At 39.1% G+C, this 144,179-nt stretch overlaps 2 protein-coding genes across 6 annotated transcripts in view; both read right to left on the bottom strand.

Annotated features, from left to right (window-relative positions):
- Nucleotides 1–1,055: 1,055 nt before the first annotated feature.
- On the bottom strand, nt 1,056–72,773 carry Fap (fibroblast activation protein alpha). 4 transcript variants are annotated; one of them, XM_021637085.2, is made up of 26 exons: nt 72,549–72,768; nt 72,138–72,222; nt 55,601–55,699; nt 54,609–54,703; nt 53,664–53,738; nt 52,248–52,300; nt 48,299–48,371; nt 47,511–47,631; nt 46,365–46,519; nt 44,131–44,234; nt 42,006–42,141; nt 38,192–38,236; nt 34,369–34,473; nt 34,200–34,270; nt 31,419–31,472; nt 29,657–29,781; nt 26,240–26,287; nt 20,861–20,959; nt 20,348–20,417; nt 19,395–19,589; nt 14,407–14,461; nt 4,816–4,915; nt 3,714–3,778; nt 3,136–3,208; nt 2,782–2,855; nt 1,056–1,409 (listed from the first exon to the last, which is right to left on the bottom strand). In XM_021637085.2, exons 1-26 carry the CDS (start codon nt 72,552–72,554, stop codon nt 1,305–1,307), a joined length of 2,286 nt encoding a protein of 761 aa, XP_021492760.1. In that variant the 5' UTR covers nt 72,555–72,768; the 3' UTR covers nt 1,056–1,304. The 4 variants fall into 4 exon arrangements, 3 of the variants coding, with proteins under 3 accessions (XP_021492760.1, XP_060246252.1, XP_060246253.1); XR_009593864.1 differs by having other exon boundaries at nt 1,347–1,409; nt 3,042–3,208; nt 72,549–72,773; XM_060390269.1 differs by lacking the exon at nt 38,192–38,236 and having other exon boundaries at nt 1,066–1,409.
- A 26,341-nt stretch (nt 72,774–99,114) lies between these two features.
- Ifih1 (interferon induced with helicase C domain 1) overlaps nt 99,115–144,179 on the bottom strand; it is a 49,809-nt gene continuing 4,744 nt past the window's right edge. Inside the window, exons 2-16 of one of the 2 annotated variants that reach the window (XM_021637084.2) lie at nt 140,513–140,681; nt 134,336–134,482; nt 123,291–123,395; nt 117,264–117,484; nt 112,596–112,806; nt 111,368–111,585; nt 110,132–110,248; nt 108,475–108,598; nt 107,643–107,918; nt 106,897–107,156; nt 104,585–104,734; nt 102,920–103,081; nt 100,452–100,639; nt 99,851–99,941; nt 99,115–99,763 (exon numbers count right to left, since the gene is read on the bottom strand). In XM_021637084.2, coding sequence (XP_021492759.1) covers nt 99,584–99,763; nt 99,851–99,941; nt 100,452–100,639; nt 102,920–103,081; nt 104,585–104,734; nt 106,897–107,156; nt 107,643–107,918; nt 108,475–108,598; nt 110,132–110,248; nt 111,368–111,585; nt 112,596–112,806; nt 117,264–117,484; nt 123,291–123,395; nt 134,336–134,482; nt 140,513–140,681 — 2,619 coding nt within the window. In that variant the 3' untranslated portion in view covers nt 99,115–99,583. The remainder of the gene's footprint in view (nt 99,764–99,850; nt 99,942–100,451; nt 100,640–102,919; nt 103,082–104,584; nt 104,735–106,896; nt 107,157–107,642; nt 107,919–108,474; nt 108,599–110,131; nt 110,249–111,367; nt 111,586–112,595; nt 112,807–117,263; nt 117,485–123,290; nt 123,396–134,335; nt 134,483–140,512; nt 140,682–144,179) is intronic. The other variant, XM_060390271.1, reaches the window with a different exon arrangement.

Below are 144,179 nucleotides of genomic sequence, written 5' to 3' on the forward strand. Positions count from 1 at the left end.
GCTCAGGACATCAGCCACTTTGAAAGGTGAGAATCAGCCTTCAGGGTCTGTAAAGGTGCCTTCCAGATTCCCCAGCTACTCAGTAGCCTTAAAGCTATGGGAGGTGAAGCTGTCTGGCCAGAGTGAGAAGGACATTTCAAACCATAGTAGGAAGAATTTGGGGTTGAGAAGTGTGTTAAAAACGTAAAAAGACTGTGATCTATGACCTTCAAGAACCTATTCCTTGCTTTGATGGGTTTTTCTGGCTGTCGAAATGAGAGGAGGCTTTGAAACACGGAACCTTGTAATTAGAAGGAAGAATTAAGTTTGGGATGAGGGTGGGGTACCCAGGAAAGTCCAGAACAATAACGAAATGCTCTCTAGACAGTGGCTTGGTGTTTGCTTCCAAATTCATTCCTGTGTATCTTCTGGAGTCCTGGTGTGGCTCTTTTTAAAATTCTGTGGTAGCCACAAGGTTGGCAAACTGCCCAAAGTTTCTAATTGATGATAGGCATTGTAGCTTTCTATTCGTTGAAATGAACTTTAGAGTGTTAAACTCCAGGAAGACCTAACATATGTAAAATTTTCTCCTTTAGATATTGTTGTCCACTTCATTTTTGTTAGTTTAATTTAGTAATCTGAGGCAGAGCTTCTTTTTTTTTTTTTTTAGGAGTTTTTAAATTTTGTTTTTACTAATTCTACAGAGATTTGAAGTAATATCACTTCCAGATTTAATGTATTTCTCTTTTTAAACAGAGCCTGAATTCAAAAGTCTGACTTTATCCTTACTTAACACATGTGGAAATGCTGGAGAAATCTCTGGAATTAAAGTTGACCATTTTCTTGGAGGAACAGTACAAAGAGCAGATATCTCAGACTTAATTCATTGCATGGTCTGAACTGTGCCTTCCTGTACTCTGTGCTGTTTGTCCCAGTATTTGAGGTGCTCATTACAGAAACCCCAAACCACATCCAGTTTATCCTCCTCTGTGTCATTCATTTCTTTTTTTTTTCTAAAGAAACATAGCCCAGAGCAGGACATAGAGACTGAAATGAGTGTGCACACACAAGTTTACATAACCAGAACCTTGGACTTTATTTCCCCCCACAAAATGAACAGGCGATAAAGCGATGTGTCCAAAGCGAGATGCATGGCTCCCCTTTTATCTTTTTTTTTTTTTTTTACAGAGCATAAGAAAATGTAAACAACACTGAGCCTGAACTTCTGAGCCCTCCTAGACTTTTAGCGGCCTTTACAGCATTCATGATCCAGCTCATCCACACGAAGCCCTCAGACTGTGCTACATGCTCATACCTAAGTTGCTTCAGTCTGATAGGACAAAGCATTGCTTGAGGAAGTGGGTCATGTGGGTATATAAGTGGTTCAGGGAGTGCTTGGATGATATGCCATGGTTCTGGTCAGAGTACCACTGCAACACAAAGGAAAGAAGTACGTTTTATTTCTGGAGCCAGAAAACACACCTAGCATTGGCTTTCTTGTGCTCTAAAATCATGCCAAGTTTCCTAGTATTTTTTTTTTAAGATTCATTTAATAACCCTTGAATAGATTGTTTGCATGTGATCATTTGGAGAGAGAAGAGTAGAGTTCTTGTTTTCTTGTTAATATTCACCATTGTTGTACAGTCTGTAACTGTAGGCTTTAGATTCCAGAAGGCAAGCCGTTCTCTTGGCCAGTAGCCTGGAGGTTAGAATCAAGAGCCATAGGTCCCAGAACTGGTGGATTAGGTCTGTTACTTTGGTTCTCAGGCACTGAGTTTTTGATGTCAAAAGCAGAAGCATTGTGTTTATTTATTTTTTCTAGGACTGTGGTAGCTTAAAAATTCCATGAGGCTTTGGCCTGGAAATCTATTTCTCCTCTGTTTCAGAAAAATTGACCATGTAGTATATCACATATAACCATAAATATCTTTTAAAGGACTTTAAGACATTGTTGTAAAAGAAAAATAAGATAAGCTAACTTTAAACTTTATTGTTGGAGAGATTCAAGTGAGATTATTGTCTTTGTTGTATAAGAGAGACAAGGGTCATGAAATGGCTATAATGGCTATAAATTTACTGAGCTGAATTTCTTTTAGGAAGTCACAGTAAACAACAGCCATTAAAAAAAAAAACTCATCTCACTTCTTGTATATCACATTTAAAAATATCCAAATTTCTAAAAGCTGGGGGACTCTCTTCTACGAGTCCTGACCAGTACAAGCAATTCAGAAAATAATTTTTTTGAAGTGGGGACAATGTAGCTACCAATGACTGCTTCCACTCTTGGTCTTATTGCTTCCTCTAATCCTATTTCACATTATTCTTGCAACCTGGAATGCATGTGCCAGGCACTGAGCACACACAGAGGGACTGATTCTCTGACTCTGAATGGGCCTGCAGGAACTCAGGACAGCACTGAGATTCTGGGAACATTTTGCAATTGCTTCTTACCAAATGAACAGAACCTTATAGCTGTTCTGAGGCTCCTAGGTTCTGTAGGGACTCTGAGCATGTGCCTACATTTACGTACCCAGGACTGCAGAACCATTAGATATTTGGGCTGTTTCATCTTGTAAATTACCTTATTTTATATGAAACTCATAGTAGTTTGGCTTATTTTCCGTCCTTGAGCGGCTTCAGAAAAATTCCAAGTGTCAATTACTAACTCTCTGCTCTTTCCTCTCTATAGCTATGTTTTCATGTTTTACTAAATAAATGACTAGACAATATATATTTTCAAGACCCCTTTCTCTTAGCTGGGTGGTCAAAGGCCATGAACAAGGGTAAAACAGAATAATGTACCATCGCCTGGAAATCCACTTGTGCGTTAACCAACGCTTTAGCAATCTGTGCTGAGTTCTGAAAGTGCACATTATCTGCAACAAAGAGAGAGCAAGAGAGAGAGAGAGAGAGTTAAAGCGCTGCTAAATACCAGAGAGCCTAGAGTGACAATGTACTGCCTGGAAAAGAACACCAACAATTATCCAGTCATGCATTTGACATTGTCAGTAGCGAGTGATCACGCTCAAATATGGAAATGTCCCTGACTCTTAGGTACTGACCCTGAGCACAGGCAGAGGAAGATGCTTAGTGTTTCTTAAACAAAGTGATGCTGGCTCAGTATTTTTATGTGTAAGAGTCTTGCTTGAACCTCACCATCTGCTGTTCCGTGGATGAGAAGATAGTCTACATTTCTGAAATATTCTGCTCTTGCCATCACCGTCGAATTCTGGAAAAGGAGAAAAATTAACATTTTAGTTGCTGCAAGTTCTAATAGAAAACTAGCTAAATCATTGTGCGATGGACTTCGCACCAATACTGAAATTATGTATTGCTTTGGTTGATAAATATTTAAGAGTCAGAGCAACACATTTTCATCATCATTTGCATTGCTTCCATCTGATTCTTAGTTTGGAAAACTGAAAGCTTATGTGTCATATGTTACATATGAGTGAGACCTTAGGCATAAATGACGCCCGCTCAAGCTGTGTAGGCATTGGGGGTGGGGAGGAGAGATGAGAAAAGGGAGGTTACGGAAAGGAAAGGAAGGTGGTGAAAGAATAGAATCCCCAAAGAGTACAATTTCTTTCTAGTGATGCTTTGCAGTTAACAAAAGATCATAATTCTTGCCTGGAAATCCAGAACTGAACCTGCGAACTTGGAATCACTGTTTCAAAATGACTTAACACATTGGAAATAAACTAGTGACCTAGATACAATGGGAAAATGCTTACCTTATAGTGCGCAAGATTATCATCCTTTGTTGGGAGGCCCATGAATCTCTCTGAGTAGATAGATGCTGTAAAAATACATAAGACTGTGTCATTTCCATTTTATACATGTCATTTCACTATCTTACATAACTCCTACATTAGTAATTGTGGCCCAGTCTCCCATGTGCAGACGCTGGGGTCTGCTTTTGTTTCACTTGATATCATGGTTGGCCTCGATAAAGGTGCCGTTTCTGCAGCTCACTTCAGTGAAGCTTGAGAAACAATGCAGAAGCATTATGGAAACATGAGTATCTAAGCATTTCCTTTCTCAGGCTGCTTTTAAGCTTTTCACTTACTCTCCTTGGGGAACATTGAGATGGGAACAGCCTCATTATATTTTAAAATAAACTGCAAAATCCACCACCTCTGGTCTTTTCACTAGTGTCTTGTTTCATCTGGGATGAAAATGTGTCTCCCAGATTTGCTCGCCTCAACTTCATACACATATCAAAATACACAAACACATACCTTTCTGAATAAAGATTCCCTGTAAGACATGAATGTCTAATTTTTACCCCAGTGTGAAAAAGAGAATATAGCAAAAGCTATTTTTTTTTGCAACTATTAGAGTTCCTTGCAAATAAGCATTTTACATTGAGCTTAATCATGAAAACAGGAGCACACAGGGATGTTTCCCAATTTATATCTAATATAATTCCATATATATGTATATCTATCTATCTATCTATCTATCTATCTATCTATCTATCTATCTATCTATCTATCTATCTATCTATCTATCTATCCTCTGATTTGTGAGTAAAGATTCTGTGCTCTATACTCTAGTGTGAAGGTAAATTCCTTGGCTCCAGCTTGACTTTGCAAAAGATGTGCTTAAAAGTCATCATTGCTGGAGTTACATGCCTTCAAAAATAGAGTTAGCTCTAATGTTAAAGATTTTTTTTTTCAACAAGGGCTCAAGGTTTCTGGGAGAAAATAAGATATATAGGAATTCCAAAGAGTTCTTTCTCTTACTAACCACTAAAGGTGGTTGCAGCATGATAATAATGAGTAATTATACGTCAAATGTTTTCACAACAACATTTATGAAGTATTTCCATACCGTAATATTCCCAGCTGGAGACCGGAGCCACCGCTATTCCACATTTGAAAAGACCAGTTCCAGATGCAAGGGCCAGGGATGAAACATAACCTCCATAAGACTGTAGAGACATTTTGATTGGTCAGGCCCAGCACATGCTCAGAAGCGCCTCTGTGTTTTCAGAGTGATTCTCCTCACAATACCATGGATAGAGTAAATTTAAAGCCTACCATGCACCTTGCAGCCAAGCTCTACTAGTAACTTTATCTCTTTAAATCAGGAAACCATCAATGACCTGACCATAGCAGACTCCCTGAAAACAGGGCAGGCAAAGTTTAGGAGGTAAATACAATCACAGGGTTTCTATGAAAACACAAAACTCTTTTCTCTCTTTCATCTTTCTAACCAGGCTTTTGTTAGAAAACAAAACAAACAGAGTCTACTTGAAAGAGATGCACAGAAGAGGGGAATTGTTTCGGAAATGTAAGATACTTTCTGACATTCAGAAAAGGCCTGTGAGGTAGAATTTCTGCTACAGTTTTTATCTATTTTGTTAATGGGACACGGCTGGAGTTGTGTGCTGTGTGTTACCCTGAGTTAAACAAGAAGTTTTGAGGAATTCTGACATGGCAGCCCCCCAAAAAGGAAAGCTATTGTGTCTTTAGGGAGGGATGGGAGGTGTGGGGGGAAGAGGAAGAGAAAAGAAGAGCAGAGAGAGGCAAGAGGGTCCATTCTTAACCCAGGAACTACAAGGGGTGGGAGACTAACTAAGAATCTTGTTGAATTAAGCAAGCAAGCCAAGAATCTTCTAAGTAGTTTATGGCTTTATGTTTCCATCTCTGGGGAATTTTATTGAGGGCCTTTGGCTGCAAAACACAGAACAAAATAGGCTACTCCAATTATACTGTGGCCTCTTTTTATTATATTTGGAGGAGAACTAAACTAGGTTTTAATAGGGGAAAATATATTTTAAAAGCAGAAGGAACATTTGGGTTTGGAAATCACTTTGGTAAGTGAAATTCTCTATATGATTCAAAATTTCACTTATGAAAATAATTTGCTTTAATTAGTAGGACAGCAAGAACCGTTCCTAGATGGAAAGGGTTTCCTCCCTCTTTAATTTCAATTTCAAATGAGAGCAGAGTAAACCTTCATTGTTCATGATTTTATTGGAAGACAGTATTTACGAAAGTAACACCGTTTGGTATGGCCTCTGCTCGCCATGTTACAGAGCAGAGAACAGCATGATGTGACACTGAAATTTTTAGCACATATTAAAACCTTCCCAAATATTGGTGTTCAAAACCTCAAACGTTATTAATATGTACCAGCTCAGGGATTAGATTACAGCACGGTGTTTAAATATATGTATTTTTTTCTGTTTTCAGAGAGAACACAAATATTGTCTAGGAATTAACAATAGCAAAATCATCCTGCATCCGTGACATAGCTGGAGAAGGTTAGACTTTAAATTCCCAGGCATCTTGGAAAAGCTGTTCCTATTGTAGAAATGAAGAGGGGGAGAAAAAAAAAAAACCCGCACTGACTTTTTCTTGCTCCCTCATGAGTTGGGCTTTCTAGGCAGAGTGGGAGGCTGCAGAAAGAAAAGAGCCCACAGAGCAGATTGGCCAAGAGAATTCTAGAATTGTGTCCTTTGCACTTAGATGCCTTGCCATTTCGTTTAAATGAAGGATGCCTTTGAAATCATTCCTGGAAGGGCACAGAATTTTAAAACAGGGGTATGGCCGCTCTTAGTTAAGCTATCCTACACATTGGGACATTTTACCTACTACCACCAACAATAACTAGCTAACACTTTGTCTGGCTGAAGAGTTCACTGCGATGCTCAGTATGGTTCCACTCCATCTGCCTCGTCCAGCCCCCATCTCTACCCCCTGCCATGCTTTCCTCTCCCCTCTTCCATTTTGTTCCTTGGATCTCTTGTTGTTCTCTGGACTCTGGAGACAAGATCTGGCTTTAGGACCTTTACAAACGCAGTGGCTTTCCACCTGCATAGCTCTTTCCCCAGAAAGCACCTCTCCTCATGCCTCCTTCTCTCTTCTTCAGGTCTTAACTCAAATGTCACTTCCAAAGATCCTCCACACCCTCCTAGTTTCAAACCGTGCAATTATACTAGCCCTTTACTTTCCTCCTTTCTTATTTTATTTTGCATTTTTAAATATTCCTTACCATCTCTTGACATTTTGTATTGTACTTATCTTCCTCTCTCACTATTCTCCAACTTAATGAATAGAGTTTTTCATTTGTATAGCATACAGCTCTATTCCCAACACTGAGAATATGGCCTGATATGCAGGAGGCACAAAATGCATATTTACTGAATACATAATTCCACTGTTCTTTCCTGTAATCCCCACAGTGATCAAGGAAAGAAATCGTTGGTGTGTTTTATAATGGAGAAGCTGAAGCTCCTACAATGGCTGTGGAATCTATAAAAACCTTGTTGGGGCTCAAACCCAGAAGGCCCGTCTCAGCAACCCATGACATTTCCTGTTTCTCCACACCAGGGCAACTCCTTTTGGCAGAAATAAGATAGTTTAACATGGTCTCTCATTAGAAGTGTATTCATTCTACATTTACATCATTCTCACATAGCAATTCAAATTGCTTATAATTAGTCACTGCAAGAGAAAGGAACTAAGATTAAATAATGAACTGATGCTTATTCAACGCCACCTGGCTAGGTCTACACTAACAAAGCAAAGCCTGCACATGTAGCTTCTCTCTCTAATAGTTTGTGCAAACCTCTCCCTGTTCCTGAACAGTAAGAATAATTGCTTTCGAGATTTTAACATACTGATATTATAGGCTTTCTTGAGCAGTGTTGAACATTTAATCCTCTCTCTGGCTTTTTGTTCCACATACTAATAGTCTTTCTCTAGAGTAGAAACATAAAAGGTCTCTTAAGTTTTGCCAAATGACCCAAGGGCAAAATCATTCCCATTAGGACTCATTGTAATGAACAGGCATGTCTTAAACAGCATGATAGAGACATAACAGACACTTAGCAACTGCCTAAAATGAAGGCTATAAACCTTTGGTTATATGATCCAGTTAATGGAAAGTAGTGTTAAAAATACCCCTAGCTCCTTTAAAAAAATCCGTATCTTGGAAGAAAATGTAGGATTTGAAACTTATTGACAAGCCATTTGTAAACAGTATTTGTTGGGTTGGCCATGACCTATTTACCAGGCTGCAGAACTACTTAATGTTACCCAGGGGAAAAATACTTTCTTTCCTGATGTGGAACATTAACAGCTGTTATGATCATTCTTACTGTTATCCTCCTGCACGTCTCCAGTCTCCAATAGGTTCTGACTCACTCACCTGTAAGTAATGCCATGGCCTCTTCCCTTTGCCTGCTTCCCTGGATAACCGCAGGCCCTTGCAGTCTGTCTCTAGCCTCCTCTCTATCTTCAGACCACCTTCTATCCTATGACATTATCTTTCTACAACACCAACACAATGGTATTATTACTGTCATCAGCTCTTCTCATAGATATATTTAAAAAAAAACTACTGTTGATATGTGTTTGTAGAAAGAGGAAGAATAAAATACTTGAAATAAAATACTTTTTGAGTTAAACAACAACAAAAAATAATCAACAGTTTCTTTCTTTGTCTTTCATGGGGCCTAAATGAGCTATCTTAAATAAATGTATATTTTATAAACTGTTAGACCATAGAATATTTTCCTGAAAAAAAAAATCTCCTGATACGAATGGGACAAGTTTTGAGAGACCATTAAGGTATAAAATAAAATTCAGTTTAGGCAATATCAGAGATCCTTGACATGTTTTGCTAAACATTTGAGGAAAAAGGCTGTGAAAAAAAAAAAGAAGATACAATCCATTCTCTTAAAGAGCCTAAATGATTGTGGAAATAAAACCGACCAATAAGGCATGCCAACTCCTATTAAGAAGAGTACAAATAGTGAAAACAACACAAAGACTGTCCCATTGAGCTGGATCATCAGGAGCAGTCAACTCTCCATTTTAAAGGGAGGAAAGGGTGAGTAACGGAAGAACATGGAAGTGTTGTTAGGAAGTTTATAAAATCATAGAAACAGCAAAGCGCAACCATAGTTTGGCTGCTCATAAGATTTGGGAGAAGCAAGACTGAAAAGATACCAGAAGCAAGGTTGCTGAGGGCCTTGCACGCAAGGATATGCATTCGTCATTTTACATTGTGAGCGCTGTGAGACCCTACAGAATATGTCAGTAGAAAAACACCACATTAAAAATTGTGTTTCACAGCAATCATGGAGCCTGAGTGGGTCTGTGCTAGGTCCCCTTCATATATGTTATGGTTGTTAGGTTGGTGTTTTTGTGGTATTCCTAACAGTGGGAATGGGGGTATTTTTGATTCTTTGTCTGCTCTTGGGACCCTCTTCCTCCTCCTGGGTTGCCTCATCTAGCCTTGAGATGAGGGTTTGTGCCTGGTCTTATTGCATCTTGTTATGGCATGTTCTGCTGATATGTCTGGGAGGCCTGTTCTTTTCTGAAGAGAAATAATGGAGGAGTGGATCTGGGGGAGAGGGTGAAAGTAGGGGTGTCTGGGAGGAGTGTAGGGAGGAAAAACTGCTGTTGGAATGTATTGTGTAAGAGAATAATTAATTAATTAAAATTGTGTTTCACTATAACAATGACCTGCCAGGTAATATGTACCCCTGGTACAATAGAGGAATGACTATTATGGGATAGAATTAACTAACAACCTTCTGATTTGATTTGCGGCCCATTCCACACTCTGGGACTGCTCAAGAAGAGAATGTGGCTCGGAAGATCACTACTAATACTATGAATTCGACTACTGTTGTCTTGCTGAATGGACATGGTATCTGACTTCATTTTAAAAATGATGTTTATGCCCACAAATTAGCACCATTTTTCACGCCTTGTCATCGAAGCTTACTTTTGCAGTGGGCAGCAGGTAATGTGGAGTTTCATAGCAAGTCTTGAGAATAAGATCAAGTACATGATTGGCCCTACACAGAGACATTTATATCATCACTTCCTTCAGGGCTCAGGGAACACTGCAGACTGGATGAGACGATGGAAAGATGTAAGAGACCAAGGATGGGGATAAGTTCCTGACAAGGACTTTATACTCATGGTCTCACAGCAACTGTGGTTAACCTGAACAAGATCTGCCCAGGATTGGCTCTATCAAACTTTCATCATTCATGGAGAGAAGTTCATGAAACCTTACCCTCTAAGGGATGATTGGCAGTTAACAGTTTCTGGGGGAGGAGTGCAGCCACTGAAATAATGCCTGTGCTATCCTAGTAAATACTTGCCCTTTATTCATGCTCATGAAAAAAATCTTAACAAAAATCAGTGGGTCAAAAAAGTCATACAAATGTGAAGTGGACTTGTTGGGAAAACGTTTTGGAATGAGAGGGGGATGAGAGATGATAATGAAGGGTGAAAAATGACCAAAGTTCATCGTATACATACATAAATTGTCAAAGAAAACAAAACAAAACAAAACAAAAAATGAGACCATTTTAAACAACATTGGAGATTTTGAGGCCCATTAAAAAGGACAGTTAAGAAGCAAATAAAATAATTTAATTAGAAACTACCCAAATTGAGATCATAGAGCAAAAGCATCAGCATTACCTGGACTCTAATCAGAAATGCCAACTCTGAGCCTTAACAGACTCTGGTGGTAAGGACCTGGGAACTGTGTCTTAATAAGCTGTTGGGTGATGGATATACACCTAACATTTGAGAAGTTCTGGCCTAATGACTCATGAAGAAACTCAGATTAAACAAGATCATCGGGGATGATCATAGCTACTTAGTTGGTTGAAGTGGAAAAAATTTCACTAATCAACAGAATGTTGGGCTCTGGGAAGGTTAAAGGTAGGAAGAAACTCTTCTGAGCTTTCTAATTTGGATGACTCAGTAGATGAAGAGATCTTCAGAGATGATGAAGACTTGCTTTAAGGTAGCCCATAATAAGGTTAGTTTTGAGTAAATTAAAAGTTGAGGCCCTTGTAACTTGTCTCCTGAGTGATAGATGACTGGAAAGCAACTGAAATATAAGACTCAGAGGAAAAGTAGATGCAAGTGTCCAAATTTTGCAACCATTATCATCTTTGAAACCTCAGAGTTAGCTCCAATCACCTACAGAGTATTGATGGGTTAAGGACACACTCAGAGACATACTCTTTGATCACCTCCCCCGAGGGAGGAGCAGCCTTACCAGACCACAGAAGATGACAATGCAGCCACTCCTGATGAGATCTGATAGACTAAGATCAGAAGGAAGGAGAGGGGACCTCCTCCATCAGTGGAGTTGGGGAGGGGCATGCTGAAGAAGGGGTGGGAAGGTAGGATTAGAAGGGGAGGAGGGGAGGTTTATCGGGGGATACAAAGTGAATACAGTGTAATTAATAAAAGTTAAAAAAAATAAAAAAAGCACTTACAGACTGTGATGGTCACAGAGGCACAGAATACAAAAAGCTACCTATACTCTCTTTTGTGTAGCCCAATAAGTCCTTGTATCTGATTGCTTACTTCTCCAGACACATCTCCAAACATTTCTTCATGATTCCTTAGACTTTCAAATTTTTATATATTCTTGACCAACTCATACACGTTCCTTTGCTTTATCAAGACCAGGATAAACGTGGAATGCCCATTTACTAAGCTGTTACCGCCTATCAAAAATAACATCTCTTTAGGACTATAGATTTTAATATGTTTGTCCTATATTATATGGCTAATATCTACTTATAAGTGAATATATATCAATCATGCATGTCTTTCTGCTTCTGGGATACCTCACTCAGGATGATATTTTCTAGTTCCATCCATTTTCCTGCGAATTTCATGATTTCCTTGTTTTTAATTGCTGAATAGTATTCCATTGTGTAAATGTACCACACTTTCTATATGCATTCCTCTGTTGAGGGACATCTGGAAGCTAACCAACAAGGAGGACCCCAGGGAAGATGCTTCATCCTCATTCAGAAAGGCAAACGAGGTGGACATCAGAAGAGAAAGAAGACAGGGAACAGGACAGGAGCCTACCACAGATGGCCTCTGCCCCCAGCAGGGTATCAAAGCAGATGCTGAGACTCATAGCCAAACTTTGGGCAGAGTGCAGGGAATCTTATGAAAGAAGGGGGAGATAGAAAGACCTGGAGGTGACAGAAGATCCACAGGAAGACCAACAGAGAAAAAAAACAAAACAAAACAACAACAACAACAAAAACAAACAAACAAACAAAAAAACAACTGAGCCTGGGTCCCCTGCAGAGACTGATGAATCAACCAAGGATCATGCGTGGAGAGAACTTAGATCCCCTGCTCAGATGTAGCCAATGAGCAGCTCAGTCTCCATGGGGTTTCCCTAGTAAGGGGAGCAGGGGCAGTCACTTGCATAAACTCAGTTGCCTGCTCTTTGATCACCTCCCCTTAAAGGGGTGGCCTTAGTTGGCCATAGAGAAAGAGGATACAGACAGATGAGACCTTATAGTAGGACAGATAGTAGGGGAGGAGGACCTCCCCTATCAGTGGATTATGGGAGGGTTATGGGTGGGGAAAGAGGGAGAGAGGGAGGCTGGGACTGGGAAGAGATGAGGGAAGGGGCTATAACTGGGATACAAAGTGAATAAATTGTAATAAATAATAATACTACTTATAAAGTTTTTTTTTTTTAATGGTGGCTCTCTTAGCTCTCACATCCACAATTAACCACTTTTCTTCCTGTTTCTGAATCTAGCGTGAGGGCTAGGGATGTGGCTCTTCTTGTATAGTGCTTGCTTTGCTTGCATGAAGACCAACTTAGAATGCTAATATGAAAAATTGGGGAAAGTATTGCATGTTTGTCATCCCAAAATTCGGGAGGTGGAGTCAGGAAGACCAGAAGTTCCAGATCCTCCTCAGATATACAGGTAGTTGAGAGGTGATCTGAGATGCTGAGACTATGTCTGAAATAATAAAATAAATTGTTTAACATGGGATCTAATTGAGATGATAATTCTCAAGGGTGAAGGAAAATGGATAAGTCAGAGATCAGACATACGGATTACTAAGAATTGAATCTCAAAAACTTGAAGAACCAATACAACAGAAAAAAAAAGCATAGCATTATATCTATTGTACCTTGTTTCCTCCAACCAACATTTTTTCTTTTTTCTTTTTTTTCTTTTTTGCTTTTATCTTTCAAACATGCTCTACTGTCTACTTCATGATCACTGCCATGTGAGAGAGTCAGCAGTGCAGGGAGGCTAATAGACTGTTTCCTCTGATGGCATTTACATGATCAGATATGGTAAGAGTCTCTTATTGAAGGAGTTGGGGCTGATATGGATTCACTGGTGGGTGATGAGTGGATTTTCAGGTAATCCCACATAGAAGATCCTCTACCAAACTAATCCCCAACTATGTTCAAGAAATGAAATGCCAAGTTCTAGTTTGTGGTTGCTCAGAATCTACAGCAAAAGTAAAGCACAGCTCTAAGCAAAATGTTAATGATTATAGACGGTGTGCTTAAAATGAGACTCTGTCAAAGATTTTACTTTAGAAATTTCACAAAAATGGAAAGGTCTTCTCTGAAATATTCCCCTATAAAAATATTTCACTCAAAAAAAAATTCACTAATTTCTACCCATTTGAATCCCACTCTGTTTAGAGACTTAACGCTTGATAGTTTTGAGAAGGACCAAATGACTTGAAACAACCACCTTTTCCAAATTCTTAACAGCCTTCATCTGGTCACTGAACTAGGAGTTCAGCTCGGTCCTAGAAATTCATTCCTCCATCTTGTACAGGCCTCTCTCAGGGAAAACAGCCCCCCCCCCAAAAAAAAAAAAAAAAAAAAAAAAAAAAACCAAGCACAAGTGGTTGCAAATTGACTTGCAAATGTACAAATTCAGACCAAAAAGTGAAGCAGAGAAACTTCTTTGAGAGGTAATTGTCATAATTTATAACGAGCAAACTTAAACTCTTTCCAATATTCCTTTAGCATGTCCATTAATTTCACTGCCCACAATCAGTCTTGACATGTGGGGGAGTGTCATCTTCATGACCAATAGCCAGGGAGCTAAATAATGCTTGTTTTCAAATTAGCACCTATTTCCATTGAGTCTACGGGGAGAATTTGATTGTCCCCAAAGAGGAAAATACCTAGCAGCTGTGATAATATTCCACTGGGCTAGAGACTAAGCAATTTATACACCAAAAGTTCCTATCATTTCAAACCTTAGCTCAGATTTTTATGAAAAATGAAATATGAAACATGAAATAAATATTAAATCAGCGAGACAATCAAACCTTTGATGGGCATAGTTCAGTTCAGCATGCTATAATTTAGTATTAAAAATTAAGTAAAAGTGTCAATTATGAGTTCATTTGCTGTATACAAAGAAGAAATTAGATTAGAAAAAGGAACAAATGCTTAAAACCACTACTTTAAAGCTGATACTATCCAAATTGACTGTTTCTATTGACAGATTAAATTATGTTGCAACACTGACATTTCATGAAAAAAAAAAAAAAACCTTCTAAGGGAACACTTTTGAAAACGAGGATTACCAAATCAAATAACAGGCAAAGAACTCATAAAACAACTCACCCAGCCCCATATGGCTATTCTCTTTTCATCAATGAAACCCATTTCTATGAATTTTCTAAAGTAAAAGAAACAAATTTTTAGAATTTTAATTGTGTACACATGACATTTACTTCATTACACAAGCATATTTAATCCAAAGATTTAATAGAAGCGCTTCATGTCTTTGTTTAAACACGTGCATAATGAGGATGCATTCACAAATAGTTAAAATAATATCATCGCTTTTTCTGAAGAGGATTAAAAGGATCATCTCAGGCTCAATTCTTCACCCTTCGTGATCCCAGTGTCCTCAGGCCCGGTGTGTAAATATTGTGAGTTATCAAAGCATGTCCTCAGATAGCCTCATTAGCATACAATGGCTCCACAGAGATGTACCAAATTTCCAAATCTTGGAAAGGATTTCTGTTTCATTGCTGTTTCAATCCTTATTAAATTTGTATCACCTTATTCGTTGTTGTAGATAACCATCATTTTGACTTTAAGTCCTATTCAAAGAAAAAAATCTATCTTTGCTGTTCTTAAATAGGAGCCCCCAAATTACTCTGGTATGGGCAATTATATGTATCCTTTAAAATGGTGAAATGATTTGCTTGGTTCCACCACATTTCCAAAATGCTTTGAACAATCTTTTTCTCCGGAATAATGGACTATAAAAAAAACAACCTTTAAAACTTGTGGGAAGCCTCCATGGTAATGCAAAGAAAGCAATGTTTGCCGTTCATTTGTACCTCGACTCTGCAGTATTCTAGAGAAAACAGGACTTATTTGGGGAATGAGTTGAGAGTCTTGAGAAAACTTCACAGAGATACAAAAGCAAGATAAGAAAAAAATGGGGGTGATGAAAAGAAGTGGGCCCCAGAGAACTCCACAGGAGGCAGATGGAAGGGAGGGACCGAAAAAGATACAATCCCAGAAAACACAGTTGTGCGGCCTCTGGTTTCTGTTTATGCCTTTTTCATCAGTTGTCCGGAAATAGAAGACAAGTGCTTTTTTTGTTTGTTTGTTTGTTTGTTTTTGCTTTGCTGTTGTTGTTGTTAGTGGAATAATGGAGTTTCTTCCTTTTTGTTGTGTAGGGGATTGACCCTCGGTCCTTAGGTATACCACGCTTGTGCTCTACCTCTGAGCCCTTTTTTTGCCAGCTCCACAGAGTTACTTAAAGGGATTTTATAGCAACAATTTCTCTCATCGCATCGACTCAGCATGCACGTTCTGACGCATTGAGGAGTTGGGCAAATGCCCGGGACAAACAGATGGGAAGAGGCCCCGTTAGTCACAGCTTACCCGACACGAATTCTGAAGGACACTGAGTGTACTGGGAAGAAACGGAGGAGCGAATGGAAAATGGCTACCTGTGTGGAGGCTGATCAAGGGAAGGCGAGCGGATGTGCACGAAAGGTGGCCCCTGCTGCCATTCTCTCACACATCCCAGAATCAAGATGGGGGATGAGAAGGCTCACTTTCTGCTTAAGAGACAGTCACGCTCGCGGCTGGTGTTGGGAGACAGTTCTGAGCCATAAAATCAGTCATGATTTTATGATCTCCCAGAAGCTAACAATAACACGGCCGTGCATCTGGGGCACAGAGCAAACAACAGGTGATGCCTGCGTACAGGAAATTCTCATCTGCGCCCTTGCTAGGTTTATTCTGAAAGGATGACATTTACAGGATATGACAGCGCAGTGGTTAACGTGGAAATGAAACATTAACACTTAACGTGACGGGACTAGGTTAAAGGTTAGCTAGATAATACGAGCCTTTCGAGATCAACAAGGCTCTATAAATTTCGCCCCCAAAATCTGAAAAGCTTCCTGGAAGGTTATCAGAAACTATTGAGAACATGGTTTAAACAGCACAGTCATAGTAAGTAAGACATGAACAAGATGTTTTTCTAATCTTAGAAGTGTTTTTTTTCCCCCCAAAAAGTGACTCTTGGCTATGGTTATCTTGAATCCTAGTGATCAATTATACTATTTGAGAAATATTTTTGACACTTTAAGTGTAATAATATATATTTTTTCTCCTATAATTCTTTACCATTCCCCCTTAAATCGCATAAGATGAAGACTAGGAGAATATCAGCAACACCGAATATTCTCCAAATGAATGGAGTTGGCCCTATAATCTCTGAAACTTTATGATTGTCTTATATGTGGCATTTTCCAAGAAGCCTAAAGCAATCACGTTCCCTTGTCACCAGTGCTTGTGAACTCACTACCATCTGTCTCCTTACAAGCATTCTCATGCATAGACAAGCTGTGATGTGATATTGGTCTGTTCTTCCTCCATTTTTCACTTTGCTTAAATTTATTGTCTTGGCTTGAGTAGTATTTACTGCAGCTTCAAAGACGTATATATGGTTTCCTGCATACATCTAGAAAATTCACCTGCAGCAAATTTTATAAGAGATTCAAAGAAAGCAGTTTCACTTCAGGGGTGATTTGAGAGTGACAGCCAAAGGGTTACAAACCCAGTTACTTGGGTCAGGCTTTTGGTGTCTGATTCGTGTGTGTGTGTGTGTGTGTGTGTGTGTGTGTGTGTATGTGTGTGTGTGTGCGTGTGTGATTCCTAAAACACTTCTTTAAGAGTAAGAGAGTTGAGTCATTCTTGAGATCACTATTATTCTCTCCTTTTTAGTTTTTCCTTTTGTGAAGGACTGGGTTATAAGGTTTCTTTTACATATTCATGTAACAGAGTTTGAACAAAGCCAAGGCCGGTCTAGGAACTCTCTCCACTGTTGCCTGAATGGGTCACACAGCCACTCTGTGTTCACTGAGGGGCTTGCTAAACCTCCACTGAAGAGTAGTCCTATCCCCTTACAGGGCAGGCCATTGGTCATCAGATTGTAAATGCATTGAAGCAAGGACTCCATGTTGTACCGTGCTGTACAGAATGTGGTATGAGGCATGTATTAAAATCTGACATGTATCTTAAGTGGCTGGGCACATGGGAGACAGTATGCTTGCCCTACATATATCAGGAATGTTCTCTTAAGATCACATTGTAGAAAAAAACGTTGGTATTATCGCAAAATTGATAGAAGGTAGAATTTAAGGCTCTGTGTCATATATATTGAATGCCGAAAATAACAATTTTCATTAAGACCTTTGCTTGGGCTTCAGATCTGTACTTTTACTTCATTCAAAAGAGGAAATTAAGAATTCATTTCTTGTTGAGCACTATATCTGTGATGGTAAATCAATGCCTTGAGGACCATGGCATATTTCATTGTTAGGGGCCTGTGTGATGATGATTGCTTTAAGTCAAGGTCAAAGCACTTAACTAAAGGAGCAATGACTTAAACAATTTCTTATCTTGGTGCCTTTGTGAAATCTTTGGTTTATATATCTTTTGTGCTTTGTACAGTTTAAGTATTAACAGACAAAGACTCAAGATGTAACTCTAACAAAACATCCACAGAATTAAAGCTAGTGGGCCGGTAGATGTGCTTATATTTAAGACAGGGCACATCATAGTCTGGAAAAACTAAGCTGAGGACTTAGCTCAGCAGTAAGCGATTGTCTAACACAAGGTCTAGGACTTGGCTTTCAACACTGCAAAAACAAAAACAAACAAACAAAAGAGTAAAACACAAAATCCTCTGCTACCCCAGTGGAGTTAATCTTGAACCATTTCTTCAGTGGACAAAATTCCTCTGAATAAATTAATAGTAAAAATATTAAGTCCAGATCAGTGAAAATCATGTAGCCTCCAAGAAGTGAAGGGTTAATTATAGGTTTTGATACTAATTATCTAATCATTAATTTAGTATATTTTATTAAAACTGACTGCTTTAATTGAACACATTTTGTCTGTGCATTAATGACTAGTCACTAAATGGAAGAAAAAGTGGAACACAGGAGTCACAGGTGCCTTTCCATTCTTAAACTGAGTTACATGTGAATCTGAAATTTTCTGCCTTGATTAGAGTCAGAATAAATAAATACATAAATAAACAAACAAATAAAGAAAGTGCTGTCTGTACCTATATCCTAGCTGTTAAATAAAATTTCATTTGTACATGTTGATTAATATTGCTGATAACGATGGCACCCAGGGGGTAAAAGATGTATTCGACTGAGTTTTTAAAATTGCCCTCTCTTGTGAATCATTGTTCAGTCTTTGGTTGTTGCATGAGCAAAATCATCTGTATCTGTGAGTGCAACCTGCCGGGTAGTGCAGAGCTTTCAGACTGATGACCTCTCGTTCACTAGCTTCCCCTGCTCCCTCTGTAGAAACAGGAACCCAAGGAAATCTTGTATCGTGTTCCTAGTGCAATGGCAGTTTTGCCAACAGCGTTCTTCTAGATTCAAAAAGGACGCACCGTGCGTCCACAAACTGTGGTTAGAAATACAGCTGGGAAAGGAGAAATTAGATCTGCCTTCCTTCTAAATGTTTTTTTTTTAAATAATATTACTTCTATTACATGAAAATGGAAGCTTTTTGTCAAATGAAAATCAGCATATACGTTCAGGCTAGCATAGTGAAGGCTGACAGCAAGTTTTATCACAAGTGAATTCTCTACTCCCAGAACGTGCGGTGCTGATGGAAATCTGAACCATTTCTGAACTAAAGAGTAGGACTGGCAACAATTTGATACGTTCAGATATTTTATTTACTGAAGATTATCATTAAAGTTAAGTGATTTTTTTCTTTCTGTTTTTCCAGTTGTGGGCCATGGTAAATAAATAAGAGTGAGTTGAAATAAATGTCTTGCAACCGTCAAGCATCTTCCTACACTTTTATTAGCCTTTTTCCATGAACCGCTTTCCCCATGTTTGACCACAAAGATCCCTTTAAAACTAATAATAGTTTTGTACCAAGTCCGGAAACTAGACCGAAAAAGAATGAAATCATTTGGAATTAGAAACATGATTGGGCGTCTAGCTCAGTGACAGGACACACCTACGCTGTCCGGGGCCCTCTGTGAGAGCTACAGTAGTTTAGGTTACATTTGTCGTGTGTGTACAGTTTGATGAAAAGACGCTCACCTGACAGCTGTGATCTGGTCCTCAACCTCATACACACCCAGCTTTCGATACACGGCATGCAGGAGTTTGTCACCTTGGAAGGCGGTGCCCCGACCATCCACCAAGGCAACGATTATCCCTTCCTTACTTGCAAGATAAGTTATCCAGCGAACACCAAATACAGGCTTTACACTCTGGCTGCAGGGGCCGCCATACCTAAAGGGAAATTTAAAAAAAAAAAGAAAAATCTCTGAATTCTTTATAAATTCCGGTTTCCCACAACAGCCTAGCATGGAACCTGGCAGTTCCCAGTCCAATTATGTGCTAAAAATTTCAATATCAATAGCATTAGAGTTGGCTCTATATCAAGAGGAGACCAGGCTTTTCCCAGAGGTTTGCTACAAGGAAGCTGTTTTGGGACACAGCCTCTCCTATTCCCCAAAACGGATACATCTAGGGTTGGCATTTCAAGGAATATGTGTGGGTTTTTCGTCATTTCTGCCACCTGCCACTTGCTAAAAGCAGACATAAGATATACTAAAAAAAATGCATGGTGTTTTAAGCAAATTGTGTGTAGGTCAGCACTGATTTTGGGTGTGATTCCACTAAATGTATTCCATTCCTTTATTTCATTTCTAACTCAATTACATAAGATGGTAAAGTGATTTACACTATTTTTTTTTCTTTTGGCTGCAGTCTCTCTATCTCAAAGGTATTCTGACACATTCGGCAATTTGCCATCCCAAGAAAATTCAACACAGCAAATGCAGGCAAGTCCATCTCAAATCTCAAAACTTCCTCAATCTATTTTAGATAACCATATTTTATTTACTCTGATTAGTTAGGGGAATATATAAAAACAGCATCAATAGAAACTGTTACCAAGGAGAATGGTTCATTCTATTTCATAAATGTGTATTTCATCCAACATATTTTCAGTAAATAGTTCTTACATTAGAGAAAATATTACATACACTTGAATTAGCAAAGGATACTTCTTTGATCTGTCAAACTGAGGAGGAAGAATCATCTTGTACCATAAAGCTTTGAAATAAAAAAAGGAGAATAATTATTCCATCACATTTATTTTCTTTAACAATACACGCCATAAAAGAAACCCCTAACCAGTAAATCATTAAGGATTAAGAACATATTTTCAATTGACTTTATTACATATTTCAGGTCTAATTTGCAAATGACTATAAATTCCAAAATGCTTTTTTCTCTAGAAGCATATATTCTAAAATTAAAATTAGATGATCTCTTTTTTTTTTAAAAAAAAGTCAGTGTAGAGAGAGAGCTATAGAAAAGTAGATGATCAACTGCATTTATAATCATATTAAAATGTTTAACATAGCTAAAGATTGTTCATGAAAGATTATTTTAAATGAGAGCTTGGACCATATAACATTTACTGAAATATTTTTTAAAGCAAGTGAAGTGTTCACCTTCCCATTTATAAGTGAGAAGTTTTTGAAAGATCTTACTCATTTCACCATCCTCAAGCTTCTTAATTTCTTCTGTAGGCAGCTGGATATTCCTCAAAGCATTCTCCAGTTCTTTGTTTTCTTCCAATATTTTTATTTCTTTAAAAAAATATAATGTTCATCTTCAGTTAATACTATTTACATAAATAATTTCTTTCATAAAATTCCTTTGTCTTGTATGCATGACAGTAAAGTGACTGCATAAGCTTCCTCAAAAGTACCTCATACTGGCAGTTATGATGGAGTTGTCAGCGGAGATGTTAGTGTGTGAGGGCATCCCATTTCTATCATCTTCCTCTAGTGATCCTTATAGCCCCTAACATTCCAGCCTTTTAAGCAGAAACATAAAAGCAACAATGCTAATTGGCCATATTTTCCCATATCCAACTGTACTCATTCATCTTAAAGCCATGAGGCTGAATAGATGCCATTTCTTTGAAAGTTGACTAAAAGAAAAAAATCTAGTATCTAGATCATTGACCCATCTAAGTGAAATCGTGACGTAACTGCAAACCTAATGGATTCGGTGTGAAGAGTTAAATCTCATTTCTGAGATTTTTTCTTATACTTATATCTTGAGCTTTTGATTAATATAGAAATTTCTCTCTCTCTTTTTTTTTGGAAACAAATTGCTGTGTATGTGATTCTTTCAAAAATCTTTCTCCCAACATTGTCATATACCTTAGTCAAAGAACAGCACACAACATCTCTGTGTCTTGTCCCTGAAAAACAATCTGAAAGCTGCTGTTTGCAGTAAGAAGTGGGGACTCCTGCCTAGAATTTCAGTCCTTGGGAGGCTGAGAAAGAAAGATCTCCATGAGTTCAAGGCTAGCTTGGTTCACATAGTGAATTCAATATTAGCCTAGTCGAAAGCCTAAGACCTTCCCTCAGAACAAAACAAAAAGCAACTGTACATTCTTGAGTTCACTTACATTTTGCACTTTAATGTTTCAAACTGAATAAATCACTTGATCCTCAGAATGTTATAGATTGGCAATACATGTAAATGGGTTTATATTAAGAAAGCTTTTTAAAATAAGTTTTAATTTGATACTAGCATCTTCATGAAAAAAAATTAGTCCTTCATACTTTCATACAATATGTAGAGTTAGGTTTTTTTATGTGGAAGAGAGAAGTGGATGACTTGTGAGATATGGTAATTGCTACAAAATAAATCCCGAAGATTTTTGTTTATATTCATTTTTGAAAATCGGTCACTTAAGACAGTGAACTGGAGACTTATAACTATTCTGTTTGCCAAACCACTTCCCATGTAGCTCTCTGTTTTCATATGCTCATGGCATTTTGCTCCAAAATGTGTTATATTTAATCTTAGCATGCGTAGAAATGCTTTGGGTATGAATTATATAAAAGACATAATAAGTTTCACATCAGCTTTGGGTAACTCATCAGAAAAGAAATATTTGTGACATACTAGAAGTTGAAACTTACAAAAATTAAATGCCCAAAATTTAAGTGATTCTAACTACTCCCGCCCCTCCCAGAAGTGAGTCCTGTATCTGTCAAGATTGTAGTATGGGTAAGGGACTCATTGATTACTATTTTTATCTGGCCACAGATACAGGAAATAGAAGGTGTAATCATGTTGTATTAGTTTAACTTTATTGCCAATCTGTTGATAATTATTAAGCCTTTAAATTTTATGACTTAATGAGGAAACAGGTTTGGTGGAAAACCAAGTCAATGTCTCCTTAGGTAGAGTTGTGTCCTACTTCATGAGGTACAAATAGAATTTCCTAAGGCTATGGTGAGAGTGAGTGGTGGCGACTGAACTTCTCTATGGGGCTGTGCATTAACAGCCATCAATTTCTAAGGTTAGTACAGTCCAGACCATACGCTTTCTTTCCTTCACTCATCTTTGTACACTCATTACTCACCCACCCTACTGAGAGTTCGGTGTAAGATATGGAGACCATACTCAATATGTTTGGAGGTACATTATTATGACAAAACTGAATTGAACTTTAAAAGTGATGGATCTTATATTTGATTTTTACTTAAGTCATATTAATATGCTGTGTTTCATATTAATTAATTTCTGCAAAGAATCTGTGGAAAAGCTGATAAGTGAGGTCATTCAGTTACTTAGTTTAATGAGAACCTGCAACACCCAAAGCAACTTAGCTTCAAATGGGCCCTGAATGCTAAGTGCCAACTCTCTGGGTTTCCATAGTATCTGGTTCAAGTATAATCTGCTGTTTTCAACCCATTGCTTTTTAAAAGGGCTTTTAAACTTTTATAAAACTTCTCCTCATCCTTTCTCATCACAAGAGATTAATCTCTTCCTGAATTTCTGAACCTTACCCCTGCCCAATTTTCAGGGACTTTCTTATTCCCTTTCTTGGGTCCTGTGAGGTGTAGACAATGTGTGTAGCCAAGACTAGCCCCAAACTTCTGCTCTTCCTTTCTTTACCTCTCAAGTGTTAGGGCTGTGAACATGTGCCATGTGCTGCACCTAGCGGTCTTGCACCTCTTTTAGCCTCATAACTCCTTCAATCAACATTCAACAAATACTTGCCGTCTCACAGAACGTTAACTGTTCCCAGCAAGTATCCAACCTTTCTTCTCTCTTCGCAGACATATGCTGTAGAAGCACCAGTGGCTTTGTCCAAACAAACAACAAACAAACAAAAACAAACACTAATCTCCTATGCACATCCTACCTTGCTTTAATCTTGTGACGTCCTCCACTGTTCTCTAGAAGCTGCCCTAAATGGTAGTTGGCTCCCTTTTTACTAATTTGCTGTCTCATCCACTTCCAAGGGCAAAGAAACCAAGTTTTTCATAAACTAACAGCTTCTTTTTTATTTGTTTCTTAAGATTAACTAACAACTTCTTGATGATAATCTTCAGTACAACTATTTTGATATTCAGATCCCGAATCAAGACACTGTAGATCAACCAGCTACATATGCACATTCTATCAGTACATGGAACAAATTTCATCATCGCCTCAGACGTCTGTCCTCCACAGTGAGTGCTTTGTGAGTAAAAAAGTGAGCATTTCAACCCACCAAGCAAGCCAACCATCCGAACGGTGTCAATTTCTTTTGTATTCAAGAGTATCGGGCTTGATGAGTACCATTAGGAAACATTCCCTACCCGAAATAACCCAGCTAGGGGTTCTCCCTGGATGTCTTCATGTTTCCTGTGTTTCTTTTCTCTTAGTACCATATTTCATTTCCTCACTGTTGCCTGCTCACGCATTTGCATCACCCACTAATCTCTAATCTCTTTGAGGGTAGGAATGATGTCCAATCTGGTATCCATCATCTTAAAGAAAGCAATACCATAACACATGGCCTAATTTAGTAAGTGCTCAGAAATATTTGCTGCATGAAGATTGATGGATACCAGATTGGACATCATTCCTACCCTCAAAGGATAGCGGGTTTTAAAAAAAATGTAGTGCACAGAATCTGCTATGAAATAGCAGTTGAATCTCAAAAGTACAGATTCCCAAGTACTGTTCAAATTCGACCTAACTGGAGTCTCTGATTATATTTGTGATAACCCTATGACGTGGTTTGAATGTGAAAGGTTTCCCCATAGGCTCACATGTTTGAATACTTGCTTTCCAGTTAGTGGCACTGTTTTGAAAGGTTGTGGGACCTTTAGGAGGTAGAGGCTTTCTATAAGAAGTGAGTCACTGCGAGACTGGCCTAACCCCGCCCCATTCTTATCTTTCCTCTACTCCCCAACTGCGGGTATAATGTGATCAGCTGCCCCAGGCTCCTGCCTCGATGCCCTCCAACCCCAGCTACCTGTGTACCCTCAAGCTACTTCCTATCAGGGATTTGGTTGGAGCAATGAGAAAAATAACAAACAGGGTGTAAAAGAATACTGTTTCTTTAGACAAGTCGGTGGACCTGTTCTCTAAAAGAATTTCAGTCATTTCTTGAATCAGAGCATATAAAAATATATATGGCATATTTAGAGAGTGGTGGAATAAAACTTGAAAAGCATTAAAAAGATTAGTATCTGCCTAGAATATAACAATAACATCAAGAAAAAAAATGTGGTCATATAGAAATTCATATTATGTAGGAAAGAAAGTTGAGTTATGCTTTAGGGTGATGATAAAATGAACTTTAAATATCTATGGAGATTTCCATTAAAACAAGACTTTCAGGACTTGAAAATAGCATTGCTTTAAAATGTTGTTCTGTGAATGTTGACCGCACCTCTTTTTTTTTAAAACAAATTTAACCTATTTTTCATCAAAGCATTTCATTATGAGATACAAGATTAAAATAACTTTAAAATGAAGCTAAGCCCTCTGTCCTACCTCACAATTCCTGTCCAGTTCAGAGCTCCTAGCCTTTTCCTCATGACTTTATTTTCACCTGTTCTTAAGCCATTAAACTGACACAAACTAATCCCCAAGCAGTGTCCTGACTTGTCAGGAAGACTGTCCAGGGACAGCTGCAGCCAGGAGTGGTGAAGGAAAAAGCGTCCTCTTGTCCCACATCACCCTGCTCTCCAATCAGAGGATAATGTAGGACCAGCAGGAAGAATACCAGACAATTACGTACATGGATAACTCTGTTGAGAGCAACAGTGGCCATCATTGAACTGTGAACTGTTTTAATCACTATCACAGATTCAAGGTAGAGGAGAACTATGATGACAGCAGTCAAAAAATGGAAAGTGTCCCCAAATTCCAGGGCTTTCACACATGGCAACAATGTGATATAGCTGTTAACACAACCAACGCAAAACAAACAAAAATGCTGGCATGGTAATCAGCCTCTGCTCTGAACTGAATTGGAGAAGTCATGCCTTGAATTTTTTTGCCTAGAATTTTTTTTTTTTCTGAGAATTTCTGTGTACAAGGTGTGGAGGGGAGGGGGGAAGCCAACCAGAAGGAAAAAAAAATATCCTCCTTGAAAAGCAGGAATTCTTTTTTGAGGAAAAAGAAGAAGTTACAAGAACATGCTTTCTTTGTTTCTGACTCTAATCTTCTGCATATATATATATATATGACTATCTCAGACTCACTTTGTAGACCAGGCTGGCCTCAAACTTATAGAGATCTGCTTGCCTCTGCTCCCTGAGTGCTGAGATTACAGGCATGCACTACTGTGCTTAACTTTCTTCCATGATTTTAAAAGGCCAGGGGAGAAAAAGAATTGATCTCTATGGTGTGATTTCTATGATGTCACAGTCCCACTGCCAATGAGTACTCAGCTTCATGCGATCAGGTTTAAACTAAACAATTCCTGAATCTGTGGAATAATAAGCTTTATGATAGTAGCATAGCATACAATTCCATCTTGTCAAGATGGGCCAACTATCTTGCCCTCTGAAGGGGCTCACAACAGAGAACTCAGGCTATCTTTAGATGCAAGAGACTACCTTGGTCTGTGCGGCCATCGTGGAGGGTGGAAATCGGGAGGCCAGGGCCTGTGTGCAGAATGGAAACAAAAACGTGACTGCTGTTAACATTTCACTTTCAGCCAGGACTGCTTGTAGTTATTTAAGACTAGTGTCAAATGCAAGTACATCTTTTAACTCTTTAGTGACTTTTTTTTTTAGAGAAACAAACATCTTAAGTTACATTTAAACCATGCACACCAGATCACAGCACAACCAAAGAAAAGATGTGAGAAGGCTTACCTGTGCTGTCACTTTTCCAGGAGTGAACCTCAATAGTTAAAAGCTAATTAATTATACAGAGAGACCTTAAAAGCTGCAAGTGGCCTTCTAGGAAGCTGTCACACTGCACTGGACATGTTTTTAGCTACGTATTTATTATTAAGTAACCTTCATCAGTACCTAGCATCTCATTTGTTGAATATTCAGGGATTTTTTTTAATAGGTAAAAGCTAATATCTTTTATCCTTCTTATAATTACATGCACAAATAATTTTTTATAGAATGTTTCTTTTTCTAAGATGCTGTTTAGGTCATGTTTGGGGGGCTAGTAATTTATGGCAGGAGGAAGGGTGCAATTGACATGTTCCCCGAGGGGCTAAAGAAGGAAGGATTGGGTCATGAGGAAGGGTAGGTGTTAGGGAGCCCCTTAAGATAAAATAGTGTCATTGGTCCCAAATAAAAGAAAAGAGGGACTTCTCTGACTTTCAAAGAGAGCTGCTTATGAATGGGGCCTTCTGGTTTGCTCCTGGCAGCCTTCTCCCTGTGGAAAATATGCCTCTGATTTGTTCATCAGAGCCTAAAGTGCCAAGCCCCATGGGCGAATCCTGTGAGTGCACAAGGCCACCCATGTTTATAAAACTGTTCTTGTGAGGTACAGTGCTGGAAGGCACACACCTTCCCTCCGCCGCATTTCCCAGCCAGCCTTTATAAATAGTAAAGCTAATATTTTTGTTTCCTGCCTTACTTCTTATTATAACTTGAGAATAGAAGAAAGCGATTTTTATTGGCTTTCTCAAAACCCAGCATCCTGTCGGTGACACTTGAGAGTGTTAGAGCATATAAGTAAAAAGCTTTTCCCAAGACCCACTGTTTCTTCAAAGTTTGCGAAAGGGACACACATGCATATTACATTTGGGGCGAGAATCTAAGGAAACAAGGCCACTGAAATCTCTAGGCTTTAATGTATTAGCATGCATCATATGGAACTTTCACGGGCATATGATTGTAGTGGAAAGCTGCTTCTCTTTTTATCTTAAGCTAAGAGACAAACCAATGACAGGCTGCACATGACATGGCAGGATGAAGACATGTACCTAGAGACATGGCATTATTATTTAAAACTCCTATTTTGTACCCTTTTCGTTCTGTCCACATCACTGATATAATTTTACCTGCATTAATCTTGTCTTCCAGGGCTCAACAGCCCTCTGGAGAGTTTGAAAGTTACATAATGAGGCGTTACTCTTAGCCCTGAAGAGAAAGATTTCAAGGTTTTTCCTATGATGGCGCAGTGACTCATTTTACTGGAGCTTCAAAAACACCAGACGAAGTGATGCTTCCCACACAGTATATTTTTTGCTAAATGGGAAATTACCATACTGCCGAGGAAGAGTGAGTGGTAGAAAAGTCAGGCGATTCAAGTTCTAGAAAGGACTCTTCCACCAACTTTTGATGAGGGTTTAGTCTTTGGTTCCTTATCTATACTTCAGTGAACATTTAGGCTCAAGTGGATACTAGAGAGAAGCGATATAAAATGTGTTAGCATGCTTTTCCAGAGAGCCATCGTATTACTCAAATACAGAGTGCTTACCAGTATAAGTGCATATTCGTTAATGTGACAGTGGTGCCTCTATCAGCAAATGGAACAGCAAAAAACAGCTACCTTAGTAGAGGTGTCAGAAGACAGTAATTATTTTTGATGCTTCCTGATGCCTATGTGTAGTGCATTAGACACTCCTCTTACTGTTATGAATAGAATGACTGAAGAGATCTGCTCTACCCAGCTTTGCAGGAGAGAGAGAGAGAGAGAGAGAGAGAGAAAGATGCCCCAGCATCCTTAGTTCAAGCGTGCTGTGTGCATGGCATGTAAGCTTTTGATCCATGTTACATAAATATAGAGTTTGGGTTGGAAAATGTTGCATGTAACTTCAGAGGGACATTTAGTGTTTACCTTTAAATGCCACAACCACAATCAGCCCAGATGGCCACGAACAACAATCTCTTGACATTTCAAAGATGCCACTGACCAAACATTTTATGGAAGTGTTATTTCAAACTGACATCTTGTGCCATCTTGAAGGGCGCATTCAGGTTAAAAATGCTTATTCATGTCTACATAACTAAATGAGCCCGTGGCTTGGGTCCTAAAACCAGGTTGTTGGGTTAAAGGAAGTAGCATAGCCTCAGTTCTTGTTCATTTTACAGGAAAGAAGCTTCTGCAGATGCGTAGAGATCTCAAATGATGAAAGGCTTCATTGTTCTCTAAGTCACCTATCTGCAGAGGAGTGGTTGATATCAGTAACAGGAGGATGGTGTGCAGTTTGTTAAACTTCCTGCCAAATGTTCTACCCATACCCCGAAACTGAGGTTATCTATGGTGAGGAGGCATCAATTATAGAATTATAGACTCTACTAAGCCCCAGCAATCATTGATTTCATTGGTTTGTAGTAGTACCTTAGCCCATATTTCTTGTTATTTATTCAAGATAACATGCTGTGCACAAAATCAACTTATCTAAGTAGAAAATTATTTGTGAAATGTAACCATGGTCTAAGCAACCAGAAAACATTTTCTCTGTTGTGCTACAATGGTTCATTTGTTAATATTTGGATGAATTATTCAAAATATCTTCCAATTTTTAAGAAAGGTTCAGATGACAAAGATTCATTTTCTGCCTTCCCTGAAAGTAGAATTGGGAGAATAATTTGTCTTCATTGCACAGACCTCAGGTCTCTTGGCCATTGTTCTCTAATTCTTTTCCCACAAACAAGGCCAAACAGAAATACCACTTTATCAGAGAGAACGCTTCTGCTTTGGCATTTCTCCTTCTGTGCCTGTCTGGTGGATGGCGTCTGCAGGCTACATCGCAGTGATGTGGCTTAGAGGCAGCCAACTCTTGCTTTAGACCTGACTATTGTCTAGCAGAGGCACACACCTTAGCTTGTAACTCAGTTTCCTCAAATGCACAAAAAAAAAAAAAAGAAAAAGAAAAGAGAAAAAAAAAAGGTGAGAATAACACCTTCCTCTTGTTTTCATTCCACAAGCCTTGAGCACTTGATAAGATTCTTGTATATCACAGGTTCTCAGGAAAGAAAAAGCTTCAAAATAATCAGATGGAGTGACAAGGATGACAATGGCAACGGGGCGGCAATGCTTATGCTAGGTGCGTCACCTACCGTAGCAGACGAGTGCATAGTACTTGGCATTGTAGCTGAAACTTGCTGTGTAATATTGGCACCTTTCTCTCCTTAGATGGCATGTAACACACGTCTTGCTTGGAGGAGAGTTTCCAATGCTAATTCTAGAGGGAAATGAAAATAAAGCTAAGCTGAAATTTTGAGATTGTATTTATCAAAATGTACTACTCCATGTAAAGTGACTAATTTACATATTGACATCAAACCCACTCTATTTTTCTGTTGCCAATATCATTTAAAGTAGAGGGGAATCACAGTGTTTTGATGTAGCTTGATTTTTGATTCATTTTTGCCTGAATAGGCACAAGCTTTGAGGGAGAAGCCCTCTGTGGTTTTCCCAAAATGGGAGAGCTATAGAACACTTGCTCTGGGAGTGAAGTAGTCATTTTTTCATAGCCATTAAATGCTTCTGAAGTAGTTGGAAATCTCTGTGTGTGTCTTTCTGTCTTTTTCTGCCTCTCTCCTTTGTTTCTTTCTGTGTCTATTTCTTTCTCTGTCTCTGTCTCTCTTTCTCCTACTTCACCTCAAAACATACAAGGAAATCTGCCAGCATTACCAAAATATGGTCTCTTCTTTTGGAAATAAGAGGCCACATTCTATTTGCCTCCTACACCTTTCATCTTCTCCACAGGACATGTGGGATTTTGGGAGCTCCATCTGAGCTCCATCCTGTACAAGCCATGCTATCCCTTTCCTTCTTCCATGACCCCATACTCACATGATCAGGGAGCCCTCTGTGGTCCTGCATCAGATTCCCCTTTGGGGAATAATGGCTGTTGTTCTTCCAAGGCCTAGGCTGTGTCAGAGCATATTCTGTCTACCAGGGTGAGCTTTGCCACCTCCCAAGTCTTTCTCTTCCTGCTCCCTGATATGGCCCTGAGCATCTAGATCACAGACCATCCAGAGACACGGTTGTCTCCAGAGAAGGAAGATCCCCAACTGAAAGGTAAGTGTGTATCCAGGTATGAACAGAGAACTACGAATAAGAGGGTTTTGTTATTGTTCTTTTTTCCTTTCCTCTTAAAGATTTCATGCGCCAAGTTTTGTGTGATCTTAGAAATGTAAGGAAGAGAGTTAACAGTGATGGCTGAGAGCACAGCATACCCATGTTCAAATCTCAGTTCTAACAGTATTATATATGGTGTAGAGTTATTACAATTAAATGCTATTACAGGTGAGAATCAGTTAAGAAGTTATCTGGTTTAGAGCAGAGCGTCAGCAGTGTCAACCACTGTTTCTATTTCTGTTTGCAGAAAGGAGTCTTTTGGTTATTATTCCTATCATCAACAGGACAATTAGACTGAACTTTAATAATTAATGGAGGGATGGAAATGGCTATAGCAATGTAAGCCATACTGAAGATCACACTACAAGAGCAAAAACAGTGTGACACAGCCTTTGATCAATCAATGTGCATCAGTGAATAAAAAGTCCCTAAATAGCTTTAAACTCCTGAAGTACCTATAATTATGTAAACATATTATTTATATCATCATTAGAATTTTCGATATTATTCTTTTCAAAAGAAAATATCTGACGTTGGCTCATATTTTGGGAGCATATGACTCTATACTGATGTTGTGTATGTCATTTTCTGAATTATTTATCCTAACTTACAAGTGGGTTTTATTATATTTCACACTTCAAAAAGCATGCTCCATCTAGCTCAGGTTATGATTCAGTTTTACTCAGGTATCTCTGTATCTATTTATTAATAGTATATTGAATTGGTCTAAATTACCTGTAGATGTTTCTTCTTCCAGGGTAACCTTCAAACTCGTTGCTAGAATAAAACCTGAAATGAATTTATAAAAGATTAAGTGTTGATTATTAAATTATAAAAGTGTTGTCACAGTATTAATAAGGAAGAAGAGCAAAACCTCGTTCATTTAACGAAACAATACTCATGTATAGGAATCACTGCTGGGCATAATTGTATTTGGGGCATTTGCTGTAACTTACAGATCCCCAGAGAAAGGTAAAAGTGAGCCGAGTACCATTTTTATGATCAACATGGCTTATTCTGATTCATTAAGTATGAGCCATGAAAAACAATCTATTTAAACTAATATTCTGCTTCACCTCTCCTATTACGAATGTTTACTGGTTTCTCGGAACTACGTTATTTATTTTTGTCTATGACTGAGAACATGTTTTGATTTTATTCTACACTCCTGGTAGGAGATAAACTTGTCATGCCAGAAAACGCATCTGAGCGGGGTGATCTGAACATACCATAGGCCGTGTTAATTCACCGAGCTGCAAAGCAAACCACAGGAGAGCAAAGCTGCTACCTCGCTGCCAGGTGCAGGCCCCTTTCTGCCTTCATATACTATGAAGCGGAAAATCCAGTTTGGTGACTTAACTCCCATTCCTCTGTGAATTTATCTGAATATCCTGAAGTGGACGTATTTTCCCCCACGCTCAAGAGAAGCATAATGGAGTGTGAAAAGTTTAGAATAAACAAGGTTTGTTTTAATTCTCAGGAGTGCTTCGCAGTCCGGGCACACTCGGTCTCATAAACAAGTTCCTTGAAGGCAACGTAAGACAGTGCGTTTCCAGGATGAAATTCTTATTCAAAACCTGCGTGTGTCTGGTTTATTTATGTCTGTAGTAATGTCACAGGGCTCCAGTCATCGCTTCCACTTGCCTTTCCCACATCCTTTCAAACAGTGTGTGAATTAACTGCTCTGTCTCTTCCCAATGGCCCCTTGCAACTTTCCCGGGCTGTCAGAGCTTCCAGGCCTGCTGTCACCTCTCACGTAGCCGGCCCACTTTCCCATTTGCCTCTCTCCTCTCCCTCACAGATAATAAGAATTATCCCACCCCATCTTTCCTAGACATCTACCCTTTCCTTTCATTCACTTAAGAAATAGGAACAGAACCCCTCCCCTGTCCTCAGACACACAAGAAAGGAGGAATTTCTCCGTGTTTTTAGTCCACAGCTCACTGCCGTCATCCCGGCTCAAGTCTCAACCACCCCTGGCCATCATTACATCATTACAAACATTGCAGGGTCTTCAAACCTTCAGTTTCCTCCTTCTTTATAGAATCTTCCTTCCTTCCTTCCTTCCTTCCTTCCTTCCTTCCTTCCTTCCTTCCTTCTTTCCTTCCTTCCTTCCTCCCTCCCTCCCTCCTTCTCTCTCTCTCTCTATGTCTCTCTCTCTTTCTGTCTTTCTTCCTTTCTTTCTTACATTTTATTCACTTTGTATCCTGGCTGTAACCTCCTCCCTCTCCCTCATCTCCTCCCAGCCCCACCCACCTTCCCTCTTCTCCCCCTATGCCCCTTCCCTAGTCCACTGATAGGGGAGGTCCTCCTCCTCTTCTATCTGACCCTAGCCTATCAGGTCTCATTGGGGCTGGATGGAAATAGAAAAGATCATCCTGAGTGAGGTAACCACAGGGTGTATACTCACTTATAAGTGGATAGTAGCCATATAATACAGGATAAACACACCAAAATCTGTAGTCCTAAAGAAGCTAAACAAAAAGGATGACACTGGGGAAGAGGCTTAATCCTCATTCAGAAGGGCAAACAAGATAGACATCAAAAGTAGGAGAAGACAAGGAACAGGTTTTTCCCTTCTCTTAAGCCTATTGTACCTGAAATATATCTCCTAATCATCACTTTTCTGACTCTGGTCACTTTTATGGCTCCTTCATGTATGGAACTAACTCCTTTGGCTCCCATTCAAATAATTTCAAAGCAGCACCTTTCTAAAATTGTCTATATGGTAAGATTAGACTAATGACTCTGTTCCTTTGCTCCCCAGATTCCACCTAATGACACCCATTGTTGTTATGGTTATGAACATAGAGGGAATATCTCTAATTTACACAGAATTAGAATTGATAAACCAAAAAAAAAAGCAGGGACTTCTGATTAGTTAATGCATCATGAATGGCTATTCTGAGACAGGGTGTAGGATGTACCCAAAGGAGAGCACTTAAAGAATTCCTTCCTGGAGTTAACAGCAACAGTCTTGGATTCATACGCTTTAGATCTGGAGTCTCATCTTCCACTAATTAAATGGCCGTTAGCCAAGTCAATTACATGCTCTGACTATCTGTTTTCTCATCTACAAACTCAGAGAGTTTGTATCTGGTAGGCAGTAGAGCCTCAATACCTGCTGGCTTGTGCAGATGCCATGAAACCCAGATAACATCGAAGCTCTACACAAGTGTCTTCATATCTGTGGGCTACCTTCTATGGCGCTTTGAAGCTTGCTCATTCATTGCTTCACACGTTGAAGAGTAAAATCAGCCTTTAGAACCAATGGCTATCAGAGAATCTTTTCATACCTTTCATAAAAGTACCTAATAGAAACTCTTCCCAAAATAAAATCTTGTAGACTAGTGATTAAAGCATGTGCACTCTTCATGAAATCATTGCCATTTGAAAGTACCCAGAGAGAATGCTCTTTCGGTTAGCTGAGTGGACAGTACAGTCCATCATTTGTACATCCATCCGTTGGTGCCAATTAAAACCTGAATGGTGCATCATGTTCCATGCGATACTTACAGTGAATCCTGTGTTACCCTGAATATATATATGGCCTCCCACTTGCCACTTGTAATTTGAATAGCATTTTCCTATAAAAAGACAAACATTATGTTGTGTGAAGCCGAGCGTTACTTGAGCAACCTCAAGTGAATGATCTTTGAGGAGATAAATCTTGGAAGGAACGTACCACAGTGTCTTTGATATAGTGAATATGTTTGTAACCATCCTTGTCGCTAAATATTTTGTAGTACGAAATGGCATCCTGGCTGAAAGCTGGTGTCGAAAGAAAGAACTGAAAGAAATGAACAGAGGTTATATTCAAAAGACAAGCGGAAGTAAAGCCACAGATTCTTTTTTTTTTTTTTGTGTGTGTGTGTGTGTGTGTGTGTATGGCTAAGAAGCCTAGCGCCTCACCTCTCCTATCACCCATCACTCACATCGGAAACTGTAGGTTTTCAAACGACAGCTTTTCCGGTGACTCTAATAGGCATCTGCACGTGCCAAATGGTGCTAGTTTGCTGCTGCACACGCCACCCTCCCGCCAAACCCCAAGCTAAGCAACGTCTATTCTAACAAATCCCTGTTCTAAGATGATGTGGTTTGGAATCGAGCTGGATGAATGACAAACCAACGTTGATACGTAACCAAACCAGACCTTTAAAATGGGACAGCTGATCAAAGCAGAAATCTTTTTTAAAGAATAATTTATTTATTACTTTTCTTTTTAACGTGCATTGGTGTTTTGCCTACATTTATGTCTGTGTGTGGGTGGCAGGTACCCTGGAACTGGAGTTACTGACAGAAGTGAGCTGTTCCAACACCAGTTGGGACTTGAACCCGGGTCCTACGGAAGAGAAGTCAGTGTTCTTAACCACGGGGTCATCTCTCCAGCCCCAGAAGTATAACTCTCACTAAAGCGTACAGTACTTTTCATGTTTTTATTTGTCTAATGCTAAGCTTGTAATGTCAAATAATTTAATGAAGACATCTGAAAGATTTCAAATATCATGGTCTAGAAGCCACTGATTTCAGTAGTGGGTCAGGCCTAGCATTCTTGAGAGGAACTGTGAAGCATGCTTAGGGAGTAGGGCAATCTTAGCTCTGAGCTCAGGAAAGAATATCGCCTTGTAACCTGAGTTTGAAGAATTCAGCATACCCAGCTGGAAGCCACCTGTTTGCTTTGGAGCTACCAGACACTCAAGTGTCTTGGAACAGAACAATTGGCAACTCAATATCCTAAATAGTACAGACAACCGAGATTCTGAAAACGCTTCACGTTAAATTTTCATCAGCAGTGTCATGGGTCTCCCCGTATAAAACTTAACTTGATCTAAATTTAAGCCCATTTTTACAGGTAGTCCTCTGGTGAAATGATGATACCTTCCCAGGAAAACGCTCATGAGAGCACAGCTTCTCTAATGCTCAGGAGATAACAGCTTCTCTATATCATATAGGAATAAAACCTGGTCTCTCTTTAAGTCCACGGAACAGTAGGCCAAGGTGTTCAGTTATTTTACAACTCCTGTAATAATATCTTCTAGCTACAAACATTTCTCTTTTTATAATATTTTTTTTCTGAGACCAATTTCTGAGCAAAGAGATACTAGGGAGAATTGCTATAGACCTATTTAATGGTCACATTTGTATGTGATCTGATGCTGGATATTTTTTTGATTCAGTTATTTCCTGTATATTGTGATCACGTGTCATTAAAATGCAATGTATCTCTTATATCTTTACCAGGTAACTAATGTTTCTCAAAATTCATTTCTGGCTGAATGGAAGCCTTACAGATAGAACTATGATAAAAATGGAAGATGTGCTCCTATTACATTAGTGTTAGCTCCAGATCCAAGGGCCACAGTCCTAATAAGAAAGAAGACACAAAGTGACATGGAGAAACACAAGAAAGGATTCTATGTCCTGGATGCTGCCTGATCCATGAAATAATCTTTGCTCAAGTAAACTCTGCTAAACGTAGGTGTCTAGTGTGTGTTTTAATAAATTTGTAACAGAATGGAAAACTGAGAAATGTAAGCCTGCTTTCTGCTTGCATGTTCATAAGCACCATTCATCAAAAGATCTACTTTGTAAGATTTTGCACCTTGAGACCAGTTATTTTACGTTAATCAAAGGGTTAGGGAAAAAAAATTAATTTGCAGTTTGGTGGATGCATTGCACTAGCATAGGTCTTTGACAAAGTTGTTTTTTAACTTAGGAAGTTTTGCTCTCAATCATGTAATGGCAAGATTACTTGCAAGGACCTTCTGTACTCCCTCATACTCTTGAGATGTGAGAGATAATTGGTTCTGCATTGTTTTAGTCACTAAAATGGAAGCCAAGTCACAGAACATTTTAAGACAACAGTGAAAAGTTATTTCCCACATACCTAGTGAGTTACTTAAGGGACTTTTCAAAAGATTGCATGCTGAATCAAGCTTACAATTTCACTTGGATTGAAAGTAAAAAATTAACAGGGCAGACTGTTCTGTTTTAAGATATTAGGAGCAGGCAAACAGGAAGAATCTTTTGCTGGGCAGAGGCTGTTATCTCCTTCCTTCCTCTGCACACATGGAAGACAGGTGCTTCCGATGAGCAGGTAGCTTAGGTCAGGTAAAGAGGGTGTGAAATATTTCCGCTATCATGTTGTCAGAGCCAGGGCCATAATGCATGCTGAGTTCAGTGCTTCTTGCAGCAAGTCACACCTGGGCAGTAGATAAGGCATTCAACTGCAGTGACCCCGGTTTTAACAAGGCCCTGAGCTGGTTTCTTTATCATGCTTAGATTTTTCTGATAAATTACTTATCTCTCTGTGAAGCGCAAAAGCCATTTAAAAAAAAAATCTTATCTAGGAAAGTAAGGTTCCTTGTCACAGAGTTGTACTTTGCTGTCCCCCCTAAATGACAAAAGATGGTGCCTAAACTGAGCTAATAGCTAGAGAGAAGTACAGGCTTTCAGACACCAAGCAGAAACTCATGTCTTGTTCTTAACCAAGAGCTTTTAGCAACAGGCCAAAGAGGTGTGGAGCATTGCTTAATTAGCTGGAGACAGTTTTGTTGTAACTTTAGTCTAAGCACTGTGATTTCAGAGCTTATTTCTAACTGTGAAGACCTAAAATTTAGGTCTTTTATTTTCTATTTTCCTCACAGGAAAAAAAAAATACTTCTAGTTAATTTCTTGTGGCTTTTTCGGTTTAAATCTCTTAGATAAATTCTAAAGAAACCACTTTTAAAGAAGTTATCATTTAAAACATACTAGTATGACCAGTCTTTTTAATTAGTCTTAGTTAGGGACCCAATAAATATTCATGGCACAATCACTAGGGATGCAGCTTATGGTAGGACACTTGTCTAGTATGTGACCCTTGCTGATCCCAAACCACATACACACACAACACACACACAAATTACCTGAATGTGTGTATGTATACATTTCTAGATTTTCCCAGGTTAATTTCATTGCTACCAGTTTGGAACTCTATCCAATAGGCAGGCACGTTTGGAAAATGAGAATTTATTCCCAAAAGTTTTCAATATAAAGATTTCTTTGAGAGTTCCTCTTCTAGAATTTAGAAGTTTCACTACTAAATATATTTCCAAAGATTAAAATTAATGCCCGTGTTTCTCTTTCTGTACACTGTGTCTAAATCTTGGCACAGCAGCGGCCCTAACGCAAATGCTTTGCTTGCTGGGTGCAGTCCTTGTGCCATGCGACAGCATCCACAGAACATTCACTTATTCTCCATTTTGTTTTGTGTTGATTAATACGGAATACAAGATGCAATTGATTTCCTTAAAAGATGATTTTCTTTTTGCATCAAACCTCATATATCATTAAATAACCCTGTCAAAAGCTTCCAGACACAAGTCATCAGAAATAATACTGAAATACATTCCCCTGTTTGCTGCTTAGGGCTAACATGCAAAGTGGGATGCATACACCAGGTAAAATTCAGTTCCCTGAATACATTGGGCGCCATTAAAATAAAGGAAAACATAGGAAAATCATACTCCACCAGCCCATCCTGTCGTACTTTCTTCTATATGCTCCTGGGTCTAAAAGACAAAGAAAGGCCATGTTAAAGCATAGAAAGCACAGCTTTTCAAAAGCAGAGATAGGACATTTTGAACGGTTAATCTGCCTCTGTGATTTCAGAGCAGCGCTGCTGAGCCACTCCAGACAAGTGATCACTGAACCTAATTTTAGAATTTTCTTCTCCTTAACTCTTCCAGGTGGCAGGTCTTGGAATTATCACACATCTGTGGATGTACGGCACAAATGAAGCACGTGGGGTGATGCAGAGAATAGGGGATGCTACAGCGAAGCCGAGGTTGTTTTCTTCTTTTTCTTATGGGGTAGCTAGAAGCCTAAATATCTGTATCTTTAGGTTTTAGCAAGATGCAGAAGGATGAATCCTAAATAAATATTTAGAAATCATAAAAGGTAAATAGTACTTGTTTCTAGACAATAAAGAATATTCTGAGTTGAATGAATATTTATAGGCTATTGCAGTAACCACAGTGGGAAAGGGGCAGGAAAGTGGCAATAGGAGATTTGGAAGATGGGAAGATATTGACGCCAGCAAGATTTTGGAGAATCTTCTATGCCATCCAGGAATTTTGCATGTTTGCCAGTAAATTCACTGAAGGACTTCACTTGCCAAATATTAAAACAAAAACAAAAACAAAAACAAAAAACATAATTGTACACATGGGAGACAACGTGAATTTGTTAGTGGTTTAGACGGAATGAGGCCAAGGTGCCACCTAGAATGCTAATGTTTAGTAAATACTGATGACTCAGGTCAAGGGTACAGCAGTGGAGATGGAATGAAGGAGATATTACAAATTCAAATCATCAGAACTACATTATGGACCAGAGAACACACTCCACTCCTTATCTCACTTTCTTGGAGTTACTATTGATTGTATAGATGAGCAATAAATTCCTACTATATTAAGGCACTTAACAATTGGAACTTCCTCCTCCAGCGGTGTTGTTGCCTTACCTTGGAAATGCACTAACTAGAGGTTAAGTTTTCTATGTAGATGGTCAACATGACAATGCAAATAAACTCAACAAGGATGACACCAACGGACGAGCCAAAGTGGAGGGGGAAAAGCCATGAGGCTCTACCCCTACACAAAGAACCACAGGCAACTCAGGAAAGCTGGGAGCCAGAAATGTAGTCTTCCCCAGAAGAGAGCACACCTATTGGTTATCCAGTGACAGATAGCCTTGAAAACATACAGACAGGTAACATACAGGCCATCCAGATTTTGTTGAGGAATAAGTATGTTTGTACATACGTGTATACAATAACAATTAAGAGAAGAAGAGGTCACGAATTTAAAGGAAAGTGGAGCGTGGTATTTGGAAGTGTTTGGAGGGAAGGAGGGAGAATTGTTGTAATGATATTTCAAGAAGAAGAGAATTCTAGGTAAGTGAGACTTATCTAGGAAAGAAACGAACGGGCTGTGAGAACGGCTCATTAGGAAAGCAACATGATCTGAGTTCCAGCAGCAAAAGTCATTTTTAAATGCCAGGTGGGCATGATGGCACACACGTGCAACCCCAGCACTGTTCCCTGGGGTCTGGTGGGTGCTCACTTGCATGCCAGTCTAGTCTAAATACTGAACTCCATGGTAGCGAGAAGCTCTGTCCAAAGGAGATGGCTAATGCTCCCAAGAATGGCACCAGGTTTTCCCCTGGTCTCTGCACTCCTGTATGAACACACACACACACACAAAGTCAAAACAAAAGGAAGACCTTGAGAATGTACACTCTTCAAACAAGGAGTGAAGACAAAAACAATTTTAAGAAGAGTTTGGATTATGTCTTATAGTGGTAGGCTACTCCTTCACAGAGAAAGAGAAATGCAAGTTGGAAAAAAGAGTGAGACATTTTTGACTACTTTTAGTCATGAAGATAAAAAATTATTTCAGTCATTTTAGAGCATGAGTTTTATTGTTGTTTTTTAATTTGTTTGTTTGTTTTGTTTTGTTTTTTGATACAGGGTTTCCTTGTGTCTTATGTAACCCTGGCTGTCCTGGAACTCTCTCTGTAGATGAGGCTGGCCTAGAACTCACAGATATTCACATCTCTGTCCCCTGAATGTTGGGATAACAGATATGTGCCACCACTGAGCGCCAACCTATACATTTCTTAATATATCTCACTGATATCGTTATGTTATAAATAGCTGTTGTCAGCTTCTCTACCTCTTTCATGTCTGGCGACATAAATAAAGTATTTGTTGATTACACTCAGACTTTACTTGTTTTCAAAACACAAACACAATTGTCATGAGTATGGCTGTTGGAGCATTGTAAGTCAATTCAGACAAAATATTTTAAATGCAATTACTTTTCTAGCTATAAAGGTTTTTTTTTCCAGGAACCTCTATCCCTCATTGTGGTGACATTTTAAATTTTCTGTCCATTTAGATTAAGTTGTCTCAGATTTTGATAAAATATAATTTCAGATTCCAGATGATTCAGTCTTTTGTTTGTCTGTGTTCATAGTTTGCAAGCTGATAACAAATTACAGTGATGCTTAGATTCTGGGGTGTTGAAGACACCCAGCCAGAGTCATTCAATCAGATCAGTGAGTTCTCATTAGCTACTTTAATTAAGATCAAGTTTTGCCAATGACACTATTTAAAACTTATCTTTTTTCTTTGTTATAAACACATAAATAAGATAGACTTGATGTCTAGCAAATTGTCTTAAGATTAGTCAAGACTCTTTCTGATGGGGTAGTGCCTTAAAAATATTTTTAGCCTAAGTAATGCTGACTAATATGGCCCTGCTATGTTTCCAAGCAGAATAAAACATTCTCCTTATAAAATAAAATATTCTAATTCTTAGATGGAATTTAATGTCTTACTTTGATTGATCTGGGCTTTAACTTCATCAAACATAAATACAAATATTTTATGAAGTTAAATTTATATTTTCTAGTATAAATTTTTATTTTCTAAAAATAAGTTTACATTTGCTCTAATGAAACATTTTTAATAATTAGAATTCTATCAAAATGTACTATTTAAAAAAACCATTTTTCTCAAAAAAAAGAAAGAAACTATTTTTAAAATTTCTTTTTTTTTTTACTTTTAAAATTTCTAAGTCTCTAAAATTAGTACGTAAAGACAGGAATATTTCAATGACTTAGACCGGTCTAGTGGTGTTGTTGCATTAATTTCAGCAGATTCTGTTTGAATTTGGACAACCAAAACGTTGAAGCTCAATGGTGAATTTGTGTCTTACTTTCAAGGCCCCGACCTTCAGATCAGTACGGTAGGGGGCGCTCTTCGAAGATACCTGGACGGCAGCGTAGTGTAACAGTTTAGTACTTCATGTCCTATTATTGCCGAGCACCCACCTTTAACTTAAAAATACGTAATATTTAACTTCCTTTTGTAATTATTTTTCAATTCCGACAAGCTAGAGCATGTCTCATTTTCATTTCTTCTCCATTTTTTTGTGTGAAACATCTATTTCCCTAGCAGACCCAGGCATTCTGTGCTTTCTCTCCCTTACTCTGCTTCTCTGGACTCCTATCCAGACAGCCTCAAAAGCCGGGGTCACCATCCTGATGCCATGTTGTCTCACTTCGTATTTTATTTTTTTATAGTCAAAGTAAAAAGCAGTCCAAGAAACACTGCTAAGCTATGTCTAATAATAATAATAACAAAAAGATGGAATTGCTGTGAACACGTGGCACATCGTTTTACGTAGCAACCATTGGTTGAAGGCACCAAATCCTGCTCCTATTGTGTTTTTATTTTCAGAGATACTTGCCAGCGGGTTCAACACGCTTTACCTTTGGACAATCCCACGCGTGCCAGTCTTCCCTGAAGTCACAAATAGACAGGACTGAGACATTCTGCATTCTTTTTAGCCACTGCAAACATATTCTCTCACTGTTCACCCATGTGAGCCAGCTGAAATAATAGTCACTGCCAAGAAACGGAACACACAGCCTCAACCATCAGCTCACCACCGCATTTAAATAATAGCTTCACTTACATTCTCTGAAAGACAGTTGTTGTTATTATAGGATATACATGTAGTAGCTAAGAAAACCAAGCTTTCTCAGAGAAGAGGATTTAAATAGACCTGCCGGCTAAAGTAAATAAGATCTTATTCGACTAAAGAAATTATTTCATACTTGAGTTTTCTACCTAATTTTGGAAAAAAAAATTAAGATGTAAGAGCAAAAGTAATATATCTAAGAGGAATAAAACTGTTTAAGTTTCTACGATGGGCCCATAATCTCATCTTTTTACTTGGTACAAAGGAAGTGAGGTATGGAGGAAAAGATCATCTTTGTCTCCAACGGCTTATTGGTGGGAGCCGCATTTTAGCTGTTATCATGGCTAAGTGTTGAGATCATGTTAGTAATAATCGGATGATGCAAATAGCTTCGACGGTATTTGTAACATACTTAAGTGTCAGTAGATGACTGTGATGATTGTACTTGTCTGTGAATGAAAATGTACAGCCAGAATTGCAGAACTTTTTAATTTGTCCCCGAGCTAGTGGCTAGTCCCCACATCTGCTAGACATGTCTTCTCAAATCCTCACCTCATGCTAGCTAACCTCAGTGAAACTATTTAGCCCTGTATCTGTTTCTGCAAAAATGTCAAATAATAATGTACTGATTTAAATATGTAAAGATGAGTTGAGAGGGCTGAAAACACCTCTTGATTCATGTACTGTTTCCACCATTACTTTTGACATCTATGAAAAATTACATATATATATATATATATATATATATATATATATACTCAAATAGGAGATTTTATATATAACCATGTTGTTGTGATCAATCATTTTACTCTGTTTTATTGTCTTATTTTCTTTGGTGTAGCTGGAGAAGACCCAAGCCCTCTGTGCTAGGCAGATGAGGCTCTTGGAATACTTCATTTTTACCAGATTCAAACAGAAAGACAAGAGAACCGAGACCTAAGCCTGGAAGGTTGCTATAGTCAAGGTCACACAGGTGTATCTGAAGTATGCTAGGGAAGTGAGAACATTTCATTTTCTTTTCCTTTTTAAGATTTTTTTTTCTGGGCGTGATGGTGAACGCCTTTAATCCCATTACTCAGGAGACAGAGGCAAGCAGAGCTCTTTGAGTTCAAGGTTAGCCTGGTGTACAAAGTAAGTTCCAGGGCAGCCAGGCTTCTGATTACACAGAGAAATCCTGTCTCAAAAACCAAACCAAACCAAAAAAGAAATGCTTTATTTTTGAATATGAGTATGCATTGGTCTGAGGGTAGGCTTGAGCACACGGGGCCGGTGCCTGCGAGGCAAGAAAAGTGCGGCAGCCAGCTGTCCTGGAGCTGTACTGTGGGGGTTCTGTGAAGCAAACTCCAGTCTTCCACAGAGCACTCTACTTTTAAAGACGGAGACACCTCTCTAGCTCAAAGACTTAATTTTTTGTCAGTGAACAGTTCCTTCACATACAGTTCTGTAGCTAGATAGTCAAACCGGACTACAGCAAAGCAGGACGGCGCTAATATTTGAGAAGGGTCGCCTTATCTGGTTTACAATTCCGCATGATGCACATATATCCAGAAACACTGGCTTGAGGGAAAGTCGACCAGACTTTAAAGGAGTTATGCTGAAGACTTGGTGAACTCTCCAGTCTGCATGTCGGTCCCAAGTTTACATTTCTGTCTCTGAGGAAAACCCCAGAAAGCATTAGACTCATCACCATGGTCACCTTTAAATGAGTCTTTAAATGAGTAACAGGGTATTTTAAAAACTAGTTCAAGAAACTTATTTGTGACTTTTAATTTGCATGCATCTTGCATGCTAATTTTCTGCTTCTGGCTGGTGTATCTTCAACTCGCTTGCAAAGAAGTCTAAGCTGTGATGTATACAAAGTTCAACATGCTACTGCTTGGTTAAGAATGAGAGAGGGATCTGAGATCACTGACCTCGAAGCTATCATTTCTGGAACTGGTATTTCCATAGGGCCCACATGTTGAGGGTAGATAGTGTCAATTATAAAGACACGAACAACAGGATTCCTAGCTCCAGCCTGCAAAAAAAAAAAAAAAAAAAGATAATTTACAAGCTGATACAACTTTACTTATGATCAATAGAGAGTTTTGGACTCTAGGCATATTTTAATAAGTGAACAAAGCTAAGTACATTACAGTTGAAGACCGTCTGCATAGCGGCCGGGAACCCAGTTTCTATCTCACTCGCATGGCAATTACCAGTGTCGTATCAAAGAGTCAATTGTATTTCAGGGGATTAATAAGAGACTTGATTTATACGAGAAGCAATTGGGATATGAAAGTACATGTCTGCAATCCGCGCTCTGTCCTGATTTTCGAGCCAGACGTGTCTCATTATTGTTAAGATGGTGCTAAATAGTATACCTGTGTGCTCTGGAGAGCAGGGAGAAGGCCTGATTGAAAGAGACTAGAAAGCCAAACTAAAGAAAACACCACTTTGCTTCTGCCAAACAATTTCGATCGAATGACCAGTTTGCTCACTGCCCACTGCCATTGCTTCCTTCCCAAAGGATAGTAGACATCTCACTACCAAATAAGGTGCCCAGGGCTTTTACACTTTTTCTCGGCTTGTGTTTTTGTGTGCCTACAATTTACACGGCTGCATACAACCCATGCCTAGACACTGTCTTTGAATGGATGTTATTTCACTTCCGAGAGAATCTCACAATTCAAACAAAATTGAGGTCTGCAAAGATTGGGTGTGCAGTATTCGATGACTCGGTGCTGTCTGCAGACCTCTAAAACGGGGGTTCTCAACCTTCACAGCGCCTTCGCCCTCTATTACAGTTCCTCATGATGTGGTGACCCCCAACCATAAAATTATCAGTACTTAACTGTAACATTTTATGCATTGTAATGTAAATATCTGCCTTTTTCTGATGGTCCTATGCAACCCCTGTGAAAGGGTCCTATGCACCCCAGAGGGGTCGCAGCTCACAGGTTGAGAATCACTGATCTAAAGTCTTTCTTAAGACTTCTTTGGTTCTTTGAAATTTTCTCATCTCTGCATCCAGTGCTAGAGGTTTCAGCATCCCTCGTCTGCAATGAAACATGAAGACTTAGGTACACACTTCCGGATAACTGGCAGTCGCTTCTCAGTTCTGAGTGTCCCCATGTCTTCCTGCTCACACTGATTCTCTAGAACGTTGCAGTTCTCTTAATTTTGGATTCCAAGTCTCAAGCTTTTCACTTCCAAGCATCTCCAACTTTCCTTTTTTTTTTTCTACAGTCCTTGAAAGGGGACTTATATCTCAACACTCATTTCCTATCTCCTCCCTTTTCTTAACATAAACATTACAATTCTACTTCTCTCTCTCTGGGGTGTCTTTGGCTTGTTTCAAAAGCCACTTTTGCAAATGCCACATCCATCCTGCCTTATACACAGACCCACTGGAGTCATTCATGAATAGGGTTTGGCAAGTAAAAGCACCAGGAGCTATGATATATATATCACATTCTAAAAAATATCAAAACTTTTACATGAGGTAAATTCATTTCCTCATTTTCCTCTCTCATCCTTTGTCTAAATTAAAAATAGGTTACAATGCTTCCTCCCTGTTGCTCAACCATTCTGCTGAACACTTGGGTCCTTCTCCTCTAGTCTTGGAACCGAATAAAAAGTATACATGATGTTTACTTTCATTAACTGCCTTAAGGAAAAAAAAGTGGAGGTTCATAACCTTTACTTACCTGTCCACAAAAGACCTTAGCATGTGCCTGATGATACCTGACAAAGATATCAAATTCAATATTTGAATTTTCCTTTCTGGTTTGCATTTACATGAGAATTCAAGAGGGAACTGTGAAACAGAACTTTACCCTGAATTTGGAACATTACATTTATATATATATATATATATATTTAAAATTAAAACTAACTCTTAAGCTTGTTTTTCCTCCATGATCTAGACCATATGTTTCTTTCAAGATTCTGCAATAGACTTTGCAAAGACCACTTCTTCCAGCATAGCCAGATGTCCACAGCAACAGATGCCCACATAAACAATAGAGCACAGTAAAGTGTTTGCTTTCCAATGCACAAGGACAAGAAGCTTTCCAAATATGTTGATCGCACCTCTATTCATGGTAATGATTGCTCATTTTGACACAAAGGGAATGAACACCTCTATTAAAAGTGTCTTGTATACCTTTGGGTATGGAATATTTATTGTTCTAGGATACTGTCCATCACCGTAATATGAATAGGCAATAATTGGTATTTCCGAATCATTAAATTCTACATATGCCAAAAAGTTTCCATTTGGAGACCACCAAAGAGCGTATTTTGTAGCAAGCATTTCCTCTAGAAAAAAAAATAAGTATTTGCATATTATTTACAATTATAGCTTATTCTTAAAATCATTGTTAATACTTCTAAACAGATTTTTTTAAACTTAAATCATGTTTTTAATGTATATAAACATATACCATGTTTTGGTTATTAAAAAAATTCTGTGAATTAAGAGGAATAGTTTAAACTCCCTTCTATATCAAACGTCAACTAGTCTTGTTAGTAATTGCTGTTAACAAGAAATGTAACATTCAAAATAAATAATAAACACATCAGAAATAATTAATTTTCCCCTTAGGGCAATTAAAAAATTAACCTAAAGTAGCCTAAACCAGCTGTACTACAGACTTAGGTAGGCAAGACAGACTAGGAAGTAGCCGATACCTAAAGCAGACATGGCCAGCTGTGCTTCCACAGGCAAGTGACATTACCAGGGAAGGTTAAGTTTCATTCCTAAGAAGTTTTTCAAACCAGGTTTAATTTGTTCCTGTGTATGTGTATGTGTGAAAATATACACATACAGATACCTTTTTAAAGAAAGGGGCTGGAGGAAGAGAAAATGGAAAACCTATTAAAATCCAAGTAAGTCCTGTGTCCTACGTGACTTGGAATAAGGATAAAATTCAAGAGGATATCGATATAAAAAAACTAAGAACATTTTCTTGCAAATAATGTAATTGTTTAGCGTTGGGGAGTATTCCATTCTTAAGCAAAACAAACACGGGATAACACACTAATTCAGTAGCTAAGGACCGAATATTTCTTGGAATATAAGTCTTGTGCGCTTTATAGTAATATCCATGAATATAGATTCCACCAGTCTCTGACAAGATTTCATTCTTTAAGATGAGTTACCTTCTATTCATAACCTATTAACAGTTTTCAGAAATCAGACACTCATTTAGAAATAATTTCATTCAACTAATATTTGCTGAATATCTGAAATCAGTTTTAGTTATAATCCTAACACTTCAGCAGTAGAAAAGAATTAAATATAGCTTACCTTCATAAACCCAGTCTGGGATTCCATTAAATATTTTATTTTCTCTTCCAGTATAAGTTATTTGTAAAGGTGGGTCTCCTGGTCTTTGTTTCAAATAAATATTGTTTTGATAGACATATGCCTAGAAATGGTACAAAATTAGTCGATAAGGAAAAATTCCATAATACAGAACATATTTTGTTATTTACCTACTGTCTTCTAAAGGACTGGTAATTTAGATGCTAAAGAATTCACAACTAAAATAATTTGACAGGTTAAAAATGTAATCAATCCACATTAACGCTAATTATGATTTTAAAAATCTGCACCAAAAAGAAATAATTTCTACTGTGATATAGTTATTTTATTATCTAATAAGTAAGTGTACATATTGACAAGCAGTCAAATAAATCCCTGAATATTAATAGCTAGCCAGATCCAATCTTTATTTAGAGTCCTTAAATAAGAGCTTGGACAAAATTTCATGTTGTCTGAAGCTAGTCTGGGAAACTTGTGAAAACCATATTTTTCCTGAGTTTTCTGGCACAAAGCATTCTGGCTGAGTATAAGGATAAAGTTTTTGACTGCGATATTTAAAGAAGTCTATCCATGAGCTTGAGATTTTGCGGAATTCTCAAGCGGGTTTCAATTTATCCAAACTCTTCCCGTTTTTAGCCACTGAAATAGTCATGATGTATCTTTTTTTTTTTTTTTTTTAACTTTTAGGCAGGGAAATTTAACAAAGGCCAAAATCAAATGGCTCCTCTTTTATTTAAATGATTAAACACTTCTATAATCTAAACACTTACTAATTTACTCCCAACAGGCGACCAGCATAGATGCTGAATTGGACGAGGGAGCTCATATCCTGTTACAAATTCCCTAGAAAGAAAGGAAGAAAAGTAAATATATAAAAACACAGCAACTCTTGGCGTTTAATATAAAAATAAATTCTTCACAAACACAGTAAGTAAACAAACCATTAAAATTAAGGACGTCTGTATGGAATATTCCCACTTCTACAAGTTCAAAGGAAGAGTGATGGGAGTAAGGTTTTAAAGTTAAAGCCATGCAAGGTGAGCGGCTCTCATTGGTTGCATAAAAGTCACCTAACTTCTGTTTTCAGACCTTCACAGTGAAGTAAAAGCAAAACACACCTACAGGCCTGGTCATCTAGGGATTGTCTAATAGAGTCCCTTTGTTTTGTAGAAGACAGCGTGAAACACAGAGCGATGATAATGACTTGAAAATTGCATTGCTAGTTCTTGGGCAGACCCCAAATAAAGCTCAAGTCATTTAACCCCTGAGACTGTAAAATTTGCACACACCAGACTAAGATGGTCGCTGATGTGCCTTCCAGCTCTGAGTTTCTATAACTGTACTCAAGTTTAAGTGCTCTTCCACATTCTCATTCACAACCCCCATCTCTGTGAATGCATATGAATTTCAAATTTTTGAAAATAAGATGCCATTTGACAATCTCCCCAGGGATCTGACTTGAAATCAGAAAAGGAAAGGAACATCTGATCTCAAGCTAAACTGAAAAACAGATCGTATACTGGGCAGTGTGCCTTAAGCTTGCAAAGTTCTCCACCCATGGGGAAATTTCAGATATGCTATTGGCCGAAAAATCTCCCTTTGATGTTTAGCGTCCCTCTGCGGGCTCCAGTGAAGTGAATTGCATAGTGGGGCTCTTGCAGCTTTTCAATGAGGATACATGAAATGTTTATGTACTAGAGAATCCTAATCTTCCACAGGTTGACTGCTTGAAAATGGTCTTAGAAGTCGCATCAAGACTGTTTCTGGGGGACCGCAGGGTCATATTTACTCCTGCGACCAAAAAGACGCCATTCTTTTCTGCTAACAGACTCTTCACCTGGAGCCTCCCATTAGCCTTTCAGTTCTACCTTCCCCACTCCCTCACACTTGAACACCTGGGAGGATCTGTAATACACTTTATCTTGACTGACTTTATTACGTCACACAGAACAACACCCGACAAGGAGGAAAAATTTGATTGGAAAACATGATGCCCTCGGAGGAAGGACATTTTGAAGGCTGATTGCAGTGGGAGTCCTGAGCAAGGATGCAATGGAAATATCAGGGCGTAGGAAAGGTAATGAGGCAGAAGGCATCCTTCGCTTGGTTTACAGTCCTGTACCAAGTTCATCTTACTTTTGACTGATGCTGTAGCACTGCCTACATTTTCTCTATGGAGTGCAATTACGCTATGCAATGACATAAACAATGACAAGCTGCAATTCCAGTTGCATGTCTGGTTATGATTAGAAAGCCACCTGAGCTGTCATTTTGTGTTCTTAGGAGTCTCTAATGCCATGAAAGATGGAGACAGGGGATGTATTATAAAAGCTGTCATCTATGAATTCCCACCTTGCTTAAACCAGAGCTCTCTTCATTACTCTGTGCTAGACTTGAGTTTTTTTCATAAACTGTATTTTGAGCTCGCTTTCCCCCAGATGCATTCTATCTCTCTACCGACCCAACTGGATATTCTCTCTTTCTTTCAAAAAGCACAAAAATGAAAATAAAAATGAAAAAATAAGGCAAAGAGTGCCAATGCAACACAAAAAGGCCACCACAACAAAAACTATGGGATTTGTTTTGTGATGGTCAAATACTCCTTGGTATGGGGCTTGCTCTAGAGTTTTGTTGTTATACCCCAGTGACACTCCACGGGAGAAAAGTAATTTCTTCTGTGCCAGTGGGTATCAATTGCAAATAGCTTTTGCTTAGAGATTATAATCATCTTCAGAGGCAAAGACATGGGATTAATGGTATTAAATCAAAATTTGACTTTCAAGCAATTTGTCATCTCCAACTAAAATGATACTGTTTTACTTGGCCAAAAGTACCTGGCAAATTAAATAGTCATTAAGAAATAGAAGATAGGATGGTCTCTGAGATGAACTCAGTGGCTGGCTCTTTGCTCACCTCCCCCTGGGGGGTGCAGCCTTGCCAGGTCACAGAGGAAAATGATGCAGCCAGCCTTGATGAGACCTGATAAGCTAGGGTCAGATAGAAGGGGAGGAGGACCTCCCCTATCAGTGGACTAGAGAAAGAACATGGGGGGGGGAGAAGTGGGAGGGTGGATGGGACTAGGAGACGAGGGAGAGGGCTGCAGCAGGGATACAAAGTGAATAAATAGTAATAAATAAATATATAAATAAAACTAAATTAAAATAAGAAATAGAAGACACCCAAGACAAATCCACACATAAACAAATGAGCAACAACAAAAACAAAACTGGTTGACTAAATATACTACAGACAAGCAAAATAGGTAATATAGTTCCAGGATATAAATCTTCTCAGAGCTATTGTTAAGAAATTAATGATCATCGTTTTACTTAAAAATATTTTTATTTGGGTACTTTTTCAAGTGAATTTAAGCATCGAGAATTTTTAAATGGTTAAAAAACAAAAACAGAAACAAAGGCACAATTAAAGCCTGAATAAGGCTTTCATTGTAGCCTCTGCGATGCTACAGTTCCCATCGTAGCAGATTGAAGGTTCTGAGGAGTAAGCTTGGTTCTTGCAGTTCATTTGCATTTTTTCTATATATGATTTTCAGGCTATAGAACTCTGTAAATACTCTTTTCTAATGGTGGTATTGAAACAAAAAAGAGGCGCCAAATTCATGAAATCAGCTGAGACTATGTTTTTAAAACCAGGTCTTGTTTCTTCTCTAAACATTTAAAACATTGAGATGAACAAAAAAAAGTTCTTTGCTTGACAAAAGGGGAAATAGACCAGAAGAGGCTTTTCAATCCTTTTTCAAGACATATAATTATTCCTACTTTTTATATAACAGCATAGAGGGTATCATATTAAGATGAGTAACTAAACTAATCCATTTCCTCCATTAGCCAGAGTGAGTTTTCTAAAGTGCAAATCTGATCATGTCATTTCCTATAAAATCCTTCAGTGATTTCCTTTTGTCATCAAAAAATAGATCTAAACTCTTTTCAATGGTTACCTGGTTATTACTGGTCCCTGTTTTCAGTTCCTTTTCAACCTTATACACCATCCTCTAGCAGGGAGCTCTCCTCGCATCAGTTGAAGTGAGATACTGAAGACTTATTTTTTTTTTTAACACTTTGTGTTCTCTCTGCCTGGAAGCCATTATATACTATTCTATCTAGAATGTTGTCCTTCAATCTTCCTGTACGTTAATTTTTTTTCTTTTAACTGTTAATTGTTTCATGTAGTTGGAATTTACATACAAATAAAGAAAATAATATATAAATGGTGATCTCTACTCCTCCTATAATTAAGAGATATTTTACACTTTAAGCATTAGAGTAAGCATTTTGTCATGTTAAAAATAATCAGTTTCAAGTCAACGAGTATGTATCCAGATAATGGCTGTTGCCGTACCTCCCTTTTCCTGCCTCTTTCTAACCTGATAAGCTGATGAGCTCCCTCCTTAAAACAGTCTCATTTCCATGCATTAAAAAAAAAACCTTTCTAGTGTTTATTTATATGTTGTTTATATGTTTTTATTTCTATAGATAGCACATCTGTAATCTTCTCTTTGAACTTAGGAAAATTAAAGCTCTTTTGTATGCTAAATGCATACTAGCCCTCGAATAAACAGGTGAATACATCATAGGAGAGTTGGTTGTCCTGCTTTGTGGGTTGACATTTATTGCAAACTACGTAGGTACTCTCAGAAACGAGACAATGTAGCTAGAAGTCTTTGGTGTGCGCTACACGAACATAATAGTGATGGCTTACCCATTCTGAAGGTCGTAGATGTGGTACGTGGCTGTGTATGAGTACCTCCAGACCTGTTAGGAAGAGGGGCAAAGGCAGAGAACGAAGCTTTAAAAGCTCAGTCAGCCACTCGTTTGTAAAGACCAGTCCTCACTGGGCTCGAGGGTAGATGTGTTTCAGTGCAGAGCAGGGTTTCATTTACTTGTACTGTCTACTTTTGTGCTGTGTGTCCAGGTCCCAGGGGGAACCCCAGTGTGATCTGACTTTCACTACATAAAAAAGATGCCCAAAGTGATTATTTCATAGCTTATCTCTGACATGAGTGGTCCTCAGAATGTTTCTGTAGATTGAGGAGGACCCCGATAGTATGTATAGCCTCTACTGTCTGCGGCATGCTTTGGAAAGGATAATACTCTTTAAAATTGGTTAGAAGAAATTTCATGCAATGTCTTCTTTCTTTGGGCATATCTATTTAAAACACAGGGGAGTTTAGCTTAATACCCCTCCTGAGCAGAGCTGTTCTTCATCTCTCTGTGTCTGGGCCAGGCTTAGTGAATGGCGCAAGCATTGTTTTAGATTCTGTTTCTTAAAGGGCTTTCAATCTCTTGGCAAGCTCCCTTAGGCCGAAACACATATTTCTGAGGATTTGGGTCACCAGACCTGGGCTACTGGAGAATAAGTCCCTGACTGAGCACCCTGGTAGTGGTCAGAATGACTTGCCATCCCAATAAGAAGGAAAGCTTAATGAGAAACTTCACCTCAGGGAAGATCTGAAAAGTGTAGTCAAAGAGAAAGTTTCTTGGTCTCAAGCGCTACTAGAATTTTAATGTGAAAATAAGTTGCTTTGTGCTTTTGTCACACGTGGGGAGAAGTGAGAGAATTGTCCTCTATCTACCACTTATTTATTCAGGAAGAGAAAATTCAGTGCCAGTAACACTAGAGGATTGGACTTTCAGATATGCAAATCTGAGCCCTCTCCTGTAGTATATTGACTGTATACTCTTGTGTCTGACTTTATACAACAACATACTATGCCCTGATTCTTCCATTTGGAATAGCAGTGTAGTTTTTGTGAGGTTAAACTGGGCAAGAATTAACTAATGTGTTATAGTGTCAGAGTTCTAGCAATACCAGCATAATTATTCCATTTCTGATGGATGTCAGTGTCCTAAATAAAATCGTCTTACCCCAGAAAAAAGTGATTTCTGCTACTTGAGATTAACCTGATACCCAGCCTAAAAAGCATTGTGTATGTTTCAGCTGTGAGTTATGAATTCATTGATTTCTTTTACATATCTAGATATGGGTATAGACTTCTAGTGGTAGGAGCCTCCTCTCTTAATTTCAGTTAAATTTTCTTTCTCTAATACACCACCCTGTATGTTAATGGGAGAAATAATTATATATATGTATATATCGAAATTAAATAGTTGATACCTTTGTATAATCACTTTCTAGATATGCAAATTGCCGATCAGGTGACAAACCATAATCTGAAGCATTCACACTTTTCTGAAATTATGAAGAAGTTGGTTAGAATATAGAAATAAATATCCTTCATAAAAATTACATTCTAAAGGCACATAATTTCATTGATGTACTCACACAGTTTCAATGCAGTTTAATAAGCAGGTACCATACTAGTGCATACAAGGGAATTTACTAGGTACTATGGGAGGATATAATTTTACAAAACAGCACTTTCAAAAGCATATACTATTAAATCTTGCAGATGAGTGACAGTGCATATTAAAAAGTTATAAAAGCGATGCAGTCTAACATTGAGAAGGCATGAAGCAGCAAGTGATGGAGTTGAAATGAGAGGATAGTTGGTTACAGAGACTGCAAGGATATTCTGTGGGCTCAGTTTGAAAGATTAGTAGGCCCTTGGGGTAGAGATGTAGGAGGCTTGAAAGCCCAGGAAGACAGAGTAGCATGCACCAAACATGACAGCTATCTTCCACTGAGCATTTATTCTACATGCAGCAATCTCTTACACACTTTTCAATGCTATCTGATTTGCTTTTTATATTAACCTAAAGAAGTATTATTGGCCTCAGTTTACAGTAGAAAAAACTAAGGCATATCAAGGCAGAGTAGTATAATAACTTACCCAAAGTTTCACACTAACTATGGGAGTTGAATCTCTTTTCATTTGACTCTAGGTTCCTATTTCAAATCTTAGGAAATATATGGGAAAAAGATACCATGGGGTAGAAGCATAAGAAGAGGGTAGTGATTCAGTGTGTGTAGAAGAAGGCACCAGGAATGGAGGTGGGAAGACAGGTTGTATCCAGATCACCATAAGAATCTGAAGGTGGTCCTGGGTCAGTGGGGTGCTTGCAAAGGTTTCTGGGGGCGTCAGGCGATGCTGATACATACCATGGTGCTATTACTCAAAATGACATATGATTCTCTTGTCTCAATATTATACAATACTATGTTATCATCCTCAGATTGATGAAGATATTCTTGCTCTTTAAATGCAAAAGAAAGCAAAACATAAAGTGATCGCTCTTAAAGAAAATATGAATAACAACAGAATCCCCTCTGCTCCAGAGATAGACCTCGTTTTCCTCCCTGTCCAGCACATTGAAGCTGCTGATGGAAGGGAAGAAAATATACTCTTTCTGCATCTTGTAAAGACGACACATTTGTCAGCAGCAACCGTGTTCTAACTGATTTGGGGTGCTTGGAAACAAAATTTTATTTTCTCTGAACTAAAAGAAGGTAAAATAGTTTAAAATGGCAATTTTTTTTCGCAATAAGGAAAATAAACTTTATTTGGCCTTTGTTTTGATTTAGCATAACAGATACTTGACATGAATTTTCTTTTTTAAAATGAACAATGATAATGCTCTATCTTGGTAAATGATCCTTTGTAGACAGTAGTATAATGTTCTCTACTTAATCTTACCATTTCTTTGGTTAGATATCTTTGACCACACTCTAATTATAAGAACTACAGGCATCAATGCTGTAACCCTTAAAGGTATTTCTGTCAGGGAGGAGGCTGTCTTGTCCTTAGATTGTCTAGATTAATGACGGACTCTCCCATTGGTTAAAATTCTCATGATTCCCCCGAGGTAGGGACCTGCTTCCTATTCCTAAGAGCAGTGTCATTCACTGACAATTTCCCACACAGCATTCCTAACTTCTGCTTTCCTGCTAAGCTTCAAAGTCGCTTCACGACTACTGTGCCAGACCAGAATGAATGGTGGTATAAAACGTTCCTTGGATATTCTGAATAATTTGTTTCTTTGTTCATATCTAGTGGTGAACAGTAGCCCCAGCTATTCTAAAAGAGCCTTAGCACCGACCATAAAAGAATGTATATTTTACAAACTCCCAGGAGAAAAGAAATGACCATTTACCTGAAATCCAGTTTGGAAAATATGTTTTATATGAGAATGTTCCATTTAAAATATCCTTCAGAGTGAGAGCTCTCCTTGTGTTTCTTTCAGAGTTGGGAACTTAGGGGGGGAGGAAGAAACATATTATTAGCAACAAGGTTAATAGCCCAACTAAATTCTAAACGTGTTTTTCATCTGTTCTTCTTCAGGTAATGAGATGCTCTGTTATTGCAGTGCCTGTTTAGCTCCTGAATAGACAGTGTGTTTGCTAACAGGGCAACCCAGACTTAGGGAAGTCCTCTGACAGTCTTGGGGGGTGGGCGGAAATTGTGTAGAAGAAGGTGAAGACTGTAAGGCGGCAGTAAAAATAAACCTCTCAAGGACTTCTAGGAAAAGAGGTATAGTTCCAACAACTTCGGCCCTTACATAACTGAGTCTAAATGCAAGAAGCAGCCCCGAGCTTCCCATACCCTTCTCTGTACCACATTTCCACACTTGCAAAGCTTGGCTTGGTTTTCTATTCATTTTTCAATGGCACATTTTAGAATTCCACTTAGTTGAATGAGACCAGCCAGAATTCCCCTCCTCTGAAATTTTAAGAAGGGCTATGGTGAATGCAGACAATTTTCTTAGCCCTGATGCATACTTTTCTGAGAAGAAACTGGACAAAGAATGTCACAGTAAGTATCTTAAAATTGTGTGAAAATTTGTGGAAAAGCTAACCTTCTAGAGCTCAAGCTACAGGCAAAATTTCTTCTACATGTGAATCCTTCTATGCAGTTGTATTTTTGTTTTAAACATGACTTTATTTCCTTGGAAGCTCATTAGAAAGCCCCATGACAGTCAGGTTAAGCCAGATGGGCAATAAGGCAATGCTCTCTCAATATACCTTCATGGTCCCGCTGCCATCCTCCCTCCCTCCCTCCCACCTGCTCCTTCTCCAGGCCACCACTTAGAACCTCAGAGTTACAGGAAAGCCCAATACCTCAAAATAGCATTTATGAGTCTGGCATTCACCCAGGTGAAAATAAAACTGTTAAAGACGAGAACCATAATATTATCCTTCTGCTAACAGTCTTGCATAGCTTGCCATGACTCTCATTATGAAGATAAAAATTCTAAACATGGACTACAGGTCTCAGCAGGTCTAGGACTGCCCCTACCAGCGTTTCCTGCTCCTCCCCCGTTACTTTCTTGACCCCCAAACACACTGGGCTTTATTTCTAGCCCATAAACACCTGCATTAGTTACTTTTCTGTTGCTGTGATAAACTGCGCTGCCCAAGGCAATTTAAGGAAGAGTATTTGGTTTTATGACTCCTGGGGGAAAAAAAAAGAGCCCATCGTGGCAGGAAGAGATGGAAACAAGTTACAGGATGGCAACAGAAGCAGGTAGCTGAAACCTCACATTTTTTTTTAAATGAACACACGAAGAGAGAGCAAATTAGAAGTGGCCTGAGGCTTTGATCTCAAAGCCCATCCCTAGTGACAAAATCTCCGTAGCAAGGCTGTACCATCTAAACTTCCTCAAACAGCGCCACCCGGGAACCATGTGTTCAAATGCAGGCGACCGTGGAGAACTCTTCTCATTTTAACCACCACAACACCCCTGTCCCTTTGCATGACTTCTGTGTCTCTTTCCACCCTCCCTCTTTGCCTCAAGATTCCCATTTAGGTGTCAGTGTTTAATTTTAGTCTTTTACTTCTGAGAAGCCCTTCCTGACTCTCTCCTTCAAGTCAGGTTTCATTGCCACAAATTACAAAGCATGTGCCATTTTATTTTAAGAGACATTTTATTTTAAGAGAAATTAATTATATGCACGTGTGTTACTATTTTATTAATTGCTCTCTAACTCTTACCATACTATGCAGTCCAACTCCAGACCATTAGGATAAGCCCGGAGACTCTTCCTTACTTTGTTTGCCATGTCTAACATTCATAGACATTTAATAAGCACTCACTGAATGAATGTATACATGAAAGGAAGAATGGATGGAGGAATGTAAGTATGAGCGGATGGGTATATACGTATTCCTATATTGCTTTGGGGAATCTCTGGAGCCCTAGCTTGATCACCTAAAAATAAGGATCTGGCTAGAAAAACACTGACAATCCCAGTCAGCAGTACTAGACTACACTTGGAAATATGGGGCTCAGTCTGCTTTATTCACCTTGAGGTAAAATTCATGCATGCCTTGAAAACAGCTAAGTTGTTACGTGAACAGTAACATCCTAGCCTATTTTAAACTATTCTCCTGGACGTGCATTTCATCCACACATTTGATTATGACCATGGGTGTGCTTGCTGTGGTGGTTTAAAAGAAAGATGTTCCCTAAAAGGCTCGAGTACTTGACAACTTGATCCTCAGCTATGGCACTATTTGGGAGATTATAAAGCATTTAGGATGTGGACCCTTGTGGAAGAAGGCCCTTTACTGGCCTTCTGAGAAGAAGGGGAGGAGAGGTGGATGAGAGCAGAGACTTGTGGAGAGGGAGGGACTGGGATAAGAGAAGGGAGGGAAAGTTGAAATCCTTTGATTTATTTATTCACTTTACATCCAGATCGTAGACCCCTCCCTCCTTTCTTCACCATCCCACCCTGACTCCCTCTTCCCCTTCCTCCTCTCTCTTCCCTCTCCATCTGTCCTACTCCTCAGAAAAGAGGAACTCCCTCAACCCACCCAGCACATCAACTCCTCAAAGACGTCTCAGGACTGAGTGCAAACCCCGCCAAGGGGAAGTGATCAAAAAGCATACAACCTGAGTCCACGGCCCCTGTTCCCTTTTCTAGAGGACCCACATGGAGCCTGAGCTGCCTATTTGCTACGCCTGTGGCGGGGTCCTGGGACCAGTCTGTGCATGATCCTTGGCTGGTGTTTCAGTCTCCACAAGCCCCTCTGGGCCGTGTTAGTTGACTTTATTGGTCTTCTTCTTGTTGAGTTCTTGTCCCCTCTGTGTCCTTCTATCTTTCTGTCAGCTCTTCCACAAGACTGCCTGCACTTTGCCCAGTGTTGGCTGTGATTCTCAGCATCTATAATGTGAAGTTTGAGGACTTGAGCTCAGGTCTCTATCTCCATAATTACATAGCAAGAAGTTTAACTGTCTCCTCAGCCCAGCAATAATCTTTAAATAATGCATCCCCTCTTTGTGTGTGTGTGTGTGTGTGTGTGTGTGGTGTGTCTGTGTGTGCATGAACACAGTAGAAGCCAGAAGCTAATGCTGGTGTTTTCCTTTATCCTTTGTCTTAATTAATGAGAAATGGCTTCCCAGAGAACCTGGAGCTTGCTGATCTGGTTAGGCTGGCTGTCAATTCCCCGGTGTCCTGCTTCCGCTCTACAGCACTGGGGTTGAAAATGCTTGTCACCATTACCCAGCCTTTATGTGGGTGCTAGGGACCCAGACTTTGGCCCTCGTTTTTATAAAGCAGATAACTTATCCACTGAGCCATCCTACCAGTCCTTCAATAAATTATTTATATCACTGCTTCCCATGTAATTTGATCCCTGGGCTTTGTGGTGTGTGTGTGTGTGTGTGTGTGTGTGTTATTGTTGAACATGAACTAAGCTACAGTTCCATCGATGAAGATCTAGTTGAGACTTATGTGAGTACAGCAAAAGCATACTTTTATTCCAGATTAACACAATTCATCACATTATTCTTGCACTGCTTTGGCTATTGTTTAGCTCCTTAACTAGCATGTCATAGTTATGACTGTAAATAAAATTAGTACCAATACTGCACATATAGCCAATTTTCCAAAGCGTTTTTAACACCTAGTCATTTCCGCTTTCACATATTGCTGGTCACCTGGTATTTACTGGATTTCTCAGAAAAAATGGCCAGGGTTTGCTTTTTTTCTTTTCTTTTATTTTTAAATCTCTAAATTACAGGATACAGAAAGGCTGTACTTGATAGAATATTTCATATGATTTCCTAGTTAGTCATTTATTTATATAGGCACATAGTAGTTATAAATGCCAACAATCTATTTAGAGAACTTAGCATATGTCATATTATGGCTCAAAATACCAGTAAAGTGTTTAAATAGCATTAATCATATTACTAATTGCCATACTGAGAACAGTACTTACCTCCAGCCAAGCATGATGCCCAACATATGTGTGCAGACACAGGATAAGGCTCATGGCTCGGACTGAGACAGGAAGGTCATTTCTAACCTCATGATACCTTTATAGGGCTAAGAGTATGGGAAAGTGCAGTTATGTTGACGTTAGGCTGGGCCTGGTTCCCTCCATCCCTGGCGGAACAGGGAGAGTTTAAATTGGGTGCTCTTTTCCTGATGGGATCTGTCATCTGTCCTCAGGGGATAATGCATCTCTACTCTAGGATGTTACACCAAATTGCATTAGAGTGGAAATAAAACAAAAGATCATGAGCGTAGCAGTGGGGCCCTGCAGCATCCACTAGCATTTGTCACCTCATCCGTCCTTGGTGCTACAGAGTTATCACTGGAGCTGTACCGCCTCACCACCTCATATGGAACATGTGTGTTTTTCATGTCTGGTTAGGAGTTCCACAAGCCATGTTTGATTTTTCTTACTTCTACAAAAAGCTGAAACAGAAGAAATATCTTTGGATGGAAAAAAAACCCCACTAAGTTTACAGATACTGTATTACCTTGTTTTTGATAATTCTCCCTCAAAGACATACCCATCCTTATTTTCTTTGCTGTGGTCTATATTATAATATATAATATGATATATTATCAACCCAGGAGCCACATGGAGTGCTATATAAAAGATAGATTTCTATGCCAGGTGGCACACTTCTATAACCCTAGCCATTCTGGAGGCTGAGGTAAGAGGATAGAAAGTTCAAGGCCTGTACAGGCTGCTAAATATGTTCATGGTCAGCTTAGGCAGCTTAGTGAGACACTGTGTCAAAATGAAAAATGAAAAGGAAAGGGCCATGGCTAATAACTCATACAATGAACACTTGCCTAATACGAACAAGGCATACAAGGCATGGAGTTCACATTCTTCAGTGCTACAATGAAGAAAACAGGCTTCTAAAGCCCAGCAGAGCCACTTCTTCCTATCATTCTAGCACTAGGAAGGCTCCAGCAGAGAAATTTTTATGACTTTGTGGCTAGCTTGGGCTGGAAAGTGAGTTCCAGGCTAGCTTGGGTTACAGCATGAAAACCTGTCTAAAAAAACAAAAACAAAAACAAAAACAAAAAACATTAAAAATTAAAAAGTGAAAATAAGCAAGTAAACAGAAAAATTTGAAGCAAGCAAACCAACAGACACGATTAAAAAAATAAAGATTCTTAGTTTTTCTCAAATTCAAGCTACTGAAGCAAAGCCTGTGTCTGAGGTCTGGCAGTTGGTAATCTCTTCTGTGCTTCTGGATGATTCTTGCTTTATTAAATCTGCTTCCTTTAAAGTATCTCTCCACCCATCATTAGATCTGCTTCCTAACTATGAATCCTTGGGAGCTTTTAAGGCTCTAGCAATCTGTGTATTATGGAGAATAGCTGTTACCAGTCTAGATCATGGCTCTCAGGAAAGATGGATGATCTCTCTCAACATTTACACTCCTGTGTGATGGTCCTGTGCGTGGCCTAGAGTGGCATTTCCTTCAGGCACACTCACTTCACTGATCCCAAAGAAGGGAAGAAAAGGCAAGCTGATTGACTCTGCTCCCCATTAGAAATAAGATCACAGAGAAAGAACTCTGGTCATTAGTTTTGGTGTGCATGTATGTGAGTAAAACACTATAAAATGTACATGAAAACAATCAAACAAAATAAACAAGTTTTATCAGTATTGCATTAAAATATTTCATTATTCAAATTCTTGGATGCATAAATGGATTTTATAATCATTTTTTTCCAAACAAAGATCGACACTGGAATGTAATCATTGGATGATTTTAGAATGGTGGCTTTTCGTTTGCCATTCCAAACTCTGATAACTTAAAAGAAATAGAGTGTAACTGTCAAAGCTTATCTGCCTGCTCTACACAGCTGACACTTGCCCATTTAACACTTGGCTATGCCCTTAAACTCAATTTGGCCCATCATTGGCATGGTTACTCATACAACACTTAAACACCCTAATTAGCCAGGCTTTAATTATTTGAGTTTTCAACATATTAAGCAAAGCTGAATGCTAGCTCAATTATGTGTCTAAGAAATTACAAATCATGAAATGATTCACAAGCAAGTAATGAGCCGCTGTAGTCCTAATTCTTTCTGAAAACTTTGCGTTTTTATGGGGCTGTGTCTGCCATTTAATTGACTAGTCCCAAAAGATTGAGAGTATTTACCAGAGCAGAAACATCCAATCTTCATGCTAACATTTTGTCAGGAAACACTTGAAGAGGTGTGTTGTATTAAGCAGGCACATGATGACAAGCAGGTCTCTCTCTCTCTCTTTTCTTATTTTCATAAATGAGTTTGTGTTGATGCCACAAGGCCACTCCATGGAGGCCAAATGGCCCCAGAACACTGTTCCCACCCTCAAGCCAGCTTTGTGAAGAGCCTGTCTTAAAGGAGGCACTATTCTAATCATCACACTGGGTCATGCTTGTTTCTGGAGTAAGTCCACAAGGAACACAAGCAGGAAATAGCTGAGTGAAAAAATGTACTTAAACCTATTTAAAAATCCAACATGAGTCAAGACCGAGAACTTTGGGAGGAAAAGAGTCTGAAGAAATTTTCTGTCAGGAACAGGATGTGTTACAACTTACTAAGTCTTTACAAGTTTGCAAGCACTCTCACACGTGTGCCTCTTACGTCCTCACAGTGCTGTGCTGAGAAGCATACTGTTGTGAACACTATTTCCCAGTTAGGGAATGGAAACTAGAGAGGCCAAGTGCATACATGCTTGACGTATTGCAAACTTGTACATTAAATCCATCTGATTACAGAGGCTAAGGATTTTACCATGATAGTTTCACATGGAAGCACACTTGTAATAAAACAGCAACAAATATAAAAGTTAGAACCAAAAGCACGCAAGAGATAGAACAATTATGCTCCAAAACATAGATGAAAAGAAAATGAAGAAGTCTGAGTTGGTTGTGGACAAAGAGCTTAGTAGTTTAGAGCACTGACTGTTGGGTTAAGGAGGGGGGATCGCTCTTCCTCTCAGAAGGTGGCAACCATACTGAATAACAAGTCATCCAGAGAAGTGTCAAACTTTCCCATTGTAAACTTTGTAAGAGGAGAGGACATGGTCAGCATGAAGCACAAGAGCAGGTGTGCAAGAGCCTTGTGGGGATTTAGAAACACAGAAACCATCCTTGTCTATTTTTAAGACCCAGTCTTCTTTGGTGGAGCGTTTCCTTCTAACTCCGTCTGAAACTGTGATGTAGCTCCTTTGTTGCCACTGCCCACAACCTGCGAAAGGGCCACTTTCTGAAGTCATTTCCCTTTTGAGTATAGTACACATTTTTAGGGACACGCCACTAGGGCCAGTCCCAAACTTGAACCCCACTTCGACACAGTCCAGACCTGTGTGTAAAACTTTTTAACATCTCCACATATATTTCAGAATCAGGATAGCTAAAGGTGCAGAACAATTTACACACACACACACACACACAGAGAGAGAGAGAGAGAGAGAGAGAGATGGAGAGAGAGAGGGGGGAGGAGAAGAAAGAGAAGATGAGGAAGAAACAAGAAAACAGAAAAAGGAAAGAATGAATAAATAAAATCAAACAGTTCTCCTGCTTTCTATACAGATTCCCCCCAATAAGCGGCACTACCTGGCTTCTACACATTCCTCCACTGAAGTGATTGGGAGAAATTCTTCATCTCCCCTTTTTACTTGGTGTGTGTCTGAAGTCAGACCTGGAAACTCCATCTGCGTTGTCTCCCTGTGTTCTGGCCGCCTTTCTCCACGCCCTGCCTGCACCTCACTTCAGTGGATATGTTACTTCCCTGCCGCTTCCCTTTCGCCATTTTCTTGTGGTTTTGATTTGAAGTTTCCTAATGATGCATGGATGTCGCACGCCGTTCACATGCTTGGTAGGCGCTTACTAATTTTCTTTATCTTCCCGTCAGACAGACGTCCGTTGATTCCCCTCCTTACTATGAGTTGTTAGAGTCTTTAGATACTCCGAGCTCAGCTGGCTTGTTGGATACACTCTTCACAAATATTTCTTCCCATTTTGTGAGCAGCCTTTTCACTCTCATAATGTTGTTCTCAGCAAGTTAATAGTGTTAACTTGGGAAAAGTTTCACTTTACCTATTTTGTCTTTTTACGCTTTATATAATTGGTCATAGTTTAGAAATTATCACTCTGCCCAAGGTCTTAGAGGTTTTGCCTGGGTGATAAGAGTTTGAACATGTTGGTCTTCTACTTAGATCTTTGGTCCACTTTGAATTAATTTTTTGCAGGGTGTGAGGGCAAGAACCATTCTTTTTCATGTTTACATCTAATTGCTCTAGCTGAATTTTCTGATATTTCACAAACCTCATTTGTCAAGGTAGCTATAAAAATTAATTGTCAAGGTAGCTATAAAAATTAATTAACCATTACTGCAATACTTTTTTAGAAAAAGAAAGAAAGTTATTTCTTTTGTTTATTTCTTTTGTTTATTTCCTTTATTCCTTTCATTATTTATTTCCTTTAGTTATTTGTGTGTGCATGGGAGGGGGTGTTGTCATGATGTGTTTGTAGAGGTCAGAGAACTTTTGAGAGTCAGCTCTTGAATTCTACTTTGCTGGGGTAGTTTCTCTTGTCTGTTCTGCAGCAGGATAGCTGGCCAGTAAGCTCTCAGATGATTCTCCCGTCTCCTTGCAGGAGTGAGGGGATTACAGATGTGTAGCATCCTGTTTTCATCAGGGTACCAAATGCAGGTTGTCAGGCTTCATGGTAAGGGCTTCTACCTGCTGAGCCATCTTCCATCATGAAGCTTTATGTCTGTACTATGTTATCCTATAGACACATACACCTTCTTCTGTGCTCCTAGTGCGATGTCTTGATTGCACAGTTCTTGTAGTAATTTCTGATTTATGAAATACAAGTTCCCCTGATTTATTTTCCAGTAATGTTCAGCCATTTTATGGATTTGAGGATTACTTATCAATTTCTGTTAAAACTATGCAGATTATAAATAAATACTAAATATAAATAATATTTATAAATATATAAATAAATATGAATAAATGTGTCAATCTTTAGACATATTTAGAGATTTTTTTGCCATGTAAAAATATTATTTTCTAATCACTGTACTTGGAATAATTTTTCATTTATTTTTTGCTTTTTCTGGAATGTTTACTGCATACACACACACACACACACACATGGCTGTAGAATTTGATTGGATCTGGAATAAACAAAGAGAATGCTTCTGGGCATGTCTGTGATGGTGTTTATCAGAAGGATTAACTGAGGAGGAAAAATCTCCTGGAATAGCCACCATCACTTTCTAGGGTGGCCCATGCATAAAGAAGCCTGAGGCAACAGTAGCACTCCCTGTTGCCTGTCCACTTGCTAATGACCTCATCTGTTATATGGTTGCCACTGTCATTACCATCCTAGGCTGTTTCTGAACCCAACCTTTTCAGCCTTCCAACAATGGTTTGAACACCGACAGTTCTACAGGAATCTGGTCGGTGTCCTGAAGCATCTAGCCTTGTTGACTCAGCAGCTGTCAAATTCTCCACCTCTCCCACATGCAGAGGGTTTTTGCTGGACTCTCAACACTACATTATGAGAACCAATCTAAAAAGTCCCCTTCCTAAATATATACTTACCTATTGATTTTGTTGTTGTTTTCTTGTTCTGGGTTTTGAGAGTGGGTCTCCTACATGGCTGGCATGGAACTGGTTAAATAGACCAGGCTAGCCTCAAACCTTCAGCTATCCTTCTGCCTCTGTGTTCCCAGTGCTTCAATCGCAGGTATGTGCAACCAAATACCTTGTTCTCATGCATACTTTTATTGTGAAAATTGTCAAGATTTTCTCAACTAATTTCTCTGCACTGTATAAATGATAATGTGGGTTTTTGCTCTTTTTTTCCATTTAAGAAGGCTTATTGCATTCATCTAACATATCTAAAAACAACCTTATATTCTTGGGAGAAATCCCATGGTTCTGATGCACAATCTTTTAAAATATCACTGAATTTGTTTTACTACAATAATTTGTTGAGAATTTTAAGATTTATAGTCATCAAGCATAATGACTTTATTCTTATCTTCTTTTGTTTTGCTTGTTTTAATATCAGACAACACTAGAATGAGTTGGGAAGTCACTCTCTGTGTGTTGAAGTCATCTGGGCTTAGCATTGGGGGAATCGTTAAAAGTACTAACTCGATCTCTTTTTCTTTACATTTTAGAGGCAAGCTCACGGCTTACAGCACAGGCAGGTTCTGCAGACTTCAGACTCAGAACCTGGACTCTCTGGCCTGAGTCCTGGGATGACCCACACCAGATCTCAATTACTCTCTTTAGGAATTAGAGTATTACCTCAGTTTTCTATTTATTTTGGGATGAGTGAGTTAGTGTCTAAAATTGTTGGAAGAACTTGTCTCATCTAACTTGCCTGGATGTTTGTATTGCTTGGTTTTGGTTTTGGCTATGTGAGTGTTTTGATCTGCTTCTTTTAAAAGTACTCAGCACGTTGACTTTTCTGCCAAATATAAAACTATGGCTTGCATAAAATCACTGTTAGTAAGAATAAAGGTGAATAAAGGTTATAAGTTACTCTATTTTGCTACATTTTGGGGGGGGTGTCATTGGTTGGCTTTTTTGGCGTATTTTTGGGTTTTTTGTTTGTTTATTTGTTTTGTTTTGTTTGAGACAGGGTTTCTCTGTGTACCCTTGGCTGTCCTGGACTTGCTTCGTAGACTAGGCTGACCCCGAACTCACAGAGATCTGCCTGCATCTGCCTCCTTGAGTGCTGAGATTACAGGCGTGCACCACCTCACTCGGCTTGGTACAGCATTTCAATAAATTCGAGAGGATATAAAGATAAGTAACACACTCTTTTCTTTGAGTATTATGGGTGTGAAGGAAAGGGGAGATTTTGTACTTCATGTCTCGTCTATAAAGAGACCGTTTCACTCTATACCAACCTTGTTGATTTCTGCCACACTTAAGTCTCAGTTATACCTTTTTTGTTTTAAACAAAAGAAACCAGGCTTGGCTTTTCATGTCCTCAACATGAACTTTAGAGCCTGTTTTGTGCTTTTTCTCAAGGTGCATCTGTGGTTAGATGGCCCTGTGAAAGGTGTAGCACAATTTTCTTTGTAAATCTGAGACGGGTAAACTTTTTTGGATTACAGAATTATCTAAAGCTTTTTACTATTTCATAACAATTGAGAATTTGGCAATGCTCAAAGGGAGTTTGTTAAGATTCATTTTCTATGTTGGAGGAACAATTAGAGAAATGTAATCTACAAATTTGATTTAGTTATATTCCACTCAGAAGCTCTTTTGTGCTCATGACCTTTCTGGTTCATTCCCTTAACCTTTCAGGTTTTCTCCCATATTTCCTTCAAAATAACAGTGAATAAATAAGCTTAAAACTCTTTAGAAATATTGAGAGTTTGTTTTACACTTGTAAAGGTTAATACTGGACAAATCTTAAAAATATCTACATCCCTCTCAAAATGGTCGCATTTCACCAAATTTATTTTTACAAAAAGTAATTGCTGAGTTATAACTGTTACAGTTACCGTAATAAAAATATGTCTGCCTAAAAGTAAGTATTGAAATGGTTTGCCTTCTTACACTATATTAATCTCTATTCTATTTAAATTATTTATGAATTAAAAAAAACTTCCAATATACATTGTATAAGGTATGAGTAGCTATTCTTAATGAGTAAAAAATGTTAATAGTGATACAGGTTCATATAATATCTTTCTCTACGTTTAGTTATATTTTCTTTGCTAATTCATTGAAATAGTTCTGGATTCACAGTACTTTCTGGTTTCATGAACTTTCTAAAAGCATCCCTGAGTCAGGGACCTGTGACTGATTTCTGTCTATAATGAGGGCTTGTCGTGAGCTTTTACCCTTTCTGTTTCTAAAGTCCTAGTTCACAGATCATCTCAAAGAAAGCGTTACATATCACTCTTGTCATCTTATTATAGATGGAATTATGTCCCCTAAAAAGTGACAAACTGAAGGCTAGTGAGATGGCTCAGAAATAAAGGCGCTTGCCTCGATTTGATGACCTGAGTTCTATCATGGGATCCACATAGAGGAAATAAGAAACAATCAAGACCTGGAAGTTGTATTCTGAGCTCCACACAGGCACCTTGGCATGTGAATGTGCACAGGTGCGCGTGCGCATGCGCACGCACACACACACACACACACACACACACACACACACACACACAAATAAATAAATAAAAATAAATAAATACAAATATTAATAAAAATGTTAAAAAAGGTCGTAAGTTGAAGAGCAACTCCAATGTGATTGTATTTAGAAATAAGTCCTTTAAGGATGCAATTAAAGTTATGTAACATCATAAATGCAGAGGTCTCATCCAGGAGGATTGGTCTCATTATAAGAAAAGGAAGCCGCGCCAGGGACAAACATACGTAAGAGAAAGTTCCAGAAAGGATACAGCGGCCTGTATACAGGCAAAGGAAGTCTGCAGAAACAAAATAAGTTGGCGCTTTCGTTTTAGACTTCTAGACCCCAGAACTGTGAGAAAATAAAGTTCTGTTGTGCTGGCGGCCAGAAGAAACGACTTTTGGACCAGAGAAGAAGCAGGAAGCTGTTGTAACAAAAACTTGTGCATTTGTAAAAAAAAAAAAAAAAAAAAAAAAAAAAAAAGCCTGTCTTAATTTTTACATGAAATCTGACTAAAATTGGCCCCAATACAAATTTCTATAAAACGTATTAGGCCGAATTGACAGCAATAACCAATGGAAGAAGAGAGCGTAAAGGCAGGTAAAAGGATGTTTCGGTGGTTCAACCTTCAAGCAACAGCATCCCGTTTCATCGGGAACCGCCAGGGTCACACTCCAAGGAGATCTGTATTCTCCGCATGGTGTGGCTGCTTTCGCTTCCTCTCACTCACATCCCCAACACCCTTTATCCGTCTACATTTCCTTTTTCATTTTAAAACTACCGCACACAGAAGTTTCTAAAATATTCGTCGTTTGGGTCCAAGCAGGTGGAGTACAGGAGTAGGGATAACACTCAAGGATAAAAGTTACCAGCATCAGAATTAAGAAGAAAAAGTTTTAAAAAATAAATATACAAAGCAGTAAAGCCTATGAATCATCTTTTGTCACACATGTTAGGATGGAAAAGAAAATAGAGCTGCAGACAAATTTTTTTTTTCAAATTTTAAAAGTATCTATCACATGACAAAAAGTTTGAAATTTAAAAAATATCATAGTTGAGATAGTAGATAAAGGTGTCTCAGCAGGTCAAGGTGATTACCACCAAGCCTGACAGCTTGAGTTTGGTCTCAGGAACCCATGTGGTAGAAGGAGAGGACCACATAGAGCAAGTTGTCCTCTGACCTCCATACAACCATGCCCACATACGTACACATAAAGACACACATGTAAAATAAATAAATACATGTGAAACTCAGAGCTAACACTTTTTGAGTGGTTGTGTATCACTGCATAGGGTACTGTACTATCAAAAAAAAAACTGGAGGAGGAAAGGATAAAATTCAGAAAATGTAAATCATGACTCAAAGAAGGCAATAGAGATTTTTTTGAAATTCTAAGACCTTTGCAGCTTTCTAATTCTGGCTCTGGTTTTTATCATCTTTGTGCATCTTTTGAAGCAAGAAAGTTGGTGTGATTGTCATCAGTGTAGATGAAGGGAAACAGGAGTAATTTGTTGACTTTTTACCTACTTGCATCTTCATACTGGAATAAGGATGATGCCAAGGAAGAATATCTTCAAGAGAGAGAAGAAATGGAGGCAGGAAAAGAAAGAGAGTGAAGGGGCAGAAGCCAAGGGTCCCATGGGACTGCAGGAATAGAAATGCTGCCTGTGTCTTCAGTTTAAATTAAAATTAAAATTAAATATTTGGGGAGTTTCAGAAAGAGTGGTAGCATTTGTTTTTAATACGTAAGTGAGTGAAGCAGAGCCTTCTCATTCACCAACACATTCCCACTTATTCCAGAGGGCCAAAACTTCTCTAAGGTGGAAGATGATCCTTTGTGGACTTCCAGCCTAGAAGGCAGAGCCCCTTACGCCCCAACTCTATTTATTTCACTTATACCTGTGCCAAGCGACAGAAGTCTTCCTCTGTCGTGGTGAGGTGGCCATGTGTTTTGGGGTGTGCAGAGTGAAGAATTATTCCGTGTTTGCCTGACTTAGGATAAATGAGACCACCGAAGTTTGTAACTTCAGCAACAGTAACCTGATAGGAGGCACTTAGGGGACCTAGCACGTTAGTGTATAAATGATGGAATGGATGGGTATCTCCTGACTTCTGTGACATTGGGCTAGGAAACCAAAGGCACAGAAGGCAAATGTGTTGTCGTGGTGGCTTTTCCGATGAAGCAGGTTTAGAGGCTGGTTTAACTTGTCCTTCTCTTTTCTGTTCCTTTCCTACTCCTTCCTCTTTCCCTCTGACTTCCCACCTCAGATTCTATTCTCTTAGGCTTGGGCCCTGGAGAAATGGGAGGAAGGCTGGGGCCTGATAGATAGGCTGGACATGGTAAAGGTGTGGGGTGTGAGAAAAAAGAAGGGAGGTCAAAAAGAAGGACACCACACCAGACCCCAGACCTGCTGGGGAAGTAGGAAATGATTAGTCTGACTCACATACTGTCCAGGTGACATTTTGAGATGTTATTAAGTAAAAAAAGACAATGAGTTTATAAACCAAAAAGTAGTTCTAAGCATTTTTTTTTTACTTCTGCATTAGAAATAAATGAATACAATAATTTTATCTTGAGGTTAATTTGATTATTTCACAATAGAAGGAAATTACTTAGAGAATTATCTTTTCCACTGAAAATAGAAATCTTTTATAAAAAAAACACAGGACTTTCATGTTATATATAGTTTATAACATATTTTTGAGTGTGCTATTCATAAAAAACTTGGAAAGAAGATAAAGATTGGGATTATGTGTAATTACACAAATGTCTATATCTATAAATGTAAGTATAGACACAAATATCTATCCTTACATGCTGTTTGCAATGGATAATATACTTCTCAGTGGAAATATACTTCAAAGTTCAAAGAGCAACACTTGTGGACACAAAAAGGTTCTCTTAACAAAGTCCATATACTTTTGTTCCAAAAACTGTTGATTATTTTAATTATTGAGAGCATAGAATATCCCTTTCATACTCTGGTGAGTGCCTGTAAATGTTAGAGGATAATTTTTAATAGGTTGGATTAAAAAAGTTAGTGCCCTGGCCTAGCACTTAGGAGCTCTGTGTGGAAGGAAATATGTCCTTTAAAACACTGAGGTGATCAGCTGGCTTAAAATCAATTTGTACTTGAATTTATTTTGAAAAAAAAAAAAATAGGGCTATAGATCTCAATAGCCCAGGAAAAATTTTGTGCTGCAGGGAATGGAAATGCAAGCTAAGCTAAAAGTGCAGCCACAGGGACACTGTCTTCATCAGCTTAGCCTATTTACTTTCCAATTCTGTGAGAGTCCCACGAACATTTTGAACCCTTCCACCTTATGCATGCTTCAGTTTTTAAAAGCAGCAGATAATTCAGGACTCGAATGTTCTTCGGCAGATGGTGTGCCATTAACCCCTGGTTAGTGTCAGTTCACTTTTAACCACAGATATTTCCTGGCTCTTCTCAACTTTAAACATTTGCTGTTCCCCAGATCCTACGGTACAGGATCTGTTATTGTTGCATGTTTCTGCTCTAGAAGCTCAAGTTGCTATTTGTAAGAATTTTCACAATAACAAAGTTTTAATTTGTTACCAATTGGTAATATTACAATTAAAACTAGTTTCAAAACCAGTGCATAACATCTTTCAGGTCTCAGTCAAGGGACATCATTGCCAGCCTATGCCTTTCTGTACAGGACCCCAAAAAACAAAAACAAAGCAAACAAGAAAACCCAACAGATTTGTCTTAATAATGCTTGCTTAACTATGACAACCCTTCTAATTTAATGGCTAATTGCTACTGCATATAGAACAAGAATTTTACTTTTTCTATATGGTTATTCCTGAGATTTCTATTCTGAATGTCTTCCTTAAATTTTTGGAAGCACTATTTAGTGATTTCAAAGCCTCCATAGAGTCTTTTTTTAACTTTTCTATTCTTACTCATTATTTTTACTTGCCACCAGGCAAATCTAGTAATAGAAAACAATGCTAGTTAAAAATATTGTCTTAAAGGCCTATCAAAGCTTGTCTTCTGCATGTATTTTTGGGGTTGGTGGGAGTGATGCAGTTATTTTTTTCTGAAATAACACTGTAAATCTCTTCCTACCCTTAAATCTCCAGTATTTCTGGTCTTGCACACAACATAACTGTGAACTTATACATCTTCTTAGAAATAACAGGCACTCAGGAAATGTTCATCCATTTGCGTTCACACATTGGTGCATTTTCCAGGCTACGCTAGGCAGGCAGACTGAGTGAATCAGAAAATTGCTTACCTCTCGAGGGACGTAAGACAATGCATATCACCAGTAAAGCAAATGCAGCCAAGGTGGCCGCTCCCAAGACAGTTTTCAGCCATGTCTACATAGAATAAAGAAAATTAGGCATGGGCTTAGCTCCTCCTAAGAAATGGTAAGGTTTTTGTCTAGCCCTAGATCCTACTTCTCCTTCCCCACAAAGCTTTTGATTGTGTTCCACTGATCTGGCGGTAATTGCTGGAACCTTTCCAGCTCTGCTAAGACAAATGTTTCTATGGTATATTTAGAGCCCCTTTTCAATCCCAATACACACCAGAAAGAGATACTCACACACCAGTCCTCACCTTCTCTGACGAACAGAAAACTCTAAAAATACCCAGCCCAGGCAGCCTCTGCTCTGGAGTAGTCCCCAAGACGGTACACACTAACCTTCATTTTTCCAGATGTTTTCGAAAGTTAGCTGACTCTCACTGCACAGCGTGGGTCACTGCATCTGTGGAAACCGTTGAAAAGAAGCAAGTCTGTCTTCCAGTTGGAAGCTGAAGTCCTGCCTGCCCCCCCCCTTCCAAGAACTTTTGACTACCGTGCCAAATTTCGAAAGATTTCTGTAAAATTAGAAGCAGATTTGGGGGGCGTTCTTGGCCTTTAAATGAACCATGAGTGGCTAAAGGGAGGCTTTATAGCCTTCTCATCCTTGTAAATTCTACACCAACATCTGCTTATGTTGTCACACAGAGGTTGTTTTATTTCACTTTTTTTTTCTTTTTGGTTCAGATTTATGTTTCGTTTTCTCCTAGAAATCACGCGAGTCACTTTGGAAACAATCTTTTCTACACTCCTCCTATTTGCAGCTGAAGGGAGGAATTTCAAATAAAGAAACTTTGTGATAGTGCATTATACATGGCTAATTTTCAGGAAGGGAAGAACATTGGAGCCACATCTGGCTTTGTGAGAAGTACATTGCCTGTCTGCACACTTCTCCTCAGAACCTATGAGGTGCTGCAGGCAGAAATGTTTTTCTTTCAGCACAATTTCTTTGTCCATATAGCACCATATGCACTTTCAGTAAATACAGAAGTTTAAAAATTCAACTGTCTAAGCCCACGGCTGCTTTCCTTTAAAGAAATGAAGCGCCATCTGTTGAAATGTAGTATGGGTTAGGTGTGTTTGCACAGGCTAGAAGGATGGAAAGATCAGTGGGAATAATTTACCAGCAGACCTTTGGAAGAATGGAAATGGCTTTACAAGAGTGATATTTTTTGCTTTGCTCTCAGAATATCTTCTGAGAAAGGAGAACATTTAGTAATTATAAAGACCTTAAAATAAAATTCAAAAAGGCAAGTGAAAAGAGTAGTCATGTGTACTTCATCTTGGCTAAGTCCACATATTCCAAAGTGATCGGTCATCTTGGCAGATCAGTAGAATGACTGATTGAATTCATACCACACACGCACACACACACACACACACACACACACCACCACCACCGCCACCACCACACACACACATACCACACAAAATTTTAGGACCATCTCTCTGGACCAGCGCAACTTACTAGGGCAGATTCTCAGTTTCCACACGGATACAGTTGCTAAAATATGGTATCGCCAGTTTTTCCACTCATAGCTTTCTTCAGAAATTTGTAATAGCTTTCGCCTGACTGTGCTAAAACCTCATGCTAATCTTTCATGAACTGTTTATGCAAAGTAATGAGGAAACATCGCTGTAATATGTTACTGTTTGCTTTAGTTGACTGGTCTGGCTACCACAGGAAGCTTTCTCCACCATAAACCAGAACAGTCACTGGAGAACTTCCTCTCAGCCGTTCTCCAGACAGCGGTCCCCAAATTCCAGCCTTCGGAAAGTTCTGGTGAGGAAAGTGAGTCATTAGCATTACTGGCAGAGAAATATACTCACAGCCCACAGTGGCTCTGGGATGAGTCCCACTCCCTTGGCAGTTCGTGAGCTCAAGCTTTACAAATTGAAGCAGTCACCGGGAGTAATCATAGGTGTGCCATGCACAGACAGACATCTCCATGTGTCCTGATTGTGAGGCTTCAATCTGAGATAGAATCATCAGCCTGGTCCCAGCACATGAACTGCCATCAAGAATCTTCTCAGGCTGCTTGCTTTCTTTGGAAACTCCACATAGCACTTTCTCAGAAGTTCTGTGCCAGCCTGCCAAGCCCCAAAAAGTCAACAAGCATCTTGTAGTGCTTGATTCTCAAGACCTTTTCTGGACAGAAACTAAATGCAGTGACTGATTAAGGTATAATTAAAATGCACACTGCTGGCTTTAGCAATTAAGAACAGTGTCACGTGACTGAGATGAATACCACTTAGGACTCTGGAGATGAGAGGAGGCGTTCTCAAAGACTCATTTGACAGGCTTTATGCAGAAATTGGGACACCTTAAGAAGCAACATTAAAGTTGAAAGTGTTAGTATGTGAGGAAATTATAGGGATGAATAAACAGTATATTTTTTGTTTGTGTTTTGCTTAGAAAGATGGTTGAATGGAACAATAACATCTAGAAAATTCTTAACTGTTTGGACTGTTTTCAGGAGAATGTGACTGAGTCCAGAAATGAAGAAGGGTTCTTGCATATAATTTTATAAGTTAGGGGTATATTTCTTATAACAGAGTTGCAGATGGATATGTGATCTAGCCTGTATCTAAGCAAAGGTCTCCAAAATATTTGGATATTCACCCATTTCAATAGCTTTACCTTTTTTTTCTCTTTGGGAGTCAAAATAAAAATACTCTTGATAAGTATTTTGTTCTTATATTTCTGCTAAGGAGAGTGACCCTACAGTGTAAATTATATTCACTCAGTTACTAGCCAATCAGTTCTTGTTGATAATTTTTGGAAGATAAAAATCCAGAGAGAGGGTCTCTTTTCTCATCCTTCCATACAGGTGTGGAAGGTCAGTCTCCACTTCTTTTTTCCTTTTTGTTCCTCTGGTGGAGTATTTCGGGATGGAGTTGTGTTCTGTAGGAGAACCCTGATTGGTCCTATGGACCTATGAGAGGGGACAGAAGGAACACATAACAGATGTGTGTCATCCTAAAATAAAATTGTGCTATTTGTCAGCATGGAAACTTTTCTCATGGAGAGACTTTGGGTCTGTTGAAAGTATACAGAAACAGACAGAAGGACATTGATCCATTAAAAAATTAAAGGCAGAAGTTAGGGTGATAGAGGCTATGAGTCGTCTCATTCCTGACAGGGGCCACGTAAGGCTTAGTTTGAAATATGATGACATTCTGGTAAGCATGTTGGGTAAACGGGCAAGACTACATCTCGAGGCTATGAAAAGATCTTTCTAGAGCTATTTACTAACAGACACCGGTTGTTTTCCAAAAGGACTCTGTTTGGAGGCTCTAGGGACTCTTATACTGAAAGGTTGGTCCCTAGGTGCTGGAACTCAGGGAAAGTGTTGGAAACTCTAGAAGCTTAAACTGAATGGAAGATGCTAGCACACTGGGATTATACAGGTGACCTTGGCCCATTCCTGTCCCCTTTTGCCTCCCAGGCGCTATGAGAAGTTTACAGTACCGCCCTTTTGCTTTGCCTGCCACAGACAGAAAACTTAGAGCCACCAGACCACAGGCTGAGAGTGTGACTCAAAATAGACCTTTCCTCCTCTAAACTATTTGTCTCAGTTAATGAAAATGATGGAAGATGATCAACACAGATATCCATGTTTCCCTGGAAAACACATTTTTGAGAGTGTAGAGAAAAATAGAATCATTCTGAAAACGTAACTAAAGACGATATTCTTTTTTTTTTTTTTTTTTTTTGACCTGGCAGTGGGAAAATGAAAGGTTAGTTTATTAAACAAAACAGTGATGTCACTTTAATGAATCAATTGTAAGAGGCAAAGGGCTACTATACTATACTAGAAACTATACTCGAAGCTATACTAGAAACCTTGATTGTACACTCTTTCAATTAAGAATTTGTTCTCAAAAAGCCTCAAAGCTATTGATGCTCAGCGGTAGCACGCTTAGCCAGAATAATCCAAGTATAGCATCTAGTCCAAGTCTCTAGGGTTAGTCCTCAGCAAAGAATAAAGAAGCCTAAGAGCTCCCAAAAGCTTGACCCTTGGACCTTAAACTATCATGAACATTTCTTCCCTGTTCTAATCACAGAGCTTCAATATGTAATTTCACTTTACCTGTGTCCAAACTCATTTACGGATTAGAAAATATAATCCAGATAAAAATTGGGTAAGCTGCCCATGATTCGAACAGGGCCCAGTCGGAAATGATTACGTTGATTATTTCTGGTAACTACTTAGGTTGCTTCTAAAGCAATAATGATTAATTACATTAATAATCATCACATCACTTTTCTTTTGGGACACACCTCGGGAATATGAGTGTATCCTTAAAACTAAAGCATAGCCAATCCCCACACTCTTGGTCTGCGCCACCCTTGCGCATTTCCCAAAGTACAAAATCTCACTCGACAAAGACCATGGCCTCAGCGTTAAGATGGGCAGAGCTTTGTGAGAAATGGAGTCTAGTAATCAGAGAAGTATGTATTTTATGGGGCGCTATAAGATTTCTCTTCAAATATGTGAGCAATTTAAGGAATTTGTCAGATTATCATCAAAGAGACTTCTCAGATCCAAGCAAGAATGTGTCCTGACATCTTGAGAGCATATAATAGCTGTCACATAGTTATTGATCTGGAAGAAGAGGTGTGACATCGTGTCGATGGGAGAGGATCTCGCTTAAACTACTTTTAAAATCTAATCTAATCTCTAAAATTATGATTTTGATATAAAGGAGAATATGAAGAAATATGTCTCTCAGTTTATAATTGGTACCCACCACCTTCACAAATGTCATAATTAAATGCCAGTGGTTCATTGTCCTATCACAATGAGAATGAGTTCTGGACTCAGAAGGAGTTATCTATCAAATCAGAATTACAAAGAAAATAAACAATCTATTTCCGTCTAAACTGTGGACACAAAGACTTGTAAGATCAATCAACGCTTCAATGAAATTTGTGTGTGTGTGTGTCTGTGTGTGTGTGTGTTCCAGTTTGAAATTCAGGGTATAGCTCAGGCTAGCCTCAAATGCCCGATACTTATGATTCTGCTTCCTGAAAAAGCTGCGACTTCAGGAATTCACCATCACATCTTCAGTGATACTTGAAGTATATCTCCTTTAAGTGGTTCATCAATGGTGTGATTAATCAAACAGTATAATTTTATGCCTTTGCTCATAAAATGTATCATTGCACTGGTTAGGGAAGTTAGAGAATACCACAATTAGTAGTCAATGTCCACTAACTACTTTCCTGAGCCAGACATTTTTATAAGCATGTTACAGTTAACGTCTCAGTTCATCCACAGAATGGACTGCCTTTATAGTCCTCATTTTACAAGTGAGAGCAGGGAAGCATGGGAAACGTAAGCAACTTTCCAGAGTTACACAGCCTTTCAATGGCGTAGATAGAACACACACTCAATGAGTCTATGACACAGTTTGACTGATCCTTGCCAAGGTTGTGGATGGAGAACATTTGAGGCACATGACTAGGTTGTATGGATAAGACTAGAACTTGGAGATGAATAAAACTGAAGGAAGACTTTGGATGAGTTAGTAAACTGAACCTTTTTAGTCACTGAAAAAGTACACGTCCTAATGTGATCAAATGGGAAGGAAAGAGCTTTCACTGAACAGCAGTAGGTTTCAGTTAAGAAATAGGTCCTTGCTGACAGGAAGAAGGGTACACTCAAAAGAAATGAGTGGGTAAGAGACAAAATATTGCCAATAATTGGAGGCAGAGGAGAGTTGTTTTGAGTCACATTGCAAATTCTTTACACAAGTGTTGGAGAAATGGGTGTCCAAATTGGCAAACGGAACATCTGCATTGGTGTTTTTCATTAGCATATGATACTATGGAATGAAGGGATGGAGGTCAGGCAAGTAGCAGTGAAGAAAGTGGATAAGGTATCATTGTATGTTTGTCTATCTAAATGTCCATCAGAGACACACTTGAAAAGAGACTGATTTGCTTGGAAGACATGGGGAACACCACAGCTGACCTGGAATTCACAACAGAGGGCAAGAGGGAGCCGAAAAGTACACCAGTTGGACACGAATATATGGATATTTTGCCTTTGTTTGCAGAGGAATCTATAGCCCAGTACTGATGTCAGGCCAAACGTCAATTTACTTTTAAATGATATCAAGGTGTTACTGAGGAATATCAAGACAGAAGCACACCAAAGCCACCCCATCCTTCAGCTTCATGAGTTCATCTGTGTCCTTACATCTGCCACCTCCATATTAGGGTATTTCATTCTTATTTTCATATCTACTCTAAACCAACATTTCACAGGTTAAAAGAGATAATTTCATCAAAACAAGGCAAATTAAAACTCTAAAGCATGAAAGAAAAAAGAATCAATAAAACAATGTTGAGTAAGTAGGAAAGAATATCCAAAGGCGAGGAAAACAACAACAAACAACTCTGAGAATCGTAGGAATTGGAGCAAACATTTTTTAAAAACATTTTTCTTTTTGTGTGTGAAACCTTGTTGAATCTTCTGTTGTCTTAAGCCCAATCATTGCCATCAGTTATATGCAAGGCTATGAGAAAATACATTTAAAAGAAGATTATAAAAACCTTCATGAAGGATAATTTTGAGTTTTGGTGGAATTGCTCTAAGGGATGTCTGAATAGCTGGGGAAATATTACTTCTCAGTTCCTTCAGAAGTTTAGCAGATGAAAACATAGTGTGAACAACCACAATAAAAACCAGTCCTAACAATGCAGGCGAGAGTCCTCTGAAAAGACCAAAAAAATCAAAGGAAGAACAAATATATCATCTATCTATCTATCTATCTATCTATCTATCTATCTATCTATCTATCTATCTATCTATCTATCTGCCTGCCTGCCTATCTATCTATCTATCTATCTATCTATCTATCTATCTATCTATCTATCTATCTATCTATCTATCTATCTATCTATCTATCTATCTATCTATGTATCTATCTTCAGTCATCTATTTATCTACCTACCAATCACCTATAATTTATCCATCTATTCATCATCTTTCTTTTCTCTACCTAGTATCCATGTATTTATAAAATTATCCTCTTTATTTACCTATTTATTATCTTTATATCTATCATACATCTACCTATCTATCCATCTGACATCTATCTATGCCTGTTGCTATCTAAACATAGCAAAAATGGATAGTTTAACAGAACCCTAGGACTTAGTAGGTCCCTAGACCTTAGCACAACTGGCTTAAAGATGGAAGTGCCATTCAGGGTGTAAAACTCAGCCTATAGAAAACATCACCTGCCCAAATCAACAACAAAACAAAGACCATCCATTAACGTCCATAGTTCTGGGAAAGCCTCTGAAAAAACTAACCTTGCTTTTAGGTGTTGAAAGTCTGCTTCTGGCTAACTGTTCGTCTTAACTATGTCAACCCAGAGTATATTTTTTATGCTTAAAAGCTCACCTGGAGAAAGGCACCTTGCTACACTGGTGACTATCCAGCCAGTTAATAAAGACTTTCACAGTGGTTCTCAACTTTCCTCATGCTGTGATGTTGTAATTCAGTTCCTCGTGTTTTGATGACCCCAATCATAAAACTATTTTGTTGTTACTACGTAACTGTAATTTGGCTACTGTGATGAATCATAATGTAAATATCTGACGTGCAGAATAACTGATATGCAATCCCCAATGGGGTTTTGACCTACCTTTTGAGAACCACTGTTCTACTGGCTCAAACCCATGTCCAAACAGTCTTCTCTGGTAGATACTACACAACAGATAGTATGATAAAGATAAGTGACATAGAATAAAAAATTAGACTAAGAGTCAAAAGAAAAGGTTTCAAGAAGTCTAGGCTGTTAAGAAAAAAAATCAAATGATCCAGATCTTAAATTACATACAAATAGTTTTTCAATGTTCAGTAGACTTCAGGAAAGAAAAAGAGAAAAATGGGGATATAAAATTTATGGATAAGGAAACAGTAAATGAGCTAAAGCTCTTGCCTAAATGTTTTCTATTTAATGATGTTTTATTACCCGTTTTAAATCAGCCCTTCAGAGGATATGTATGGTAGGCTCCCACCCTGCCTCCTTTCTCCAACTGCTTCTGGTTTCTATTCTCTTTGCCCTTCTGAATGAGAAGTAAGCATCCTCCCTAGGGTCCTTCTGATTTAGCTTCTTTAAGTCTGTGGATTGTAGTATGATTATCCCAGAGAGTGGGACCAGGAGGATACAAGGGAGGTGGCTATAATAGAGATGTAAAGTGAATATAAAATAAAAAATAAATTTAAAAAGTCAATCCTCCTTGCTGGATGAGATAGTCTGGCCTTAGCACTGGGAAAGAAGTCAGGAGCAGAAATATTACCAGATTGAGGCCAGCTTGGGCTACCTAGGACGTGCCAGGCCAAAGTGAATTACAGAGGAAAACTATATTTAAAACATTAAGCAAACAAATATTCCCCCTTCCAAGAAAATACCCCAAATAATCATGATAATGATCATGATAAAATAACTGAATAAACAACTAAAACTAAATAAAATGTAATGTAATTGGCCTCTCTTGGGGGTTGGAGCACAGCTTAGTGGAAGTGTGCTTGCCTCACACCCGAGGCCCTGGTTCAATCCTCCGTGCTGCAATAAAATAAGTAAATAAATAAACAAGGAAATAAAAACAAAACTGACTTTTTTTCACCATCTACTTCTTCTCACTCTTCCTGGCCTCCGTAGAGCTAATCACTTTCCAACATCCTGTAACATTCTCATTTAATCTCTTTATGGCTTTTTGGCTCTTTCCCCTACATGGCTCCGTCAGGCAGATATGTATTTTACTTACATGCTTAGGGACAGTGCCTGGCTTAAAATATATACTTAATAAATACTTGTGGCCGAATACACGAGGGAAGGAAAGCAGAGAGGCGGGAGCTCTGCTCTTGCTCTTGGTGGGGCCTGCTTTGACACCCTGAAGGGGAGGGGTGCTTCCGGCAATGGTTAGTAAATGGTCAAGTTTGTTTCTGAGATGCAATCAGATATGAGCCATTGTTGTCACACAATGGTCATGTAATCCTGTGCTACTGCATCAGGGTGTCTTTTACATGGGTTGCATGGCTTAGAATACAAGTGGAGCATTAGTAAGAGGAGACTTTACTGCAGCTATTTGTTCCCCCCGTCCCCTTCCCCCAGAGCCGAGGAAAGCTTACCAGCTATTTATTGGAAGTATCTCTTTTATGGATTAGTGAAGTGAGAATTAACCTAATTCCGTGTGTCACTTTCCTATGACATTTTAATTAGTGAAATTTCAATAAATGAACAATCTAACCAACAATACAGTGGTTCTAGCAACTGAGATCTTTAAAGATGTGCAATTGTACTAGAACATCATTTAATTCATAAAACAACTATTTGATTGAATTTAGAAGTGTAGAAACCTGGGAAACCTTTAGCCTACTAACACTGCAGAACTGGGGGATGAGCTTTAGCGAGTGATTTACCGAGATTGCATAGATGACTTGGTGGCACCATGCCAAGCTGGTGTTGTGTTGCAAAGGGCACCTCAGAGCTCCGAAGAGCCTGGGGGGGGGGCACCAGGAACCAATGGCTGAGGAGGGTTTGGGTTTTTCTCCCTCCTGCTCAAACTCCCATACAACTCGCGCTTCCTTTCCCTATAGCTCCTCTTCCAGACTGATTATTTTGTCTAATAATTTAAGAGGGGGTACAGTCCACCACACATAGAAGGCATGGTGGCCAGAGCATGACGGAGGTGAACATCTTGTGTCCCTCTTTAGGAAGCGGGTAGAGAGGAATGCTAGTGCTCAGGTTTCTGTCTCCTTTTTATATTTTTTAAGCAGTCCTCACCTGGTTCGTGGGACAGTGCTGCCTACATTTGTGGTGGGTTTCCCCTCCCTCGTCAGTCAAAACTCTCAGGATGTCCTCTCAGAAACACAACCCACAGCGCACTCGTCAGGCAACACTAAATCCTGTCAAGTTAAATGAAGAATAACGACCACACAACAATGTTAAGGACCAGTTAGTCTGGTGGTCACTGTCTCACACTCCAGCCCAATAATGCTAATGCGTGCTTTGAACATACTTTCTCTTCCGTTGCTAGTTTGGCCTTTAAATAAGTTAATATGTAGAAAAAGAAAGGGAATAAAAGTGAAGGAACATGAAGAGAAAGGGTCAGAAGGAAATGTGGTTTTTGCCTTCATGTAAGGAAGTTTAGGTACAGGATTCAAAGATGAGAAGCCTAGCTCTTTGCTCCCCCAGCTCCACACTGCTTATACTCCTGCCTTGGATGCAGAGAAAGGCAATATTCTCTCTCTTTTAAAAATTTATTTATTTACTCACTCAACATCCCAATCGTAGACCCCATCCTCTCCTTCTAGCCCCACACTTCTCCCCATTTCTCTTATTCCCCCTCCCCTACTTCCCAGATAAAGGGAGCCCCCGTGCAACCTACCCTGACATATCCTCTTTCCCTGTGGCCTGGTGAAACAGTCCTAATAGAGGGAAGTGATCAAAAAGCAGGCAATAGAGTCCATGTTACAGACAGCCCCCGCTCCTCTTACTAGAGAATGCACGTGCAGCCTGAGCTGCCCATTGGCTACATCTGTGTAGGGGGCCCAGCTCCGGCCTGTGAATTGTCCTTGGTTGGTGCTTCATCCTCTGCAAGCCCCTCTGGGCCCTGGTAAGTTGGCTCTGTTGCTCTTCTTGTGGAGCTGGTTTCCCTGCCAGGTCCTTTTATCCTTCCTCCCATTATTCCACAAGGTTCTCCTGCACTCTGCCCTATGTTTGGCTGTGAGTCTCAGCATCTGTTTCAGTCTGCTGCTGGGTGGAGCATCACAGGGAACACCTATGCTAGGCTCCCACCTGCAAGCATTGCAGAGTATCCTTAATAGTGTCAGGAGTTGGCTCTCTCCTACGGGATGGGTCTCAGGTTGGGCCAGGCATTGGTTGGACCTTCTCTCAATCTCTGTTCTAATTTTTATCCCTGCATATCTTGTAAGCGAGATAAATTTTGTGTCAAAGTTTTTGTGAGTGGGTTGGTGTTCCCCTCCCTCTGCTAGGAGTCATGTCTAGTTAGAGGGTGGACTCTTCAGTCTCCATGAGTTCAACAAGCAAGTTTTTAAAATTTTCTCTATTTAACTTTAAAATGTGGCTATTAGAAAAATCATAAATTTGATCTAGGGGTTTTCTCTTCCTTCTCTCTCTCCCTCTTCCCTCCTTTAAAGGAGGAGGGGGAGATAAAAAAAAAAAAAGGATCTCCTGAATGCTGAGCAAGTATCTTTTTTTTTTCCATTCACTGTCTAGTTTGATGACAATGCTTACACATTGTACACTTTCTAATACTCTTCCCCTTGCTCTGCTAAAGCCATGAGGGAGACAGACACAGAGAAGATAACTTAGAAATGAACTAGAGGACATTCAGTCACAAAGGGACACGTAAAGTGTTATAGGAACTTAAGCAAAATAAAGGTAGTTTTCTTTACTGGTTAGAGCTGATCTCACTTTAAAATAGCTATGGAATCACCACTGGCAAAGAAGAAAAGTTAATTGAGGAAGAAAGGAAGTACGGACTAAATGGTAAAGTCACATCTATGAGTATTTCTGAGCAAGTATCTTACCACCAAACTGCATCTTTAGCCCGAAAAGGATCTGAAAGTTATAACACTATCATTTTCTCAGGCTACAGTTTACGGTATATATATATATATATATATATATATATATATATATATATATATATATATATATAAAACAAAGCAACAACAAAAATCCTTTAAAGATACCCAGAAACTTATTTCTGGTGTTTTGGAATGTTAGCCACAAACTCTTTGCTTGGCTGTTGAGAGACTGCATTAGTCAGCTTCTGCCGCCATAGCGAAATACTACATATTGGGTACCCTAAGTGACAGGAATGTGTCCCTGAACCCATGCATGATTCTGGAGGCTATAGGTCAAAGACCACAGTATGGGCGTGACTGGGTTCTGGGTGAAGGGGTCTCTTCCTGCCTTGCAGATCGCTTCCTTTCTGCTTTATACACAACGGCAGGAACCTGCAGCTCCTTATGTTGCTAGATTGGAAATGGACACAGGCAGTAGCCAATACTCACTGGCTGCTCTTCCAGAGAAGCAGAGTCCTTGGGAAGCCAGAGGGTTGGCCTCATTGACAAATAACTGAGATTCTGACTCACTTTAAACCTTTTCCTTAAGGCAGGAGAATTGCATGTACCATAAGCTAGGCATCAGTGTGCCTAGACTAGGAAACAGCTGTAGCTCCTTTGAACAAGTTCTCGGGTGCAATGCAATAGTGATTCCATATGCTAGCAACACGAGGACACGTGGCAGCAGATGACAGCCAAACAGAACTATGAGTCATGTTTAGGGCAAAAATAAGGTAATGCAAATAAATTACTTGTATTTGTTTCTGTCGCCAACCGTGCTGCCCTTTTGTATTTATTTCATATATTGCCATCAATTTCATGCCAGCAGTATTTTCCTTAGCTAGTGATTTTATTACGGAAGCATCCATAACCACTCTTTCCTTCCATTCCCACTGCCAATGACCAAGTCCAGATTTCTGTTACCTCAGCCAGAATCATTGCTTCCAGCTCTTTTCTTAATCTTTTTCTTTCCAGTTTTTTTTTTTTCCTCTTCAATCTATGACTTAGCCTGTTAACTCCTTGTAGGTCATCTTTTCCAAAACATGTCATTTTCCTGCTCAAGAAACCAGAATAACAAGAAACATGTCATTTTCTTTTCCTAAAACATGTCATTTTCTTGCTTAAGAAACTAGAATGACATCATATTGTCCAGACAGTATGGCAAGCCCAGACACAGTATGGCACTCCATCAAATGCAGACACAGCATGGCACTCCCATAGACATGTAAAATATGCTAGTCTTTCTTCTTCTGTCTTTCTCATTTAGAACACACTTCCTACCCCAATCTACTCTTGGAACTGTATTAAATTAATGTAGATAGAATATTTAGTATCTATGGTATTACTTAAATTGCTTACTCCTTCCAATCTAGAAGCATCTCTTGAATAATCCAGAGCACTTTCTGGCTTATTGATGGCTTTTCTGAACTCCGACACCTGTGTCACATTCCCTTGTACACTCATCTTTTCTCTGACAATTTCATTCTTCTCATTAGCAAACTCTTAACCAACTGGCCAAGGTCTCGAGGCCAGAGATGCTGTCCCATACCTCAAGTCAGAAAAGGAAATTCATATTTATTAACCACTTCATCTGTGCCAGTCATGTAAACTGTGTGCAGTGTTTGTTATTCAGCATTCCCTGTGTCTCTTTCCTTCCCATGTGAAGTCTCTGTATCATTCCTATATCGCCCTGCCAGACGGCCCTGAAGACGGAGGACAAATAGCACCAGCCTGAGTAGTCAGCAGCAGATTTACTGGTGTTTTGAGACAATGGTGGGATTTCCACAAGTCAGCTCTTCCCTTCGGGCTGCAGCCTCCTTGCCTCGCTTCTGGAACACCCTCCCCACCATTCTTCATCCACAGTCCTCCCTCTTTCTAGCTACTTTTAAGTGGTCCTATTTTATGTAAGACAGTTTAGCTATCCTTTTTTTTTTCATTTTAAATAAAGACACAAGAATGCTTAATTTTAATAGAAAAATACAGCCATCAAAAGTTCTTAAAACAAAGACCTTTGACTTCTCTTGGAGATGTTTTCTTCACGTTGTAAGTGGTGCATTTTCTATGCCACACACATTTTCTCATTCGATCCTCTCACTAATCCGCTTCCCAGCAGCTAGCAATAAACATTTCCTGGGTGTTTACTTTGCACCAAGGCTGTTCTATCTGTTATCTGATTAAGCCTGAACTGTAAACACTATTACTCTTCTTCACATTTTACAGATTTGAGAGTGAAAGTAGGCAATTGTATCAGAAAACTTGAAGAAAAATCGAAAGCGTTCTAATTAAAAACCGAGGCAGTTTGTTCCCAGAACCCAACCGTTAGAAGCTGCTATCCTTACTGAGGGAGGGGATTTGAGACCCCTGAAGTCACAAGACCTACTGTGGTCATGGAAATGGTGATTGCTTTCCTCTCCACAAAACAGGCCATTGGAAGTCCACCCAGGTTAATGTCACAGCCAATTCATTGGTAGGTCTTTCCTTTTTGAATCCTTGTTTTTTTTTCCCCCTCTTGATTCTCTGTGTTCTGGTATCAACAAATCTCCCATAAAAATACCTCTTTTCTGTCCATTCCATTTTCTTCACGCTGATTCACACTGGTAGACTAGCCTGATACCATCTAACTCTCCTCTGTGCGTCTATGCTGCCCTTCCTACTGCTTCATCAGAGTAGCTTCATAGAAAATCAATTCGTTCCTGATGAAAATCTCAAGTGGCTTCTGATTACTTTGCACTTAGATGCAAGCCTAGACAGTCATCACCAGGGCCTCCTGTGACCTGGCCTACCCTCCCCTTCAGCTCAATAGCTGCAGGCCATTCTCTTTAGTTGTCCTATTTAACCACTCTGGCCTTTTCACTCAGTTCTTTGAATAGAATACATTTTCTCCATTTGGGACTCAGCCTATATTGTTGACTTTACCTGAGATACCCCTTTTTTTCTCTCTTAAGGTAGTCATTTGGTTTTGCACAGCACCCTGTAAATGTCACTTCCATTTAGCTTTCTTTTGAACTTTCCCTTCTCTCGGCCCACACTTTTTTTTCTGCATGACATCTAAATTATTAACTGGCTAGTAAATCCAAGGGAGACTGGGTGCACGTAATAGACAAATACTGATTTGATGAGTGGGTGAAGTAGATGAATAGATGCCTGGAGACAGAAACGAAAATCCACAAAATAACTAGAAAGCAGGTTTAAAGTAGTATGTAAGAAATGTTTGCTAGCCTGTATAGTTTTAAAACATGGCATGTGAAGAAAGCTAGTATGAATGAGGGAAAATTAACATAGGGATTCACCAAAGTTGGATTCATATGGCAACAAAAATTTACTCTACAGTGTCACATATTTACAAGAAATTACTGTATGAGATTTAACTGGTTAGGAACAAAGAGGTCATACTGGTAAATAATAATAACAGGCATCAGACTGTGCATGGCACAAAGTGGCGTGTTCATATACCGATTTGAGATTCATATTAGTAATAGAGTTTAAAGTGTGATAGGAGCTAGGTATGGTAACACAGGCTTAAAAATTTAGACACTTAGGAAGCTGAGGCTGGGTGTAGGCTACAGAGTGAGTTTAATGTCAGCCTGGGAGACTTAGTGAAATCCTATCCCTAAATAAAAGTACAAGAAGTTTGGGGATATAAATCAAGGTTGCCTAAATCATGTTGCCTAGCATGTGAAAAGCCCTGAGTTCAATCTCTAGTCTTGCATAAGAGAAAGAAAAGAAAATGTAGTAGAAATTACACTCTTTAATACCACTACTCTCTCTCCAAACATCTAAAACACATTTCTTGTGATATGACACAGAGAGTGAAACACAGATTTTTTTTTTTTTTGGTCTATCAGTAGTCTATCAAATATTTGCAGCTGTACTGTAATTTTTGAAGATAGGAAAATCAAGTTTTTCAGCCAAGCCCCAAGCCTAGAAGATTAAATAGTGATACTAATATTTAGCATCAAAGATAGCATCTCTAATGATCAACATTCTTATCTGTATGTTGCTGGCAATATCTGTCTACATCAGCTATCCATCTTTTCATATGTGTCCCTACCTCTTCCTATAGATGTATCATCTCCATGTATCTATCAATCATTGCATGTTCTGAAGGTCATATTATTTGAAGTATCACAAACCTTGTGGATCTGTACAGAACAGCAAGAAATAGAATATGGACTTTTCAATCTCATTGTATGTTCAACCTCATTCACAAACATGGATTCTGAAGATATCTTGAAAAATAAACTTTTTGGTTATTGATCTAACTTTGATCATAATATTCAAAATAATTCTATTTTATTTCAATAAACAGATTCTATAAAAGGAAACTTTTCATTTTTAAAAGTTGGCCATCTTGGCTAAATAAGCACTCCATAGAGGATTTCTGTGCTTAAAACTAGAATTCTATCTTGATTCTTTTTGAGAAAATATGCCCTTATTTGCTTGAGGGTCTTAGCAGGAATATTAACATTTCTTATTGGAAAAGTAAAAAAAAAATTCTTAACTAATTTGTGTGTAACACTGAGATCAGATTACCTGCATATTAATCAAAATTTGAGAAGCCAATATCGTCTGTATGTTTACATACCTTCATCAGCATATTTTCAACTCACAGGAGCAGTGGAGGGTGGTGGTCCTATTTAGAGAGTTTCAGGAAGAAGGTCTTTCATAAAGAACAGGATTTGTTGTTTGTTCAGTCACTGAGATGATTATACAACTACTTTTTTTGATTAAGTACATAAAATTGTCTAGTCATAAAGTACATTCTGCCTACTCTCTAAATTATTTGGGTAATTGGTCAGATGTGTTGAATCATTTCCTATGTGAAACGTAATGCTTATACATAGGAGTAATTAGCTATTTGGAACTTATAACGTCTTCCAAACTAAATCTCTTATTTTTTTTAGTGACGTTTGTCGGAGTCCAAATCAAATTTAGAAAGGGGAATCAAGCAGTAATTTAAACAGTAAAGTTCAAAATAAATCTGACCTCTGACAGGATTGGAACAATGGTCAACAGGACTGTTTTTGGATATCCAGTTGTTGCCATATGTCATGGAGACACTGAAGCATTGGATCAGCAGGACTGGCCATTTACATGTCCCGTTTGTAGATGATATATATTTTTGTTTGTTTGTTTGTTTTCGAGACAGTTTCTCTGTGTAGGCTTGGCTGTCCTGGACTCCCTTTGTAGACCAGGCTGGCCTCAAACTCGTAAGATCTGTCTGCCTCTGCCTCCCAGAGTGGCGTGGGCCACCCGGCCTGGCTCATGATACAGAGTTTGGGCTGGGCCAGCTCAGAGCTCTGGATCTGGGCCTGGGTGTGTGTGTGTGTGGGGGGGGTAGTTCATCTGGTCTGCACCACCATCGGGACTGGCTCACCTGCACCTTTGCCTCCAGAGCCAGCTCCCCTGTGCAGCCAGCTCCCCTGTGCAGCCCTCTTACAGCACGGTCTGGCGCGTTGGATGTTAAGTGCTTGCCGCAGAGATTCTTAAGTGTTCTAAGAGCAAAGGCTCTTATACCAGAGTGATGTCGTGTAACCTTGCGTCCAAATTATCCCTAATAAATGTTACACCTGGCAGGTCAAGGGCTTAGAAAACAGAGCAGAAGAGATTAGAAGAGAACAGGGGAGGAATGGGGAGAGAGAGGAGAGGAGAGGATGAAGCTCTGCTCCTCTCCTAACTGATTCAAGAAAGGCATCACCAACAAGGTGTCTCTTTGCCCATCGCCAGGGGAGAGACTACTATTCTTAAAACTATGATGGAACACGTGAGACCAAGATCCAGACGTTTCTGGAGAAAGTAGTGTGGGCCACTGAATAATGAAGATACCATAGGTCACTGGAGTTTCTTGGCAGGTGCCCTCTAAGTTACCAGGGAAAACTTCATGGCAGATGCCTAGCCTGATGCCAGGAGAGCTGCCTGTTGCAGAGTACTGCCAGTATTAGGTGCCACCAAAGCACTGGAAGCTGGAGTTAACTATAGTGCAAACACCCAGGGACCAAGAAGCAAACTTTTTCTTTCTTTTTTTTTTTTTTAATTATTATTTTCCTGCAGTGACTGTCCAACACTTTGCTACTGCAAAGCAAAAGTAATTAAAGAGCCAGGACGCAAGCATATACACATTTCTGTTAGATTTAGACAAATGTCCCTCCATGAATATATATGTTTTTTTTTATATTACCCTTTTTTTGCTGCAATGTGAGAGCATTTCTGTTTAATAAACCTTCACCAGTACATCATTAAAAAAAATAAATAAAGAGCCAGGATGTGTTTTCAGAGGGGTTCCAAAGGTTGTGTTTGAAGATGAAGGGACAATGCATTGATTCCCCTTTTTGGATATTCCGACACTATAAAATAAACATACACAAAAATTCCCTCCTTCCCAAGCCCTACTTCTAAGTGAGAAAAGCCACTTATAGCTTTATCATCTATCAAGTTTCAGATAAGGAAGGGGCAAAGGCAAGGATTGCACATGGAAACCTTTAAAAGAAAGCTTGGCCGAAAGGGTCAGGGAGATACAAATAATGCCAGGTAACCTAAGGAAGATGATTTCAAAGATTTTTTGAAAAACTATAGAGGTGATATCATCATCATCTCATGAAATAGTGAATGGTTCTTTTTGAAAAACAGTTCAAAGGAATTGAAGCTTTGTGAAATGTGTAATTATCTTTTGCTTTTTCTGCTTACCAAAAGTTAATATTTAAGTTAGTTTTTAATTAATAACTTGGTGGTTGGCATTGAGTTTCTTGCAAATATAATCACATGCTGAGAGAGACCAGGCTTCACTGGGCCAAATGGGGTCAAACTGATGGGTAGTATTACATTTTTTGTCTCCTCCCCCACCCCTGTGTGCGTGTGTGTGTGTGTGTGTGTGTGTGTGTGCGTGTCTGTGTCTGTGTGGGTTTGGGCTTGTTTTTGAGAGAGAGATAGCCCTTAATTTTATTCATTATGTCCCTCCTGCTTGTGAATACAGGCACATGCTATCACATCCATCTTCTAAAAACTTTCTGAGTGGACAAATAAAACATAACTCAGCTTAGTATCCTGCGTGTGTTTACTAAATTATTTCTACCTTTGCTATTTCTGACTCAGCTAACCACAATTCTTCACAGTAGTCTGAGTTTCTGAGGATCCATTTATGAATTTATCAAAGCGGATTTAGAAGTCATTACTGATTTCCTTATGCCTACACTTTCATCTTCAAATCTTAGTGGACAATCTAGTGGCGGATGACAACAGACTCGATCCCAGCCTCTGCTGGATTTGTACCTTAACTTTAAGGCATATCTTTCATCCATTTTTACATTTCTTTTCTTTTTTTTTTCCTAAATGCAGTGGTAACTGCCTTCTTTGTCCAGCGTTTATTCTAAGTCTTCTCTTTTGTACCCATCCTCTTCCATCTCCCAAGACACCTTCTTTTCTTTAAATATTTCATTGCTTCCTGACTCATTTCTCAATCTGAAAAATGGCTTCTTAAGTTTGAGACCACTGTTAAAACTCTCTTCTTCTTCTTCTTCTTCTTCTTCTTCTTCTTCTTCTTCTTCTTCTTCTTCTTTTTCTCTCTCTTTGTTCAAAGCCCTTTGAAGGTCATCTGTGTTTAGTACATCAATTCCCTCACCTTCTTCTTCACTTTCACTGAAGAATATCTACTAGGCCCAATGGCATTAATCTGAAAATAAATCATGAAACATTTTAAATTTTTAAACATTATTTGATACTAATCACTGGATTTTGTGAACAGAGATCTCATGAAGATGTAGATGCCACCAACACTGAATCTTCCCATCTGCCTTTTGGGCTTCAGAGCAAATTCTGACACTCTGCACATTCTTTTTTCTGGAATGGCTATATAGTGATGACTGTGACCTGGGACTCTGTGCTAAGGTCTAATGGACTCTGTGCTAAGGCCTTTGGCGAGAAGAACTTGAGAGAAATGGGATTGTTCTTGGAACATTTTTAAAACAGGAGGGGTATGGTCAAAGCAGAGACATGCGGTAGGGTCAGATGGAAAGGGAAGAGGACCTCCTCTATCAGTGGACTTAGAGAGGGGCAGGGAGGAGATGAGGGAGGGAAGGTGGGATTGGGAGGGAATGAGAGAGGGGGCTACAGCTGGGATACAAAGTAAATAAACTGTAACTAATATTAAAAAATAAAAATTTAATAAGAAAGCAGAGACACACTTCCCCCCCACTTAAGATAAAATATAACACTTAAGTAATTAAAAAATATACTTAATGAGTTAATTAAGTAAAAGATTTCTACTTAAGGAATTGCATTTTTAGACATAGAGAATAAACAATAAAATAACATTTTCTCTATGACTTTCAGTGTTTAAGAATCAATACAGACTAGATTAATAATTCAGCAAGAAAATTTATACTAAAGAGATATGGATGAAAGAGAACCACCTTAGAGTTTTGGAGTGTTGGGGAAATTCCTAATGTCCTCAAAGTTGTTAGTATATTTGAGGGTGTTTACTTTTAGAGATCCTGACCTCTGTTATATCAGAAGTCCACATCCTCATTAGGTTTTTTTTTCCCCCTCAACTACTCATAGAAGATCTAAGTTTTATTAATATTAGCTTAATATTATTAATATTAGCTTATAGGTAGGTAATTAGATAAATAAAGTCTAGAAATATTCTTTCATCAAGCATTTTTATCTCTGTTTACTAACTCTGACAAACCTACCACCCTATCACACTCTCTAAAGCAGAAATGTTTCTACTCTGAATGTGTTCAGAACGACTTGCTTTTCCAAGGCACAGTGACAACTAATAGCAAATGGTCTTTTTGTGCCTTGCTACAGTTCTCCCTCCTTCATTACAAGGTGTTTATCCTTGACACTTCACCCCTCCCCCTGGGGAAGGTGATCAGAGAGCCTACCACTGAGTTCATGCCAGAGAGAACCCCTGCTCCCTTTACTAGGGTCCCACTTGGAGACTGAGTCTATGGGTAACATCTGAGCTGGGGTTTTAGGTCCTCTCCATGCAGTGTCTTAGGTTGGGGTATTATTCTTATCAGGGACCCCAGGGATCCATTTTTATGGCTCTGTTGGTCTCCTTTTGGAGCTTCTGTCTCCTTGAGGTGTTTCTATCTCCCCCTTCTTTCATAAGATTCCCTGCACTCTGCCCAAAATTTGGCTAAGAGTTTCAGGCCCTGCTTCAATACCTAATCAGTAGAGTCTTCCTTCAGAGGCCCTCTGTGGTAGGCTCCAGTCCTGTTCCCTATCTTCTCCTGTTTCATATATATATATCTCATACGTCCTTCTGAATAAGGATTGAGCATCTTCCCTAGGGTCTTTCTCATTGTTTAGCTTCTTCAGGAGTATAGTTTTTAGTATGTTTATCGTATATTATGTAGCTAACATCCACTTATGAGTGAGTATATACCATGTGTGTCTTTCTGCTTCTGGCTTACCTTGCTCAAGATGATCTTTTCTAGGTCCCACCATTTGCTGGCAAATTTCATGATTTTCTTGTTTTTAATAGCTGAGTAGTATTCCATTGTGTAAATGTACCACAATATCTGTATCCATTCCTCCACTGAGGGACATCTAGGTTATTTCCAACTTCTGACTATTACGAATAGAGCTACTACAAACATGGTTGAGCAAATGACCTTTTTTATACTTGAGCATCTTTTGGATATATGCCTAGGAGTGGTATCACTGGATCTTGAGGTAGTACTATTCCCAATTTTCTGAGAAAGCACCAGGTTGATTTTCAAAGTGGTTGTACAAGTTTACATTCCCACCAGCAGTGGAGGAGGGTTCCCTTTCTCCACATCCTCTCCAGCATGTGTTGTCACTTGAATCTTTGATCTTAGCCATTCTGATAGGTGTAAGGTGAAATCTCAGGGTCATTTTGATTTGTATTTTCCTGATGACTAAGGATGTTGAGCATTTCTTTAAGTGTTTCTCTGCCATTTGATATTCCTCTATTGCAAATTCTCTATTTAGCTCTGTACTCATTTTTAAACTGGATTACTTGATTTGTTGCTTTTTAACTTCTTGAGTTCTTTATATAGTCTGGATATTAGCCCTCTGTCAGATACAGGGTTGGTGAAGAGCCTTTCCCAATCTGTAGGCTGTCATTTTCTTCTGACATGTGTCCTTTGCTTTACAAAAGCTTTTCAGTTTCACGAGGTCCCATTTATTGATTGTTGCTCTTAGAGCCTGTGCTGTTGGTGTTCTGTTCAGGAAGTTGTCTCCTGTGCCAGTGAGGCCAAGGCTCTTCCCCACTTTTTTCTTCTAACAGGTTTAGTCTGTCTGGTTTTATGTTGAGGTCTTTGATCTGCTTGGACTTTAGTTTAGTGCAGGGTGATAAGTATGGATCTATTTGCATTTTTCTACATGTAGACATCCAGTTAGACCAGCACCATTTGTTGGAGATGCTGTCTTTTTTCCACTGTATGGTTTTGGCTTTTTGTCAAAAAAACAAGTATCCGTAGGTGTGTGGGTTTATTTCTGCCTCTTCTGTTCAATTCCATTGATCCACCATTCTGTTTCTATGCCAGTACCAGGCAGTTTTTAATTACTGTTGCTCTATAGTACAGATTGAGATCAAGTAAGGAGATACTTCCAGAAGATCTGTTATTGGACAGGATTTTTTTTTCCATATGAAGTTGAGAATTGTCCTTTCAACTTCTGTAAAGAATTATGTTGGTATTTTGATGGGAACTGCACTGAATCTGTAGATTGCTTTTGGCAGGATGGCCATTTTCACTATGTTAATCCGACCAATCCACAAGCATGGTAGATCTTTCCGTCTTCTGATATCTTCTTCAATTTCTTCCATCAGAGATTTAGAGTTTTTTTGTTTTTTTTTTTTTTTTTTCATACAGGTCTTTCACATGTTTGGTTAGAGTCACTGAAAGGTACTCTATTTTATTAGTGGCTGTTGTGAAGGGTGCTGTTTCCTTAATTTCTTTCTCAGCCCTTTTGTCTTTTGTATACAGGAGGGCTACTGATTTTTTTGAGTTAACTTTGTATCCAGCCACTTTGCTGAAGGCGTTTATCAGCTGAAGGAGTTCTCTAGTGGAACTTTTGGGGTCACTCGTATATATTATCATATCATTTGCGAATAGTGACACTTTGACTCAGTGTTGATTCTTAAAACATTGAAAGTCATAAAATATGTTATTTTATTGTTTATTCTGTGTCTAAAAATGCAAGTTTCTAAATAAAAATCTTTTATTTGTATCTAGCTCATTAAGTATATATTTTTATTACTTACACTTTATATTTTATCTTAAATACATTATAAAAATAAAGCTGGGCACCATGGCACACTCCTGTAATCCCAGAACTCAGGAAAGCAGAAGCAGGTGGATCACTGTGAGTTCAAGGCCAGCCTGGTCTACAAAGCCAGTCCAGGACAGCCAAGGCTACACAAAGAAACCTTGCTTCAAAAAACCAATATATATAAGAAACACTGAAGATATTTATTTGTTCCAAAACTTACAGATTACCTGAATTTCCCCCATATGTGTGTGTATGTATATGTATGTACTCAGCTGCTGATACAGCATTATATCAATTCTTCAGATGGAGACAGAAAATAATAAAAATCATTCTTAGATAGAATGAACTAGTTAAGTCTGAAAGCTGTTGAATGCATACAATGATACTTATACTTACATTGATCTTTGTGTTTTGTCTCCTGTTAGCCACCTGAATGGCATATGAGCAACTCTTGTTTGTTATTGCTGCTTCTTGGAATGGCCCTTCTATAAGTGTCGATGTGAAAGACTTCAATTTTGCATGTATTTTCCTGAAAAATTAAATGCAGATCTACACTGTACCATTACTATGTTCCTTCTACCTCTTTGACTACAGCAGCTGCTTCATTTCGCCAGTAGTTCTTTCTACTGTGTCCTGTGGTTATTTCTTGAACAAGACCACTACCAGCATTGTTCAGTTCAGTGCCCGGGTTTCCATGAAAGCCCTTTGAGGTATTTCCTTTGGCCTCAAAGACATTAAGTGGCTTCATCTCAAAGTTCCCAAACTAGTATTGATCCACTCAGAGTTTATCTTATTCCACATTCTATGTACAAAAACAAAAACATATCTAGTAAGACTAAATAAGGCAAAAAAATGCACAAAGTTCTTAAGCTTCAAATTAACATCATAATTCTTAGAATTCTCAGAACCGCATCAAATCTGGGTCTTGTTTTGTGCTTACTGCTCTCACTCACAAACTTGTTTACTGAATACATGAGTATTTAATGCTGAGGGGAAGTGAGTAATACTTTCCTTCTAAGCTCTCTCCATTTCTGTTCTGGAAATATAAATGAATTCTGGGAAGTGACATCTGGATTTTGTTTTTGAAAAATCATAAAAGACATCTGCTAAAGAAGTGGCAAAGAACAGCTTAATATTTAAGTAAGGATCAGAGTGACCAGAAACTACTGTAGGAGAAGAATTAAGGGAAGGGACAGAATGTCACAGGTACCCAGTAAGTGATCTAAGTTGGCCAGTTTAGATATTTATTTTTCTTTCTATTGCTCTTCCCTTGCTTCCCCTAAGTGTGTTCAAGACTCATATCTTAAAAGCTCTAATGGCAAGAGACTCCGACTTTTCCTTGGCTTCTTCAGTTGAATGTAAACAGATAGGATGTCCCCAAGGCAGTACTTTCTATGCTAGTTGCTATTGAAATGCAGAGAAAAAAATATCCACTTCTCTTTTGGCACGTACTTGTGACATGTACTAATGGCTTTTGAGAAATAATTTTACACTCTTGGGCTATGTTATAGAACAAAAGTACAGACAGGGAGCAGGAAGCAGCAAGCCATGAAAATGTTAGGGCAGTGAGGAAACATTAACCCAACTGCTTATGGCTCAGGAGAAAAAATTGTGTGGTGTGGAGTTGCTGAAAGCCGTTCAAGCAACCAAAGCCTAAGATGCAGGCACTGTAAACCTCAGACTCATGACTTTTTTTTCACAGGTATATTCTGTTTATCAGTGTTAAGCTATCAAGGGTATATATGGACTATAGTTCAAGTTGCAAGGTATCATCACCTATTATATTATATAGTATCTGAAATAAACACCTTTAACTTTAAAGTAGAAATAACTTTTTATAGGAAAAAAAAGAAAACATTGACAAAAAAAAAAACACCCTGCTATCAGTTCATGCATGTTGATACCTCAAAAACAGAATACATATGCCACAGAGACCCATTTAAGTATCTTAGATATTTGGTTTCTTACATAGTTTCCAAAAATGTTTTTAGAATAGAGCAATAGGCTTTAAATAGAGTTTGATGGAATTTTTAAGTTATTTTAAGAAAACCAGTTCTTCTTTTGTCTGTTTATATTCCCAAGGGGATTAGACTATTCATCTTGGCTCAGTTCTCATCAATAAAAAATCCAAATATCTTAATAAGGAATTCAACTAATAGATCAAAACTGCAAAAGAACTGGGTCTTCAACCCCTTTTTCAAAAGAAGTAATTGTTTCCATGGAGCAAGCCACCCACGAGACCTGGTGTCAGTTTAAGTGGCTGATTGAAGTTACTGTCTCCAATCTTGATCTCCTGTGACAATGGAGAGGCTCCACTTTTACTGGGCGCAGGTCCTGTAGTGAATACAACTGACCCTGTTTTGGCCTCAAATAATATATTTATTGTATCACCATCCAGGGTGGTTACTCTTCAGCGAGAACTTGGGATGCTTTTGCTCTTTCTTTTCTAGAAAATCTTTAACATCAGTTCCCTGCTAAACCCCATGTAAAGGCTGGATGAAGTGGTGAGCTGCTCTCTCCGTGGACAATGGTGATAAATCTTCTGTGCATTAGAACTGGTCTGAATTTAACCACCACTGTGATTAGGTGGCATTCCAGGATGATGCTATGTTTGCAGAAGTAGAGGCTGAGGAAGCAAGCTTCAAACTACTTGATGTTGCTTTTTGGTAACACTGTTTTCTTTTTTTATTAATTACAGTTTATTCGCTTTGTATTCCCCCTGTAGCTCCCTCCCTCCACCTCTTCCAATCCCACCCTCCTTCCCCATTTTCCACCCATGTCCCTCCCCAAGTCCACTGATAGGGGAGGTCCTCCTCTCCTTCCTTCTGATCCTAGTCTATCAGGTCTCATCAGGAGTGGCTGCATTGTTTTCCTCTGGATAACACTGTTTTCTTAACATTTATCAAATGTTTCCTGTTTGTCAAAGTGCTTGACAATGGATATACATTCTAATAATAAGTGGAATGGTGGTAGAATCCTAAAATGACCTCCAAGATTCCTTCCCAATCACGTCAGTTCATGAATGATATGCTGAATTATCCCTTTGCTTTGAGTGTGGCTTGGCCTACTGGCCACAGGGGATAAGGCATGCCAAGAGGCCCTTTTCCTGGGTGACTTGAGATCTTACCAGTTTACAAGATTACCTATCACATCTACTTATCAAATTGATGCCTAATCCAAAGTATAATGTGTTGGGTTCCCATTACTACAGTTAAGTTCCGTGAGCTTTCTTAGCAGCTCCTGGAGTACCTCTTGTTGGCTCTGAAGAAACACATGATATGTGCTGTGGCAGGCTCCTGAAGACACCACAGAATAAAGCATTCCTATGATGTGAGAGCAAATCCTGGTGGAAAAGAAAGTAGAAACCCTAGCCAGACAGCTGCAAGGAAGCGAATTCTGAGCATGGGAGTGGATTCCTCCTTCAAGGCCTCCAGATGAGAACAGTTTGGCTGAAACCTTGATTTCAGCCTTGTGAGAAAACTACATCTAGATGTTTGGCCTACAAAACAGCTGCTATAATAAATGCATTTAAACCCGTAAAGTGTGCCAATCTGTTGTACAAGAACGGCAAGCTACCAAAGCAGAGAAGATAGTGAAATCAACATTTCACCCATGGGGAGGCTGGTGGAGGATTGTGGAGGAAGTTAACTTGATTGTGACAATTAGTGGCAGCAAGGCTGGAGAGCGGGCTCAGTGGTTAAGAGTGCTTGTTGCTCGTGTAGAGGACCCAATGTTTGATTCCTAGCATCCACATGGTGACTCACAATAGTCCATAACTCCAGTTTCAGGGGAGGTGGTACCTTCTTATGACTTCCAGAGACACCAGGCATACATATGACACACATATATATACATGAAATAAATACACCTGAAAAAATTGAAAATCAGTGTAGGACTCATTTACAGTCCAGTACTTTCCACAACATTGGAACACTCTGCATTAATGAGTATTATCAGTAGATTGTTTTTTTTTTTTTTTTTTTTTTTTTGTCCCTACTGTTTTGGTTACATTTCAGTGCTTTTTTCAAAAAGTACCAACAGACCAAATCAACTGTGGAGGAATGATTTATTGTAGTTCACAGGTGGAAGTTATAATCCATTACTGTGGAGAAGTCATGGCAACAGGAGCTTGGGGTAGCTTCTTCCATTGCATTCCACAGTCAAGAAGCAGAGTTATGAGTGCAAGTGTGGGCTCAGCCAGTTTTCTCAGTTTTATACAGCCCGGGACCCAAGTCTGGAGAATGGGAAAACCCCCTGACCAAGGTCAGAAGGCCTTCCTTCTCCATGGGTATTCCTGAAGGCCCATCTCTCTGGTGATTCCAGAGCTCATCAAGTTGACCATTCTGGTTAACAATTACATTTACCAACCAGTAGGATGTATGCATTTTTTGGCATTTCTTTACATAATTAAAAGTACAACACAACCATCATTTACATTCTCTAGCATTAGTTCATTGGTGTAATGCAAACATTAATCAAAATCACACTCAATGTTGAGTTAGCAACAAGAGTCAGGAGCTAGTCTTCATCACTGGACAGGCAATGTTCTGAGCAATCTAGATCAGGAAACCGGACTGGCAGTTCCACCCACCTCTTATACTGCTTTTTTGATGAATTATTTTTGAAATCTACAACAAAATTCCTTATTTTAAGACAAGGCAAATCTAAACCTTTGTGCACCATCATTGTTCCCCACGCCTAGAAAACAAAAGAGAAAGAAGCAATCGTCATTCAATTTAATATTCCCTCTGATCAAAACAAAACTCAACCCACAAGTTTACTCACTTGGCCACATTTGCAGATAATCTCTCCATTTGCTTGATAATCAGCAAATTTCTTCTGTAGTGCCTTGTTTTCTCTTACAATGTAGAGTCTCCTAAAATTATTGTGGAAGAAGGATCATCATTTAGTGAGATTTGACAAAATGACAATATGCAGCCACGGGTTCATGTTGAGCTTGGCAATGACCCAAAGGGTTGGGTTATCTGCTACCTCATTCTTTCTCATCTTCTGCTCCTCAGGATTATTTTTGCAACAAATCAGGTGAATGTCCCCATCCTACACCTCACAAGTTTGGAGGTGTGTGTTACTTTGAAGCCTGATGTTACTTTAACTTTTCAGTCATTCAAAAAAAAAATGAGAACAAATTTTGATACAAGTACCTTATGTCAAAATGGCTTTGTGTCTTAACATTACTCCATGTCTCAATGGAGATTACTTTCAAACAGAAATGAGAAGATAGCTGAGGAACTACAAAAAGGAAAGTTTTGAAAAGAAAAAAACAAAAACAAAAACAAAAACGTACTCACTACCGAAGCAGAATGTTTACAACGCCATTATGTCACCTCTACTAAAGACATTGAAACATGGACCTTGTTGCACTCACTTGAATTCCGGTGTCATATTGACATGATGCATCTTCTCAATTACATAGATGTTTTCTCCTGAGCACACCAGCATACTACAGTTTTTGCAGAGAAGAGTTATTAACGACGGATTGTTGTAATGCTTTGCAATGCTTCTTTTGACCTTCATTTTCTTTTCCAAGATACTTTGTACCTGTAATTTCAAAATCTGTATGGAGATAATAATAGTGAATTAATTTCTTCTCCTAGTTTTATGGAAGTAAATGAGCTGAAATTTACACATCTTAGGTAGATGGTGCTCCAGAAGGTAAAAATGAAGAAACTCTAGCACAGACAGATTCGGTAAACAATCTTCTATTGTAGTCAGCCTAAGTCCAAGTACAAAGAAATGATGGGGTAAAAGGTCAAGTTGTGGGGGATGTTTGGGTTCATTCTACAAGTGTGATAAAATTCTAACTTTTCAGTAAGACTGGCATTTCATGACATGCAAAATAGATTTTGTGTTTGGTGTCAACTCTCACTTTTTATCAGTGGTTGACCAAACACTGCTGAAAGACATTTCAAACCACAAAAGTGGAGTCGTTCTCCTGGCAACCACCTAAGTAGCAATGCTTTCTGGGGGAATCTGAGCCTAACGACAGTGTACAGGGTCCATTGCTTTTCTTCCTCTTTCATCTATCTGAGCAGTCTTGGGAGGTCAGACCTCTTGCTCAAGGGAAACCGAAAAAGGAAGTCCATTCTGGATGGATCATTTGTCATGATTTGAATATGGCTTGCACTTCTGTATTCATGCAGGAGCTGAATCCACAAAGTCTTGTGTTAATAAGACTTAATAATGAAGAGAAGTAAAACTTAATGTAGTTGTGTGCTTAGAAATGGGGCCCTTGAGAATTACTGTGGCTTAGGATTTAGAGGTAGCCCCCACAGGGTTGAATTATGGTGGCTTTGTAATGACAGAGAGAACACAAAGAAGTTTAGATACATATGCATTTCTCCATTTCTCCATAAGGCAATAACAGAGCAGAAGGTGAGGCCTCACAGAGCCATCCATGGCTTTAACTCTGAGTCAAACTAAGAGATGTCTTTACATTACAAATCAGCCTACCTCAGGTATTTCATTAAAGTAGTGGAAGGCAAACTAGTACAGTATTTTAGTCTACAGACTGGCAGAATTTAACCTGTAAGCCACACACCGTCCTAAAATTGGCCTACACAACTTAGCAATGAACACATCAGCTTTTACAAGAATTTCAACTAATTTATTCTCTTTAGTCATAAACATGGGGGAATAAATTTATAGTAGGATTATTTGGTGAAAAATGTTTGGTTTGCTTTATATCTAACGGGGTTTAAAAATGTAAGTTTGTATGAAAACCTGGCCAGGAAACCTTGGAGTTGGTTATATACTTTGCACACCAATTTGAAAGCATCCCTTCCCTTAAACTCTATTTAGGGTAGAGCCAATTCTAATGTTAAGAAACTAACATTCACACCCATATGCAAGGGTGTGAATTTTCTTCTAAATGGATTGTTTGCTATTATAGGAGTTACAGTCTTTACTTCAGTGGTATGAAAGTTTCCTGAAATATTGTATAAATATATTCTTTTTCCCCACGGCGTTTCCTTTACCCAATTCAAATAACCATGTCAGTAAATTGAGATTGAGCTATATGAGATATTACACGTGTTTTGATCAATCCAAATCAGCCTCAGGGTCATTGTCTAAGTGGAGCATCTCAAAAGTAACCATGTAGTCAAGTTTTTGACATCATACTTTACAGAGTTTTTGTTTTGTGTTGTGTGTTTTTGAGACAGGATTCACCCAGGCTGGAATTGAACATACTACGTAGTCCAAGATAGTCTAAAACTCAAGGGGTAATGTTCTCACCTCAGCCTTTTGAATGCTGGGATAAAAGACACGAGCCACCAAGGCTAGCTCCACGGTCCTACTCGAGTTCTATAGTGCTTACTTGTGTGTGATATGCACAACGCCATTAAATGTGTGTTTACTGTTTTCCACCCCCCATCCTCAGCAAGCAAAGCACACACACGAATCTCTACTTCACGTACCAAGGGTACTGTGTTTCCTTTCTCACCATGTTCTCTGCTTTTACAATACTGTCTGGCAGACAATAGGCATTTTATAAATATTTCTGAAATAAAGACACTGTGCTTGTACATATGGATTGGATCAAATGGAAACTACTAGGTAAGTCTAAGTGAGTGAGTTGCACAAGTGTTTCTTGGAAGATGGCACCCTAAATTCATATTGCCGAAGTTGATGTTTGGTTTCCCTAAAATGACCAAAATTCCCTCGGCACTTCTTGCCCCTACCCACAGATCTTGGGGCTTTGTGTGTGAACAAATCTTCAGACAGAGGCTGATAACTCAGCACAATTTCTGTCTGCAGAAGTAGCCACACAGACATCAAACCAAATGTAGCCATTCTCAGATGAAAACTAAACTCAGTGGCAGCCAAGAACAATACCTCATGTGCATACTCCTCTGGGTTCATATTCTGAACACGATTTATAGCTTTGTACATCATCTTCTCTCGGAAATCGTTCACAATCTCACGTTCAGTAACGCCCGAGCCACTACTGGTAACCAGGACGTAGGTACTTTCATCAGCTCTGGCTCGACCACGGGCCTGAGAACATGAACAAAGAAAGGAAGTTCTGTGTTTTGCTATGAGTTGTGTTGGTTTGGGTCCTGGGAAGATAGTCTTTGTTCGGTATCCCAGCCTTCAAATGATCTCTCTGTTCTTAGGAAAGGCAGTTATTACCCATGGCTTGTAGATACATTTTTTTGAAACCTTAAATGTTCTTCAATAGTGTTCTAGAAGGATTTTGGCAACTCTCAGAAGCCAAAATAACACACCGCCCATTTAGCCCCATTGCACTGAGCAACTGTCCTAACTGTGGAATCCCTGGGCAGTGGCTTGGATCACTGAAGCCATCTATTTGGAAGGAGGATGAATGCAGACAAGGCACGTCTCTGACCTTGGCACCAGGGCTTCTGAGCACACAGGACTGTTCCTGGCAGCTTACTTTGGACTTTTAAGTACATTTCTCAGGGAAAAAAATAAAGAGAGCAAAGAGTCGAATTTCTATAGACCACTTACGAAGGTGAAAGTTAGGCACACCAAATGCTTCTGTTCTTTAAAAAATTCAATTGTGTAAACAAGAAACCATGATATCTACTTCCCATTTTCCTCCTCAAGCTCCTCCCAGGTCTCCTTCTCCTCCACCTTGCTCTTTTGATGACCCCTAATGCCATTCATTTAGTGCTGCGTGGGTATGTGCTAGGTTGTTAATGGAACGTGAACAGGGGTGGTAAAGGCACATTTTTCATAGTAGAAGCTTTGGCTACCTAGCTCAAGAGCTTACGTATCAACTACAATACTATTATGAAGGCAATCTACACTCATAATGTAGTCATAAGCCTCTGATTTACAGATCACAACCTGCAATAATCTTGCTTTCCAGAAAGATGGCTGCTTAATGACTTTCATCTTCTGTAAGATCTATCCAAAGATGAAAAAAAAAACCCTTTTATGTTTTAAGAATAATGTCATGTATTTTCTTCATTATAGCTCCTTTGCATATTACAGCATTGTTAACATAGATAAATAAGAGAGCTGTGAAACAGAATTGCTCATTTATTTATTTATTGTATTTGCAACTAATCTCATTCAATAGTTTATGAAAAATTAAAAATATGGAAAAGTTCCGTGACTGAGGGAGGAAAAGATAGAACTGCTAGGCTCCCTAAGGTCTGAATGGGATTTGTGGACAGTGTAGTTCAGATTTCTGATCCCTCTAGGGGCTCACTGACATCTTAAGACTGAGGAGGCCTCTTGACTCTTGGAATGGGGCCAGCATTATGCACGGTCTTGGAAAATCCCAGGACATAGAAATAGCAACCAAATTAGAATTGTTAGTTAAACTGTAAGAGGTTGCTACAGGAGTTCAACAAACAGCAGTCAAATAAAAGGCGTTCTCTTGCAGTTCTTTAAGATCGGTCTTTTGGCACAAACACAGATGTATACTTAAAAGTTAAGAGGTATTGTCTTGATTCAGTAGAAGGGAGAAATCCACACAGGAACACAGGAATGAGAAGGAACACGTTAGGGATAGAGCCCTGCCCATACCTGGACCATGGCTATCTCATTCGTGACGAGGCCATAACGGATAACGATATTGCATTCTTTGATATCCAGGCCTTCCTCTGCCACTGTAGTAGCTATAAGCAGATTTATTTCTCCTGTGCGAAATTTACTAATGACTTCTTTTTGTTCGTTCTGTGGAAACATTTTAATAAATTAAATTTTGTGATGCTAAACACATTCAGATCTTCTAATTAGTAGAGAAAATAATAAATTGCAACTGGTCAGTGTAAATCAGAGGATTAGATCATACACGAATTTGCTGCCATCTGTTTTTGGCAATGAACAAAGACATGGTGGTGAGACAACATTTGATTTCCAATCTGGGATTACCACACAATAACAAAAATATTTCTATCCTGCAGTCTGGAGGTGGGAAGACATTCTTTATGCCAAGGAAATAAATTGATGGGCGATTTGAGAGGAAGAAAGGGAGAGGTGTTGCTGGCTGAGAAAAGGCTTTGGCAAGGCTAAAATAGGATTTACCTTTCAATACGTTAATGTCAGAGTCTGATACTTAGGAAACAAAATTCACTGAAATTTTTATATCAGTTTTGAGACACAGAAAATTCCTCACATACTATTGTTGGTCACTTAAGAATCATCCATGTTAGAAATCTATAGAATATTCCAGAAAGGACACAGGAGAAAGTCAAAATTCCAGATACTTGCAGGGAGGGGAGCTGGGACAGTAAAAAAAAAAAAAAAAAAAAATCAATGCTATTCTTTAATTTTACTTTCAGAAAGTTTAAGTTTAAGCAGGGTAAACATCAGGTCCATTCAAAAGGGAACATAAATGAAAAGCGGGTGAGTACACGAGTGAAGCCTAATCACAGCAAGGGTTTTTTAAATGTGAAGTTTGAAAGCTAACATAAACGCGTTGAAACACGAGTGCTGGCTTTCACACTGGAGAGTGGCTGAGCACAGGCCTCATCTGATCAGGCAGTCAGGGCACTTTAGTTCCACTTGACTCTCGTGGGAGTTACTAGCCTTTGTGGCATTCAGTGCGCAGCCTTATCCTTGCAGTTAAGCACACTTTACCTTCCAGACCAAGGGTGTTCTCTCCTGCCCTTTCCTTCCTTCTTAAAGGGAACACGAGTTTTTATTTGGCTCAGCAATGTGGAAGAACATTAGAGCAAGGTCCCTGACAACTTCTGCCTTATTCCTTCATATCCATTGATCAAAATGATGTCTTTGGGGACTGGGGAAATGTCTCAGTGATTAAGGGCACTGGCTGCTCTTCCAGAGGTCCTGAGTTGAATTTCTACCAACCACATGTTGGCTCACAACTATCTATAATGGGATCCGATTCCCTCTTCTGTCATGCAGGCACACATGCTGACAGAGCACTCAACATTTAAAAACATACACATATAAATAAATAATTAAAAAAACGGTGTCTTTGATTTCAATATACAACTATGGCTTGATTTCAAAGAGTCCTTGAGTATAAAATTCCAAGCTCAGTGTCAGGCCCTCAGATCAATGTTCCTAACTTCGATCAGGACGGATGAGTCTGCTTCAGGTCATGAGGAGAGAACGCAATGCTTCATATTTTGGCTGGCCAGCCCTAGTGTTAGACCTGATGAGGAACTACCATGAGGGAGTGTGAACATACTGGGTGTCAGAGTGGGCAACCTCAAGTTTTCTTCTCTTAAACAAACAGCAAATGGATTTGGTTGGTTCCACTGTGTGAAGCGATGATGGCTACCACAGAAAAGAAACATCCATCTTCTCACCCGGGTAAGACTCAGGGGGAACTTAGCTTTCAGAAGAACATTTAATTGCTTATACAGTTCACAAGTGTCTTTATTTTTTATTTTCAGAAGTGTTTTTTTAACTGTACACACAATAAATAATATAATTTAGAAAGCTAATAAAAGAGCAGAAACCTTCTCAAAACCCTGTCCCTAACACAGCCAGTATGTTAATTCTTCCAGGTTCTTAAGAGACTTCGTTTTACAAATATTTATTGTCCAGTTTTGATTATAATCCACACATATTGAGCAGTTTTGAGTTTCTGCTTGATTTCATACTGTAAGTATTTCTTTACGATATCGATAAGATAAGAGTTACTCATTTTTGAGATGTTCCTGTAAGTCGTTAAAAAGGAAAGCGGATTCCACTATAACGTATCCCTTAACTCATCACGTACCACGATCAGCCTACCATTAATGATGGAAACCTCGAGCCTTCTGTGAATGTATTTGTGAGATGTGAAAGACTGTGGCGACATTACCAAAGATTACAGAAGACTAGCTGGAATTTAAGACATGGATCCCAAAAGGACACCATACCTGTGTCATGGGCTTGACTTCACTGCTGTGTCCTGCTCCAATCAGGTGGTGTGCTTTGATGCCAACTTCTGCAAACTTTTCATTTTCCATAATCCACTGGGAGAGTGCGTAGGTGCTCTGCCGGGTTTTCGTGAAAATAATTCCTCGAGACGATTCCTCAGTCCTTGTGAATTGTTCCAATATGGTGTTTCTTAATTTAGTGAGTTTTTCATTTTCATATTCTGGGTTTTCGGCTAGTTTTTTCAACATTTTCCTGTTATCTTTAAAAGCAATTACCAATGTTATCAGCTTGATCTAGCTAGCCCACTAAAGACACTCACACACCTCATTATGCTGATAGAACATAATCTATTTCTGTTGACTAATTAAAGAAGAAAATAACTTAAAAACTCTTAAAAATAAAATCAGTTTTTATCAGCAAATTAAAAAAAATGACACTGGCGATTTTTACGTACTGAAACACTAAGACATGACTCATTAATAGGTAACCATGTGATATATTTAGTGCTCAGACGGTTTAATTAATTAATTGCAATAGTCTTGGCAATAAAAGTGGATGATCAAATGATTAATTACGATCACACAATTAAAAGCTAACCTGCCGTATCAAATTATAAACCAGTCTTTATGAGATTCTTTTATCTTTCAAGATGAATTTTGAGTGCCTTCTAGAAAACTTAAAGCAGTGAGTCTCTGTCTGAGGAGACCATGAAGGAACATGTGTTTTGTGCTATATTGAGTCTTACCAAAGAATAAATCCATGAGAAATTCATCTGTTTCGTCCATTTTCAAAGATTTCTTTACATTGTCCTTAAGTTCATCATCGTGACTGCTAGCATCTTCTTCGCTCTCGTCACTGTCCTCTAAGACGGCAAACTTCTTTTCTTTCTCATCAGCGTAGAAGCTTTCCAGGTGGCTGTACGCGTCAATCATCCGGATGGTGTCGTTGATCTGCAGGGCTTCGTTGTATTTCCTCAAATGTTCCGCACAGGCACGGTGTTTGCGATTCCCGGCCTTCGCAGCTGTGGAAGGAGACACTCTGAGTAAGGCCAAGGGCAGGGAGCCGTCCTACAGCAACTATGGCTCCGAACTAACTTCATCGTAGTGTTGGAATGAGCAAGGCTCCTATGTGCCAGGAGTTCTAAACGGGGTGGTTTTCAACTCCAAGGCTTGCTGCCTGAGCTCAGGGTGAGCAGCCACGTGAACCTCAACCGTAGCTGAACTGAACAGCTTGGAAAACACGTCAGTAAAATTGCCTTTGAAGACAGAACTGTTGATAGCTGCCTTAAGACTTTATACGTAATAAAAGAAAGTGAAAACAGGGTGAATTGACACCTCTCTCCTTAGTTGAGGAGCTGGAACATGTGTGGGCTTGCCCTACACACACACACACACACACACACACACACACACACACACACACACACGCGCGCGCACGCTTGCTTGCGTCCGCAACACACAAATTCTGCTTGATGCTCCGCATTTGCTTTCGGGTAGCTTCTGAGTCTAAGAGGATCATCTAAAATCTCGGTGGAAACAAGAAAAAAAAAAAAACTGTTAGATCAAAACCCAATTTACCTTTTTTTTCCATTTGAATGGCCCATTGCTCATAATGCTGGGTTCCAAATTCGGACATTGGACTCATTTGGCAGTAAGTTTGAATGCTTGCCATAATTTCTAGAAGTTTTTCTTTAAATGGATTCTAAAAACAATCGTCAATATATTATTAAAGTTGTTTGAAATGGCACTCATTATCTTTGTAAAAATAATTCGCATATTATTAAAAGATTGGTTCAGGAACATTAACTAGACAATGTAACAGAACAGTCTCTGATCTCTTCTTTGTTCAATACATTTTGCTTTTACAGTCTTATTTCTACTGTCAGGACACACCAGTCCTGACACCATACACCTCTATCATAAAATTGCCTATCTAAATTTTTTAAAAAGTAAACTCAGTGATTTGTAAAAGTGTTACAAACCTTGAAAGTCAAAGAAAATTTTAAAAAATGGTTTGGGCTAATGGCACAATTATTTAGAAATCCTTTAATTTTATTTAGGTAATATTCCTATGTAAATACCAGGTTTCAGTATTATTACTTCCAAAATAAAAAGCAATTGACATACTTTGGAAAAAAAATCCAGATATGAAAGAATGTATGTTATGTGATTCGACTTGGATAAAGTTCAAAATCTGTCAAAACTTATAGTTTCCCTCTGCATGGGGCCTGGAAGGAGAAAGTGTTTTGAGGGCCTTGTAATGTACTGTCTCTTTATTTTTTTTTTGCATAAGTTTGCTCAAATTACGAAAATCCACAAGTACATTTTGTGCTTTTCTCCATGCATCATACTTTAATGAAGAGTAATTTTAAAAGTTAAGACAAAAAAGAATGACAATTTTTTTTTTCAAAAGAATATCCAGAGAAATGTTTCTGGATGATCAAGAATGGAAGCGTGAATTTGAGCTTATTGGGAAAATGCAAGCGACAGAAATGTAAAAGTGAGTACAGTATGCTCAAAGTGCCAGCACAGCTCTAGTTCAGAATGAAAATGGAGGAAGCTGACCACTAACTCTGCTTTGATGCCCACAACACTTTGAGCATTACTTCCTCCACACACACGCCATCTTTTAGTCCCACTTGCCTTACCAGTTAGATTCTCAAGGGAACTAAACTTACACATTTCTATCAATTCTCAGTTCGACACAATAAAATACTGGAATCATCTACTAAACATCCAAACTGAATAGAAGTTTTTTTTTTGTTTGTTTGTTTTTTTAATTAGTGAAAATATTCACCAGAAAAGCACCGGTACATTAAATATTTCATTTTTTTAAATAATCTGTTTCCCAAAAATAGAAAATATTCAAATGAGGATTTCTATTATCATTGCAACTTCAACAAAATGGCCCCATGGAATGTCGGGAAATCAATCCTTCAGAACACCAAGTCACTAAGAAGGTATTGACTCCCACAAACCCTCTACTTTAGCTATCCAAGCCTCCTCAGCCCAGGACTTCCACTGTTCCAAGATTCATATGTAGCCAAGTACTATGTATGAGCCAGAAGGAGGAAGATGGTGGAAACAGTGAGTAGCAGTTTTTGCTGCCTTGTATCGATTTTTGATAGAACTGTTAAATGGGAATGTTCAGATGGTGAATGTAAAATAGACCCAGCCATCTTCCAATTGGATATGGTGTTGCCAGTCAAAAACCTATGAAATGCTAAGTGCATACTTCTCTGGTGTCATCAGCAATCACAAACTTCTTGCAGGGTTCCTTTATTTGATGCTTGAGTTGACCAAGATTCTCATTCACTGTTTTAATGGTGAATGCATCAAGATTGGCACATATCTGGAAAAGAGACACTTTAAGCATTCTTTTCTTATTTTTGTGTAATATGAAATTTTTAGTGTAAATATGTAACGTAGCAATTCATTCAAGTAGTATGCAGCATTATTTATCAAATACAGTATTTTAGCATTGCTTACTATGGGTTTAATTAACTGATGATCAATAATATTTGTTCTGATGTCCTCCAAAAGTGTATTCCAAGTCTTAATTCTAGAAAAAGATCCCCTTTAAATTTCATTTTGTAGCCGTAATATAGGACTTAGAACAATAGAGAGATTTATGTAAACTGACAGGATAGTTATGTGGTAACTGTTATCTGATTATATCAGGCAGCTGTGTTCACAGTCGTGCGGGATGTTAATAGATCATAATCTCATCCTTTTCTAAATGCAAAGAAGACTGCACAAGGGAATGAGCTGCCTCAGTCTTTGTGCCTAGATGACAGGTAGACATTAGGCCTTTATCCCAGTAATAAATTATATCTTGGAGACAATCCCTTTCTGAATCTTGTTTGCTTTAACAGTTTCTCCTGAATTCAACCTACAGTGTGAGGCTTAGATCTCTGGAGTCCTTACCACCTGAAATCAACAGCAGTACTTTAAATGGCACCCCAATTTTGGGAAGCTCTGAGTGCACCTCTAAGAGAAGATCCTCCTATCTCGATTTCCCACTCTCCCTACCCCTTATTTTGAGATGTTCTCACTCTGCAGCACTAGCTGGCCTGGAGCTCACTACGTAAATAATCTGCTTGGCTCTGCTTCCAGAGTGCCAGGACTAAAGGTGGGAAGCACCACACTTGCCTTTTCGCTTTTAATTTGAGTAACCCATACTCTAGACTGACACACAATGAAAAAAGACATGGAAGGCAATGCTGCTTTGAAAGTCATGGAGCAGCAAGCCCTCAGGAGTGAAAACAATCAACCTTTGCTCTGTATCACAAGTATTTATCAAGAGTATCACTTTGTTGTAGAAGGTTGAGGCTATTTTCAAGAGGCAGAGCCAACGGCTTTCATTTAACTGATGACATTGACACTTGAACTCTCAACATTACTTAGAATCCTAAGAAGCAGAGGCATTTGACACAGCTGTTTTTGGTTATTCACACACTCAGCAACTTACATTTAAGATATGCTTTTCGGCCTCAGATTGCTTTTTGGCTCCTCCAACACCAGGCGAAGCTGTCAGTCCTAGTATCTGGGGCAGGGGAATTACTGGCTTGTTTTGTTTCTTGAGGGTATTATTCTTCAACTTCTGCTTCAAATATCGTCTCATGATGTTGTTATAGACTGCCTCCTTGTTGGTGTGATGACACTCGTCAATGATAATGAGGGAAAAATCTTAATGGAAAAGGAAGAAGGTCTGTTTATCCAAATAAGCATGTTAGCGCAAGACAAGCTCTTTGGAGCTAAAGGAGAGAGCTACCACTGAGAGACAGTGGTATGTCAGCCCTATGTCAGTCTGCTGGTATGACTTCACCTGTGACCATTAGCAAGGTTTATGAAAACAAAGTTTGTGAATGTGAATCATGGCACTGTTCCTGCTAGCTATTATCTGTGTCTCAAGACAGAATTCAGAAAGTGTTAGTGAAATTTACACTTTTTTTTTCCCAAACAAGCAAACAGTAACAACAGTCACAAAATCTTCCCAGCGCTCTACTTTCATTCTTGAATAAAAATTTAATTTTAGGGCTGATACAGTCTATTTCTGTACTACCAAGTGTAAACAATACTATCTAGAGGGGCATGATTTTGTGTTTTTTAAGCTTTGCCTTTAATTATTGTGATTGCTTTTTACTTTTCTCCCCCTTTCACCTAATTATTTAACTATTCCAAATAATGTAGGCAGGATTGTAGTTTTATTCTACTGTAAAGAATGTAGTTCTAATAGGATCTATCATCAAATATGTGTGTGTACATATATTATACAATGTAATTATTCTCCCAGAGAAACCCAAGCAGAGTGATAGCAGAATGGAAGAACAACTGCTGAATTCTCAAAGGAATTGTTCAGAGGAACTCTGATAAGGTAAGAGTCAATCAAGAGGTAAGTTGAATGTGTGTGTGTGTGTGTGTCTTACAAGTAATGGTAGAACACAGTGACTGCTGGATGCTTGATTTAGTAACGATATACTTATGCAAAAGCAAGCCATCAAGTTAAACATTTTTCTATTTTTTGTTCATTTTTTCCAGGAAGTAGAACACTTCAATGAAATCTTATGAAATAAAAAATAACTTAAATAAACTAAGGTTACTTTTAATCATGTAAAAACCTACTTGACTAGCAACCTCTGCTACTGTCTTTAATATCTCTACCAGTCTTTTTTCAAAAAGTAACGACTCCAACCAACCTGACAGCTGTACGCCATCATCTTCTCCGCTCTCCCGATTAAAGAGGGAATTTTCAAGGATCTGAGCTGTGCTGATAATAACATCGTAAGATTTGACAACTTCTGGAAACGATATTTTCAGCTGGGTATCACCACTTAACCCAATAATGCGATACCATTTCTTTAAAAATGGGTTGAACTCTTTGCGAAAAAGTTGTTCAGCTAACATCACCTTAAAAAAAAAATGAGAACATACAGAATTTTTTAAAATTCAGAAAAAATAGAGAGGAAAGCAAAGTGAAAGGCACAGGAGAATGTCAAAGGACTATATGTGGACTTTTAAGAGGAATGTTTACATCTAATCAGTGAATTTGACATTACCATCTGTGTGTCATTCCTTCTATTCATCTGACATTAAATATCCATTGTGTTCGTATTAGATGTAGACATTGTATCTAGACCACAAAGGTATTTAAGATGAGGCTGATAAAACTTAAGAGTAACTCAGTCTAGCTGAGTGTATATTCCATGACTAACAGGACAACCCATCACACAGGATGTAATTATTCCCCCAGAGAGACACAAGCCGAGTGACAGCACAGAGAAAGACTAGCTGACCTCCCAAAGGAAGATTTACAGGAACTTTGGTAAGCTGGGGGTCAATCAGGAGTTAACCTGAAAGTGTGGTTGATACAAAATTGATTCTCAATGTGTAGAGCAGGGTCAGCTGGGAACAGTAAGTGCACTATTTTAAATTCAGTGTAATAGCTCTCAGGATGGTCATGAGTTGGATTCTAGGGATCCTATATTCTTAGTGCCTGGGATCCTCCTAGAGGCTGTCTGACTATAAAATTGGAGAGAGCAGGGAACCTCCATAGCAGCATCAATACATTTCTTAGAAGAATGTATGGGATGGAAGAGAATGAACTACTACAATGGCTTTGTGAATGTCTGAATAAAAACAGAGTAGCAAGCAAGGGGGAGAGAGAGAGAGAGAGAATTTACCTCCTTTCCAGTTAACTCTGTCTCATTATCTGCTGAAAGAACCACTGACACCTATAATTGCTAGTCACTCAGAATACCTCCCAGATGAAGAGGAAGACAAGCTAGAATATCTTATTTCCAAATTTTGTTTTGATTGAGAAAGGGTCCAGGCTGGTCTTGAACCACCTATGTAGCTTAGGATGACTTTGAACTCCTGATCCTTCTGTCTCTGTTTCTACCTCTTTCGGGTGCTGGAATTACAAGCATGCTCCACCAAGCAGGAGTCTGAGTGCTGCTGCTCTGCTGAGGACAGAACTCCAGGTTTCCTGTATGCTAAGCAATTACTCTTCACACCTGGGCTATATTGCCAGCCTGAGTCAGGCTACCTCGAGAGTTTCGTTCTAGGAGTTTGTAAAAAGATGGTAGTCCAGGAGTATATATATAGCAAACAGAAAGCTGGCAGGAAGAATGTCAAGGCCAGGCTTCAGCAACCTCTATTCCTCATAATGTGATCCCCTGATAACACAGTCACTGTGGGACAATCTTGAGACTCACTCTGGGTGCGACTGACTTCCCACTGAAGGACACGGAGAAAGCCAGATGCAAGTCTGACATGGCTAATTGGGAGGTGTGTGGTCCTCTTGGAGCCTTTTCCTGAGATGTGACAGAGTGCGTGCCAAGACTAATCAAGCCCAACTGCTACCCACTTCTGCTGAATCATATGGGGCTGTACTGCAGCATCTGAAGGAACCTGGGATTTCTCTCTTGTGATGTTGAAGCCCTAGATAGGAAATGGAAAGTCTGGGAGCACAGGTGGTGTTTGCATTTCTCTCTGCACTTGAACGCTGTAACTCTGGAAAGGATGGAGACAGAAGTAAGCAGTATTAGAGACCAGGGTTTCTGTATTCTAGACTAAAAGTCACACTACATTGCTATTGGGCTGACCATGAACATGCTGCCTTACTAAGTTAGAGATTTCCTGCCAAAGACACCAATAATTACAGCTGAGCTACTTTAATTAAATAAATAAATAAAAAGAAACTTACAGGGAACAAGGGAACAATTAGGATGTAAATTGAGAGTTACTGGAAAGACTTGCAATGACCTCCAGGAAAACCAAAAGGAAGCAGAGAAGGACTGAGGGGTGTTCTCAGTGCTCATTCGTGGGGAAATGGCAACTGAAAAGTTAGCTTTTATGTCTGGAACTCAGAAGCTTTGATACTTAATGGGAAATTTTCAGTTACTCTACTGAATCGTCACTCCAGTTTCAGAGGATCCCACACCCTCTGTCGGCCTTTAGGAGCATCAGGCGTGCATGGGCTGCACAGACACACAGCAGGCAAAACACCCAGACACATAAAATAGTAAAAATAGATCTGAAAGGATCAAACGACACGAATAAAAAAATGCTGTGTGCTTACACTGACGATTGAAAATTAGTTGCACAAAAAATTAAGAAAGTTTTAATCTAGGATGCATTTTGATGTACAAAATGTACTCAGTCCTACCTCAGCTCTCCCCCACTCCACATTACTAAGACTGTATCTCTGGCATTTGGTCAAGTTCTAAACACTGTGTCTGCAAGAATATGAGGACACCAAACCTTGAGGAGCCTGGGAATCGGTTACATAAATAATGAAAGGAACTGTGCATCAGCCAGTGCCCACAGGAGGCTGCCTTTTCTTTGCAGAGAGCTGTTGCAAAGTAGGAGAGATAGGTTTACGCTCCCAAATGACAGAGGAAAGAATGACTGTGAGTTTCATAGAACACACAAGTTTGGGTGAGTGCATGCACGGATTTCTTTGAGTGGCAAATGTGGAAAGAGTAGCTGTGATTGTTTGGAAAGACGGAGGAGGTATCCTTGGTACCAGGCATTAACTGGCAGAAGTGAGGTTATCTCTCTGCAAAGGAAGAAAACTACATCACAAAAGTCTGTCTCAGTTCTTATAGCCTATGGTCCTATGGCCAGATAAGGAAAATAAGGGAAGGAAATGAATGAGAATTTCAAAGCCGGGCTTTGAAGTTACATGGTTTGACTGAGGTTGTATACCTAACAAAGAGACAGATAAACAGGGAAGAGAGCCTTTGAGAAGAGCAGCAGTGAGGTTAAGATTCTCAAAATGGTGGTCCTGCCCCAAAGAAACAAAGAAACAGTTTAAGTGTCTTTGGATTCTTCTTTTCCTGTGGACCTAGGACTCAGTCCTGTCCTATATGTGAAGTATTTGATTTCATTAAGTTCCAGTGATAAAGAAAGATAAGAAAATATGAAAATTGAGTGAGCCACTAGTCAGTTCTTTTAAAGTATGAGCACACACACAGAGGGTGGGGAGGGAGAGAGAGAGAGAATATAATTTTAACTTCAAACATGGAAGCTAATAGGTAGACATAGGATTTAAACTTATATTTAAAAAAAGGAATAAATGAAAAGTTTTGAGCAAATAAATATTAATATATCATTGTCACCTGCAAAAGAAAATTAAAAAAACATCTTCTTATGGTGGATATAAAGGCATAAAGGTACGTCCCTTTGTCTTGTTTTGTGAGTGCTGGATTTCAGATCCAGAGCCTGGCATGTTTTAGGCAAGAGCTCCACCCCGGAGCCACATGCCCAGTTCCAGAAGAGCACGTTAGACTCAGAAGGTACATGGACGTCTCTCTCAAACATTGTGATGGAAATCACTCCATATGTTTTTTAGTATGGCAAAGCAGCTTCCTACCAAAAGTTCTGGACTAATATAAATCTTAAAAAATTAAAAGCAGTCTTAGAAGTCTATTGGTACAATTTATTTCTTTTTTAAAATTTATTTTTTTTTATGCTTACTGGTGTTTTGCTTGCATGTATCCCTGTAGGAGGGCATTGGATTCCCTGAGACTGGAGTTACAGACAGTAACTGCCATGGGGATGCTAGGAATTGAGCCTGGGTCCTTTGGAAGATCAGCCAGTGTGCTTAACCATTGAACCATCTCTCTAGCCCCGATGTAATTTCCATAAGTGAATAAATGATAATAAGAAAAAGGCTGGTCACAAAAAACACACTAAATTTTATTTTATAGAATAGGAAAAATTAGTATTCCTAGTCTACAAATATATAAATTCTCATCTATCTAAATAAAATTCAGATAAATAACCTTTGTTTCCAATTTAATATGAAAATGGTTTGGGGGGACTTTTGCAAGATATAAATCTTCAAATAAAAGTTCAGCAGCATTTAATGTAATACATACTTACATACACTCTTCCAAAATCATTTGCCTACTTAACTTGAACTAGATAAAACAGTCACTTAATTTTCTCTTCGTCTTTCAGTCACACTCTGTATGAAGAGGATGTACTATGCTTCATTAAAGATTACTGGCTAAAGAGACTTTGAAAGAAAGTGGTTGATCCCAATTCCAGGGACATTTCAGGTCACACATACTCACATTCATTTTCCTTACAGTGTGTGTGTGTTGGCAAATTTAATTTTTGTACGTAAGTTAGAACTATCTGATTTAATGGTCTAGTTTTATGAAAAAAAATCAATTTTAAAGTTACTCTCTTGAATTTTAGATACATAACTTAAAGATGAAAATTAAAATAAATGGCTTACTTGACATTACACCTAATTAGATGAAATCTGTGCGTGATTCATTGCTACCAATGTTATCATCTAATATATTCAGAGTAATGAATGGAAGTGGGAATCCTGACACAAACGTGGATACCTTATTGACAAGGATGATAACCTTCCCGGGTTCAGATGCCTGCTTCTTCTTGTCTAAGTGATCTTTGGTGATGTAAACAGCCACTCTGGTTTTCCCACTCCCCGTGGGGAGACAGATGATAATATTCTTCCCCTCCAATGCTGGTTGGGCCACTTCCATTTGATAAGGCCTGAGCTGCAGTTCTGGCTCAGGAGATGTTCTCTGTGTCCCCATCCTTTCATCTGAAGGAAGTGAACACGGAAGAGTAGCATAAGAGAAAGCAAGGAAGAGGCTGAGGCTCAGGAATCTGAAGCTGCAGGCAGGCTTCTCCTGGTTTAAGTTTCTTTCCTTTGTGATCCAAACCACCCCATTTTCTGTTTTCCGTACCAGGTAGTATCCGCTCTGCCTTTCAGGACATGACCCAGGTCCCCTATCATAACACGAATGAACAGTATGGAGGCCTTGGGAGGAGACAATATGAGGAGTTCTCAGAGAGACACTCCCCCGTTTGGATCACAGAAAGGATTTGTAGGTTCCTATTTGTAACACACAGGGTTTCTTGTTTTGTTTTTTTTTTTTTTTTTTTTTTTGTTCAGCCATTTGTCCTGGTTTGTCTTCCCTACCTGTAAACCAAGAGCTAGAAAGATAGGAGTCATTATTTCTCACTGCTCTCACTTACTTTTTTTTTTATTAAAGAGAAAAATAACAGCTGGAACTACTTCCTTCATTTGCTAAAATATCACCTGACAACGAAATGCCACAAAGCACATACCTGCTGTCATCTATATGTATCTGTGTGGCTTTAGGAGCTAGGTCTGCCTACAAACTGGAACATCGCTGGTTTAGAATGTGCATGTATGTCTCCTTACAAGTTATTTCTACTTATAAACCTGTTTATGTATGTAAATGTTTTATTTAAAAGCTATTTTTATTATTTAAGGAGTAATGACAAAATATTTCTACGTGTTCAGTACAAATTTTGAACTGCAGTTTGGACACAGTTTATAGGATCTGTACCTGTGTCCCTGGTGGACGTGGAGAGCTGCCTCTTTGTGTATAGAGAAGAAGGCGGGGGGGGGGGGGAGAGAGAGACAGAGACAGAGAGAGAGAGAGAGAGAGACAGAGAGAGAGAGACAGAGAGAGGGGAAATCTCTTGTATTCAAGACAACTGGCCTGTAAAGCATATTTAGGGAGCAGCAGGAAAACACTTCCTATCCTGGCCTTTCATTGGTAATGTTTCCATGAAGATACAAAACACAATTGTGGAGTTTTAAACTAAATTTGTCATGAATTTTGCCATATAGTTTTAAATTGTAATTTTATTACTTCCTGATATGAGCCTCCATGCACTTGTTCTCCTGAAACCCAAAGCAAAATATACTGTCTTTCCATAACAAACGTTTTTAAATGAAGAAATACTGACAAAGTAAGCGCTAACACCTAGTGATTTTATAAATGCTAGAATAACCTTATTACAACAAGTCTTGGTTTAGATATATTTTGTTCGGAAGTGACCATGTGTTCCCATCCGATCAGCTGAGAGGAAAGGCTCTGAAAATGCATTGCTTACAACATGGAATGTAGTGAAACAAATATTATTCCCACTTAAATGTCCACCTGTGCTCTACACCATCAGAAAAGATGAAATGACGGCGCTTATCAGTATTTCACCACACATGAACTGAGTGCCCCTTCCCTTATCAGTGATCACAGTAAAACCAAACTAACACCATCCCATTAACTTTAAAAAACTTGCTGACAGCTCTATTTCCGCAAACCGTTGATTTTGTTTAAGTGGGTTTTAACTTGCTGAGACAGAACTATCTAACAGGTAGGAAAATTCACACCAAATATCACTTAGTGAGAACCATCTCCAGAGTAATCAGGACATTTGCCTTCTATGCGTAAATAACGAACGACAGATGCAACACATTTAAGCTATGGTTGGAGCATCTGCTGAGTCATTTAGCGTGTTTTTTTTTTTCTTAATGGAAAATATCACAAGATCATCATCATTTTAAGTTTACTTCCCATTATGTTTCTATAAGGTTCAGATTTATTTAATGATAACATTTCATTTCCACCAAGTGGCGTTTTTAACAGGTAATGAAAACCTTACTATATCGTCTCTACTAAAAGCATTTATTACCCAGTTTTCCCCAAAAGAGCTAGAGTATTTATAATGAAAGATAAATTTTAAGCAATAGCTAAACCAAGACAGAAATTTATATCAATAAATTCTCCACTGATTCTACGCAATCAAAATTTTGGTAGAGATTTAAAAACAATGAAATGTTACATTCTTTACACTATTTGTACATACTTTTTAGTGATAATTTCTCCCCTTTTGATTACTCTGTTTTTTACTTTGTCATTTAGTAGCAAAAAGAGAAAGAGAGAGAGAGAGAGAGAAACACAAGAATTTTCTAGGTCTCTTTTCTAGAAACCCAAAACTCAAGTAAAATGAATGACACCCCCCCACAACTTCGTCACTCATGCACGTTAGTTTGAAAGTGAGGTGTCCTGTCCTCTCCTCATCCCACTCCACGGGACACTTCCTGTGTCCTCTGCAGCAGATAGCTCTGCTTTGGGAAGATGAAGGTCCTCTGGAAGGTTGGGTCTAGCTGGAGGAAATAACTTGGCTGAGGAGGCTGGACAGCATGCTTCCTGTTAGCGCTGCCAGAGAAATAAGCTAGACAATTCATTCTCCAGCTTCTCCAGCCAGGAGCGACACTCTCCACCATGATGGATTGTGTCCTCTAAACCTCAGGCTAGGGAAATCCTTTCTTCTTCTCCTAAGCTGTTTCTGGTCAAGCATGTGGTTAAGTGATGAGAAAAGTGACCAATGCAACACAGCGGGACTTTATTATAGTATTATAACTAAAAAGGATTAGCAGAGTTAAAGGGCTATCACTTTTAAGACTTACCTCCAGAACCAAAGTTATGAGGTTTCACTGCTACTGAGCTGGTCATGTGCCACTAGTTCATTCTGTAGGCACCGGTTATATGCTATACACTGCCAAAGTGAATTTGTTTCTTTTTTTATTTTTGGTTGTGAGCCTAGCATTTAACAATTGGCTGAGTCATCTCTCCAGCCCACGAGCTTGTTTCCCAAAGGACCTCAGTATAGGAAACTGAGATAATATATAATTTATATCTATATCTATATATATACTTGTATATATTTTTGAGTCAGTACTAGGAGGTCCAGTGGGCAGCCCAGAGATTTAAAATAGAAAAACAGAATGGATTTGGGGAAAAAAAAAAAAGAGTTGGATTTAATATGAGAACAGCATCCAAAGAAAAATTCTGGGTTAGTGCTAAATATTCTGCCTGATTCTTGCCTTATCACATCTTCTGACACAGGGATGGAAAAATTCATCCACATAAGCAATGATAAAAAGCGTTTCATCTTCTCCATCACCATAAGGAAAAAACTGGGCTGCAATCAATGAGCCACAAGCCAGTACCAAGTAAAAATAAAATGTTTGATTTTAGTTTGTTTATTTATTCTTGGCTCCTCTGATGTAATCAATATAACCCAATTATATAATCCAATTATATGATTAATATAACCCAAATCATAATCGAATAAATCCAGTAATGAAAATGGTATTAAAATAAATATAGGCTTTGAAATATGCTGTGCATTTTCTTTAAAGTGAAAGTCAGTCGAAGATCTTTTAATTATGTTACAACATGTAAATGGCCCAAAATGAGATGAAATAGAGTTTAAATAATAATAATATCCTCTGGGAACTACACCATGTGGCAAATTTCATTCTCGCATGGATTCTGACAGCTGAGTTATTCTTGGAGAGAAAAGGTCTGCCACTGCATGTGTTTGAAATCGACAAAGCATCCTTTTTACCTATAGTGTGTAACCACGGGGAAAAAACATTCCTATTGGACAAATATTAATAGACATCTTCTCAAAATAGCAGGAGGCACATTCTCCATATCAGGTCAATATGGATTGACAAAAAGTGTCACTGCTTTGAGAAGCAATGTATCTTTCTAAAAATTGGGGGGAAGAGAAATCTTGCAACCTAATTAGACTATTGAAACTAGGAAAGTGCCAGCAATCACATTCTGCTATATACGATACTTCCATGAAAACCCTAATACAATTGTCTTGGTTCTCTGTATGTCACCTTTGAAAGGAGAATAATGATCCCTTGTGACGTCAGCTTAAAAGGCGAAAAAAAATTTCAGCTCCTACAGTATTATTCAATGATCCAATATGCATTTAACCTTTCACCAATTTTACCAAAAGCTTTTATTAAATGACTTCTGTAAAGCTTTAGCATGCACTTGAGGGTCACATACTTCATAAATGCTATCATTTCTCAATTTTACTGTCCACTCTACAAAATCATTATTTGGTCCTAAAAGCCGATCCATCTAGACCTTGAAGGGCATCTGTGGAAAATGCACTTGCATTTAAAAATGTTATTTGCCTTTGAAAATGTATTTGCTTTTCGAAAATAGGTTGCGTTCAGATTTATCATGTCTTTCATGCCACATTGAAGACTAGAAATCAGCAAATACATTTGCTAACAGCTCTAAGTAGGCAAAATGCCCTGCAAATAGAGGATGTGTTTTAGATATTTATTGAGTGAATGAATATTGTTGAGAAGCTCTTACTTAGACAAATACAAATTAGGAGAGGGCAAGGCAGCTTAAAACAACCCATATGGATCGTAACTATCAGCGAGAGTATATTTAGAGTCCCAGCATCAGTGGCATACAGTAGAAGTGGCGAGTATTAAATTTAACTATTTCATAACCAAGACAGAGAATCGCATTCAATCCCTATGGAGAACTCAACACTGACCACACTAAACAGATAACAGACTGACCCTTTTGTCAATGACAAAGTCATGACTGACCGGCTTTCCTCACACCACCTTGTGAGGGATGCAGTAGTGCAACTGGGAGGGGGAAGTACATAAGTAGAAAGAAGCATGGTGTAATCTCACTTCAAAAGCTTTTGCAGCAAATGACCATGCTTGTGCAAAATCCCTCCTCCCCCCCGTTGATCTATCGCTATATAAATCTGGCAGTGCATAACAATATGAACCACACAGTCAGTATTTTCCAAATAGAAATAACCGGATCACAGAGAAGAGTAAGATAACTTATTTCTTAATTTGTCAGTTTCCCTCTGACTCACGGCCGAGCAGTTTGGCTTGTTAATTTTTGCAATGCATTTTCTGCAAACTTTTAGGCAAATATAGAAAGATGAACAGTAGACGAATTAGCCCCCCGGCCACAGTTGAAAGATGCTAACCCTCCAGATCTCAGTTAATCACACATTCAAGAGACAGAACAAGATAATTTGGATCGATCAAGCCGACAAGTTAGGAAGTCTAATAAGAGGAAGTATTGAGAAAAGTGGAAGGGGAGGGGGACACTAGAAAAGGCGTTCCCGCTTCCTGCAGGTGTCAGAGGCAGCCAATATGGAGAGCAGTCTGGGAAGTTCCCACTCAAGTTTTCATTTAGTGACCCAAACCCCATCTATGCTCTGCTATTATTATATTATACCCAAATCAGAACTCGATCAGCCCTATGTGTGAGTGAGTTCTAACCGGACTCTAGTTTTTAAGAGGGACCCTATTTATTATCTGCAGTCATATTTAATTTTATTGGAAGTATTAATTTTCTGTCTTAGTAGATTTCAAATTTTAAAAAAAAGATAATCCTGTAAGAGATAAATATATCACACTGCACAAAGGCTTTAAGCGCAGTTAAATTCACTGAAGCAGATCTCACGAACAGAATAGACGACACGGTTCTATGAAATGTAGCTTGTGCCTGACCAAAAGACACATACTAAATAAAAATTATAGTTTTCTTGTAAGACTTGAGCAAGTTATACTGTTAAAGAAAGTAAATGGCAAAGTTCCAAAATGACTCGCTGTTGAAAAAAAAAATTTGGCTTAATTGCATCAATCCATTAGGAAGGCCATGAACAGCCCCCATGCATTCCACTATATGGTGTCTTATTTCACACTTTTTCAGGTTTACACAACAGTTAGGCAGTACCTGAATCCCTTCCCATGGTGCCTGAATCACTGCCCATGTTGCTGTTATGTCCAAGACTTTCATCTAAGCAGCTGACACTTCCTTCTGCCAAACTTGTGTCTGATTCTGCAAAGGAAAACATTTTAAAATATTTAAAAAATATTTCTGAGAATAAACGTATTTTAACTGCACACCTCTACAGCACACAGTACATACAGTTCAGTGCGAGTGAGGAAGGCACACCCGAGCGAGCGTGAATAAAAGGTAAGAGTTTCTCCCAGGCTCCACTGAAAACATTCCACTATGGATGAGCAGCTGCCGAGAGTGACTCAAATCCCCATTACCTACCCACAGTCCTCAACACCCAACAGCAAAGGAAATGTGAATTCCTGCACATTTGTGATTTGAATTATGTATCTTACCTGTACACATAAATTCTGTCTCCCGGAAAGAATTTCTAAGCTTAAATGGCAGCTTTTAAATAAAAATTATTATAGAAACTCATTGGGCTGTTTTCTGTTAAGATGCTGGTGGGCTGAGCAAAGCATAAAATTTTATAAATTTTATACAAACCTACTGACCAGTTATGAAATTAACATTTCAGAGATAAATAAACATGAATTTAAAATGAATCTCAAAAAGAATCTTCTCAAAGAAGATATGACTGACGTTTGGCATTACATTCGCTAGAGTCTGTGAGTCTGGAAATGTTTCTCTTTGCTATAATTACACGAAGCCGCCATCCACCAAATGAATGGCAAGTGTCTGCCCTTCACTGAATCCCAGGGCTGCTTTCTTGTCCAGTTTATCTCCAAAGATGAGCGCAAGCTCACCACCAAGGGCCAGAGCAGACGTTAAACTGAGAAATGTCAGGGCGCAGGAGTTCTTGAGGCCGCCTTGGAGTCAGAAGGACTTGTGAAACTTGCTGTTCGGGTTGTCATGGGCCTGGGTTCCTCTTATGTGACAGGGGTATAGTGCCATTTACCTGTTTCAACTTGCTAACCACTGTGCAATACTAGACACGATAACCCGCTGGCAAAAGAACTCAGTTGACATGAAAAATCAAATGACTGGAATGTTACTAGGACAGTCTTCCCATTTCACAACCAAGTCTATTGCGAAGAAGTCTATTTTGTTCTGATGACCAATTCCATTTTGTAATATTTACATTTATAACATGTCAGGCAATTATCATGGCGTCTCCAAACACTAGAAGACTATATTAAGATACGTATAGGTTATTTAAAATTACTACCAGGGCCACTGAGATAGAAACAGATGCAAAGGGACACACTGCAAGTTATTGGCACAGTGTGGGGAGAAGATGTACAGCTCAAAGTTGTCAGGGTAGCCCTTGTTTTAAGTGGTCAGGTGTCCCGAGCTGGATGAATATAGCTACGTTATGAAGACCGCCCTTCTGAGTGAATGGCTAATGAGTTTGGCAAGTGCTTTCAGTTCTGCAAGTGGAAGGTATTTCCATGACCCTACAAGTCTTCTCGGGCTTCCCTGTTCTCATGCTTTTCTGCTGCTTCCTGGCGGTCACCGGTGTAGTTTCCAGCCCCGCACCTTTGCCCTTTCCACAACGTCATGTAAGGGGCTTTGTGCAGCATACAACCCTCCTTTAACTAAAACAGTTGGGAGCCATCCATGCTCTGTGTGTATCAGTAATTTCTTGCTTTTTGTTGTGGACTCTTGTCCCTATGGGATACGTTGTTGACACAGAACGCATCTCCCTACAGTTTGAACGGGTCCATTTAGGTTGGAAGATATCAAGGAATTTCAGCCCATGCTAAGCAAACATGTAAGATACTGTCCTTAAAAACGAGAAGCTGAAAAGAAAAGTTGTACAAAAACTCTCAATGGACATACATACTGTTTAAGTATATTAGCACAACATAAATACACTAATGTGAAAATACTGTGCTTATCAGTTGTCAGAGATTAGCTCTGGAACTCGGAGTTGAGGAATCCCTCATGATCACACAGGAAAACCTGGATATCTCACAGAGAGATTTTAAATATGGCACTTTGCAATTCCCAGAGGTATGTCTTGTTAGAAGCTCAGAGGCGAGTGTGGGATAGAACTGTCAAGTCGAAGAGCGTTTTGGGCAGATGTACTGATGAAAGGAGAATATGATTTGTAAGGGAAAGGCAAGGTGTAAAATGAGATGGGAAAATGTCATTGCAAAGATAATTCCAGTTCTAGACATATAGGCCAAGATTTCTGTGGCAAAAAGTAAATTTTGACATACTTTCCATTTGTTATTTTAAATGTAGAATCAGGAGTTGAAGAGTATACTATAGTGGCTGGGAAAATGCCAATAAATACAATCTAGGAATTGAATATTGTGCCCAGCAAAATTTCCAGTGAGGGTAGTAGCTAAGGAAATCATAGTTGACTTTTGGCTTCATTTCCCAGTCACTAGCAATTAAACTATGACCTTAAATTGACTCTCAGTGTATGTAAAGTCAAGATTTGCCCCAGTTTTGTCATATGTAAATTTGGGGTGGAGACTCTATACAGTCTGTACAGATAATCTGTTGGTAATAATGTTGCTCTGAAATGCAGAGCGTGTTTGATTAAGTTCATCATTTGGGCTATGTAGATCTCACAATCAAATCTGCACTGTGTCAGAAGAACCCGAGCTCGGAGCTTTCCCAGATGTAATGCAAATCAGGGTAGTCAGCATCTTCTGTGGCAGACACACCCATTAACAACTCAACTTCGTGAGAAACCAGTATTCAGAGAGGCTAAATGAGTCATCCGCGTCCCCCTAGCATCTCGACACTCTGTACCAATAGCAGGCATGTGTGAAGACTTGTGTGAAGACGCTCTGGAAGCTCCTGCATCCTCGGTGCTAAAGAAAACGAAACTCACTTTAAGAAATCATTTTCATTGTAATGTCAAATTTTCCATACAAATTACAACATCTTACCTCTCCAAGGGGGGAAAAAAAAGTCAGAGAGGTATCTGCACTTTGACAATATTTCCGACTCATGGATGGACACAGACTTCCCACTCATTCATCCACACTCATTTTTGCACACATGTTAAGAAGGCATGCTTCTGTCTTCACAGCACAAACTCGGTGGCAGTAACTGTTAGAGGTCACTGTAACAGTGAAAAGGAGGACAGGGATCTCCACTGCTTCGTCACGTGAACTGTATCCAAATCCTCAGCTTCTGCTCACAAAAATAATGCCGTTTCCCAAGCAGCGCATTTTCGTGAACTTTTATTTGTTTTATCATAGAAATAGAAGTATGAAAGGAAAAAAATTTAATGATAAAGAAAATAGTATATCTCTGATAACACCGAAACTTGCCTTCCCTGTAGGTTTTCTGTCTGAATTAAAAAAAAAAATTAAAAGTGTGCATGCGTGCATGCATGCACACACACACATACACACACACACACACACACACACACACACACACACACACACCTCTCCCGAAAAGCAATATCAAGAAATTTTTGATGTGTTGGGTTACCAAAAAAAAAACAAACCCAAACAAACAAACCAACCAAACACACGAACAAAAAAACCCGAAACAGTGTTTTGAGTTTATGTACCAAAAGTTGAATTGCTACACCTGCTTTCCTTAGGATTCTCTTGGTTTTGTCTCTGCGCTTTTGAAGGGAGGTCAGTCTGGTTGAGGCTTACCTGCAGTCCTGTGTGGATCCTCTTAAAGAGAACAGGGGCTGGGCTTGGCCACTCAAAGGACTTGTGCTGGGAGCCCCGGTGAAGCTTCCCAGACCTGGACTCCCAGACCTGGACTCCGCCACCCGCCCACAGGTGGCTGGCTTTTATTTAGAAATATAGATAACAGATTCTATAGTCTTAAATTTTACTGTAATAATGACCTTGTTATATCAGGGACAAGAGTTTTGTAGAGAAATAAAGTCAGACTCTCGTAAAGTTGTATTTACTATGGGAATCAAAGAGTATAATGGGTTTAATTTACTTTTACACGTCATTTCCCCCCCTAAGAGAATTATCAAAGCCAGCTCTGAGATAAATTTGAAAATAGCAGTCACATCTATTAATATAGTTATCCATACCAAACTTACTGGAATCAAAGAAAAATATATTTGTTCAATTAAGAGATTTTCAAAATAAGAAATAAAGAATAATATTACAAATAAGGTAAAAAAAAAAACAACAACAACAGCTTTGCTTACAATGACAGTAAATCGGTAAGAGAGGCTATAAATTGTGGGGCCAAAAAAAAAAATCTCTTCGTATTGAAAACCTTTTTTAATATTTTTGTAATAGTCAAAAATAATAGCTGGAATCTAAGAAATTTCGTGTTTTTAAACACGTTTTAGACCTTAAATACCTTTAAAATATTTTTTAAAAATCATTTAGAAACCAAAAAATTTACAATAAAATATTGAAAGAGAAAATAGGGAAGGGGGGGGTTGGTGCGTTTGGATTCATTTTAATGCATCGCTTGCCCTCTGCTGGCCTGTACTGGTATAGCAAGCAACGCGGGGTTTCCTGCAAGGAGCTGGGCTTCCTTAGGTAAAGAAAGCACAACTTCTTCTCCCCAGGTAGACTCTCTCTTGGCCTAGAAACTTCTCACCCGGCAGACTTTTCGTTCTTGTGCAGTCTCTCACAGCCTCTCTGTGACCCAAAGCAGATTTCCAAGGACCCTGCTCTGTTCGCCTGGGAGCCGGAGGTGACCGGGTCCACACTTCATCTGCCCTCAGCTTCCACAGCAGTCCTAGGTTTCTCTTACTTAGGGCCTTGCCTTGCACTTGAGTATCATACCTACCCTCCCTCGGGTTCATCATTCTCCTGTCAAAGATCATTCCGACAGCCTGAAGCTGGTCCTTGTTCTCGCATTCATACTAATAATAATCCCTATTTCCTTTTCTTTGGGAATAACTATCTTTTCTTTGAGAGGAAATAGATGACTTTTATTTTCGGCTCTATGTATATGGATCTACACACACGTTCACATTTTGGTCTGTCATAGTTCGCTCTTTGTGCCAGGGAACATGTGTTCCCGCAGAATGGAGAGGAGCCACCGCCGCCCACCTTGCATTTTCTCTCCTGGATCCAAGCTTCTAGGAAATGAGTTCCCCAAAGAGAGAGAGAGAGAGAGAAAAATCGTTCTTAGAGCCACAGGCCCACATGGCCATCCGTGGAGCTCCTCGGCTCCTGTTTATAGATTTTTTTTTTTTTCCTGTGCTGGAATATTTCAGCTAGAATTAAATTTGAATCACGCGTAATGATGTTGGCTTAACTTCCATCATCTCTGCCCGTTAGGCCTCTGCTGGGGGGGGTGGGGGGTGGGAGAGGAGGACACAGAAAGGTTGTTAAAGTACAGGGTGGTAAGTGAGATTACACCCGCCAGGCAGGTTTGCTCCTTCACTGCGGATAAACGGTGTGCTGGGGTGGGGGAGGGATGTTCTAGAGCGGAGCCACTCACGGGCGGGCGGATGGCCTTGAGGACCACGCGAGAAGTCCTCACATCAACAAGGACTGCGAGATGGAAGGCAGGCGGCGAACTGGAAGCGATTTAAATTCACAGACGCCCCGCTGGAAAGGCTGAAGAGCTAAGGGACCCTGACCAGACAGAAGGGAAGCGCAAGTGCAGATGTCCTCAAGGGTGGACAGGGAAGGGCCCACAACGCGCCCTTGCAAGGGGCGCAAAGTGATTGCCAGCTTCTGCGGTAGGAGTCTTCTCACTGTGGGCCACATCCAGCTGTCACAAGGCGTGAGCAGTTCCTCACAACCACCCCCCGAAAGGTCACACACACGTTGTGATGGTCTTTTATAAACATCCAGACAATGAATTATTAATTTGAAGGGGATTTTTTTTTTTTTTTTTTTTTTTTGCCTTTGGGGGAAGCAACAGGAGAAATGACTCAGACAAACGCTTTAGCTCTCTTTGGTCCTAGAGGCCCTAACTCCTGTGTCCTCCCTGACCCCCTTTTCTTCACATGTGCTGACACACATGGAGATTTCTTGCAGCTGCTCTTACTTCTCTCTGCCTGTTCTCTGTCCCCTCTTCTCACAAACCCAGCACAAGCCTGCCCTCCAGGGCCCAGGCAAATGTCTGCTCTTCCTTCCATGTAAGTGTACAATTCTCTCAACGCCTTCTTCTAACCCTTTAACACTTAGATCCGCGCCTCTTCTTTCCTTTTTTTTTTTTTTTTAATTGATTTTCTGTGAAGTGATTTTCTGTTTCTTGTTGGGAGGACGGAATATATGCTTTCTTATCCAGACCATATACGTTTTAAGATACACACACAATGGCTCAGTGTGGTCTGGCCAACTCGCTCCTTTCTTCCTGGTAGTCTGGCTTTCAGTCCTTCCTGTCACATCTCAGAAGAGAGACGGTAAGGTCTAATCATGAAGTTGAAATTTAAGAACGTCCCTTTGCTATGACTCTGCTAAAGAAAGTTGTTTGTAGCTGTATACCGGTGTGGGAACAAGGCCAGGCTGTGTTAACCGCATTCTAGAAATGCACTATCCACTTTTCTTTCTGCTAGAATACCCATGGCCTTGTCCCTCGAGAGTGAATGATTGCCGGGATAGCCCTCTTAGGACCGCCGTGCAACCGTGAGCCACATAACATGCCAAGTTAGAGAAGAAGAAGAAGAAGAAGAAGAAGAAGAAGAAGAAGAAGAAGAAGAAACAAAACGTAAAATCCTTCATAAATACCAATAACATATTTCTATTTATTTCTCCCTCTCTCCCTCTCTCTTCACATAACCACTTACCCTTAAATGGTCCCAGCAGTACTGCCTGTCCTAGTTGTCAATGACAACTAAATTTAGAAAAATAGAAAGGATAGCTCACTTATTTCGAGCCAATTCTGAAGCAGTAATACAGCAATGATCTTCCTTTAGCTTCAAATGCTGTGGCATTTATTTCTAGAGATCCTAAAAAAAAAAAATCACTAGATTTTCTCCAGGATAGTGATACGGAACATTATTCTGATTCTTAAGTGCAAGGATAAATTTTGTGACACTTTCACCGAAATTAGTATAGACCAAACCTGAGATTGGACTTTGATCTATAAAAAGGAAAGAAACAAAACAACAACAACAACAACAAAGCTCTGTGACAGATTGGACCAGGGAGAAAGAGGCTGTTTTATAAAGGTCAATTTTTAAACCCCTCCTACAGAACATGATCTATGCAAAATATATCCACAATATATTCCAAAGCATAATGTCACCGGATAAACCTAAGGAGCTGAACATATGGGGGGGATGAAAAAGAAGGTATTACAGTCTGAAAACAAGCAGGTTGGTGAGCTCATTAGCTGGGGTGGAATTTTAAAATCTTCACGTGAACGAATATATAAATCAAAATATACACAGGCGCTCTGGGTCATGCGCAGTGTGTACTCACACATGGCACGCTAGTTACATTATAATTTTCCACACTGGAACAGAGAGATCCTTCCTCTTTATAAATGTCAAAAGCGCCCTCTGCTGACCATTCGGAGGTACTTGCATTTCTAGAGTCCAAAGGAGGCACTCGAATGCATCCCTGGAAGATTCGATTCGGGAGTTATTGTTGTTGTTCAGTGCTACCTAAAAGTGTTTCCTCCAAACTCAACAGCATTTTCCTAGTTTGAAATCTAATTTACTACATTTCTATTTTACCAGAGCACTTCACTTCCTAAAATATAATAATAAAACGGTAACTACTTACTTGTTTTGACAAAGCAGTAACAGATATTTAGAAGTGACTCTATTTTTTTTTTTTTTTGTAAATGTACAAAATTAAGAGAATCAATGAGATGGGTCAAGTCCGTTTGGAATCTCTCACGTTGGCATGGTCTAAGGAAACATCAAATGTCTGTGATATTTTCTTGTTCTGAACTGGCCAGTGGCCATGTCCATCATTGCAATCGCACCGACACCTTTAAAGTTGCAGGTGTCCCTTAGAAGCTGCTGTGTTAATTTGGGAGAGACAAAGCTTTAAAAAAAAAAAAAAACCTTTGCTTTATTTTACTTAATAACTATATTTTAAGGAGACACCACTCTCTTCAAGATTTTTCGTTATGAACGAGAATTTCACACACGTGTAGAAATAAAATATCCTTATTCCTCCCCATTTTCCTCCTCCTGCTGCTTCCCTTAAATCCCTAACATTTCCCTCAGCGTGTCTCCTACTCTGCCTCACACGAGGTGGGTGCGCATGTACGCGTGTGTGTGCGTGCGTGCACGTGTGTGATTCTGGTCAGCGCTGTCCACCTGAAGCTGGAAGCAGTCGATCCCGAATGGCGAATGGGAAGAAACGCCAACCCCCAAACGTGGAGTAAGGGTGACGCTACCATCTGAGAGTTCTCGTCTGTCACCCTTTGGAGGAAGGACAAACGCCACTACAATTGGTTTAGTGTGAGGGCTGCGCTGACTGGCGAGGTGTGAAGGAAGCGAACGGTTATCAGAGCAACTCCTGCAGGGTCTTCGTATAAAAGGATGAGAGAGGCCATAAAATCCAATCATGAGCACCACAAAATGAAAAACAAACAAACAAACAAACAAAAACAGCAAGAAGTGATTCCTGAGGGCTAATGTGCTAACCGCAGGTTGTTTTTGTTTGTTTCTTTATTGGCGATCCTTGGTTCCTAAGATCAGCTGATTAAAGAAGCAGAAACCAGGGCTAACTCGAGCCATTTATCAGCAGCTGCGTGCTCATGAACTCCTGTCTTCAGAAACATATATCCCTCTGCTGTTTGCCTCGACAGAGCCTGCGGGTCCCAGGACCGCGGGAGCCTGACGGGCTGGGGGTGCCTGTCCAGCTTACTGGGCAAGCTCTCTCACTAACACGCATCGGAATATTTTGCTTAGTCCTAAAGTGAACCGCGAGGCCAGCATCACAGAGTGGGAAAGTCCCAGGGGGCTGAGGCCTGTTTTCCTGCGTTCCTCACTGCGTGTTCAGGATTGAACAGAAGCTCTGGGACAGTAGGAAATTGATGAGTTTTTCTGAAGGAAAGGGAAGGGAGGGAAGGGAAGGGAGGTGGAGAGGTCAGCAGGAAAAGTAAGGGCAGAAGGTAAAGTACAAGCGGAAACAAACCAACAAGAAAAACCCACGTGGATCTCCGAGGGAGGGGAGCAGGGGCTGCCTCTATCGTGAACTCAGTTGACTGCCCTCTGATCACTCGCCCCTGATGATGCAGCCTTGCCAGGCCATAGAGGAAGAGGATGCAGCCAGTCCTGATGACACTTAACAAGCTATGGACAGACGGCAACAGTGCAGAACCCCCCTTTCAGTGGACTAGGGGAAGGGGATGAGGAGAAAATGGAGGGAGGATGGGACTGGGGGAGTTGAGGAGGGGGCTTCAATCGGGATATATAATGAATAAATTGTGAAAAAAACAAAATAAAAAAAATAAAAATAAAAGGTCAGCATGCAAGTTATCTTTCATATATAGGAATTGAAAAAAAGAAAACAAGGCACCCTAAGACCAGAAAGGGGAAAATACACAGAAATTTCACAATGGATCTCATTAATTTTTACAATTAATATATGTTAATAATTATAAGTTTAAATACTAGATATTATGAATTAAATACTAGATATTATGGATTTAAAAACACGTAAGGCAGAAAAATGATATTACTGATGAGATTGATAGCTTATATATTTAAATAGTTCATATAAACCAAGAGAAAAATACAAATGTCTCAATATAAAATGTAACAAGTACTCAGAAACAGCCCAAAGAGAAGGGCTTTAAAAAAAAAGTACAAATCATAAAAATTCAAATCTGTGTCCAAATATCAAAATATCAATATTTTATTATAACTGAATTGGCAGAAGACTGTAAAAGATGCCACACACTCCTCGAGAAAAGCTTGAGAGGAGTAGGAACTCCTTTAGTTGGGAAAAAACATGTATAAATTCCTACAGTGAGAGTTGACACTAAGAATCAAATGTGTTAAAACTGTATAAATCATTTGACCCAGAAATTCCAATTATATATGTTTTTAATGAGTTAAGTGTGACATAAACTACCGAGGGCTCTGAAGACATTGTTCATGATGCTGTAATTTGGAAACACACTCGGTGTCAACACTCGTTTAATTGCATCCAAATAGTGTTACTATTATTCAGTCAGTTAAAAAAAACCCGAGCAACACCTAAAATGAACACTGGAGATATTACAGTTTCCACACACAGGTATGCAGAGAAAGATGGGCAGGAGGCACCCCAAATGTTACCCATAGTATATATTGTAGGAAGAAGGGTGGCTTCACAGTGTTCCTAGGCATTCCAAATTTTCTGCAAATGCAGCTTCGTTCTTCTTTAAACAGAGGTGGTGCACAAGGAGGGCAGGCCAGCTCAGACTAGTTTAGACTAGGGTGTAAAGGCAAGCCGGACTATTTTTAGGAATTCTGTTAGATGCAGCTATTTTTAACAGTTAAATTGTGTAAATGCACAGCTTGACAAATTTCTCAGGATAGTAAATACATAAAACTCATCACTGTCTGGATTCCACTCTACTCTTTATTTTTTATATATACAGTTAAAATATACTATATTATTTCCTCCCTCCTAATTCCTCTAACTACACTCCCCCACACTCTCTGAAATTCATGGCTCCTTGTTCCTTAATTATTGTTGTTTTATACACACACATGAATAAATACATAAATACATCTCAAGAGTCTGTTTAGTGTTGCTTCTATTTATGTCTTTAGGGCTGATCAGTTGGTATTGGATAACCAATTGGGAGTACATCCATGAGGAGTCACTCTCTCTCTGCAGTCATTAGACGTCTGCAGTTCTTTCTCACTGGCATATTTGAAAATAATTTGGAAATGACAAAGGATAAGCAGACACCTAAGTCAGCCATCACATTACAATGACCACACATATCTGAGAAAGTGACACTAGAAGCAAATATGTTCCTACTCATACCCAAGAGTAATAGTATTAATTTAATCTTCCCTAAAATATTATTTTAACAAAAATTCTCACTAATACCAGTGTCCACATTCTTGTGTTTCATAGGTCCCCGTGTCTTAAGTGTCCCGATTGATTTTTCTGGAGGAAACAGTTACGGTGCACAAGGCATCTTCCTAGGTCACTTACCTGTGGTCACAGAAGACGCTGTAAAGGAGACCTCTGGTGAGGTATCCTCTGTGTTCCAGGCCTCTGTCTCCAGCCTTGAATCATCTATAGCAGACACAAGGGGCTCATTAGCCTCAGGCCCATCTTCGTGAGATGAATTCTCCAGCTCTGTAGATCATAAGTACCAAATGTAAATGACAGAACAATATAGATCCCTACCCAGTGTGTTAATATATGTTAATATATTAACATATATTAGTTGTAAGTGTGTAAGAGGCCATTGGTGTCCTGAAAATAAAATAGGGCTGTTTCCCATACACTCTACAAACCTTCAAACTTTGACATTTCCAAAGAGTTGCCACATGTCATTTCAGTATAACACAATGAGACACATTTTTACTTTTAGCATGACAACAGTTGAGTACTTATATCAACAATCAAAATTTATTTACAAAGACGAGCTGATTAAATACTAATCAAACCACAAGATAAGTGAGGTGACTTCCTGTCTGTCCATTATCCCCGGGGAAGTGACTCACTGACTCAATGACTCCACGTTCTATTTAAGGCTGAATGAAATTAATGAAAATGCAAATTGGGTGGCTTTCTTTAGCTTTCACTTGCCATTTTCTTCCTGCCTCCATGTTCAAGGAATGTACATCTGCTTTAATGTCAGACTGAATCCATGTGTTCTGGATTTCTGGGATTTATTTTTTTAATTGAGTGAAATATTCTATTTTCTCCCATTTTACGTTTCCTGCTCTTTGGCCTCCATCTCACTGGAGTATTCAGGCTACCGTCTACTGGCCATATGCACAGTCAGCTGCATATGAATACAGTCCAACACAGACTCATAAACCTACTTAATACATAGTGAGGCTCTGTTTGTTCATCTGTTTGTTTTGGCGACTTTTTTTTTTTCCTTATAGCTCTAGTTTTGGGTCCTCAGCCTGTGTTTTGTTGCTGAGAGTGCTGTGTTGCAATGTTAAAAGGCTGGACATACACCAGGGAGGGAAACTAAGGAATTCAAGGGTTTCTTTTTCTTGTCAAACTTCAGTCCGTCAGAGCAGTCTGAAGCCATAAACACAATTTAGATTAGCCCACTCTAGACGGCAAGAGGCAGACCCATCCATCCCTGCATAGAGAATTTCCTGAAGAAAATGATTGTGGCTTTCAGATGAAGCTAAATGAAGAATGTGTCTAGCTAACTACTAGCTCTTCCATTACTGCCCTGCTCCTTAAAGATACCGGTCACTCGAAGAGGTCAGATTCCACAACCCAAAGAAATCAGACCACTCCACCAACACCTAATTCATGGTCCTACCCCGTGCAATACTTGGCTGCTGATTCTTCTTGCTACATAGCTTATACCAGACTGAGCTACAGTGCAGAACTTCATGCCGTGCCTGAAAACGTTAGAAAAGTCAGAGGCTTTTCTGAAGGCGCTCCTCCCTAAGACCCTCCTGTCTCATTATCCTGTTCAGGAAGGCTCCCCATTTTTCCTACCTTAAGCTGCTCTTCTTGACCAAGCCCCTCTATGGCTTAAAGGGAAGCCTTTCCTCCCTTTCAAGCCTGGTATGCTGTTTCCAATACTGGTGTCTTCTAATGGTCTCCTATGTCGAGGCCCAGTTATGATCCTGAGGCCTTTTCTCCTAATACACCTCATTCCTGAATGTCAATTATGTGCTAGTTCTTTTGAGTAGGCAACAATGGGAGACCTCTTTTTTTCCCCCCTTATTTAACAGTTACTAGTCAAGAACGGGAGAGACAGCTCAGTGAGTCAGAGCACTTGCTGTTCTTCCAGACGACACATGTTTGATTCCCAGTACCCACACAGCAGCTCACGACTGTCTGTATCCTCAGGGATCTGATGCTTTCTTCTGGCCTTCTGAGGCACCAGGCATGCAAGTGGAACACTGACACACACGCAGGCAAAACACTCATACATATAAAATTACATAAAACAACAAAAGCTTAAAATTGTCCACTTATTTTGTACTTACCACAAAGACAGACACATCCATTGAATAATTTATTTCTCAAAATAACCTGGCTGGTAAGTGATATCATTATCTCCATTTCACAGGCAAGTAAGGTGAAACCCAAAAAGGTGTGGTAGCTGACCAAGGGTAACAGAAAGAGCCAGGAGCACATAGGCATATGGATTTCAAGCCTGGGGTCCTTTACCATGGCAACCATAGCCCGGGTATGTTAAAGAGAAGAAATTTATTCCGCTCAGTTCTATACATAGTTAGTCAACTGTCATATGCCACTTTCTTAGCATGCTTCACCTTTCTCACTGTGCTCTTTTTTTTTTTTTAAGTTTTTAATGTGCATAGATGTTTTGCCTGCCTGCCTGTCTCTCTGGGTGAGGATGTCAGATCCCCTGGAACTGGAGTTACAGACAGTTGTGAAGGCCATGTGGGTGCTGGGATTTGAACCCGGGTCATTTGGAAGAGCACCCATTGAGCCATCTTTCAGCCCCTCCTCACTTGAGGGTTCTAAATGATAAGAAGAAAGATGCTTGTTTTAGTTCCTCATCTTAGCAGGTTTTTGTTTGTTTGTGGTTTGGTTTTGTTTTTGAGACACCTCTGACTTTTCCTGGAACTAACTCTGTGGACCAGGATGGCAATGAACGCAGTGATCCTCTAGCCTCTGCCTCCCAAGTGCGGGATTAAAGATGTGTGCCACCACTGACCAGCCTTAGTTCGTCATTCTAAAAACCCACAATTATAGCAGGTTAGGGTTCCACCCTTAGTACTTCATTTAAAGTTAACTGCTTCCTGAAGGCAGACACTTCAGATACAATCATAATCGGGGTTAGGGTTCTGATATGTGAATTTGGAAGGGTATAAAATTTCCTCTTAAAACACAATACACTGCTTCCTTCCTTAATATTTTCATTGCATGCAATACAGATCCATTCCATCTCCAAAGGCCTTGATTTACTGCAGCTTCACACATGAAGTGTAAAGTTCAAAGCTCACCTGAATATCATCTGCCTCATATAAAAGTAAGATATTTTAATGACTGATCCTGAGGTAAATTCCCCTGCATGTAGGAACTGTTAAGGCAGACAATTTTAATTTCAAAACATAGCCCCAAAACCAGCACAGAACAACATTCCTTTCCAAAAGGAAAAATGAAGACGAATGCAGAGGCAACGTCTCTAATCCCAAAACCTGGCAATAAAATATCCATAATCTTTTAAACTTCAGAAGTGTCTCCCTCAGTCTGACATTTTCCTTTCTCAGGCCCCTTGGCAAAAATCACTCTAGAGCCCCGAAGGAAAGCCTCCTTTGTTCCCTCTGCCATTTTGGATTGTCGTGGGGTGCCACACCTGCCTCTGAGGCACCTCATTAAAACTAAGGGGCCGTCTCCACCGTCCGGCACAAATAAGGGAGAACCCTGACCCTGGGCCTGTGCAGTTAACAGCTTTATAGCTGAAGATCCAGGAAGTCTGACAGCTTCCTTTCCTACCCCTTTAATTGGAAAGTATGATCTACTCTCCAGCAGACATGGCTGAGCCAACCCATGAACCACACCCATAATTTAGTTCACAGATATTTTTGTTCGGCCACACCTTCATGATCTCCTCAGAATAATACCTCTCTTTTTTTGTCTGTCTGCCTTTCTCTCTCTCAATATGTATATATATATCGATAATATTGATAATATATATATATATACATATACATATTGATAAGCTAAAGATTTCTACAGATCTTCTGAGTTTTGGCCTCTTTTTCATTAAACGATTCTTTATTTCCCTTTACATTCTCCACAACTGAGCAAGAGAAACAAAACCATTCCTCTGTCATTTTTCTGGGAAATCTATCCAGACACTTCAGTGGCTAAAGAGGTTATCATGCAAGCTTGAAGACCAAGACCGGTGTTAGAATCCCAAGAACCGATAGCTCAGAGGTTAAGAGCACTGGCTGCTCTTCCTAAGGTCCTGAATTCAATACCCAGGACCACATGGTGGATTACAACCATCTACAATGAGATCTGGTGGCCTCTTCTGGTATGCAGGCACACTGGCAGGCAGAACACTGTATACATAATAAATAAATAAATCTTAAAAAAAAATCCCAAGAACCCACATAAAGCAAAGAGTGGGAGGACATGTCTGCTATAATGGCAGTGTTCCTAGTGAGATGGGAAGTGGAGACAGGAGAATGCCCAAAAGCCTGATGTATGCAGTGGTGACCAACAGAGACCCTGGCCTAGACAAACAGGAAGAGGACAAACATATTTATCCTCCAATCTCCACGTTTGCTGTGGCACACAGGGATACATTCACATATGTACACACATGCACACAGGTATAAATACAAAATGCTACTTGCTGTGTCTGTTTCGTTTCGCCTGAGTGTGTATGATTTCACAGCTGACTATTTTGTATTAGATAATGAATTAGGGGTGTATCTCTGGGGGAGACAAATTCTTCCTCTCTTAGCAGCCATTAATTTGTTGCTCATGATTTTTTGTCAAGGGCTGGGTCCTCAGGAGACCTCCCCCTTCTGCTGGTATTGTCCTTGTCTGGGTCTTGTTTAGGCAGCCATATTGTTAGGCTGTTATCATGGTTGTAGCTACTCTGTCATTTCTGAGAGACTCAGCCTCACTGCGGACTTCTGGCACCTCTAGCTCTTACAAGCTTCATGTTCCTCACTGCTGTTCCCTGAGCCTTAGGTGCGTTTCAGATGTATCCAGTGGAGCTGGGGTCCCCACAGTCAGCTGACGTTTGATGATCAGTAGCCCTCTGTAACGGTCTCTGAGGAGAAGGGAAGTTTTTTTTTTTTTTTTTTTTTTTTTTTCCAGGGTAAGAACTACACTCATTCGACAAAGGAAATCCAGTGGGCTCCCAGGCTGGGGAGCTTTCTAATATTTTACAATTAAAATGACTTGATTTTTTAAAATCTAGGTTTTTTTTTCCCTACTGTATTTAGGTCCATTTCTTTAGATATAAAAGTAGGTGATAGAGATGTTGTGGTGTAGACACTTATAGATGGATAAAGCCACACATGTAATATCAGTAAATATATTAGAACTTTCTGGTTGAAAAACCATGGAATTACTGATTCTGAGCACTGTATTGCTCTCTTCCAATGAACAGAGTGAAATATATTTACATGTTTCAGAATGTCAAACTACTGGGCTGAAGTAAGTGTTTCCTAAATCATACAATAAAACATAGAAGATGTTTCTTTTATAATTTAGCTCTACTCAACTAATCACAGTTTATTAATTGAATGTTATTGGTTCTGTTTTGCAGAGATGATTAAAAAAATCATTTATTGGGTGAATCATTTTACTTAAATCAACAGAGAAGGACTTTCCAGATCTCCTGCAACTCCACACCCTCATCACCTAGCACAGTGTCTGGTACAAGTTCACTTAATGATGACTGACTAACAGAGAGAAGAGAAAAACTAATGTAAAAATACAATAATTATAATAGTGAAAGTTAGTTTATTAATAATGGACTTGTACTTTTTTCTGTAAATGATATTTTGAAAACAGGATATATACTACAAAAAGAAAAATGAGTGGGGCAGTTTAAATTAGGTTTGCAAGCAAAATAAGTAAAAATAAGTTGTCATTTTAGAATATCATTATTAAATATTTTAAAAATTCATATTAAGTGAAATTTGGGTTTGTTGGTAAGGATAAGCCTTCTTATCAAATTCATAAACAAAGATATATATTTTCTTCCAGTTTATCTGTGTCTTTCTAATGCTAAAAATACCTCTATAAAATCTGAGGTGATGATCTCATTTCAAGAATAAGCTTTGATGATGGACTGTTGCTGAATTGGTCATCTATACACTTACCCAGTGAGCTGCAAATGGTGGAATCTAATACCTTAGCCTTTCTTTCTCATTTGTAAAAGGGAGGAAATCAATGATCTATAAAATTTTCTTCCTATTTAAAAATGTTGACTCAGCCTGGCACGGTGGCCCATGCCTGAAATCCCAGCACTCTGGGAGGCAGAGGTAGGAATATTTCTCTGAGTTCAAGCCCAGCCTGGGCCCTAAAGGATAGCCAGGGCTACAGAGAAAAACCTTATCTCAAAAACAAACAAACAAACAAACTAATTAAAATACTGATTCTAAAAATTCCGATGTTTGACATTACAGTTCAAGGCGTCACTTCTCAGTGATACTGTCTATAAAATCTTGATAAAATCATAAATACCTGCAGTGCTTTCTGGGCAGTCAACACCTGTTAGCTCTTGGGCTAGTGCATCATTTCCAGTTTGACGAAGAACTTCCAGAAAAGTAGAAAACCAGTTTTCTTTCTGCACAATCCTTTTCAGCAGTTCTCTCACACCTGACTCATTTCCACTGTTTCCTGCAGCAGAGATCTGTATGTCAACAGAGAAGAAGAAAGAGGAAAAAACAGCTTTTGAACATATTAAAAGTGAAACTATTCCCAAGGAAAACGAGTCACATGTAAGTAAAGGCTTATATTCAAACGCTAAAGGCAGCAGTGTTACATGTAGCTATTCTAGAGTCTACTGGGACAAAAAAAAAAAAAAAAAAGCCAAGTCTCTTTTAAATATTTAATATTTTTTAATCCACAGAAAAAAACTTAAAGTGGGCTGATGAAGTGGTTCAGTGGTTAGAGGCACTTGCTGCTAAGTCTCAGGCGCTGAGTTTCTCTCCGGGACCCCACATGGTGGAAGGGGAAAGCCAGTTCTCACAAACTGTCCCATGACCTCTCCGCATGCTTTACGGCACACTTCCTCACCAGTTCCCATGGCAAAACAGAATTCAAGACAAAAGTTTTAATAAAAGAGGAAACACTAAAAAATTGGCAGATTGATAAAAGCTTTGCTTGAGCTGGTATGACCAAAGCCAAAAAAAAAGTATCTTCAATCTATATTCATGCTATGGCGTGTGTGTGTGTGTGTGTGTGTGTGTGTGTGTGTTTGGTGTATGGATGTGTGCATATGTGTACATGGATGTGCTTGTCTGTACATGCATGTGTAAAGGCCAGAGACTGACCTTTGCTGGGGTTTTTTTGGTTGTTGTTATTATTCATTTCTCTTTTTTATTTGGGTGTCTAATTGAACTAGGAACTTGCTGCCTTTACTAGACAGACTGGCTGCTCAGTGAGACACCACTTCTGCCTACTTCTGTCCTGGAGAATAGTAGACATTTATTTGAATGTATTTTGGGCTTATTATTTTCTTTCAACCTCATTTATGGAGTTTTTAAATGAGGAATCAAACATTTCATGGCCCCTTCCTCAACCATTACCACTTCAAAACTAAGTTGTTACTGATGCAGATTTACCTTCCTGCCTATGTAATATCTGCAGTATATTTATTATTGCAATGATAACATTTCTCCAAATTTCTGTAAATTCAGTGTCACAAGAAATCAGTTTCCCCATTCCTTTTTAAATATAAGGAAGAATTACACACACACACATATATAAACATATATATATTTTTTACAATATATAATCACCATTTGCTTTCTCTTCTACAGTCGTCTAACAAATCACTTTAAAATATAGATCTATACAATCATTATCAAAAGACATGTTTCCAGTTCCAATCAGAGTAACAGACATTTGGAGAAAATGTTAACTCAGGCCATGCTAGAAAGACTTTCAGTCCACCTTTGCTATCTCTGACGTTAAACATGCCACTTATTCTTCCTGGGCCTCACTTCTTACAGCAGAAACACTCAATAGAAGTTGTGGGGTTCCTCCACTCTCGTTGTGCTTGAAATCATCTGTGGAGATGTTAAAACAAAGTAATCAAGAAGGAGGACCCTAGGAAAGATACTCAACCCTCATTTAGAAGGGCAAATGGGACAGACATCAGAAGAGGGAGAAAACAGGGAACAGGACAGGAGCCTACCACAGAAGGCCTCTGAAAGACTCTACCCAGCAGGGTATTAAAGCAGATGCTGAGACTAATAGTCAAACTTTGGGCAGAGTGCTGGGAATCTTATGAAAGAAGGGGAAGATAGAAAGACCTGGAGAGGACAAGAGCTCCACAAGGAGAACAACAGAGCCAAAAAACTGGGCCCAGGGAGGCCTGCAGAGACTTATGCTCCAAACAACAACCATGCATGGAGAGGATCTAGAACCCCTCCTCAGATTTAGCCCAAGGCAGCTCAGTCTCCAAGTGGGTTCCCTTGTAAGAGGAACAGGGGCTATGTGACATGAACTCAGTGGCTGGCTCTTTGAGCACCTCCTTCTGGGGGGGGGGTAGCCTTGCCAGGCCACAGAGGAAGACAATGCAGCTGGTCCTGATGAGACCTGATAGGCTAGGGTCATATAGAAGAGGAAGACCTCCCCTATCAGTAGACTAGGGGAGGGGCATAGGAGAGAAAACAGAGAAAGGGAGGGGGCTACAGCTGAGATACAAAGTGAATAAATTGTAATAAATAGATAAATAAATAACCACTCACAAAATGCCATCAAGAATTGATGAATAGCAGTACTTAAAATTTAAAAGTTCTGCATAATAAAAGGAACAATTATTAAAAGAAATATAAATCCTAAAAAAATGTAAGCTGAGGACTATTGCTTAGCGGTAGATCATTTGACTGTAGAATAATAAACATTTTTTTGCCATCTAAAAAAAATGTACAGGAGCTATACAAAGAGATCTGCCTTCATTCTGTCTGGGAAAAGAAGCCAAACACTTGTTCAAACTTTTTTTTTTTTTCCCCACAACCTTAAGTAACCAGCAACCGAGATGAGAAATAATCTTGGGTATTCTCAAACTTCCCAACCTTTGCCAATCTTTGAAGAGTGATGTTGCCCCCTCCCACCAAATGTATCTGGTTTCCTATTCCTGCCATTATATTCCGTAGCATTATAGGAGGACTTGCTTGAAGTTTTGCAGCAGCACTGGCATGAAGTTAGTACTGGCTTTCCCTAGGGATGATGGGAAAGTGTTTACTTTTGCCAAGCGCTTGTGGTAGACAATACTCAGTACTTATAGTGCCCACTTGAATCTCACTCAAAAGGTACTTTCACCTTTAAAGTTTTAGTCGCCTCTTTCTTTATTGTCTGTCAGTGGAGTGTGGTGTGAGGTGTTGCACGGAAGATTAGCGAACATATTGCTGGAGTGGGTCATCTCCTTCTACTCAAGTGGGTCCCTGGAAGGATCAAACTCAGCCTGTAGTCTTTGCAGCAGACAGCTTTATACTTGAAGCTATCCCACAGGATACAGGCTTATTAGCTAGTGCTATAGTGAGGATTTGAATATAACAACCCAAATAGCATGGATACAGGCAACTATAGAAAACCTCTGTATGCACCAGAATCCAAGGTACAGAGATGTTTAGTTCTCTCTAAGGTCCCAAAGTTAGTAAGGAGCAGACTCAGAACCTGATTCTAGGCAACAGAGTTTCCAGGAGGAATGATGGCCTCCTGACATCCACTTTTTCTTTTTATTGTCAGAAAGTGGACTTTCTGACAATAAGTGGTTAAAATGACTATCTAACCTGAAGTATTTTAATCCATTTCAGTCTATCTCCCCATAGCATTTTCTAAGGACTTTCTTTCTCAATTCTTGTGTTTATTCTAACTTTAGTAGTCTCATGATAGAAAAATATTTGTCTCCTCTGAAACTTGCATGATTTTTATTGTTTTCTGGTAATCTCAAGCATATTTGCTACACACATAAGCAAGACTGACCTTGGATTCTTATTTAATTCAACATCCCCATTTTAAAACTCTATCTGACAGAAATAACCAGGATTTTTTTTCTAAGGACAGTGACTTAAGTTTTGTAAATAATATTCTTGTTAAAATTATTCTATTAACCAAATTTCCTCCACTCTGTCAAGTTCACGTTTATTGCAGAGTCTGAGATTTCATACCTTTTTTTTAA

The sequence above is a fragment of the Meriones unguiculatus genome, chromosome 8, assembly GCF_030254825.1.
Source record: "Meriones unguiculatus strain TT.TT164.6M chromosome 8, Bangor_MerUng_6.1, whole genome shotgun sequence".
In the NCBI taxonomy this organism is placed as follows: domain Eukaryota; kingdom Metazoa; phylum Chordata; class Mammalia; order Rodentia; family Muridae; genus Meriones; species Meriones unguiculatus.

Coding starts and splice junctions, on each gene's coding strand:
- Fap (XM_021637085.2), bottom strand. Junction 34,474..38,191: donor CGACAGGATGGGCTGGTGGA/GTATGATTTTCC, acceptor CATTTCTTTCAG/TTCTTTCTTTCGACACCAGC. Junction 20,418..20,860: donor GCTTGAGGATGGTGAAATGA/GTAAGATCTTTC, acceptor TTTATTTCAAAG/CTTTATGGTACAAGATGATT.